The sequence below is a fragment of the Leptosomus discolor genome, chromosome 1 (assembly GCF_034619465.1).
Source record: "Leptosomus discolor isolate bLepDis1 chromosome 1, bLepDis1.hap2, whole genome shotgun sequence".
NCBI classification, from domain to species: domain Eukaryota; kingdom Metazoa; phylum Chordata; class Aves; order Leptosomiformes; family Leptosomidae; genus Leptosomus; species Leptosomus discolor.
Window position 1 is genome coordinate 58,763,572 of NC_141391.1, and position 121,635 is coordinate 58,885,206.

Consider the following 121,635-nt stretch of genomic DNA (forward strand, 5'->3'; position numbering starts at 1 on the left):
AAAGTCAAATCAAGTTCTTAATTTGTAAGTGTATGTTTTATAGAAACCTAAGATAATAGTGTGCTACAAATACCTTTGTGGGGGTTTTTTTTTGTTGTTTGTTGTTTTTTTTTTTTTTTCTGAGCAAGAAAAAAGAGCTCTTAATGTTACATGGGATTTCAGGCACTCAGGTCAGGTAACTCCTCTCTGCTGTGACGGAATATTCTTCTCTGTTGCTCACAAGTATGTCAGGAATAATCTGTACTGTGTTTACTTGTAAAAAGCTCTGTAAAGTGTTCAGTTTTTGTAGTATTGAGAGGTGAGAAAAAGACTTAGTGTTCAAATGAAATTCCACATTAATGTTTTCACATGTGGTTTTAATTTCCTAAACCATTGGTTAGATACATTGCTAAGATTTAGATGTCACAAAATAGCTATTAGTGATACCTTGTTTTCTAATGTTGCCAGAAATTTCTGACTTTAAGGATTTATTTTTTTTTTCCCTTTCAGGGAACAAACATGTTGTTTTTTTTTTTTAAAGCCCAATGTTCCCGCTGCCTTTTTTGTGAACGCAGCTGTTACAAAATTGTAGCAAAAGAGAATAAAATCTCTTGCTTTAAACTTGTTAGTATATTTTTTCTTTTTAAGACAGTTTTCCAGCCTTTGATTGTGACGCTAATTTGACATGTTATGTTTAATACAATGTATTATGCTTAACTAGCGTGAACCAGTGCTATGTAACTGGTCTGTAAACAGGTTGAAATTATAGCCCGAGGAGAATAAAACTCATTTCAAGAGGGTGTCAGTGCTGAAAACTAGTTCAAATAATAGTAGTATTAACTGCTTGACTAATTAAACTAATCTTCTTATACGTTATTAGCAAATGCAGTGACAGTTGTTGGTTATTGATATACAGAGTCCAAGGACTTTGTTTAAAAGCAAACTTTTCAGCTCTATTTGGAGTAGAGTGTGCATGAGAATCATGCAGCCCCTTTCTAGGTTTTGCCAACTTCTTAACCTTCCCAATTTTTTTTACTACTCTTTTTTAATAGAGCACTTAAAACACTGAGCTCTTCCTCTGACAGTGCTGGTGATGTAAAGTTCTTAGTTCAGTATTTTGGGCATGCTAAAAAAGGAAAATTTTTGGGCTGGGAAAATTGAAGAGTGTACCCAACAGGAGATTAAATTCAAAATCCTTACAACTAACACAAAGAAATACTAATTATGTAGGGGATTCTTAGTGCTACTGATGATTACTAAAGCTGTGGACAACTGCCAGTGTGCAGCTTGCTGCTTCTGCAGAATACCTGTAGGATTCCTGGAGCCATAAGTCTGGCAAAGGACCTGGTAGGCTTGTGATACCTTAAACTTTGCAAGTTAGAAGAGCTAGCTGTAAACAAAAGGAATAAACACACATGTTCACACTTTTTTCTTTCTTTTTCTTTTTTTTTTCTTCCCTTGGACCCTATTTTTATACCTAGATGTATGTCCAGAAATGCATACTCACACGTGTAGTACGCACTCCTAAAAATACGGTTTTTTATAATTTTTGCAATACAAACCAATAGCTAATAAAGACAGTAGGATGCATTTCATTGTACAGTTGTTGCATAAAGAAATAGATCAAGATATAGGAACACATGGTTCACATCAGAGTCTATTAAATTTCTGTTAGATCAATAATTTTTTATCAGCTTCTGAGTGGTTGATAAACAGTGTTTCAGGAAGGTCTGGGTGTTGCATATTGCCGAACTCATAAATAGAGACAAAATCGGTCTGGAGGTTCATGTGCTGTAAAATCTTCTCTGCTGCAGAGTACAGTGCCTCTGACAAAAGGCAGAATTAGGGAATACAAGTAAGGAAAAATACAGAAATATGTTCTCCCTAGGTAGTTTTATGGAAGGAAGCTAGGACTTTGTTAGAAATGCCTTTTTTTCTTTTTTTTTTTTTTTTTTTGTGAATGCTGAAGGCAACTTTTCAGTATGTTTTTTTGTGTGTGATCACTTAAGAGACAGGCCTAGCAAATATTTTTTTTCTTTAACCTTCTAGTGTTCTCTCCTATCCAGACTGAATACTTTTTTTTTTTCCTTTGGGTTCTCAGGATTTTTGTTTGTTTGTTTTTCAAATTCTCTGTTACGTATGCTTTAGATATACTAAATATCTCAGCCCCCTGCCCTCCAATTTCCTGAATCTGTCATTTTTGCACTTTATAGGTATTATGGGCAGTGTTCTGAACTTCTAAAACTAACCTTAAATTGCAAACTGACAAGATTTCCATTTATTTTCAGGCACTTAGGTGATTTTCAATGCTGGGTTTCAGCGTGTTAGGTTTATGCCTTAACGCTCCCCCTGGCAGCTCTCTGTGGGACATTCCTGACATCGAGGTGGGGGAAGCAGCTACCTTGTAGGATATCAAAGCATGGTTTTAGTCCATTTTTGTCTTTTTTGGGTACTCCTTCCTGCTTTTCAGACACTGTTATTAGGAGCTATAACATTTATTTCAAGCCTACAGCCGCACTGGTTTGTCAGAAAACACCTCTGGCTGTGCCTCTGGTGGCACAGGCAGGCCCCGCGCTGGCAGGAGCATACCTCTGCACCCAGTCAATGATTTGGGACTTCAGCACTGTCTCACTTTTATTTATTTATAAGGCTGCGATAACGTCTATGGGATTTTCCTGACGGCTGTGTTAACCTGTGGCACAGCATCCCCAGCTGTGGCCCCTCGCTTCCATGAGGAGACCAGCACTGGCTTTCCCACCTTCCATCTCCTTGCCCTGCAACCCAAAAGCGGTGGGGCCTGGGGCACCTACTCCGTCTGGCAAGAGGCTTTTGCGGAGGAGGACGCTGGTGCGTGGGCTGCTTGTGCTAGGGATTGCAGTGCTGCAGTCCTTATTGGCATGCTGAGCATGTGCCAGCAGCACGGCACACCGCTGTCCTGGAGACCTAGCGCTTGCATTTAAAAACTTCTCACTTCATGCGTGGGTTTTTTTTTTTTTTTTACAATTCCCATGTGTATTTTAGATCCCCTTTGCTAATGCTGGGACACGCTTTTGGGCTGGGTTGCTTTATTGCCATAATTTTAAGCGGGGGGAGCGGCAAAGCCAAAAACCCCTAAGATTTTTCTTTGCCACGGTGGAGAAAGCATGAAAGGCTTTGAAAGTGGCTGCACCAATGTGTTTATAAAGCCAGTGCGTTTTTTGTACCCCCTTTTTTCTTTTTTAAAAAAAAGACCTCATTTAATGCTCATGACTCTGCAGTGAGGCCACTTTCAAAGGCTTTGGTATCCACAGTAGCAGCTCTTTGAAGTGGAAACACCAGCGGGGGACAAGCCAGCAGCTTAATCTTTGGTGTAAAAGGTCCTAAGTGGTAAGAAGCCACAGCATCCATTTCAAGGGGAGAAGCTGGAGAGCAATACCTGGAACTAAATCCATCTCCTGGGCCTGGATCTCGCCCGTGGAGCTGAAAGTGATTGGACACTTCTGTAGGATTTGAGGGATCCAGTCCCTTTCCTCCCTCTCTCTGATCTCTTTCTGTCCCCCCTTCTCTCCCCAGTCTCTTAAGGAGCAGGACACAACCACCGAAGGGCAAAGGAGTGAGCCCTGAGAACAAACATGTGTTTCTGCGAGGTTTTTTTTTGCCTTCCCAAGCTGGTAAATCATCCCTCTGGAGTGCACAGCAGGTGGCACAGTCACTCATGTGATCTACTGGTCCTTGTGGGCATGTGTTTGCCTGGTTGAGTTGGTGGCTTTGTGGTGGCCCTAGGAGATAAAGCTGTGCTTTCACGTGAATTGTCCTTTGGAGAGGCCTGTCTCCACTTTGGCACAAGAGCAATGAAGGAGATTTTTGGTTGCCAGCGACAGATTTAAGTGTCTGAAGATAAGTGGAATGAGTCCACCATCTCTGAAGTGTTTGTTTGAAATAGGAGATGAAAGTGTTGAGTTTCTCATGGGAGGACTTGAAGATCAGTGTGTCCCTATGGATCCGTAGCCAGCCCTGGCTGCAGAACTAGGCTGCCTGTAAGGAGCTGCCATCCTGAGGTGGAGAAGGCAAAAGGGTAAGGTGAGGACAGCAGTACGTGCCTGGACTAGAGCATGACTCTAGCTTTTAGTCGCTGGGGGTGAGAGGCTTTCTGAGGAGAACTTTCCTTCTCAACTATTGAATTTAGTAGCCATCAGTGATGCTGACAACTACTTAAATAATCTTTAAGTTAAGAAGTTATTTTAAACTTGTATTTTTGACCTTCAGTACATCACCTGCATTTAACTTCACACTCTGGCTGTTTGCCATATGCAAAGATGACTGTCTCTTATATAGTTTCCCAACTGGTAATTCACTGACTGCCGCCTGCCTCTTAGTCAAAATTCAGTGGTTCTCATCATCAGTCTGTGTGAATGTCATATTCTTTCTGTTGTCAAAAACCTTGGCATTGCCTCTTCGTATATGTAAGCCTTTCTGTAGCACTGATGGTGTTCTCCCCGTCTTTTCTAGCTCTGCAGTAATCTCTTTGAGATGGGAAGGATCCAAACTTGATTTATCACTCAGGAGTTACATGTTCCACGACTATACGTAGTAGCATAGTTCTTTTCCGTTTTCCTTCGATATTGCCAAATATTCTGCTTGCTTTGTACTCCATCAGCTGCCAAGTATTTTGCTGAAATTTTCATCGAATTGCATGTAGTGTCCGCAAGATCTTTCCTCTGTAGTAGTGTCTTGTTTGAAACTAGTGTTGTGTGTGTACTACTTATTGCTTTTTGCTTTTTCCCCTCATCTGCATTATTTTGCCTATCTTTATGTTAAACTCTTAATGTCATTTTATCATCCGGTGGATTCGTTATCATGAGATCCTTTTGTAACTCTTCACAGTTGGCTTCAGGTATGACTTTGCAAAAATTTTAACTGCAAACTTGTCTTTTATTGTTTATGGTTATGTTGCAAAGCAGAGGAGAACAACTCTGTGGGTAAACTTCTTTATGAAAATGACAGTAGATTATTAGAAGTAAAAGGATGATTTTTAACCATGTGAATTTTCTGGGTTTGGGGGCTTTTGTAGAATTTGTTGACCCTGAACTTCTGCTCTGACTTCAGTTTTCATACCATCTGCAAATGCCTCGTACTTTTAGCTGGTCTTTTAAATTAAATTTCTTTTAACATCCATAGGGCTTATGTCGTCACAAGAACTAGGTCCCACAAAAATCATCAGGTTACAAAGGTGACATGATTCATTTGCTTTCATTTTGCTTAATGTTGAGCTTTTAGGATTTGTATATTCTAGCTCTTCTCTACAGTTGTCAGAATTGTACTCTTTAATAAAAACTGACAGTTCCTTGTAAACATCCTTATAGGTGAGAAGGCTTTATGAAATGTGCTTGATGTTTTCAGGCTTCCAGTAGATTGGGTAAGAGGTAGCTGTGCTGCAGTAGGATTCTGTAGTGGGTCCTTAAACTTGAGGATTCCTGTCATAGGAACCAATATAGGGTTGGTTTTTTTTTTTTTCTTAAAGAGAAATGAAATTAAAACAGACGTAGTAGTCTGTTTTGGTAAAGATGACCAGCTGTATCTCAACCCTCTTGGCCTCCAGACACCAAAATGTCAACATAATTTTCACGTGGGGCAAAGGTAAATGTAGTGGTTTTCATCTTTGGCATGCTTTACTGGAAGGTAAAAATGATTGCTCTGAAATAGGGCATTAGAAACAGCGGGGAAGTTTCTACTTTTCTGTTTTTAAAAATACTAAGCTTTTTTTCTGTGTGTGTGTAGCTGTATTGTGCTGCAGTTATGAAATTCAGATTGTGTTGAGCGTTGTGCATCAGCAGGATTGTTCTTTAATTTTTTTCTTGGTGGACCTTTCTTATCTGGTGAATGGCAATAATGAAACCAGAAAAAACCTGGGACCTTAAATTGTGGATTTCCATCCAACTTTACAGAACCATAATAATTAAATTTAAAAAAACCTCAGCCTTCTTAACACAGTTGTGCAAGGCAATACAAATAGTAGAGTGCAAAACAAAATGGGGCTTTAAATACCCATTTGGGACTAGGCTTGAAGTACAACAAATGAATTAAAGCTTTGAAAAGGACAAAACTGTCGAGACTTATTTTAACCAGTCCAAATTTTCTGCTGCAATGCGAGCAGAAAACGCTTTCTTGCCAAAAGCCAGTTGCTTGTACTCAGTGTCACAAGCGTATCCGTTGCTTTGGAATTGTCAGTGAACACTGAGATGTGCTTAGCAGTGCTGCCATCCCCAGCAGGAGGGAGAAATCTCTGCAGTTACAGGTAAGCAGAGATAGTAGAAAAAGGTCTGGAAAAGTGCTCTATCAAAACATTTCTGGAAAACTTATTCATTTTTCATGGCAAAGATATTGCAATTCATTGTGTCAAAGGATGAAAGAATTCTTTTTTAACTTTCCTTTTGAAACACAGTTGACGTATTCCTGAATAACTGTGTGCTTATCCATGATAATAATTATGATAAAATGGTTCAACCCCGTGAAAATGAAGTGTTGAAGTGTAGTTGTTTCAATGCTGCTAAAATACTTCTACTTTCCCCCCAATATTTTTCCCTTTATAGTCAGAGGAGGCATTGAGATGCTGAAATTTCCTTCAGGAAAGTTTTCAACAAGAGCTAGTGAGAGTGAGAAAGACTTTTCTTCCTATTGCTCTCTTTCCCTATTAAATAGCTGAGTTATAATAGAGATGGATTGTCATTTCAATACTGAGAAATATTTTTTTATTTAAGGCAGGGACATGCCTGGGTCTGAGCCTAGGAGTACTGGACTAACGCTGCCTAATCAGTCAGTATTGCTGACTGAATCCATTCCCTTTTCAACTTTTAAGTGAACAGAAATGAAAAGGAAGGCTCTGTACATTGAAGTTGCTTTTACAAAATACTGGCAGGTTTGTTTTTTTTTCCTTCCAGAAATCTGAATGTAGTTTATATCCCTTTTATTGTTGCAGACAACTGAACTACGCGTGTGGCAGAAAAATGAGTATGAACTCATCTGATGTCCTCACTGTAGGCTGATAAACTTTCTGAGTTTGTTACTGTGTATCCTCCCTGTGTGTTGTTTTAAGTACTTTGTCTCCTGTTAACTTATTTAAAAGAAAAAAACCAACCAAAAACGAAACAACATTGTCTGAAATGGAACTGGGTTAAAAAGTAACTTTCTTCAAGTGGGAATGGGTGGTGAGCTTTTTGGACTGAGGGAGGCATGTTACACAAGTTAAAACAGATCGATATGGCCCATTTTTATTGGGTCACTGCTTCTTAATCTGCGCTCAAGCGAAGAGGAAGGTCAGTAGCAGTACTGCGCACCAAACACAAAATTCTTCATCCTACAGAACAGGGAAAAAAAATGTTTGCTCTGGTAGGCAGTATCTGCAGACAGTTACTGTGTGTTTCCTTCCAGCTGTAACTCCATTATTTGCCTCAGAATTAAATAGAAGTTTTCAAGATTTCCAGGAAAATGGAAATTCGTGAGGACTTGCAAGTATTCTGAGAAGAGCTCTTTGTTTCTCTGCCACTGGTTGCAAAAACAATTTTAGAGGAAAAAGCGTTCTCTTTCTGAACTCATGATATCTATTTGACAACAGAATAGTGGTTCACTAAATGCAAATTAATTTTATTCTAGGGATAATAGATTTCCATTATGTTGTCAAACACAGCATGGGTAGCCTCTGAAGTTTTAAATGTTGATTGGATTTTTTTTCTTTTTGTGGACAGATAAATGCTGTGAGTTTTGAAAAGAAAGTCTTTTACTGTCATCTTCACATTGAGCTTGAGTAGATATTTTCTTTATTTTCCTTGGAGGGCCAAAGATAATCATGCAGGAAGCATACTCTCTGTTCAAAACACAAAAAGGCAGCCTACCTTGAGAAGAGACCAAAACCTGTTGAATACTACTTCTCTTCCTGCACACCACCCCCCCCCCCCCCCAGCTGTGCAAAAAAAAACCCCAAAAAACCCCAACAAAAAAAAACCCAAACAAAAAAACAACACAAAAACCAACCACCATTACTGGTTTGTCCTTGACTGGCAAGGGTCTGAACGTTAACATAAAGGTGTTATTTTAAAAAAATTAATTAAATTGCCTTTGAATGTACTTGATAACAATCTGCTGTTCCATAGGTGACTTTAAAGTTAGGTTGCTGTTCCATCTTTTAAACTGCTGTAAGATATGAAGTATTCTATTCTGACATAAATGCTTAATCTGGCTTTGCAGTGTGTCCCGTGAGATACGTAAGAAGTAAAGCACTTGCATATGTTCTGCTTCATGAGGATTTATTTAGTTTTGGAGGTAAATAGAACTGTTGTTGTGTGTTATGTGTACGCTACTAATGGAGACAGAAAGGGGAATTGAATCATTGCAGTAAAATGGACTCTGATGAAGACATGCTTAGGCAACCCTCTGAGAAGTAAAGACACTATTGAGGACTTTTCTTTTCCCACTGTGATGAGTTGCTGCTTCCAAAATGTGTTTGAGATGGTTGTGAAATGCCCTGGGTCTGGCAGAATGCAATCAGAGTGGCTTGCTTGGGCTCCTTTGGGCATGCTCTTGGGTTTTCCTCTTCTGTTGGATCGCTAAGAAAGCATTGCCTCTGGGAATGCTCCCAGGTGATACAGCTTGGGGTGCAGAAAAAGGGATCTTGGTATTTCTTCCTATTCTGGCTGGGTGGGTGAGGGGAGAGCAGTGGATGTTGTCTACATCAACTTCAGCAAGGCTTTTGACACTTTCTTTCATCACATCCTCACAGATAAGCTTAGGAAGTGTGGGATAGATGAGTGGACAGTGAGGTGGATTGACAACTGGCTGAAGGACAGAGCTCAGAGTTGTGATCAGTGGTGCTGAGTCTAGTTGAAGGCCTGTGACTAGCGGTGTTTGCCAGGGGTCAATGCTGGGTCCAGTCTTATTCAACATATTCATCAACAACCTGGATGAAGGGACAGAGTGCACCCTCAGCAAGTTTGCTGATGATACCAAACTGGGAGGAGTGGCTGACATGTCAGAAGTCTGATGCCATTCAGTGAGATCTGGACAGGCTGGAGAGCTGGGCAGAGAGGAAGCTAATGAGGTTCAGTAAGGGTAAGTGTAGGGCCCTGCATTTGGGGAGGAATAACCCCATGCACCAGTACAGGCTGGGGATTGACCTGCTGGAGAGGAGCTCTGCAGAGAAGGACCTGGGAGTCCTGGTGAACAGCAAGTTGACCCTGAGCCAGCAATGTGCCATTGTGGCCAAAAAAGCCAATGGCATCCTGGGGTGCATTAAGAAGAGTGTGGCCAGCAGTTCGAGGGAGGTTCTCCTTCCCCTCTACTCTGCCCTGGTGAGGCCACATCTGGAGTACTGTATCCAGACTCCAGACTTCCCTTCCAACCCCTACCATTCTGTGATTTTAAAAGCTTTTTTCTCTAAGCTCCACTTTCACTGGAAGGAAAAGGTATGTTCCCTCTTCTAGTTTAACCCATTTGGGGTAATAAAAAGCCAGTGACAACATGGATTTACTTAGGGGGTTTTGTAATCAGTCATCTTACTCCCCAGCTCCATTTGCTGTTTTCAATTTTTTGTAAACCTTCAAAGTCCTGAAGTGTTTCCTTCCATATCCACACTCCTGTCCTGAGAGTCCAGGCTTTTGTCAACTATTGTGAAAACCAGTGAGGCTGCCTCTTGGTATCCTACTTTACACGCACGTCATGAAAGAAACTTCTGACAGTGGTGTTCGAAAAAGGAGTGGGCAAATCCACGGAAGAAAAATCCAGCAAGACCTATTAAATACGAAGACGTTGGTTACAGGTTGCTGTGATAAGATTCATGGAAATTATGATGCTCAGTCTGCCCTGCTTTTGCACTCTTCTGTAGACATCTGATATTGTCCACAGTTGGAGAACGGATATTGGGCAAGATGGGCTTTTTGGCTGACCTGCTCAAGTCATTCTTGTGTACTTTGGTATCCTATTCTCAGATAAAATGCAAATGGAGAAAACAGCGCAGAAATGCAGGTGTTTTATTTGAGAACCACGATGCTGCTTGGATTTTGTGCAGGGAATCTGTTCAGCAGAATGAGTTTAGCACTTAAGAGGTGGTCGGACTTAACAGTATTAGGCAGTGCTTTTGCTGCCCTCGCCTTGGGAGCTTTGTTTGGATGTGCCATGCAACTTCCCCAGAGCTGGGTAATTTGTTTGAGTATATTATTAATAACGCTGTTGGCAGTCTTAAACATATTTTCAGCTTGTGAGTTCAATGTATCTTAATTTACGTGGAGTCCTTGGCTTATTCAGACCTATCTTTGTCTTTCAGTGCAAAGGGATGCTGTTTGTCACATAAACAAATGCCTTAGAGTTCTGCCTTCTCGGCTTAGTGCAAAACTGGAGTAGAAAAAATAGAAAATTGACAACAGCCTAAACTCTTTTAAATTATGCTCCTGTGTTACAGCATGTTATTGGTTCTTTGGCAGGTGAGAACAATCATTTCATCACACATTCCCTCCATGCCAGTCTATAAAAATTCCACAGTACATAAGCACACTTTTCTATAAATATTTTTACAGTCCTAAAAAAAATAAACACAATGCATGTCTGCAGCTGTGTGTAGACATGCACTGGGAGTAGAAGCTCCTAATGCACTGGGGTACCCTTCACTGGGGAACCAGGTTTGATTAATAGCTATTACATGGTGCACTCTGCCAAAAGCAAAACATTTGTGTCCACAAGAGGCCAAGTGATAACGTCATTGCTGCCAGGGATGATTAACTCTGCTTGCAGAGGCACAGAAACAGAAATTGCTTTTGCCCATTTGTCAAGGTGGGAGCAGAATTTTGTGCATGAAATTCGTACACATAGAGGATAAAATTGGGTTTCTTCAGAGTTAGAAACAAGAAGTGTTTTAAGTTACAGACTGTGAGAGAAGGTACAGACCAAGAGACAGGGAGAAGGTTAAGTGGGATGAATATCACCGTGGAAAAAAAGTTTGCTAGAAGAAGAAAAACTGTTTTCTGCAATTGTATTTTAACTGAAGCATAATGAGCATTAATTTTATCAGCATGACTTCGAAGCACTTTGATGTTAGAAAATACTCTTGTGGGCTCCAGTCGTATACAGACTTAAAGTTCAGCAGAAATATTTCATGGTCCATTAACAAAGTAGTACAGTGGATCGCTGAAAAGGTCCCAGGCTGTGTCTGTTGATTCGCAGTCAGTGGTACATCATCCTCCTCACCTGCTTCCCTGGGGACAAAGGACATTAACGTTATTATATTGTAAAGCCAGCTTCAAAGTGAACTGGCAGGTTTTAATATGAAGCTCATTGCTGTACTGTAAATATCGTGAGGCATACTAAAAAGCCTGAACCTTGCACGTTAGTGATCTTGACAAGGAGAATATGGCTCATTTAGCAAAACTGGTATTTGGAGGTCATGTTCAGTTTAAATAAAACAGACTGGTGTTTTCTGACCTGTCCCTGGACTTCTCTTGGCTTAACTAAAATAGTTAGGATCAGCTCTGGGTAAAGTGTTCATCTGAATTACAGTTGACAAGTGCTCATCTCTGGTTGTATAACAGGCAAAGAGAGATGTTGCAATACTTATCTCCCAAGTCAAGCAAATAAAATAAATAATGTTTCTTTTGTAAGTCAGGACACTTTTGACTTCACCTGAGTTCAGGTTGAATTAATACAGGAACTGGGATTAGAATTTTAGTATTTTTGGCTCCTGGCCACCTGGTCAAACTAGTGGGCTGCTTCTCTGATAGGGCAGTTCCAGCTTCCTCCTCACTTGAGCAATGATGGTTTGCTTGATACCAAATGGAAGCTGCTTAACATCTTAATGTGAAAAAAACCCCCACCTTAAAATGATTGAAGAAATGTTCATAAGTTTAATTTGAAATTTGTAGAAGAAAATGCATTTGTCATGTTCTTCTATAATTGAATGTTTTCTCTTTTAAAAGAAGAAAGGTTTTCCATTCATATTTGCTATCAAAGAACAGATAAAGTTTCATGGAAGTCTGTTGTGTTTTCTCTTGTTTCTTGAATATAGGGATTTTTTTTTTTTGGTGACTTCACAACAATTCAGAAAAGAGCCAGAAGCCTGATTCTCGTTCTAATGCTATAATTTTACTGGACTGTGCAAAGACATTACTAAACTCTACTGTACATTATCCAGTCTTACTAGATATCTAGTATTAGGTTATATATAAAAAATAAGAATATTAGAAATTGGTTCAAGAGAAGAATATGAAGCTGGTGTGGTACTCGCTGATGAATGTTACCTCTGTGCTGTTGCATCGCTTTCTGTTCCTGTTTCTTAATCTGGTGGGCTGATGGAGTGGGAAAAGCCTATCCACCACATGAAATTCTCTTGCATGTTCTCTCTTTAAGAATGTAGTTTATTCAAATGTGATTAACAAGCATGCTGACTGTCACATTATTTGACTGTAAAATTACTTTTTTTTTTGTCATTCACATTATCATCTTTTGATATAAGATCCTCTCTGTATCGGCTAGTGGGGGATTTTGCACAGTGAGGCTTAGTGTACGATGACTGAGAGTCAGCCTTGCTTTCCAGGGACAGGGAGCAGGTCCCATGGGATACAGCATTGTAATTGCAGGAGCTTGCAATGAGGAGGCAGACCTGCCACAGGTGGGGTGCAGGGGAGGGAGCGGGGCTGCAGCCCGAGCTGTCATGCCCTGTCATGCCTGCTCTGCTCTTTACTCCATCAGGTGTGGGGCATGGGCAGGTAGGCGCATCTTGGTTGAGTTGGCCGGCACACGTGATGCAGGATGCTTTTATGCTGCTGTGTTGGCTTTATGCAGCACCTGAGGAGGCAGATCATAACGGATCCAGCTTTAGCCTAGGATTAAGCTGCAGCTTTGCTTTCCTCAGCAGGGAGTCTGAGGGGAGGGCAAGAGAAAACAGTGCAGGGGCGTCAAGGAAACGGCAGGCAGCTGGAACTGAAAGCGATGCTGGAGTGGGCTTGTGGGGTCGTGGCAGTCCTTTGGTCTGCAGCTTCTCTTCAGTTTGGAGGCCTTGAATGCTATTTAAAGCACAAACAATGGGGGGGGGGGGGGGGAAGACATTTAAAAGAATATAACAGTGAGGCTTAGTTGAAAAACTAAAGCAAAGTCATTTGGACTAAAACACCTGCCGTTGTCTCCTAAACGTGTGGCCCTGTCCTGAGTGCTTTGAAAGTGAAGTCCACTGTGCAGCTGCAAGCAATAGGTACAACTTAGCAGGATCTAGATGCCTTTTGCTGGCCTTAAGGGTGAGGGTTCAGTAGTTGTCAGTCTTTGAATATCTGTTAACTTGATCTGGTTATAGAAGGATCCCTGCCCATCGGACTTATACAGAGAATCTTTCTACTAGGTTTTGGCTATGACCATAGTGAACTGCAAAGCAAGTTTCCTTTGCAAGTGTGATCAGTCAGGTTTTTGAAGGAACACAATGCTTGTCAGTAGTCTGAAGATGCATATGTAGAGTGGGGCACATTAGTTAATCCTTGTGTTTAAATGTTAAAGGATATCCTGGGACATCTGGGAATGGTTGTATTTTGTCCCACATTGTCTGTCCTAAGTAAAAGCACTGGCTTGAAACTAGTAAGTCCAGGCTGAAGGGAGTGGCTAAACCGAGGGTATTATTTCTTGTAGATTAGTTCATGTCATGGACAAATAGGAACGTCATGAGAATTTGAGTTAAGGTAATGTGGTTAAGATGTTGCTGGTTTGTGAACTTGTAATGTGGAGCATGAAGCCAGTGATACGTACGGTTAACCGTGTCTAAGGGTAGAGAGCCTGTCTTCTGCTGCTTACCGCTTCCAGCCAGAGCTTAAAATTTCAACCTGGAATTCTTTGTGCCTGATACCTACTGTAGGGTCACTGTTTTGTTTCTTTATTAAAAGATTCCTGAGGCGAATTTAAGACTATGGGCATGATTTTCTGGAAGTAAGCAACATGAATTTGTGTTTAAGCATGTAGAAGTTGTAGCAGCAACCTGTGTTGGGTCAAGGGCTTAAAATTGGGCAGTACCATTTCCCTGGGATTAGAGATGTGACTTTGGTCTTCCTGAAAGCATTCCCACGTTTGGCTAAGCTAACAGTCTGTCTCTGGAGAGTTGAAGTATATGCATGCTGGGTTTGAAAACTAAATTCTCAAGACATTCTCTTGGCATTAGATTAGCCAGCAGGTCAATTTTGGTGACTAGATAGGTTCTGAAGGTGAGTTTTATCCCACCTGATTTCACATGTTTAACTGAATTTGGGCAGCAGTCTATTCTGACAGTAACAGACTTCTACCCTGCCAGTGACCTAAAGGAGGAACATCCTGCTTCCACAGTATAACGAGTCTTTGATTTTTGTTTTGTGGGGTTTTTTTGTTGTTGTTTGTTTGTGTGATTTTTTAATTTTTTTTTTTACATTTTATTTTTAAAACAGAACATTGTAAATGATCGAACTTGTAAAGTTGAGTATATTTAGCAAATCTCTTCTGGCTTGCTGGGAAAGAAGAGTTTGTATACTTTAAATTGCGCAATCCCTCTTTTCTAACTTTCTTGAGTTTCCGGTGTATATGTAGAATAAATGAATCATGTTGGTAAACTTTGAGCCCCAGTCTTGACATCTCTTACTGAAGACTTTAATGGGATGAATAATGCTTAATTCACTAAGAGTATAGTGAAAAACTGTTTTAATGGCTTTTGAGTTAACTTGGTTGGTCCAACAGAGAAATGTGTTGAGGCCATGTAGAGGACTCTGCTCCTTTACTGGAAGCATCACCTGCAGAGTTGACTTTTTAAAGATAATGTCTCCACTCGTTACTATGCGTTATCTACTGAAGCATGAATGCATGTGCGGGAAGTCCCAACTTCTCCATTAGACAGATACTACATAATCCATTGCCACGTAATCTGCCTGATAAGTAAATCTACTGTACCAGAGTGGCCCGTATTTTGTATACAGCAAGAGCTCCTATTTTCCAGCTTAGAGATCCAACTGGCTTCTAATAGCTCAGGGCTTCGTGTTCACTTGCAACTCGTAAAGATGCTGGCCTCAGAACACAAACCTTTTCTGGGGGCTCCTAGTGCCTGTGTGCTTTGCCTTGCTTAATAATGAAAAGGATTGGGATTTTTAATGAGAAATTTTTTTTCTACTTATTTGGAAAAGGAGAAATTATTTTTGTGGTTTAGAACAGAAAGAAGATCTGGAGCCTAACACAGGCTCTTTTACACTCTCTCAGGAGAATACGAGATTGGCAAACGCCTCCTACTCCTCCATGCCTTGCTGGCTCTCCACAAAAGGGAAGTGATGCTTATCTGAAAAGAGGTGTCTAAAGCTAAATAGTTTTTACAAATACATGTCCATGAGTTTATTTCACTTAGCAGAAAAACTGCATTTGTAGATGTGTATTCTGGATCAATTCCATTGATCCAAGTGTGTGAGAGACTGAAAATAAACAGCAGTAGTTGTAAAAAACCAAACAAAATTAGTTCTTTTATACTTACGTTGAGTGCTTTCTTCAGCTTCGGTAAGAACATTTTTCATCTCAGTTGTCAGTGCGTAAGTTTTGGTAGTTTATTTAGCTGCAGCGGGGAGTGTAGGCTTGAGCTGGAATCTTTAATAACAATAACAACAAAACAACAAAACCCCCAAGCAAAACAAAAAGCAAAGCTTCTGCCTGGATAAGGGACCCTATTGGTGCTGAGGGCTCTAGAATGGTGAGATCCTGTTGGTTTTGGCAGGACGGCTGACTTTGACTGCAACTGTGGGAGGTTTAAACATGGTGAAACTGGTAGCAGCAGTCAGTCAGTGAAGAACGGGCAATGACAAGCAACCGTGAGCTCTTCAGCTCTGCTGAGGCTGAGCGCTACATCAAGGCAGACAAGGAAACCCAAGGAAGAGCCAAGGGATCTGGCCAGGAGCAACTGTGGGAGACTTAAACAGTCCTGGGGTGTGGCAGTGACCAGCGTGGGCAAGCAGGGCATGGCATGTCAGCCAGGGTATGGCACAGCAGTTCATGCAGGCAGGGCACTGAAGCCTTCCCATCTTGACCAGGGAGCAATGGTATCCACCTGGCAGAAGGCCATGGCCTCTCTAAGCTCTGCACCTACTGTGACTGACGCAGCTGCCCAGACAGAGCCCTGTCAGGAACACGCTGCCACCTCGATGTCAGGCTGCAGGGTCTGCCCTGCTCTCATGTCAGTGCAGGATGGCAGCAGTGAGCACCCCTGTGGGAGGTGCACCCAGGTAGAGGTGCTCCTCCGCTTAGCGACAGAGCTCCAAGAGAAGGTGAGTAGATTGAAGCATACCAGGGAGTATGAGAAAGAGATAAGATTACTGGAACCAAAACCTACCTTCCTTGAGACAGGCCCAAGAACGTCATACAGAAGATTCCCTATTGTCTGTTTGCCTGACAGAACGCAGTGACCCAAGGAATGGGGGGCAATGGCAGCGAGTCCCTGCCCAGAGCAGCAGAACCATCTTGGTGACTACCTCACCCTCCCAGGTGCCCTTGCATAATAGGTATGAGGCTTTGCAAGTGGAGGTGAGTAATGATGGGGAAGACAATGGGTCATCTAGCTTGGAGGTGTCACCAAGGTTAAGTTGGCCTACAGCATGTGTCAAAACTGCCCTGTTAAAGAAATACAGATGGGCCATTGTTATGGGAGACTCCCTTCTGAAGGGAACAGAAGGCCTGATATGCAGACTGGACCCACTCCTTAGGGAAGTCTGCTGCCTATGAAGAGGAGTCTTCCCATGCTGGTGCAGGCCTCAGATTACTATCCATTGTTGATTTTTCAGGTAGGCAATGAGGATGCTGCAACAAGAAGTATAAGGGTGGTCAAGAGAGACTTCAGGGCCCTGGGACACATGGTTAAGGGATCAGGAGCACAAACAGTGTTCTCCTCTGTCCCTCCTGTTGCAGGGAATGATGAGGGAAGAAGCAGGAAGAGCCAGCAGATCAATACCTGGCTCTGAGCCTGGTGTCACAGGAAGAAGTCTGGGTTTTTTGGTCATGGCTTGGTCTATGTGACACTAGGCCTGCTAGCAACAGATGGGGAATGCCTGTCGCAAAGAGGGAAAAGGATCTTTGCACAAGAGTTAGCAGGGCTCATTGAAAGAGCTTTAAACTAGATCTGAAGGGGGAAGGAGATGATACGAGGCTTGCTGGAGATAAGCCTGGGGGAGGCACATCAATGTTTGAGGGATGGTGTACAAGCAAGGCCCTTTGGACGACTGTATCGGTGGAGATAGGAAATGGAGAACCATGTGGCAGCAAAGACACAAGGTTTATTGGTGTTCTTGATACCATGGAAGCACCTGAGAAAGCTGATATAGAATTGGGGCTTCTGCCCCTTAAAGGTGACACTTCAGCAGCCCAACTGAAGTGCGTCTACACCAGTGCATGCAGCATGGGCAATAAACAGGAAGAGCTGGAAGCCATTGTGCAGCAGGAAGACTATGACATAGTCACCATCACGGAAACATGGTGGGATGACTTGCACAATGGAGTGCTACAGTCGATGGCTACAAACTCTTCAGAAGGGACAGGCAAGGAAGGAGCGGCAGTGGGGTAGCCCTGTATGTTAGGGAGTGTTTTGATTGTTTAGAGCTTAATGATGGTGATGATAGGGTTGAGTGTCTATGGGTAAGAATCAGGAGGATGGACAACAAAGCAAATATAATGGTGGGAGTCTGCTACAGACCACCCAACCCGGATGACGAGGCAGACAAAATATTCTATAAGCAGCTGAGAGCAGTCTCACGATCGCTAGCCTTGGTTCTTGTGGGGGACTTTAACTTATCAGATGCCTGCTGGAAATACAATACAGCAGAGAGGAAACAGTCTAGGAGACTCCTGGAGTGTGTGAAAAAGAACTTCCTGACACAGCTGGTGATGGAGCCACCTAGGGAAGGTGCCCTGCTGGATCTCTTGCTTGTGAACAGAGAAGGACTGGTGGGCCGTGTGATGGTAGCAGGCTGTCTTGGGCACAGAGATCATGAGATGATAGAGTTTCCAATTCTTAGGAGAGGGGTCAGCAGAACTGCCACCATAGATTTCCATAGGGCAGACTTTGGCCTGTTTAGGAGCCTGGTTGACAGAGTCCCTTGGGAGGCAGTCCTGAAAGGTAAAGGAGTTCAGGAAGGCTGGACATTCCTCAAGAAGGAAATCTTGAAGGTGCAGGAGCGGGCCATCCTCGTGTGCTGAAAGATGAGCCAGTGGGAAGGAAGGCTGGCCTGGCTGAACAGGGAGCTTTGATTGGAACTCAGGGAAAAGAGGAGGGTTTATGACCTTTGGAAGGAGGGGCAGGCAACTTAGGAGGGCTACAGTGATGTCATGAGGTTATGCAGGGAGAAAATAAAAAGGGCCAATGCTCAGCTAGAATTTCAGCTGACTACTACCATAAAAGACAATAAAAATATTTCAATAAATACATTAGCAACAAAAGGAGGGCTGAGGAGAATCTCCATACCTTATTGGATGCCTGGGGAAACTCCATGCCTTCTTTGCCTCGGTCTTTAATGGTAAGACTAGTTGTTGCACTGTAGACTTCTGTATGTCTAGGTGATGTAGCAGGCTGCTAACCATTTCCCCTTGGATTATGGGGGCTTCGTACTGCTGCCCGTTCCTGTCTTCCAGCTCAGGGGGCTGAATGTGAGCCAGCATTGTGCCCAGGTGGCCAAGAAGGCCAACAGCATCCTGGCCTGTATCAGCAATAGTGTGGCCAGCAGGAGTAGGGAAGTGATCGTGCCCCTGTACTTGGCACTGGGGAGGCTGCACCTCGAATCCTGTGTGCAGTTTTGGGCCCCTCACTGCAAGAAGGACATTTTGGTGCTGGAGGGTGTCCAGAGAAGGGCAACGAAGCTGGTGAAGGGCCTGGAGAACAGGTCTTCTGAGGAGCGGCTGAGGGAACTGGGGTTGTTTAGTCTGGAGAAGAGGAGGCTGAGGGGAGACCTTATCGCCCTCTATAAATACCTGAGAGGAGGTTGTAGTGAGGTGGGTGTTTGTCTCTTCTCCCAAGTATCAAGTGATAGGACAAGAGGAAACGGCCTCAAGTTGTACCAGGAGAGGTTTAGATTGGACATTAGGAAAAATTTCTTCACAGAAAGGGTTGTCAAGCATTGGAACAGGCTGCCCAGGGAAGTGGTTGAGTCACCATCCCTGGAGGTATTTAAAAGACCTGTAGATGAGGTGCTTAGTGATGTGGTTTAGTGATGGACTTGGCAATGTTAGGTTAATGGTTGGACTTGATGATCTTAAGGGTCTTTTCTAACCTAAATGATTCTGTATGTTTGGACACAAATAGAAGTAGTGGAAAGAGCAGAGTTCACATTTGCTGGAGGCTCTAATATTCTCCATGGGTGGGTTTTGCAACACATAAGGTCATGGTGGGCTGTGATTTTAGTAATGACTGTGGTCTGGGAGGCATTTTGTTGAGGATTATTATGTTTTCTTCTGTTTATCCAAACTGCTGGATTTTCTTTTGTAACTATAATCTCTTTGGTTTTCCTTCTAGAATTCCTTCTTGTCCTTCTTTCCCCCAGTGTTCACATTCTCCATCCATCTTTCTTCCACACCCATCTTATTTTTTCCTCATTTCCCATGAAGCCTCTCCCTTCCTTCCTCTTCTCAATGAGCCATTTCACTTTCCTACTTTACACTCCCATTTTTTCCTTCTCTTGAGCTCTTTCTTCATATCTTGAACTCTACTTTCCTTGGTTCCTCCCATAATATTTTTTGCAAGGTTTCTTTTTCCTCTCCCTTCTCCTTGTATTGCTTCCCTCTCATGTTCAGGCTCTCCAGGTGGAATCTCTTCCTTCACCCTCCTGGTGCAGGAGATGGGCAGAGGAGGTATGGCAGCTGCCTAGGATGCAGTCATGAACACAGAGGCCATGTAAGTGGTAGGGATGAAGCACTCCAAATTCTTCTGTCTCCACCATGTTTGCACCTGCCTCCCGCTGAAGGCATGTCCTTCAGAAAGGTCTCGGCTTTGTCTCTCCTAAGCCTGCATCAGTAGAAACTGCTGAAGCACTCAGTGCCTCTTGAGAAATCAGATAGTGTTGTTATTTTTGACAAGACATGGATTTTTGAGACCAACTTTTCATGCTTCCCTTTCTTTAGAAAATGTTCATGTAGTAAGAGGATAGGAAATAGAATGATGCTGTATTTCACTCCTTTTCTACGCTCTACACCCCCACCCCCCCCCCCCCAAATGCTTTTTGGTACTAATTCTTGCTGCGGTCTCACAAATCTCATATGTGATTCTGTTGTGCACTTTTTTTTTAAAACCATGGCTACTGCCATTTATATGCTGCATGGTGTTTGCTTTGCCACCATGGGCTATGTCGGGTTTTCTTCAGTCTTAACACCTACTACTTGAGAAACGACTTTGTCAATTTTAGTAGTATGCAGCCTGGCAGAGTATTACTACTTGTGACTTTCAGCAGCGTGCAATATAACATTTACCCTTTTCCCAGAATTTCTGTCTGTCTGCTACATCTGTTACTGAAAATGGTTACTGACATTTCTGAATTGGAATGGGTGGCTCTAGGGAGAATATTTCCTTTTGTACATTTAGCCAGCTAAATCATCAGCTTAACAAGCTATCAGCTCAACAAGCTTTTGTGGAGAGGCTCTCCTTGTCTTTACCCCTCTTTTCCCCTTTTCATCAGTTATGAGTATTTTCTCACCTCTTTGTATGTTTTCACCTTAACCTCACTCTTCATGGATGTTGTGGGACAACATCAATGAAATATTTGAGGATTACTTAATTAAATGTACTATACTACAATTGTGTAGAATTATTTAAAAAGGTACTAGTTCTCTTGGAACTCGTTATTCTTGATGACCAGGTAAAGCTTGCTAAGTGTCATCCAGACCCATTTTACTGCACGTTGGACTTGAAGCTGAATTTTTGAGCTATTAGCGTTGCGTTGTCTTTATTCACACTAGCAGTAGCAAATTTTGGTGTAGGTATCAGTCATGTAGTAAAACCCTTTCTGGTAGCTTTATAAAGTATTAGAAAAGCCTTTTGATGTGAGGGCCTGGAAGTCGGAACTGGAATCTGTTCCTGAAACTCCGTGTGAGTAATTCTTACTCGGATTACTAACAATACTGACTTCAATTAAATCAGATGAATTCAAGCACAGAATGGTAATTATTCTGGCATGAGAAAGCTGACAGTGTTTTTAGAGCTATTTTTATTGATGCATTTTAAAACCTCACTTACTCTAGTCCTTCCCCCTTTATTCTTGTACAAAAATAATCCAGAACTGTTTCTGGCAGGTATCTGCGAAGTGAAAGTTGTGTTCCTTTGAAGCTGAATAGAAGGAAACATCATGTCTGTGGTTTCACTGTCTGCGCATAAAATATAGTAATTTATTAAAAAATATTTATAATATCTAACCCTTTGATTTTCAGATCTGATTATCTATAAAATATCCTAGGTATTTTATAGTCCTCAAATAGCTTAAGTTCCGTATTTGAGTCTCAGATTTTGATGCCGAACCCTATACTTGTAAAAGTACATGAAAGGTAATTTAGTCAAAGACAAATTTAGATAAAGACTGCTTCATATTAGAAAGAACTCATTAGAGGATGATGACTTAGTGGTGAGTCCTTTCATGAAGGCTTTATGAAAGAGCCTTTAGCTTAACAGGGAAACTAACTCTTATTTTCTGGATATGGAAGCGTTCCCTCCCCCCCATAATTTTAGAATGACACTTTTTTGTTTTTCTTTTCCCTTGAGAAACAGGGAGAGAGACAAAAAAAATCTGAACAGAATACTACTGTTCCCATTTCTAAGGAAGAACAAATCAACAAGTAACAGCTTACAATGTAGTAACACAATCTAAAGGGCCAAATGATAAATTAATGGAAACGGGTTCTTGTATATTGTTTTGGAGACTAAGCACATTGAATTGTTTCACAACCAGCATGCCTAATTATTGTGTCTGCCACATTCATCTATTTAAATTACTCCCAACTTTTGGATTGCTGCCTAGAATATTACTGCAATACGTGTTTCAACTGGTTATTCCCTTGTCGTGTGTAACTTCATGAAGGAGGCTGATTTTGTTTGGAAAAAAGAAATACAAGTTAGCATTAGCAGTATGTTTATAATATCTGATAAAAGGGGATGATAGGTTTTGTAATGTTGATTTGAACGAGTTGCAGGTGAACTGATACTGTATTTGTTTTGTCAGGTCAGTGACTTAAAAAGTGCCTTTGTCAAGTCACTTTTATGAGCAAGGACTGCTACGCTCGTGTTCCCAAAATCTCATCTTTGCCAGCCAGACATTGCCTTCACCTTACACCTGGCAGAAGATACCTCAACTGTCTCCATTTGCCAATTAGTTGATGGAAAACTGAAAGCAGAAAAAGAGGAAGAATTATTATTATTATTCCCGGGACATGAACAAATGACTGCATTGCTTTTCCTGTGTAATCAATACCAGCAAGCAACCGTCAGAGTACTATTCTATCAAGGAGTGCCATTGCATTGAAGGACCTCGGCTTAAAACCAGTGCATCCGTCATACAATCAACAAGCCTACGTGTTTTACAGACAGAAATGCGACTGAGCATGGTTTATCCCAGCCAAAAGTCTACAAGTGGGACTTAATGATTGACGAGTGACTGCTTGCTGATAAACTTTCTCTGTTCGTTCTGCTTTGTGTGTGTTGGACATCATTAATCGTCCCCCATTTTTTTTTTTAACTTTCTTTTCAATTGGAATTGAAATTATTTTTTTCTGGCTGTTGGGTGGTTTTTTTGGGGGGGGGGGTTTTGGGGGCTTTTTTTTGGTGTGTGGGTTTTTTGTGTTTTTTTTTTTTTTCCTTTTTCTCTCGCTTCCTTTTGTTATTAGTTTTGGAAGTTTCTTTGGCATAATTCACTTGACAACAATTTACATATTCAAAATCAGCTTTTCATCATGGCTTTGAATGTTGCTCCCGTAAGAGATACAAAATGGCTAACATTAGAAGTGTGCAGGCAGTTTCAGAGGGGAACTTGTTCACGCTCTGATGAAGAATGCAAATTTGCACACCCCCCTAAAAGTTGCCAGGTTGAAAATGGAAGAGTTATTGCCTGCTTTGATTCCTTAAAGGTAAGAAAAGAAAAAATTGCCTGTGTAGTGAAAATGTTGCTACATTGTACTGAACGTAAAATGTGAAATGAGTTACAACTAAACCAGATTAATCGGAAAGTGATTTGTTCTTGGTAAGATGGATATTAATACAAGTGTCATAACTTTGATTTATTGAAGCTTTTAAAAGATTTCTTTCTAAGTATTTTCTGTTCCAGTGTCAATATGTTGTTTACAAAAATTGCATGTGACTGTGGGATACAGGATTGCTTACAGCTGGTGGGGAAATTGTATTCACCCAAGTACATTTTATGAATTATCATTGTTTCATGGCAAATGAAAATACATGGTACACAGTACTAGGGCATTACCAGAGTCCTAATGAAACAAATCATACGGAAAGAGTGCAGATTCTTTTGTTGAAATCAACAGAAGTCAGAAAACTCTATCCAATACTTAATTTTGACACAACAGGTTGTTTACCCTTGGTATTGGGGACTCTCAGATAAATTAATAGCATTGATAATTACATATATGGATAGTACAGATAGCAGCATAAGTTTAGAACTTTAGAGTGAAGTGATTCTCTCCTTTGAAGGATATTTAGCAATTATGTTGTTAGGCCATCAACTTCTTCTGACTTCCTAATGACATCAGGCATACTTTAGAAAACTATTTTAAAAGTTCTGTGAAAATACTTCATGTGCTGCATAAAAGAAGATTAATGACCCCATGGGATTTGGGGAGTACACAGTGTTTTCTGTGGTGATGCATTTCTGTTCTAATGTCAACAGAAGGAAAAAGCTTATTTCATATAAATAATTGAAGGACAAAATTGAGCATTTCAGTTTTTATTTTGAAAGTTTTAGTTGTTGGCTTTGTCTTTTGGACATGGGAGAATGTCTTGGCTTGCTTTTTAAATTTAGCTCTGTAGATAAAATTTTTAGTTACTCACCAAGAACTCTCTTACTGTGAAAACACGGGTGTGAATGAGAAGAAAATTCAGTGTTATTTGAAAATGTTAATTTATTTTCATTATAACTTTTTTTGGTGCAGTGCAAGATAACTGTGCTAGTCATCTTTTTCCTGGGTTTTCTTGTTTCTTCTCTTTTGAAGATGGAGAAGAAAGTAATTCAGGGGAAATGTTTGTGAGGGGGTTACATTCTATATGTCCTGCAAGCCAGAACAGCACCTTTGGAGTCATGGCAATATGTCATCGAGTGCTATTAATGACCTTAATCCATGGATTACTGCACGATAAACTGTAACAGCTTCTTTGTAGATGTTCTTGTATATTGGTTGCCTGCCAATGGGAGAATTTTTTTTTAAAAAAAACTGGCAGGCTAGTTTCTGCAGCAACTGGCCAATAATCAGCTTTTATGAAAAATAAGCAAGTCAGTAGAAGATTTTTGTTTTGTTTTGTTTTTAAATAAAATTTTTAACTATTGTAAAGACTTGGAGCTGCAGCTGGGAGACTGGAGGCGGGCAGCAGGTCTCTGTCACCCCTGGGCTGGCAGGGTGGTGGCTTTGTAGTGCAAGAGGTGCTGCCATTGCATCATCCTGTCTGAAGCGAAGTGGCAATGTGCCTGTCGTTGCTGTCCAAGGACAGCATTGCCCTCCCTAGCAGTGTAGGGTGCTCGCAGTTGGAGGTGCCAGCTATTTCAGCTGGAGACTTTTGTGCAGGGATGGTTATTGCCTGCACATGGAATGGAAACTGGAGTCACAGCCTAAGCTAATAATACTGTGAAGAGAAATCCTGAGGGATCGCTGTGGATAACTTACTGACAACCAGCATCATTGCTCAGTGAAGAGATGTCCAAAACCATGTAAAAAATGTGGTCAAAACAAGCAGGCGTGTTTTTCCTAGCGTGGGAGGGCATCTGCTCAGAGGGGCTAGCTTGGTCCAGCCTGGCTCTGGTGAGTGAAGCGGTGCTGCTCCGTCCCACTGCCCGTCATCACCCTCAGCTGGCAGAAGGGAGCATACACTTGGGCATCCTGTCTTGTGTTTTCTAGTTGAGACTATTGAGTTAAATTGCTGGTAAAGATGGGACTATACCAAGAAGCCAGATTGTGGCCTGAAGCAGCAGAGGTGGAGGTACAGATTTCTTCCTGCCAACCCTGCTGCAGGCAGAGGGAGATCTGATAACAGGATGACAACATCTTGAATTGCAGCTCCTTGCCACTGAGCGTGAGTCAGAGCTGTGCGTTTAGGTGTGCTGCCTGACCCTGCGGTGCATAAAAAGCTGTTGGGGATCACTGCGAGTGCGTGGCTCTTGGCTGTATCAACTGGTATCCTCGCAGCCATTATCTCCGTTAAGTAGAGTGTTTGTAAATCACCGTATGTACAGCAAGAATGTGCCTGGTTAGCTCAGTTTGCTTATGCTGCCAGTTGAGGGACTTATGTCATTAGTCACACAAATCTACTTGATGTGTAGCTTTTGGAAATACTAGTGTTAATCATACAGTTTCAGAATAAGGCCTTGGCGCTCAACCAGCAGGATAACTTTTCACGTAAATAAACAAACAGAACAGTCTAGAATTATAGATAAAATCAGAATTTAATTAAAGAAAAACAAGAGCTGTTTTTCTTGCTGAACACTGAACCACACTTTAATGCAGGCAATTATTTAGAGTTTATTTACATAATATTCAGAGCTTTGGAGACTTAGTGTTTTAACTGTCTTGGTTTGCTGTACCCGTTATAAAAATAAATTATAGTGGGTATGTTGGATCTCTTTGAATAAACAACTTCCTACACAGAGAAGGCAGAGAATTTTTTTTAGTCTCAGATCAAGGTATGTGTTACATCTAGGTGGTGTCTGGTAGTTATATCTGCTCCCTAAGAAGTCAGTCAAACAGAAGATACAGCACTGAGACAGGCTGTCCTTTACACACTGATCGATGAAAAGAGCCCCTGTTTTGGGAAGAGATGTAGGCTCTCCTGCATGCTGCTTTCTTTCCAGATTTCCAGGGTAAATGAGACAGCATAGTATCAGTATCTGCCAGCTCGATCAGGCTGCCAAAGCACCAGTACGGAGTTACGGGGGAGAGTCAGCAAAGGGCCACAAAGGTGATGATGGGACTGGAACATGTCTCCTACAAGGAGAGGCTGAGAGAGCTGGGACTGTTCAGCCTGGAGAAGAGAAGGCTCGAGGGAGCTCATCAATGTACATAAATACCTAAAGGGAGAGTGCAAAGAGGACACAGCAAGGCTCTGCTCAGTGGTGCCCAGTGGCAGGACTAGAGGCAATGGGCACAAACTGAAACACAAGAAGTTCTCTCTGAACATCAGGACAGACTTTTTCACTGTGAGGGTGACCGAGCACTGGCACTGGTTGCTCAGGGAGGTTGTGAATTCTCCACCCTTGAATTTTCCAGAAGCCGTCTGGATATAGTCCTTGGGCAACCATCTCTAGGTGGCCCTGCTTGAGCAGAAGGGTTGGACCAGATGGTGTCCAGAGGACCCTTCCAACTACAATCATCTTGCGATTGTGTGACCAGAAGCATGTTCACACTGACTTGCTTGTAGCCTCAGGGTTGTTCTAAGCTAGTAAAAGCTGGTGCTGGGACTGAAGGAAAAAACAAAACTGAAGGACACCTGCCTCCACGCTGTGCCACGTCCTTTGTGCTCCCACCACTGTCTGTGATTGTGTGGTGCACCAGGTTGGGAAATTGATTGTGGTTAAACCTCAGTTGCTGTTGTCGTTGCTGCTGACAGAAGGGAGAGGGGCTGTGTGGCACCGGCGGAACACTGTGTCACTTCTGCCAGTCATAGTGCTGTCACCTTAGGCCGGGCTTCTGGAGTAATATGATTGCATCAGAATCCAAATTTTCCTGTATTAAAGAAATATATTTGTAGGTCTGTTGGTTCCAAGTAAAAGGTCAACAGAATTTAAAAGACCCTGTTAGCTTTTAACTTGAAAGAGATTTTTGGCTTTGAATACCTGTCCTTGTGATACTTGACTTTAAACCCAGCAAAAGTTGCAACAGCAACCCATTGGACTGATTACAGTTTTGAGGCTCCAAAATGCTCACTGTTGAAGACTGTCTGGGCTCTGAATATCCTTCATCTGTGCGATGCTCCAGGCTAGACAGAAATAGCTAAAGACTAATGAGCCTGGTTCAAATGCAGGCCAGAAACTTGCTGATTTCAAGCCAGGTTCTGTCGCATGGGCTTCTGAGATGCAGCTCAGCATTTGTTTCTCGCTCCTTGGTGAAGGACAGAGCCTGGTCTGTTCTGAGCAGGATGTTCTTGGGGTGTTAGGAGAGTGTAGGTAGGTCATTCCCGTGCACCGGATGGATGACAGATGTAGCAGTCGACCAGATGTGTGCCTATTACCTGGTCATAACACTTGCCTCCAGAAATGGGGCTCCCTCCAGCAGAAGCTGCCTGTGTCTCAGCCAGCCAGTGTGGCTGTGTGGGCACACTCAAAACTGTACTGGGCAAGTGGCCTTGGTGAGCTTAACGTGAGGGTCAGAGTCTCCGAGCTAATTGAGTTGACTGTGCCTGAGGTGAACGAAGGGGTACTTCCACAGTGAGGGCCAGAGCCCTGCTGGTGAGCAGAAAGATGGAGAGTGCTGAGGAAGCACTGCCAGAGCTGGAACTGTGTCTGCTGCCTTAAACCATCTCAAAGCCCTTTTGGAGTCCTTACAGGCACCCCTTTGGATGCTGCAGTGTTTGGTCAGTGGGAAGGGTCTGTGAAGAGGCCTGTCTAACTGGAAAGTTTGAATTTCAGGAACCACTCTGTTTGTATTTTTGTATTTCTTACTGGGTTCAAGTAGCTTAGTTTAAAAGTGAAGAACCTGGATATCTAACACTTAATATATCACATTTAGGTCCCTCCAAGTTGGACACTATAAGCAAACCTGTTTTCAAGGCTTTCTTGTCCTGTTAGTAGTAAAGAACAAAATTCTTTCAATGGAATGCTAATATATAATGTCTGTAAACAAGAACATACAACACTGCTGTATTTGAGCTGGAATTAAAAAAAAACCCAAACATTAAAATATTTGGTGATGTCTAGGAGAGGGAGAGCTTGGCAGATAAGGAAATACGATCATGTGCATTTTGCTGGGGGTTGACTCTCATGTTTTCAGGCAAGTTTGGGGTTTAAATTCTGGTGTTATTTCTCAACTCAGATTTATACCCTTTCTGCAGGTCAGCTACTAGAAGGATATGTTGTGTAAGATAACACAGATAACAGAGGAGGTATCTTGAAGATACTGTCTTTGCAAGTTTTATGGTGGTAAATAGAAAACGAAAGCTTTAGGGCTACAGATGGCTTTTTCTGTATTTTTAAAATCTATTTACTATGTCTAAACACTTTGAACTGTTCTATTTATTGAGCCAGCAGACTAGTGTGAACTGTTCATTTGCATTTTCATGAAGGCCTCTTAAGAATATGCCTATCTGGTCTCATTTGGCACTGTGGAATAAAAGGTAATTGAAAGCTGTACACAGAGACCTGTTTACCAAATTAGAAGGGTTCCAGAAAAAAAAAAAAAAAATTTAGGGACATCCACTTTGAAATCTCTGGAACTGAAAAAAAAATCTGTTTAAGATGGCCTCGGCTTTATTTAGAAAAGGAAAAAAAAAGTCTTTGTAAAGTGAGCAGGCTGTTTGTAAGAGAGTGAGCTCAGAGTTGGGATGCAGTAGGTAGTCATTTGCCTTCCTGTGATTCTTTCGTGGGTCTCTAAATGTTCTACAAATGTTTAGAACTCAGCATCATCAAACACATTGAAGTAGGTGATACCTGCTCTCACTTGGCAGGTGAGGAAGTCTGGACAAACTGTAGATGAGCACCATATGCAGAAGGGGATTGGCTAGATTTGCCTATACTAGAAAGCATTTTAGTGGGCGTTTATAGTGTCCTAGCTGGCTGGATTTCTGCCCATTGCCTGGTTATGTGGTGTGACGCTGTTCAAAGACAAGGTGAGTTCAAGGGCTGTGCCTACAGCTGGTGGGGAAGAATGACTGAAACGGGCAAACTCATTTCTCCTGGGTGACAGAGTGGCTTATTCCTTCTGGGCCCATGAATTTTGCCTGCTTTGCTGCACAGTGCCCCAATTTCAGCAGGGTGAGGGAGAGTAGGCTGCCCTTTTCAGTAGTTGTAGGCTCTGGGGACATGGAAGTTGCAGGCTGAAACATTCCAGGTGGGGGATGCAGAATGCAGATCTCACTCCTCCTGCAGAGCAACAAGTTTGGTTGCATCCTTTCTTTTTCATCCACCTCTTGTTGTTTTTTTTTTTTCTTGTAAAAAGTCCAGTAAACTACAGGTAGGCAGAGAACAGTGGCTGGCAGAAGCTTCCGTGTGTCCGAGTTGCTGCAAAGTGTGGGCCTGAAGAGAAAGTGTCAACAAAGGCCACTTTTTAGATAACTGAGAATTAACTCTGTAGCGCCTTCTCTATTCAAAATAGCAGTGGACACCCTGGGTCAGACCAAAGCCCCATTTAGCCCAGTGACACAGGAATGGCCAGTAGTGGAAATTTAGGAGTTGATGTGCAAACATGCAATGGCTTCCTGGAGTGCTCTCCTAGTGGTGTACTACTCAGGGACATAAAGAGACAGGTATGATATGGTTGTACTTAACAGCTCTCAGTGATCATCTTTTTCCCCTGGATCTGTCTCCTTGCTTTTTGAACCATGCACACCTTCAGCACCCACAGCATGCCACAGTGAGGACTTCCACAACTTCATCATGTACAGCGTGGAAATCAACTTCTGTTGATCATTTCAAACCTCCTTGTCTCATGGATACCCCCAGTTCTTGTATTGAAAAAGTAGAAGAGGATCTCCTGTGAATTGTCCTAAGGATGAATCTGGGTGGGTTTTTTCCACTGACTTCTCTCTGGAAGGGGCATGTTGCTCCCCAGTGAGTTCAAAGGAAGTCCCATAAGAGAAGATTCATTGTTTTAAATCTGCTTTCTGAAAATAGTGTTCCCAGGATAGGCATGGTTCCTGAAGGCCCTCCTTTTTTAGGCTATGGGAACTTTTGGGCTCAGAATAAAGTGCAAGGCGTCAGAGGCTGCATTAATTTATGCCATCCTATTTCCTGAGATTATGTTTCACCTTATACCAAATCCATGCAACTGTGAGCTGCTGCTAAAAAGAGATGGTTACATCTAGTCCTATGTCCTGTGACAGCTAACTCCCCTTTTTTATCTCTATTTAAGTGATCATCAAGCCATGCAATTTATTTAAGGTGATCTAAAGGAAAGGGAAGAACTGCATTAAATGTAAGATGAAACTATGAATTTAGGGAGCAACATGTAGCATAAATTTGGATACACAGGGGTTTAAGAAAGGGGACTCTTTTCTGAAGACCTCCCCCTTATCTCTGAGTTTAGGGACTCTTAGTATTCCCTGCATTGTCAGTCGCCTGTTCTTGTTCGTTCTCTGCCAAAACATCTTATTTTTATTTTTCAAGTGTTCTCCTGTAGTCCTCCCAGCATGCACAAGTTCCTTTATTGCTTCCTTTTTCCTGTTTGCCTCCTTCCTGTCTTTTCACATAGCTGTCTCCATGCCAGCTCTTCTGGCTTAACTAAAGGTAGGGTTAAAAACCAACTAGCTGAATTGCTGGGTGAACACCCTTAAAAATCCATGAGCTTGGCTTAAATTGGTTAGAGGGAGTCAAACAAAACTGAAGTAGGCCTTTTACTGTTGTGTTACACAGTGTTTTTCTTTTTTAAAAATTAATAATAATAATAATAATAAAAAAGCTGTGGATGTTTGCTCACTGCAGAGGGTGCTGTGCTGCTTACTAGGATTTGTCCCTCTTTTGAGAAAGACATTTCTCGTCTGTTTTGGAGCAAAGTCCGGAGGCACAGCCCTGCTGCCTGTTTAACCTGCAGGAGCCCCTGGCAGGCTGCCAGAGCTGAGCCAAGGGCTGGCCCCTGCAGCACATGGGCAACTAGCCACCCAGTCAACATGGAGGAGCAAGTCCTAACCTGCTTCCACTGTCTCTGCCCTCAAACTGAAACTGAAAAGCAGAGAAGTTGAAGTTCATTACATAGGCTTAGAAAAGCCGTGTGTTTCCTTCAGGCCCTGTTTTGTTTCCTCGTTTGTCTCTCAGTAGCAGCACTGAGAGCACAAAGCTGTCCTGGCTGTCACTAATATCACCTGTCACCACCTGACCTGTCAGATTTTAAACCTGCGCACGTTCGTTTAACCTGATATAAGTTACATTCTCAAAGGAGAACCTGCTTGGACAACCGATCACTGATCTATCCAGACCCTGCTTCCCTCTGAAGGTGTGGGAAGCCCCTCTTTCCAATCACATGGTTCAGTGGCAAAGGCTTTTGGTGCTCAGAGCAGGTGCCTTTCACAAGCAGGAGACCTATTGCAACGGCTTGTGCCTCCCTTGGCCCGTTAGGACTGCCTGATGGGAGTGAGTGGATGCTTAGCAGCAGTTTTCACTGTTGATTTCTGTGTGGTCGAACTTGCTAAGCAGGTTGCCTGGCCCCTGGCCTGGGGAGGAGGATGAGTACTAGGAGCAGAAATGGTTGAAAGAAAAAGCGGTTAGAGAACAGTCACTGAAGGATATAATATAAATATATCTTCTTGTTCACTGAATTGTGCTGTCCTGGGCACTGGTCCTGCTGGCTCGAGTTAACTCCTCGAGCTTGCTGCTTCCAGAAGCTCCAGCAGAGACTCACAAAGAGCGTTCCCAGGTAATCTGCCATACCCCTTCATTTCAGATGCAGCTGACACTCGGTTATCAGTCTAAGTCTTATTACATGAAGAAGAGCAGCTAGGCAGGCTAGTTAGAGCTGCAGGAAACCTTGTGTGAAAGGGCATGGTGTTTGTCAGATGTTCTTCAGATTTTTAGGCACTTGGGTGTGCTTCGTATACCCATTGATTCATTGTGTAGTTTTTGTTGCTGCACCAACCCATGCTCCCCTAAGCTTTATAATAACCAATATGTGGGTGTAGTGAAGGCAAAATTCAATCAGAGTCTTTGACTCATCCCGTCACTAGGATTTTGAACACAAGAGCGATTGCTCGCTGCCCACTCCTCCCCCACACTCCCTATTAACTCAGGTCACTCACTGTTCCCACAGGCTTGCTCTCTCCAGGTCTCCCCACCTACTCCTTTATTTTTCCGGCAGGTGGCTCCTCTTTCATTCCAGGCTCTTTTTTTTCCCTTGGCCCCGTGTATGTAGCTTTTTTCTCAGCTCAGGCGTCAGCTGTTCTTCCCAAGCTGTTATATTTCGACTGCATCATCAATACAAAAGGCAGGGTTGGGCTCAGATGCAGGGAGCTTCTTGATATAAAAGCCTAGCAGAGACAAGACCTGTGTTCCTATTAGTCCAGGTCATCCCTGGCACTGGAAAGATATTTTAAATCTAAAAACCCAAACACAACAAGAATTGGGGAGTTTATTTGCAGGTCTGTTTGACAACTATACCCTTCTCCCAACTTGTATCTCCTCATACGAAGACTGGCACCTTGTTTTTGAGGAGGTGGATTGTATTGGAAACCCACTGCAATAAAAGGAAAGCTGTCATGGTTTTGGAGATGTTGGAACATATCATTGAAAGCCTGCTGTGAGGTACCCGTCCCACAACTAAAATGCAAGAAGAAATCATAAGCATCTGTTTTCTTCTACATCGATGTGTTTGTTGCAGCTGTGGGCATGCTGCGCCACCCAGGATTAGATTTCTGCAGGTTCTTGATCACAACAAAGATGAAATTAACGATGGGGGAAAGAAACTGTCTTCTCATCTGCTTTGTCAATGAGCTGTAGGGCAAGGTGTTGTGCACAATGCCTCAAAATTTAGATAGCCCCAATGCTTGGAAAGACAAATTACTGAGCGGTAAAAAGAAAGAAGTAGACAATCAATGGAAAACTGCACGAACACACATGAGAGACGTAGCAGCTGCAGTGCAACACCTTTGTGTGCATGTGACAGCTCGGGGGGCCAATGCAGCTGTCCTGCTCCATGTGGGCAGCTGTAACCCTGCAGGCTCACACATTACTCTGCAACATGGCACTGTGTCATGCCACACTCCTGACTGAAAGATGACCTGGAGCAGTCACTGCAGTGGAGATGTACCATTTTTCATGAGGCTTTAGAAGTTCTCAGCCCTTGCTTCCTCCCAGGTTTGGCTTAAATGAGAGGGTGTGTACTGTGTGCAGTGTCACAGCAGCTGCGTGGATGGCCTGGGCTAGCAGCCCATCAGGTGTGCTGCTGCCACCTCAACTGCATGTCCTATAAGCCAAACACCTTTTAAACTTTGTAAAAACCTAATTTATTTACTTCCATTTGAAATTCAGTTTGGGCTTTGAGCGCTCCATGGTGAAGCTATACCTCTGACTGAACAGGTTCATGTACCATCTTACGTGCTGTCAGGAGAGGACTTTACTGAGTGTCAGTCTGGTGGTACCTGTGAAGATACACGGTAGCCATCAGAACAGCTTAGCTGTTATTCAGAAGCTAACTGAGCTGCTGGGACCTTCTCTGTAGGTTCACAGTGAGCCAAAAAATAAACTCCAGCAGGTCAGACACTAGACCAAGCCCCACTGGCTGTTGTCAAATAGACCCCTAGCCCTCACCCCCAGCTACGTTAAAAAACTCAACAAAAGCTAACTTTTTAAGCTACATGTACCATGTGAAAGGCAAGAGTTGTATAATGCTGGGTTTTTTTCTAAGATCACTTTCTAGATTAGGCCATCACTTTAAAATTAATGTATATTTATTTGCTGTGGATAGGACCTGAATCGTTGTGCTTAATTCAGTTGCCCAAACAGAGGCATCTGATACTATTTGAGATGCCTTAGAGTGCTCTTGATGGCTTTCCAGTGACGTCAGAGGAGTGTGTGATATCTGCTGGCACCATGCAAAGGTCCATGATGTCCTAGAGTGCTCCAAATAGTCCTGCTAACTTCTTTATAGCAACAGAGCAAAGCCCTTCTTGGGAGGCAGCATTAGCTCTTGTACTAACTGGAGGCTCTGGCATCACCTGCTTTGAGTAAAAAGCTGGACAATGCATTTGCCACAGTGATGACCTGGAGGAGAGGAAGGCTGGAGTATAGGCAAAACCCAGACGAAACTGTCTTCTGTAGCAGAAGAATGCCCTTGTAGAGACCAAGAAGGCGATGAACATTTTCAGCGTGTATCTTCTAGTTCACCATTAGTAATGTTAATAGCTAACGTAAACTCATTAATTTGAAATAGTTGTGACCCATGTAACTAGGTTCATCTTTTGCTATCTATGACAAGAAAGAAAAATCTTTCTAGGCACAGGGGTGTTATGACAGTGAACTCAGTCTGTTTAAAAATAAAAAGATGGGCAACCTTTTGCAAATTTGAATTGGATAGCAACCATAACCACTTGTTCATGAAGATGTTAAAGCTGGAAATGAACCAGAATATTGTCTATGCATTTGAAAAAAACATGAAAGTTACAACAAAGAAATTCCGTTCCCCTGAAGTGTAATTCTCCATTACTTCATTTGCAGATATGAACATATGTCAAGTGCCATCAAATATGTATGTAGTTGGTTTCTGATACAAAATGGGAAGAATTATTTGCTTTTCAAATATTATCTTAATGGTATTTTCCTAAGGTAGTGGATAATAATGAATGTCGTGAAAATGCAGGCTACTCCCCAAACACGTTTTGCCTTACCTATGTGCTTCGTAGCATTAGTCATACAGTCTATGTCAGTGTTATTAAAAATGGAGGTATGGGGTTTGCATGTCCAGAGACGGAGGTGCATGGATATAGCTAGTGAAATACTATGAGCATCTGTAAATTGTGGTGTTGGTATGAAGGTGATTTTGTGCTTCGTGCTGAACACGTTTATGCCATTGAAGTTCCAGCCTGCAACAGTCCTCAGTTTAAATCAATACAAATACTAATTTGCTGCAAAATTCTCATTACCTCAGTGAGAACAGCATTAGCTGATTCGTATGCATGAGGCAGTTTGTGTTTGAAGTGCAGGAAAAAGTCTACGTTTCTCTTTCTTTAATTGAACCTTCTAGCTATAATTGTTTTTAGTCTGGATTCTTGAGGAAATGAGGTTTATGCAGTCAGGCTACCTCTCTTTCCATCCTCCCCAACTAACTTGTGAACCCACTGGCCAGTTTTAGCCAAGTTTGACAGAGAGATCATAGTCTCAAGGACAATTTGAGTTCCTACCAGTTTTGTAAAAGCAGGCAGCCAAATAGTAGGGTGGAGAAAGAGGGAGAGACCTATAAGCCCTCCCAAATGAAAGAAGAGGTTCTCAAAGTGCAGGCAAGAACTGATCCTTAAAACTCAGTTAGCCACAAGGAAGCTGGGTTTTGGGATTTGCAATCAAATATGTAAAGCCCCTCCCTTCGTTTGTGCCAGTGCTTCCAGCACTACCTGTTCAATGATAGTAGCGGCCTTTGTGCTGAGCAGAGCTGTTTCAGAGGACTGCTTGCTATCATTCCCTCTTACCTTTAGCTTCCGCTTGCTTGTTAAGCATAGTATTCATGATATTTTCCTTTTTTGACCTTTTCAAAGAGCAGATTATCTTACCAAGTCATTGGTGCTTACCTTTACTCCTTTTTCTTCAGAGAGAAGGAAGTTTCCATTAGGAATGCAGGTTTAGGTCTTACTTTAGATGGGTGTGCAAGGCAGTGAATGGATCCTGGATGACAGGTGGGGAAGGTGACATCCCTTTCTAAAGCTGGCTGTTGTATAGAAAGCACCACAGAAATTATAAAAGGCAGTAAGAGAGAGCAAGAGAAGGTGTAACTCTCTAGAATATGTGGTTAGAGCTCATCTGGAAGGAGGAAGTTTGCCGTTACTGTCTCTGCTGCTAGGATTCTTGAGGCATTTTTTTCTTTAGACAGTCACTTGAAAAAAAAAAGAAAACTGTCCTAGAAGCAGAGGTGACTACATTTTATGTAAGAACCATATGCCATTTTGTCCTGAACTCTTAGCGTCTCATTCTGTTTTCAGGACAGCAGCCCACAAGGCTTTTCTTGTATCCTGGTGCAGGAGTAAGCTGGTCTTTGGCATTACTCAAGGCTGGCCTAAGAGATGTTTGCTTGCTCTTTCTTCCCCCAAACTTGACATTTTTTGTAGTGTAATTGAATCCTCCACTGTTCCATGCATAGACGATCTTTTAAACAAATACTACTGTTTAAAAAAACACCAAACCCCCCCCCCCCAGATTTAGCCAGCTTTCTGTAAAGTGCCAACAATACTATAAGCAGGTTTTCTTTTATCAGATGTTTCAGCATACCAGCTGTTACAATGTATGTAATGTGTTTAATGAGCAAGGGAGTTTATTATTAGGTAATTGAATAAGGCTGTTCTTTCTAATTAGTTATTTGCCTTGCAGTCCTAGGTGTTGCAGAAAGATCTGCTGTGATCTGTCAATTGTATCTTCGTGTGCTTTGATTTGCTATAAAGCAGCTGTGCATCTCAGCGATGCACATGAGAATCAGGGGTGTGAAAGTAGTCAGCGAGGTTTTTATGTGAAATGAGAAATGTTATCACTGGCTAATTAAGTAGCAAATGAAGGTCAATTAATGTATAACTTATCTGTGTATGTGACCAGATCCTATTTAGTGGTTTACTTATTGATATAGGTGTGGAAATATCAAATGGAAAAGTAGTGCAGTAAGTTAATAAATGTGTAGCTTCTGTAGACGCCATAAAGAAACGATGGCAAATTGGATTTTGGTTCAGTTCAACAGAAGTTAATTAACTAAAATACCTAACGGGTTTTGTTGATCACAGCGTGCTTGTGATCTCAGGCTGCTTTATCACTTGAAATGAGATGCAAGTAGAGCAGCCCAAGGAAGAGAGGATGACACTGGTGAGGTAGCAGAGCCCACTAGTAGACACTGGTGCCCTGCGCTGCTGCAGATGCCAGGAGGAGACCACAGAGAGGACAACAGAGTCTGGAAAATGCTGTGCTGTTTTTTTCAGCCACATTTGTAAGAACAAAGCAGGAGCACAGAAAGGGGAGAGTTACAGGCAGAACTATGTGCTGCTGTTGCATGTAATGTGAAGCAACCTTCTCTCTAAATTCACTGTTTTCTAGTATGATGATAAAATGCAGCAGGTACAGAGAGTATGGGAATACCAGCGTTGTTATGAGGGTGTTTAGATGGTATTGCATATTCTCTGGCTTGCCTGTTTAATTCAGACTGACTTGGAGAACAGCATTATCATATGGAATAAAAATTTGCTGTGCTAGACAAAGAAAAATGAAAGAAGACCTTAAGTGATTTGAAGGGAAGGCTGAAACTTTCTGATATGGAATCTGCAGGATTGTTACTAAAATTGATTAGTTTGATTTTTTTTGACATTGCATTTCTTATGTGCATACTGTGTGCAGTTAAGATCCCAGTTTAAATAGATAACCATAATTTATCAATAAAATACAGTAATTTTAACATGCTTTCTCTTCCGCAAAGAATGTGGAGGGGACATGCTTAAATTTTATTTAATTACAGTTTCCTAAATGTGGTGTTTTCTGTATTTTCTTCATAAGGCTGCGTTTGTCTGATGATGCAGCACAGACCTCTTAAAAATCTGTGTAAAATTTACAGTATTTGTAAATCATTCCTTAGTTATAGGTCTGCTATGGGCATGGCTTTCTCTTACACCTGTCTTAAAATTAGTGAGTGGTAAATCAGAAGGTATTAATCTTTATATGTATATTTAAGCACACCTCTGCTTGCAAAATAATTTTATCTACCTGTTTGAGCTGAAATAGTAAGTCTTCAGTCAACAAGTCATAGTAACCACTCACATCGTAGCAGACCTGTGTTGGATGACAAATAGACAACCTTGGATATTAGAAGATGTTTATTTAAATGGTGGCTTTTGACATGATGTTCTGTGTTATTTGAAGCAAATTGTTTAACATCTCTGTCCCTTTGTTTCCCCGTTTGTGAAAGAGATATAACTCTGTTGGGTGGGGTTTTTTACTTATCTTCTCTTTTTCTTTTAGAAGTAGGAGAAATTAATAAGCTCTTTAAGGTTAGTAAGGAGAGATGATACTTTCTATTAGACCTGCTAACATAGCTGGGAAAAAACCAGACAAACTTCTGTGCTCACAAGCCCTTCTTTGGGTCATATATATAGATATTTATATAGAGATATATAGATATTTATATAGATATAGAGAGAGTGTCTTGGAAAAACAGAGCATGCCTGTCAATACTTGTCAAAAAAAAAAAAATTTAAATATGTGGAAGAGGCTGCATCAGTAATGCAACTTATTATTCTCTTAGGAGTCCATGAATTCATAGATCACCTACATATACAGAGAGAGATGTGGAATATTTAGCGTGTGCTGTGTACTAGAGTGGGTGGACCCAGAATGCGTTGGACAGAGTCACTCCTGCATTGCAATGGCAATCTGCCCATGGGTTCCTGACACCCAAAAACCTGGTAATTAAGGTGATGCAGAAGAATTAAGAGCATCATAGATCGCTTCTGCAGCTAAGAGAAGAGATTGATACCCAAAATTGCAGAGGGACCTTTGTCTCCCTCTAGCATCTTGGTGTTTTGAAGTGTAAGTTGCAATCCAATGCTCAGGGCAAAGACAGGTCAATCATTTAGGTCCCCTAAAGTCGTGTCTCTCCCTTTTGAGCTGTTGGCCCAGGTGTTTACATTTGGGCTCCCCAACATGGAGGCAGGTTGCATGAGAAGCCCCTGAGTGAGGGACATCTCCTAGCCACCTCACAGCTGCACCCACAGCCCAGTGCTATGCTGAAGGCTTTGCAGAGAGTGGGTTGCAAGTGCAGATTTGCACTGGATGAGACTAACGTCTGCTCCCGCAGGGAGTGAGACTTCAGTTCCAGCTTTTTTAACAATAAGTCGTGCCAGAAATTCTCAAAACCTATCAAGCACACAGTATTTTTGTTTTTATGCTAGGGTATCTGCTGAAGCTTGATGTAATCTTCTCCGTTAACTTCTGAGTGGGAAAGTGTACTCTTTTGTTGAGGTTTTCTCCAGTCATTAAAACTGACCCCTGAAAAGTATATGGTAACATCTGAACGCACTCTTTCCTCGCTTTTTTTAATTTTTACCAGTAATGCATCTCTTCGGTGTGCAGTTGGAGGCTCAAAAATTCAGTGAAGTGTATTGTTTATTTTTTAATAGCTGTCATATGTATATGTGATATATATGATATACGTATTTTTATAGATATATATCCTTTGCCTCGTCTGCTGCTCAGCAAAGGTTTTCCCTTAAGCATCCTGCTGCAGCTTTTTATGCTCAGTGCTTTGCTGAGGCAGGAGAGACCTCAGCCCACCCAAGTGCTTTGATTGTTAGTGCTCTGTTGAGCAAGGACTTCTAAAGCCCTGATACCATTCCGGCACATTAGGAGATACCTATTTTGTTAATGACAGGTTAGAAAGATAGCTTTGAGGCAGTTGTGGAAGTCAGAGCTTTCTGTGCTGTTTTCTATCATGGGCAGCCACGTCACCTCCTCGCTAAAGTTATTTACTGATCTCCATACTAAACATGGGTGGACTTTTTTGGAATTTTTTTTCTGCTTCCATCAGAAGACTTTCCTATAGCTTCACTTCTCACATGCATTCTTCCCATTTCCAGCATGGTTTTATTCACTGCCAGTTTACCTCCATTCAGCTGAATGCCACTGTTATTCCCGTGTTCCCCCTTCCCACCACCCCTCCCTGCCACCCCAGTTTCTCCCAGGACATTCACTGGAAACAGGCATACCCCTCCTCAGCCTTTTTTACTCAGCCAAAAAACCCCACCATGCTCTATTTCTCTGCATGTAAGACAAGCTTTCCTTTCCTTGAGCCACCTTGGCAGCCCTTGCCTGTGCCTGCTCCAGGCCGAATCCATCTTATTTGGATGTTGGTGACCAGAAGCACGCGCAGCATTGCAAGTAGAGATTCGCTGCGAGAGAAGAAGCCTTGCCACAGCATCTTGCTGCCTTTCCTAGACCATCCTTGTTTGATACATCCTTGGGGCTGTGATTCCTTTTTTTCACAGGTTGTCACACTGGTGTCTCCACCCTCAGTCGGTGGTTGATCAAAGCACCCATGATGTTATCCTCTGCTGCGGCCAGCTCCATCCCCAGGTTATAGTCAAACACCTTCCCATCTGTGTCTGCACTGACATGTGGGGTTAATGCCACTGGCTAAAAATACTTTGTTCTTTCATACTGGTCGTCATTCTCTGGATTTCAGGGTCATTGTCTTCTGTCATACCCTGATTTTTCTCTCTTCCCATTGCCAAATGGGCTTGCTTGAGTTATCAGTACATTTCATTAGCTTACCTGAAGCTTGTAAAAAACACAGATCTGGTGTCCCGGAGATACGAAGCTTAACAGCGTAAGCAAAGCGGTTGGTTTCTGTGTCGGTGACTTTATAGCCCCTCCAGCCTATGTCCCCATGGATGACTTCTCGTGGGGCTGATCCCGTGTCCAACTAAGCCAATTGTAAACCTCCAGCTGATTTCTTGGGGCACTTACTGTCCCCACATTTTCTGTACTTTTCTAAGTGCAGCCTGCTTTGCCTGTTTCCAGTATGGTGCCTTAATGGTTGTTCCCCTGCCTGGGGAATTAGGTGGAACAGGCTTTCCTCTCTGTCTGAGGTATACACTTTTTGAAGGTGTATTTAAAAATCCATTAATTTAAATACTTTGGGAGCTCTCAGCTGTGATATCATGAAATTAATGCCTACCTGTAGGTTTCCATGAGGACCCTTTCGCAAACGAAAAGCCATTGACACTCATAGTCAAGGGTTTTTAGAAATTATCTGGCCAGTGATGTGCATCAATATGTGGTTATGCTGTGCAAGTGAGATTCTGTTTTTTTTCCTTGCTCCTGTGGGCTTCTTTAAAAAAGAAAAGAAGGAGAAAATCTGTAAGATTTGTCTTCCCCTCAGTTCTTTTTATTTTGAAAGGAATGTTTCATGCTTTTGCAAAGGGTGTGTGTGTTGGACTCTTTGTTTTCTTTTACCTTTTTTTCTCTCTCTGTCAAAATTCCATCTCTGTTTTCCATCAAGGATATGTGAAAAATATTTTCAATATATATCATTAAATGGTTTCCTTGTTCTTGTACTACTCCCTAGGCATCTGCTGCTGACTGCTTTTGGAAACAGGATACTGGGCTGGATGGACCTTGGTCTAACACAGTACAGCTGTTTTTATTTTCTTAAACGCTGAATCATTTGTCAGAAAAAGTTATTTTTATTTATTTACTTGTATGCAGCTGCAGTGGCTCTTGAGAAGCAGAGTCTGCGGTTTGCTTTTGAGAAGATGAAGACAAATTCAGAGGTGTACAACAGCTCATCTAAGTAATTACAGAAATGTTCCTAATTGTAACGTTCTGCCGAACGCAGAGGCAGTAAGTGTGTGTTGCACTGAAGTGTGTAACTTGCAGAAAGTCTGGATGTTTGAGGAGAAGAGCCAGAGATCCCAACAGCAGCAAAACAGGGGAGCGACCCCAGCTTGCACTCTGGATGAAAAAAAGGGGTGCCAGAGGGGAACAAAATCTGCCGGAGATTTGGTAGCTGTTGTTGCCACTGCTCAGGAAGGGGAATAGGAGAAAAGTGGGCAGGGTGGGGGGTGAGTGTCCAAATTCCATAATCCCTTATCAAAACTGTAGATGGTAAATGTTTTTTTAAATGGTAAGTTTAACTTAACAAAACTTAAAAGTTTTGCTACAACCTTTCACACCTCATTTTTGAAACGTCTGTGTTTTAACATTAATTTTGATCCTTAAATATTTTTTCTTTTTAATATGTAGACTAATACAAAGTTAGTGTTCTTTTCTTCTTTTAAGAAGCAGACATAGAAATGTGAGCTCTATTGCCTTATAATGTTCTTTTTTTTGTATTTGTAATTCATATACCACTGAAGTCAATAACAGGATTGTGATATGCTGCAGGAGGGAGCCCAGGCTTGGCTGGGAATCATAGAAATACACTTACTAATGACACTGGACTAATGAGGATGGTCATACAATTATAGCCTTGGAGTGAGGTCTTTTAAGATTCCTAGGCATTAATTTTACCTGTATATGTGGCCTTATGTAAATATTTCTTGGGATTGGGATTTGTGTTCACAGAATTTCCAACCAGTTTCTACATGTGGATATCAAAGTTAGACTTTACTTTCACTATACTTTTACCTGTTTAATCATCAGAACTGATTTTGTAATTAAGTGTACTATCATCTGATTTAATTGTTGTCCCCAAGGTTAGTGTTTTTCACTTACTGGTTTTTGAAATGTCATCATTTGATGCATTCACCTTCTACCTGTACGTTCTTTTTTATATTTTTAAAAGGAGCTAGAAATTTCAAAAACCTTGAACACTTATTTTTGTGTTATAAACTGTCAGAGCAATTTATAACGGATGTCAGATACTGGGCTTTGTTGACTTGTTGCTCAGGAGTTAAAGTTGGCTGAATATCTGTCCTAAATACTTCCTGGCTGCGGTACTTGGAATAGCAGTTTTCACTTCTCCAGTGATGGTGAACTAGCCAACAGGCAATATATTTTTATCTGACTCCACTGTCCTTGAAGCACTTTCATTTTAAGGGATGCCAACATGTATTTTTATTTAGGTTCAAACAAAGAAAAATTTAAACTTCTGGAATACGAATTTATTTTTTCTAACTATAGGGCAGCTAAAGTGACATAGGAATATTCGTGTTAGCCCCTAGTCTATTTGTGAACTTGAGCAAAAGAAAAGATCAGATGTAGTTTGTTTCGTATATAAACATCATCCTCCTTTCCAAGTGGAGGATGATGTTTACCTGAAGGCCATTAAATAGGTGCTTCTGTGTAGCTAATTATTTGAACACACAGGCTCAAGCTGACCCACCCCATGCTTTGTGGGATCTGCCGGTGCTAAGGGAAGGGGGAGTGGGTTGGGTTGGATAGGTTTCTTTTCTGCTGGGTCCTCAGGGATGGGCATTGGCTTGTAGACGGAACCAGCGGTCCCACACCAGAGCCATCCTGGATACTCCTTCTGTGTGGGAAGAGGCAATGGATACTGGGGTCATTGAATATTGCTGTGGAGTATGGTGTGGTGTCCAGCAGCTGAGAGCCTCCACCAGCCTTCATAGACAGCTTGCTGCTTAGATCCATGAGCCATGGTGCCTGCTTGGGCCATGCCTGGGCAGGGGGCAATTTCACAAAATTACTGTCTCATTCACAGACTAGTGGATGCTCAATTACCCATACTCCCCTACAGCATTAGGAGGTTTGTTGGGTTTTTTAGAGTGTTGGAGAGCAGTGGTGGCCATCATGTTTCCATCATAGCAGGATTATCATTGACCTCTTAGCTACAGTCAGAGAGATCTGAAAAATACTTCGTTGTACATCTAGGGTCTAGTGTGTATGTGAGTTTGTTTTTGATAGCAAGCATAAAAGATAGATTTAAAGCATTATAATCATGTTTTAGAGGTCTTCATAGGTTATCGGTTCCTTGTGTGTCTGCAAGAAGTACATGATAAATTGACAGACAGCTGTTTGATATATAAATTGTTGTCTGGTACTCAAATAGCTTAACATTTTCCAGCTGCGATTGGATATATCTGAAATTGTTCAGCTTTACTCTGAGAGACCTTCAGTTCCTCATTATTTCTAGTACTGCATGAGCAGTTAACAACTGTATTTCCAAAGAGCCGTATTTAGTTACCTAGTGATTGGCCTTTATGTTTGCCTTCATGTTGGGGTTTTTGTTAAATGCTGAGAAAAGTTCTTTGTATCAGACTTGCTGGTGTTTTTGCATCGTTTCCCAGTAGTCTCTAAACTGGTAATTCCACTTGTTAAACTGGGTTGGCTTTTGCAATCTTCTTTGTTGTGGGATTCTCCTTTGCTTCCCCCAGTACATTCCAGAAATTGTTTGCTTGCAGGCAACTCTATTTATAAGCTTGTTTCGTTTCTGTTTGATGTTTGAAAAGGTTTTTCATAGCTCTTACTTTTTCTTTGGTTTTGCTATAATATGCTAATCAAATGTTCCTTAACTAGTTAAAACTGAACTCTTTGTTTGTTAAATACAACCAGCCAAGGGAATCCTTCAGGCATGCATTGCCATTCTTTACTGTCTCTCTATTTTATTGTTCTCAGGATTATGGCATGGGAAAACTAATAAAGTGTGGTCTACAGTATGGTGGGTGGCTGTACATGTGATGAACCTTCTGTTGAAGCCTTGATACCCTAAAAATTCACTGTGTTTCTTCTTCTCAAAGCAGAGTTGACATTCAAGGCTAATTTATCATTCTCTATTCATGAAACTTTGAGACTGGGACTACCATGGCTGAGAAGAACTCAGATAAATGCTTGCTGATGAAACACCGGGCTTTCAGTATGGGATGGTAAAGTAAAATAAATAAAAAGCCTGGTGACATCTGCTGGAGGAGACTTGGTTTTTTAAATGTTAACAGTGCTGCTGCATTCTTAATGTGAATTTAAAATTCATTAAAAGTCGTTTTCCCCATTGGTGGTTTCTTCCTTTCTACTGAAGTTACTTGCCAAGGAAGATTGAGATTATTTACTGTATTCCATATGGTCTGCTGTAGGAAGGCAAGATACTAATAATCAGTCTGCTTTTAAGGTATCTAAAAATCTATGAAAACAAATGGAACTAAAGAATTGTACAGGTAGTAATGGCGTGCTTGGGATGCATTTGTGTTTAACTCATCTCCAAAGCAATCTCTGCGACAGAGGCTCTATCTTTAGATGTATAGGGGTACCCTTATAAAAACCTTATTTTTTGCATGTGGTTGGTCTGCCTATATATATAATCCACATATCCTGTAGTGTGTGGCTTGCCTACCAATGAGGTGAGATGAGTGCAGTCCTTCCAACCTCCTGCATCTTTTACCTGTGTGCTTGAAACCTATTTGGCAATGCCTAGGGTCAGAGCTTTGCCCTCGCTTGAAGATAATCCATCTGGCTCATAGGTCTTCCAGAGGATCCCTAATGAGTTTTAGGTTCCCATACTCTGTTGGTACCCTGATACTTACCCCTACAGAGCTCCTTATATGCCCCCAAGACTGGCCTGAAGATGTGAAACATCTTTGAAAGTACTTCTTTTTGCTTTCATTGGTTTATTTACTACATAGTATAGCGTAGAGACTTAATATCCTGAAGAGGGATACTTTTAGGCTGCCTTTTGAAAGAATGATAGGAGGTAAATGATGGCTTGTATCAGGAGCTGTATCTTTTAGGCGTGATTTTACATTACATTTGACAAAGAAAACCTAAATCTAACCTTTGTCTTGCTAATATGGCAAAATAGCTCTTCATGCTACACACACCAACCTTAGTGTGGTCACTGTTGGTTGAGAGAGTTCTCTCCCTGCTGAGCTGGAAACCTGTGATGAATATTGCTAGGTACTACAGGCTGGTTAAAATGTTTTAAAATGTTTTTATATGTTAGTGTTAAATTCGTAGAATCGTCTAAACTCCCTCTTGCCCTCTCTCCATCCAGACACTGAATCCCCAGTGATTAAACAAGGGAGTTGGTTAGATCCTGTCTAGATGCTGGTTAGTGATCTCATAGTTTGGCTATTTCTCCTGATGAATGGTACTCATCCATCACAATTTTTCGTTGCTGAAAAGCAGCAGGACAGGAAAAAACACTGATTTGGCCAATTAAATACTTCTTTTCCAGACTGTCTGCAATTACAAAGGCTTTTTGAAAAATCTGAATCAAGATTGTTTCAATTATGATTAACATTTCACACCATACTACATTTTAACCTGACTGTCCTTCAGATTGAATTTGATGTGTCATGGCAATTGTAATCACTTTATGATGTGCCTATCAGACAAATGAAAGTAGAAAATAGAAACAAATACTTCATGGTTCCTGGCTGTGAAAGAGCCGCTCTTGCGAAAAACATGAGATCATTATGCATTCTTTTCTTCCACAAAACTTTGTTTTGGTTTATGGAGTTTCAGCTTAATATGTTCTTCAGCCTTGTGACATTTATAAAGAATATTTAAACCAAAGTCCTGCAATGTAGCTGTAATGAATGATTCTCCTGGGAATGATGAAGACATGGTTCAGCCACGCTGCCAGGCCAGGTGGTGAGCCAGATACCTTCTCAAAGTGTGTAGGCAGTTTTGGGGACGTGGTGGTGGTGGTCTTTTTCTCCTTCTTGCTCTAGAAAGTTCTCAGTGCATCTGTTCACTCCTGCTCAGGAGCAGAGAAGGAGTAGGTCTGTCAACCGCAGGTGGTGTAAGCTTCACCTAGAATTTCTCACTTGGTTGTTGTTGCCACTTTGGCGTAAAAAACAGTAATGGAAGCCTTGGCTGTGCCCTTGGCTTCTGACCGCATCCTGCCTTTTCCTCCTTGGCACCCAAACAAAGGGAAGTGTTTGACAAAAAGGTGTTTGACAGGAATCTCTGTCTTGTGACTGCTGCTCAGATAAGGTGCAAGCAGTGAAGACGGTTCACTCGCAAAGGAAAGTCATAAATTTTGTGGTCCTTTGGTTCCTGTTTGGAGAACAGTATTTCATACCCTGTGTTAGTTTCTCCTGAGAAACAAATGAGAGTGGTGCCAAACCTATGCGGGCTTCTAGGAGACAGACACTGAAAGCAGTCAGTTTGTCACTGTTGCAGGGGTGCCTGCTTGTCTCCTGTAGAAACTTTTAAGGGGAAGGAAGAACAAGTCACAAAGAATGGTCCCTTTATCCAAGTGGGTTTGCACATTTTATAGTAGATTTTGTAATAGCCTGTCAATACTTGATGAACTTCTTTTACCTGCTAAGAGTTAGAGTGGGAAGGTGTCATCTTCAAAACACTGAAGAAAGCAAATCAGAGAAGAAGTCCTTGTTCAAGTCAAATGGTCATGACTGTTTTTCTTTCTACATAGATCATTAGGGCTTTGCAGTGACACTGGAAAGACTTGGTACACCAGTGCACAATCCCTTTTAATGCAATTTGAAATATAACAAAGGGTTTGCCTTGAAATTACATTATATGCTGTTCGATAGCTCTTTATTCTGTCTATGGAGTGCATCTGGGACATGTAATGACTACTTGCTTTAAACTATATCTGGACAAATGGTCCATCAGATTTAATTTTCGACATGTTACTGAATGTTTTGTTTACTGTCATTGTATTTAAATACTTTTATTTCTCCGTAAGTGCTTGGAGTTTCTGCGATCATTAGCCTTTGGTTGGGTGTGTTGATGAGGCATGCATGAGTGTTTTATTACCAACAGTGTGCCATCATCATCACCTGGATTTAATCTTGCCCAACACTTTACAAATAATATCTTCCTTTTCTGCGGTTTGTAAGTCTCTCAAAGTGCAATTTTCTAGGCTGAAACATGTAAGTGACTGACTCAGAGTGTTTATTTAAAGTTTCAGTGAAACACTTCAACCATTTTTGAGAAACAGCTGAGACATAAATACCTTGTTTTTACTTCTTAAGTGTTTCTTAAAACTGGTTCAATAACAAACTTGATTTCTCATTGTTTACAGCTAAACCTCAAGATCTAGCAGCAGAAGAGATGCTCTGATAGCAGTAATTTGCCTTATGCTATTTTTGTGAAATTTCACCCAAATTTGGTAATTTTGTAAGTGTGAAAACTCGCCATCTAGGCATGCCTAGCAGAGGCCATGCGCAGGCTGGCGTGCAGATCAGACAGGCTCCGTGTGCACTGAGCTGGCTTCAGACCGAGCACAGCGCTCTCTGCGTTTACTCCATCTGGTGTCAGGTGCTGATGCTAGGAGTGGGGAAGAGGTGATGCTGAAGGTGAGGAGAGACAGAGGAAGAGGAGAGCTGGTTCAAGGTGGGAGTTTGCCCAGGTGAACTGGGTGGGAGCCAAGAGTTGAGGAACACCAGTTGGAGATGTGCCGTCTAGGTAACATTAGTGTACGCTCTCTTCCAGCCTTGTGTTTTCCTCTACCTCAGCTGGTGCATGTCACAGCTTTCTGGAGAAGGGGTGGCATGTGGAGGCAGTCAGGTCTCTATCCAAAGGGTGGTAGTGCAGCAACTGAGCAGAGTTTGCAGGGGGTGGCCTACTGGTAAGGCATTCACTACTCCTCTGGAGACCAGCGAGCAAGTCCCCGAAACTGGCATCTTCAATGCTAGCCCTTAGGTGGTTGGAATTCCAAAATCCAAGAGCGGTAGGAGTCTGGTGGAGCACCTGTGTGTGCCACACGGATGCAACAGCAAAGTGGCAGGAAGACAGAGATCTGCAGCCAAAAATTGTAGCCACTTCTGAGCTCTTTAACCATGTTTGGCCTCAGTTTATTCTGCCCAGAGTGGGAGTAATGCTGTCTAGTCTCACAAGAAGACAGAGAAGTCCATTAATAATTTTAACAGAGCCATTCCTAATGTGATCCTATAGAGCCAGCCCTATGGAGACAGGCCCAAAAGGAAGTGCATATCTTCAGGCCAGGAGATAGATGAATGTGCGTTAGGGTACTACTACCCACTGACTGTCAGGGTTCAAACAAATACCATTCAACTACCTGTTCGCTGTCTGGGAAAGAAGGCTATGTGAAATAATAGATGTGGTTGTATAATTGAGATTGGTATCACCACATCTGCTCACGACACTGATGAAGACAGGTACTGTCAATCTTGGAATACACTGACAATGTCGTTGTGGTGTAATAAATGGTAGGGAGTTCGCTCTGTGTGTTCCCCTGAAAGTCACGAATATATGCCTTGGAAAACCTAGAGGCAGTATTTTAATTTGAGATTAACTTAGAATTTTATTTAGTTGGTGCTGAATCTGTCCTAAGGAAGAGAATAATTATCTGCTCCTTTAGCACAGAATTGAGAAGGTATAAGCACTCTCAAGACCACAATCACATATTCTAGTGCTTAAATGAATGTAACATTCAAGGAAGGTAATAAGACATTCTAATGTGTCTTATCTTTTCTCATAACCGTGATTTAGCTGCCTAATTCTGTAACCTACCATTTGAGATAAATGTAACTGCATTATACTTCTTGCTATTTTTGCCAGGTCTTCTGGAAGCTTCCTAATACTGGGTGCAGGGGAACAGATAGAGCTTCAGCAAAAAGAAAAGGGTTTTTTTGGGTTACTGCGGTGCCCGGGCTTCATTCATTCCTCTTGCTTGAATTTCTGAACCTCCTCCTCACCCTTTTTTAAAGCTGATCTAGTTTGTTGATTATCTGGGTATTTTTCACTTCCTGCTGCTTCAGGGTAGGTGTCTCATTGCCCCTCCTGCTAGTAGTGCTCTTTACCCTGTTCCCTGAAGAGGGTGTGTCAGACTGCAAGGAAAAATAGAAACTGAAATGTGTCACTGGTGTTTAGGAACCCATTCCCAGAAGAGGAGGAGCATGGACTGGGTATAGAAAGGAGCCTGCTAACATTTTACTTTTCAGGTTGGGCAAGCTTGGTTGCTCTCTGTAGGTGGTCCCATAGTGATACAGTGTCTTTTCATCTCGATAATTTGTTTGCCCCTTCTTATGTGAGTAGTAATAAATAGCATCTCATAGATAGTACAGGGGATTTTACATGTGATTCTTCTTTGGAAATGCAAATACATTTTCATTTTTAGGAGATTTTTCTTTAATTTGTGCTTTTTAATGCAGTTCCAAAGACATGGAGTTTCTAAAACATCGAGAAGTTTCTGTGTGTTTTCAGCAACTTTCCAGTGAGTTGAGAGCTGGTGTCAGACTCCAGCCCTTGCTGGCTTGTCCTGGGAGCGAAGCCGATGATTTATTAATAACGCAGCTGCGGTTCCAGTGCTGCCACTGAGGATGCGTAAACACTCCCCCTCTGCAGAGGAATAAGAAAGTGTACTTTTCACCTCTGCAATTATGTAAGGTGTCCTCAGCAATTTGTGTATTTAACTCGGCCCTTGCTTTTTCCTTTTGTTTATAAATCAATTGGCCAAGAAAGTGCGAAATCCCCAACAGGGAAGAGGCCTGGCAAGCCCTGGATGGGCTGGGAGCCCCGGTGCATTGTTCGGTGCACACATGGGTGCAGGGTGGCCTGGCTGGGGTGAAAGCATCCCTACAGGGAGTGGCAGAGGGACTCGCCGACGGCAGATCAGGTCACCCCCATAGCAGTTCATGGCTGTTGGGCATCCAGCTCGAGAGCTGGGGGCTGTGACATGCTGGTGGCCAAGGTGGTCACTTGCTCCCAGTATGTTAGGTCTACCCTGCTCTGTACCACACCGGTGGGGTCTCTTGGTACGTAAGGGACTTGCTACATCATGCTGATGACCTTTTCCGTATGGTGGGACTCCTCCAAATAATGGACCTTTTCCAATCTCTTTTGATTCACTGCAGCTCTCAAATGAAGCGCCTTCTCAAGGCTCCATTGGGCAGGTGACTTGCTGTAGGAGGCTAATGTGGTCGGTTGGTTTTACATCGTTCTTCTCCCATTTTCTTCTGATACACTCAGCCAGACTCCTCACTGCCAAGGCATATCTACTGCTCCTTTTTGATGCCGTTATAACTGATTTTACGGCTTTTTCTGGGGCATGTTAAGATTCCCGCTGCCTTGTTGAAGGAACTCTTGTCAGCGTATCCACCTGTTGTCTGGTCCTTGCTGGGCTGCTCACCGTTTGGACTCATGGGCATCCCAGCAGTGAACATTTGTCCTCACTACTCACTCTTTCTCTTCTAACCTGGTTATGGTGGAGGACGCGTGGTATGGACATTGGAGGGTGTAGTCCATGTGCTGAGACATGGTAGCTTTCCTTCACAGTCCACCGAGAGAGAAATAAGGTGTCTCAGGGCTTGACTGTCTGTTCTGCAGTTATCTTTGCCTACCTTTTTACTCTAAAGTGGTGTTTCCAAACCAAGGGAGTTTAATCTCAGTCCTGTTCATATGAGCAAGCTTGCATTAAAGTCAGCATATGTCTACTTGAAGGCTTTTATGGCAATTGTAAAGCAGGTGAGGAAAGAGGTATGTCAGGAAGTGGTGCCATGCCATGCCCGTCTTCTTGCTTGGTCTTTTGCTTTTCTTCTGCTACACCACTGTTGCCTTTTCTCTTGCCAGTTGACCTGCAGTCAAACAACTTACCTTCCTTTATTGGCATTACTTCTGGAATTTCTATTTTTATCTACTCTTGAGATACTGAGAAAAGTTGAAGAAAATTGCCTCTTTCCAAGCTCTTATCTTCTTCTTCTACAGTTCAGTCATGTTAAACTTAATGGTGGAGTATGTTGTTTACTAGCAAAAAATCTGGGTCACCTTGAGTTAGCATGTGATCCCACCTGCAATTTACACAGCTCTCTTTTGTCTTCCACAAAAACACTCCATCCTTGTGATGAGTGGGTGCGTTAAAACTGCCCAGCCATCAGTTAACTGTGTACAGTGCTGTATCATGAGACTCTGTAAAGGTTTTAGTCATTTTTTCTATAATGTAGAAATCTGCAAATATGTTGACTTCTCCAAATGGGCAGAGTTGGAGGGCTTAAATCACTGCTCTGCTACTGCAACCCCTCTTGAGTTGCGTGGAAGTCTGCATCTAGTCCTTCCACAGGAGGAACTGTATGTTTGTTAGAGCCCTGCACAAGGCAACTTCACATCCTGTGAAGAGTCTCACCATCCATGTAATAGAAATCGGACATATGAGGAATTTTAACTAAATGAGATCATGCTTCCCTCTGTTTTGTTTATGTTTTTCCATAGGGGTCATCCCCTATACTACGCATTGGCTGCCTCTCATTCCATGAAAATTGCCTGTCTGCATTAGAGTGAAGATTTATTTCAAGGGTTGTCCACAGTTGCTTGTGATGTACTTATTGACGCTGGTAGCCAAACATGAAGCTAAGATAAAAATAACTGGTTTAGATTTCGAGTGCCAGTGAGGAGGAAAAATGGGAAAAGAAAAAGAAAAGCAGCTACATAATTGGGGAAGAAATCATCTTTATTTCCTTATTATTCTCAAATTATTTTCAATGCAGTAAACACAGAAATAAAACAAATTGATATTAGTTTAAACTGTTGTTTCTTTGTCTAATTTGTTAGAGTAATCTCGAGGATGTTTGTCAAACAACTTGCAATTTCATAAGTGTCTTTTTTTTTTTTGGTGTCTGCAATATCTGCTTGAGTTCTTTCTCTTCTGAGCAATTTAATATTGAGTACACTTCCCTTGATATTGCAAGGCAAATTACTAAACCATTCTCTATAACCATCCTTCTCAACATTTGTTTGAAAGAGCATCTTGAGAGACTGGAGCTTTGTGCATTGCAAATCTGCTCTTCAGTAGAACATTTTGTCTTTTTCCATTTAAATAAGTATCTCCTATTAAGTCTTTAGTGTTAAGACTCTTATATCATTTAGACATTCCATCTTTTTGTAAGACTTCTATTTTTCTTCAATTTTTTTATTTTTTTTTCTGTTGGTTACAAGCAGTTTGTGTTCTCTAACTTTATGAATAAAGTGTTAATTTTTATTTTACCAACGCGTAGTTTCTTACAAATAATTTAATCAAGCTAAAGTCACCTGAGAATTTTTTGCCTTCTTTTGGCAATTGGAAACGGAATGAAGCTGAAGTCACCTGGGAATTTTTTGCCTTCTTTTCCTTTTGTATGTTAAAGTAAGAAAGTGAATTTGCGTTCTACTTTTTCTTGAAATGAAAGTGTGTAGGTGCATATAAATATGTATGCAATATGTATGCATACTCACTAACTTTGTGGGTGGACTTGCAAGGTGGCTTTAGAAATACAGAACTAATTTCTCAGCGAAGTTTCTAAGTTGTTTTTGTTGGTGTTTTTGGTTTTATTTTGGTTTTGTTTTTTTTTTTTTCCCCAGGAAAACAGATCTGACAGTTGAAATATTTCAAGTGTAATATGAGATGCTTGTGGTTTTTTGAAATACATTTTTTCCTTTAGACCTTTGTGCTGGTAAGGTGTATGGCAACAAGTGAAGTTTGTTTTAAAATTAGATATGATTCTACATAGGCTAAAGGAATCACGTTTTCATAAACATGCATATTTGCAAGTCAACATACTCTAGATGTGAAATTATGCAAATTTCAAAAAACATTTGAAGCTTTTTTATATACCTTAAGGAAGGAATAAAGTGCTACGTTCCATTTTTAAAACTCTATGACTAGTCATTCTTTAGGCTTAACTAAATCCCCCAAGTCCTTGCACATATGCTTAACTCTAAGGGTATGGGTAGCCCTACAGATGGTATGAGATGGTACATATTCAGAGCAATTGCAAAGGGAGTACTTTAATGGAGATGTGGTATCTGTTTTTTTGCTTTCTAAGAGAAGTTAGGAAGCAAATAGACCTGCATAGGAAAACTGAATTCCCACATTACAATGCTAGATGGAAACATGCTTAACTCATTCCAAACTGAAGTCTAGTGGTTTTCCTTGGGTGTTGAAAGTGCTGTTGGTGATTGAGGTCTCGTGTACTAAAATATATGCATAAAATGCATGAATGCAAGTCTTGTAGAACAAGAGGAATCATCCCTCTCTGCATATAAATATCACTGTTTTCTTTAGTTGTATTTTTTTTCCTTTTTGGTATTTCTGCATTTGAAAAATAACATTTGAGATGAATGTTTTGGATTGGCAGAGTTAGCGTGGCTGTCTGTGGACAGCAGCAGAAGCTTAAGTATCTCAAAATACCCTGCCCTCCTATTGACTGGTCTGTTTTTAGCCCCAGGGAGCCCGGGATTATTGGAATTGAGAAGTTCCTGATTTGTGCAATGGTGAAAATGTTAAATTGATTGGGTGAGGCCACACAAGTTCCCAACCAGAATTTGCTGAGGGACTGCCGTGGAGGAATCCCAAAGAAGAAGCAGCAGTTTCTGCTCGTCAGAAACTCTTCCAGAGGAGTATTTAGGGCTTAGGTACCTCCACACCTGCTGACACTGCTGTCTATGTGGCTATTCTTGCTGTGTGCTGCCTCCACCCCAGACAGTGGCCTGTGCTACCTCTTGCTCTGCTGAGGTTTGAACAGTGTGTAATATCTTCAGGTATCTAGTATCAATATCAAGCAGGTGATGTCTAGCTAACCAGCATGCCCACAGTTGCAAGTGCATTAGTTTATTAAAATGTGATCTGATCTTTACAAGCATGTGCAAGTTTGCTGAAGCTGCATGATACAGCAAATTGCAGATTTTTTTTTCCAGTAGCAGAGAGGGTTGTGGCATCAGGTGATTATTAATTTTTTTAAAAAGATATATTTTTTTAATGTGTCTGTTCTAACTCCAGCAGATGTTTGGATCTCAGAGCGTCTAGCTGGAAGCCCAAAACTCTTTTTGCCCTTGTAGAACCAGTTGCTCAGATGCCTTGTAAAACCATTCATGTCTTGGAAGTCATACACTTTTTTTTCCCATAAGACTACGTATTTAATCCTAAGAGATCATTTCATCTCCATTTGTTAGTTTTAGTTTGTCTTAAGGAAAGAGGTTTTGCATAATTGCGCTATCCTTATTTTTGCCAGCATCATCCTTGCACCCTAGTAACTTTTGAACACCCTGACCAGTTTCAAGCAAAGTTGCTAGAAGCAGACATCTTGAAGACATTCACAAAGTTCTTACTGGCTATGCAAAAATCAATGGAGAAAAGAGAGGTCCGAATTACTGCCCAGTTAAGGCAAAGGCTACAGCATGCACTGTGCCCCTCCCGAGTGTGGTCTGCCAGCCACGTGCACATTTTGGCTGGCCCTTCAGGACGTGCACAGCTTGAGCAAGTTATATTTATCGAGTGAGTTGTTTCTTGGTCTATAGTTAGGAGAGGTAGGAGGGTGTTCTGGCAGAGAAGGGAGGAGGAAGGTGGTATACAGGAGGAAGCCAGGAGTTTAGGGATAACAGAGGTGGGTGAGGGGAGCAAGGTTAGGAACAAGGGACAGGTGTCTGGAAGGAAGCAGGCTTCCCTGTTTCTGCTTCTCATCAGATAACCTGTCTTTTAAAGGTGATGGGGTGTCCCAGGTCAGACGTTAGGCTATGCTGTGAGGTGAGGGAGACATGCTCTGTTATTTCCCACTCATAGTATCAGTAAATTGCGTCCATTAACTTTGGACTTGTACGTTCAGCCTCAAGGTGGACTTCACCCATTTCAACTGTTTAAGGAAAATCTAAGTAATTTGATCAGTTTGATGATGGATAACACTGCTGCTTTGATAGGACGGCAGGTAACCAAGGCTCCTGCCTTCCCAAAGTTTGAGGTAAAGCATAGAGCGTGTCTTAATTTAGCTGGTATGGTTTAAAAAAACCTAACGTGTATCCCTCAGGGTTCAAACCTGAGTCAGGCACGCTAACAGAAGACAACATGATGACATTTCATAGTGATGCTCCTCCTGTAAGAGCAGCCTTCGAGGACAAAGAGGGTTGTCCAAAGTTGCAGCCCAGCTCCTCCCAGCGGTGCATGGTGGGAGGACACGAGGCAGCTGGTGTAACCCGAAACTAGATAGGTTCACAATGAACATTAGGAAAATCGTCATGAGGACAGCCAAGCAGTAGATCAGATTGCTGAGAGAGGTTGTGCAGGCTCCACCTGTGGAGGTTTCCAAGAGCTGGCTGGAGCATCCTGATCTGACCCCAGATCCGACCCTGCTCTGAGCAGGTTGGACTGGGGACCTCTCGAGGTCCCTTCCAATTTGAATTAGCCTCTTCTTTTGCCAACACCCACCCCCCCCCCCCCCCCCCCACTGCATTGTGCTGCAGAAAAGTGTCTTCGGATTGACTGTATAGATTGGGGCTGTTACATTTACTAGTGGGACTATGATGATCAGCACATGCTGAGAATATGTGTTGACCCTCATCTTAAAATCAGAATTCAGTACCTGAGCAAAATGGTTGTGGATGCATTAGTTGATTCTCAGCTTAAAAGATTTAAAAAAACCCATTGTTTTGCCTTTTTTTTTAAATTCAAACATCTTATTTTTATGAAAGATAAAAGTAATTTTAGTAAGTAAAAACTAACTCATTATTATGCATAAGCAGTTCTCAGCCTGGGCCTGGGTGAGCTATTATTATTGTTGTTACTATTAGAGCAATAGTAAAATACTGAAGAAAGCTGTGGGTTTATAAAATATTCAAAATAGAGATGTGGCCGTACAACTTGTAGACAGGAAATGGGTTCTTAGTATTTTAAGGTGCAAAGTTGTGGGGTGTTATTTCTGCACTCACCTTGTTTTGCTTATTTTAAAATTATAATTCTTAGCACATAGCTAGCTTTTTAATGTACTCCACTCTGTGGGCTGTCTTGTGCTGTTGATTTTAGGCAAACTGCCTGTTGTTGTTAATAGGGAAATCTATTGATTTTTTGAAAAAAGTAGTCAGTGGTGTGACATGGCTTGTTCAGGGCTGTGGTTTTTATATTAAGCTAGTCATGTAGCAGCTCCCAAGACCGTTGCTCTGCAGAAGCGAAGCCTCTCATTGCTGTGCCTGGGTGATAGGCACTGGAGTCCTTTTAGTTCCCAGTTCCTTGGTGTACCCTTTCCTTCTCCCACTTCTTTACTGGAATGAAGCCTGTGGCACACCCCTGTTGCAAGCCACAGCATGTTCCCAGTCTGGATAATTAGCAGTAGAAAAGTAGTTTTTCTGCTAAAACTTTCCATTACCTGCCTGAAATGTGGCCCTATGCATTAGGCTAGGCTAGTTGTAGAGGAGAAAGACAGAGAAATGAAAGGTCAGAGGTAGGTACCATCTTTGCAGGATGTACTGCAGAGTGCTGGGAATTTAATCTGATGGCTGTTTGTCATTACTATCCATTGCAGATAAGGAGACAGCTCATTGAAAGTGATTTTTTCAGGTGAACTTGCATGGGAGGTGCACAACAGCTTACAATGTGCTTGTTGATAACCTTTGCTTCACGGGTGACAGGAGTTTCTAGGGACCAAATTTCAAACCAATCTGTCTGCACCCTCAGTTTCAGGACTCTGAGTCATATATGGGAGCAGGTAAAAAGTTATATGAAGCAATTACTTTGCTTGCTGCCTGCTTCATCCTGCTGACAGAGTTTGTGCTGCTATGTGCTGGGGGGACTGAATGTCTGTGGAGGAGCTCCTGAACTGCTGTGATTTTAAGAGCTGTGATGAACCAGGCCTCGCTCCAGAGGCTTGATACCAATGCATCCTAAAGTTAAAGCACTCAGTTTTGTCTCTGTATGTGTTATGAAGTGGCCTGCTAGTGTAGTAGTTTTTTGCAAGAATCCTAAGTGGACTCTTATTGTAGATGTTGACCCAACCTACATGTTGAATGCCCCTGCATGCTGTGTACCATTCTGCTCTTTGGTTGATATGTGCTGTCATCTCAGTTGGACTTCATATTTGACTTTTTAATAAACAAAAAAATCCATGGTCCCATTTGACTGAGATGACACTACAAGTTTGAATTTTTGTTCTTGCAATGATTGGTAGTTGGGAATCAGCCCTGTTCCTCTCTGAAACTTATCTCATCCAGAGTTCACAGGGACACGGAGCATTTGTTAAAAAAGGAATGAAGAGTTGCTTATAGGCGTTTCCCCGCAACCATTGTAGGTCCAAAAAGTGAAAGCTGGTCTCAGAATTTATTTAATTTTGGTAGCTAGGGCTGGATTAATCTGCTCACTATTTTCAGTGCTCATTCCACTGCGGTTTATTTTGGGTCATTTAATTTCAACAAGGCTTGATCTGTTTACAGTGCTTTCTATAGTAGCGTGAAGGGGCCACACAGCTCTTTTATAGTACGTCCATTGCAAACCAGGAGCTCAAAAAACTAGTAAATGAGGCACAGACATGAATAAGTTTAGAGAGTACAGTGTATTTTTGTGTGGTTGGATTATTTTGGAAAGTTTTCTGAAATAACCAGTCTTTTGTGCACTGTGGGTTGCTTTGCAGAGCTTGAAGCGATGGTATATTGTAGCTGTGTGCTTTCAGAGGCAAGAGTGGAGGGCTGGCTGAAGGCACTCTTCAGGTACTTAAAAAGCCACTGTGGTCGAGAGTTGCTCTCAATCCTTACTTGAGGAGCACTTTTGTTTCCACAGGTAGATATTTCCATCAGGTAGAGTAGTTTGATGTGATTTTGCTGTTTTAATTTTCAGATTTGCTGTGTGAACCATTCATATACAAAATAGATTAAGGTTACATAGATCTCAGGTTAAAATGTCTTAATCAGTTGGCCTCATCAACCAACACAAAAGTGCATGCTCATTGCCTGCACTGAGCATGCTCCAATTTAACATTATGAAGGCGATGGTCTGGTTCCCCCCAAATGGAAGAGCCAGCCTTCTTCTGTGTCCATCGAATCGTGACTATTTCTGGTTCTGCTCATGCCAACTGACAAAGTAATGTTTCATTTGTGTACTTCATTAAACCAGACAGCATTAGTGACTCGCACAACAGAAGTCAGAAGGAAGGCATGACGTCCTGAAAATGGCTGTATCTATACTAGCAGGTTAAAACAACACCAAGAAGTGTTCCTGAGCACCGAAACTGTTTTGTTTTTCTGCTTTTAGCTTTCTTGAACTCTTCTGGCCTCTGCTGTTTAGCATACTCCTGAGCAGTTGCCAGGCACAGTTCAGGAAAGGGCTGTTCTCAATAGTTTAATAGTGTGGAAATAGCTGTTTGCATCCCCGTCAGCCTCAGTGCAGGAGAACCTTTCTGAACATGTTTAAGTCACTCCTGCGTAGGTAGTTATTACATCCTTATAGCAGATTAGAGGCAGAAGCAGCAGTGTTTCAGTGTCTGAGTAAAAAAGTATAACATTAACACTGTTGTTCTGGGATGTTCAAAGCGTATTGAAGGATTTGTAGCAGTGTGTGTGTGTGCATGTTGCATACACAGAATTGGTGTTCGTGTGTGCTGTGTGATGTTCTTGCATGGGGATCTTAATGTTTTCTTGTCTATAGGAAGATATTCCTGCTTGTTTATGAATTGCAGAGCCCTTGTAACGGTCAATGGAAAGTTTAAAAAGCACTTTTTAAAAACATCTCAATTTGAAAACTTAGCTTCTACAAGTTCAGTGTGTCAACTGCAATTTGACTAATGTTCTAGGTCCTCTGATCACAGCTCTTAAAATTTTTTGACTGTGAGCCGTGCCATCGAGGAGCTTCTATCTCAGCAGGTTCTGCCCTGCAGCTGCACAACCTGCTGGTGCACCTTACGATTTCACTTTCTGGAGGAAAACATATCAGCACATCTTACGCTGCTCTACCTATATTTTGGTCAGCATGCACTGCTTGTAGAGGTGTGCTCAACATCAGTCTCCTGCAATACAATCCACCTCAGAGGTGTCTGCCCACCCATATTTTTATTGTCTCTTAACTATCTAAAAATTCCTGTGTCCAGGTTGATCAGGAGCTCTCCTTTTGCTGTGTACCTTCAGATCTATGCACTGCTTCTAAATTTAGGCTGTGAAAGTACCAGCTTGACTTCTGTTCTCTTATACTTGAATGGAAATAGTTCAAAGTTGTGCTGATGTAATAAAAACAGGAGACCAGAAGGCAGTGAACTGGACTAAGGGTGAACATGTGAGAGAACACAAGCAGAGGGTGGCAACTTTAGATCCTTACTGCCATGAACACACAATTATTTTTTAATATAATGTACTTAAATGCTGCATTTCTCTTAAAGGAGGTTTAAATTTGTTATTCATAATGTAATGTCATTTATAAAAAACATTTATGTTATGGTAACGCAGAAACTCTAGTCAAGATACCACGAGAGACAGTTCAGGCAGTCTGGATAATACTCAGAGAGTATGAATTGTATAGCAGTGTTCTGTACTTAACAATGAAAATGCTGTTTCAAAGTCTTTTTCTTTTTTTTTTTTTTTTTTTTTTTGTGGCTAATACCTGTAATGATCAATCAGAGGTAGTTGGCTGAAGCAGAGCTCAAGGCCATCAGCTCCTCCCAGCCTGCTACATAGTTCCCAGGAAACACCCTGTATTTCATTAGTTCTTGCTTAGTTTATGGTGTAATATTTTGCTTGAAGGCATTAAACAATCATCAAAAGCAGCAGACCAATTAGTGTGGCTTCTTTTTCCAGGGTCGTTGTACAAGGGAAAACTGCAAGTACCTTCATCCACCAACACATTTAAAAACTCAACTGGAAATTAATGGCAGGAACAATTTAATCCAACAAAAAACTGCAGCAGCAATGCTTGCCCAGCAAATGCAGTTCATGTTTCCAGGGACACCACTACAGCCAGTGGTAAGTATATTTCTCTGATGGTGTTAATGGTAAGTAAAGTTGAAGACTATATTGACCTGAAAAAGTTCTCTAAACTAGTATAATAAAAATTGTCCCTGTCTGTTAACTTAAGGAATGGCTGAGATGCTAGAGGTATGTTCACTTATGTTTACATTTGAAGATACAATGGAGTGTTGCTGTAGATTTGATATATTTTTTTTATCCCAGAATAATTTGCGCTTTTTTCATCTCATTTTTTTTCCCCCTTCATTCAGTTCATGTCAGGTTTAGTCTGGATGTGCAAGGTTTTTACCTATAGTCCTGGATGTAAAAATTTGTATAATAATAATAATAATTTGCTAGGAAGCTATTTGACTAGGAAGCTATTTGACTAGGAATGCAAAGTTTCTCAGGAGTCTATGGGTTTGAATGGCTTTAAATAGTATTTCATCCCAGTACCAAAAACAAAGGTTAATGTCATTCTGGGTAGCATTTTCTTACTCTCTTTGAAGTGTCCCAGAATAAGACCGAGAATTGCTGGTGCATGCAATTTACAAACTCAGTATTTTATCTTAAGGTAATGTGTATGGTGCCTGGGACACTTGAAATCCAGAAGGTGACATAAAACTAGTCTTGCATGCCTGAGCAGCATCCTTGGATATACATTAAAATCATTGATTGCTCTGGGCTGCCTTTGCAGTTGAGTTCCTCATTGTACTGGACTTCCAAAGCATGGTTAGGCAGGTAATCTGAATTAAGCTTTTCACACATGGCTGCTAATGGTGTTTTCTCAATCTGAATGCTTAGTGTAAGGCATCCCACTGGAGTGGGATTTCTTTCTGCAATTTGAGGTATCTGGAGTGTTGGCACCAACTTTGCATTGGGCTTCCAAGGTCCGTTGATGGTTTATCAAAAGACATAGGCACTTCTAATTACTATTCACTTGGCCTGTTTCAGATGTCTGCATTTGAATTAGATTTTTTTTTTTTTAAGTGCCTTTGTCTTTCCACGGGCTATCACAGGAGCCAAATGTAAGCATTTCAGAGGAAGACATCTGTATTTGGCCACAGGAAGCTCACCCCAGATGCCTTTTTCAAATGTGTTTTTTCACTTGAAACATCTGCTGTAAGGTGGAAGGCATGAACAAAAAGTGGGTGTCAGGAGTCCCTGAATTTCTGGTACACATTAATCAAAATGTATCTTGGTATATGGGCATATTGTGGTTTGATATTTCCTATTTTTTACTGCTTGAGTTTTTGCCAGAAATAATTTTGATGAAGTAATAGATTCCACCTCTTAGAATTTATGAGAAAAAACAAAGTGGTTTTTTCTACTCAACCGTTTAATCATTTGAACTTTACCATTTCATTGACATAATGCCTTCTGTACTGATAGCTGTGATAAAAGTGCTGGGTTTTACTTCTCTGTCTTGCATAAATTGCCAGATTAAGATGACTCAGCCGTGACCAAACGGATAAAAAGTGAAAGAAAATTCCACAGAAGTTATTTGACATGTGGATTTATTCTTAAACTTGTATCTGATACAAAGCTGTTATTTATATTTTACATAATACATATTGTCCTCAACATAGCTGGTGTTTTGTATAAATGTTCATTATTATGCTCTAAAGAATTTAGCTGGCACTTGGCATATAAACTGGGCTGTTTGAGATCGAGCAGTTTTGGTCTCTGATGAAAGCAGAGCATTATTCACTTTTAACTTTCTTGGGCAGGTAGATGCTATTTCCGTACAGTTGGGTATCCTGACTAATCTGCTGCTTAAAGCATCTTCTTGCTACTAACTCAATTAATTTATAATTTAGCAGTTGGTTCCAAAGACAAAAAACCAAACCAAACCAAAAACCTAAACCCAAACCAAACCAGAAATAAATCTTGTAGCTCCAATGCTTTCTCTTGTGTATTTTCTACATACTGTGCATGGCTGGCTTCCCTTCTCCAACAGAGGCCGTGCAGGCTGCCTTGCTGAGAAAGGCATTCCTCCTTGGTTAAGTGTTTTTAAATCTTTCCTTAGTGTTCTGCTGGTGTGTGGTTCATTTCTAGCTGCCGGCTTATTTGGGAACTTAATTTCTGACAAAGCTAATCTGAAATGTGTCCTGTTTTTCTGCATAGTTTTTCATTATTTATAATTATAGCTTCACTGTCTGGGGTGAACGTCAGCTCTGCAGAACTAAAGCACGTTCCAGGCCTGACCATGGTCTGACCATGGTGATGTTCTGTCTCCACCCCCCATGGAGCTGGTGGTAACAAACCCACCATTCTGCCTTGGTAGGGCTGCATTTTAGCATCACACAAGTGTTCTTTCTTCTGGTCATGACTTCACTGACTCGCTGTAGGAAGGCATGAAACAGATTTTTAGACCCATATCATTCCTTCCAATCAAATTTTTTCATAAGATGAACTCTAGCTAAGCCTGAATAATCCCTTTCTAAATATTGTGTCCAGCTGAGATTATAATATTTATTCTGCTTGCCACTCGAGACAGCTGAGCACACAAACATTTGCAAAGGTGAGGTTTTTCAATGTGTGACCCATAGTAACATATAATTGCAGGAGGTGGCAAAATACAGCGTGCAAACAGATGGAAGTTACATGCCAAAGAGGTCATTATATATACTCTTATTAGAAATATGGCTTTAATATAGTTAATAACACTTCACCTATGAAATCCGGTACTTTGAAAAATAGCCTGTTTTCCCAAGGAAAACAGGTATTGAGAAAAAGCAATAAAGTCTATGTTATTTCTACTTTTAAATGTGTAAATAAGCCTGCAGTGTAAGCTGGACCTCCATAGAGATTCAGGTTCAAAGTATGACTTCCTTTGCATCAGCAGCCTCTTTTCCAATAATAGAGCTACAAAGGCAGTTCTTCATATGCTGCTGGAATGTGTTACGTGATTAAAAGAAGAGAGTATGTGATGTGTTTTGCCAGCTGTTTGAAATCTTTTCATTAAGAAAATGAATCGGTGCCAGAAAGAACATGCAAAAGACAACTAGTAAGCTCTTGATTAAGGGGTTGGGTTTTTTCATCTTGGTCTGTGTTTTCCTTTTGCAGCCCACATTTCCAGTGGGTCCCACAATAGGAACGAACACGGCTATTAGCTTTGCTCCTTACCTAACGCCAGTAACACCAGGAGTTGGCTTAGTCCCGACTGAGATCCTACCCACACCGCCTGTCATTGTTCCTGGAAGTCCACCGGTTTCAGTCCCCGGTTCAACTGCTACCCAGAAACTCCTCAGGACTGATAAACTGGAGGTACTGTAGACACTGCCATGACTAGAAGTACAATCCTCTGTTAGGCTGTGTGAAAGATCCTGGAGGGAAAAACTGTATTGTTTTAGAAAAAATGCTTAAATTTAGTTGCTACAAATACCCTGTTACCAGGCAGGATTTCTACACTTGAAGCCAGCGGTAATTAAACACTGTTATTTTTAAGGTAGTGTGTTTGTTCAAATTTAATACCCAAACATCAATGTGAATTTTAATTTTTCCTAAAGTTGATTGCCTCCCGAGTACCTCAAGTGTACATGCCTGTAAAGGTACGCCTTGATGAAATATCTAACGGGCACATTTTTATTGCAGTATTAATTCTGTCCTGGTTTTTATGCCTTGGTGTTAGGAGAATTCTATAGCCTTATGGATTGATATTAAGGGAATGTTACAGCCCTTCAGCCTTGAGTTACAGATGGAGATGTTGAATGTTACCAACCCTGCAGCAGGCTGAAGGGGCAAGCCCCCAGCTATGTGCAGAGCCTCCCTGGTGTTGGATCTCTGCATGGCTGGGCTCAGTGGAATCCAAGTACACGAGAAGGCCAAATGGCTCTTGCAGAAATGAATGTCCTTTCCCAAAAGCCTAAGCAGTAGTGTCTAGAATGTGTTTCTTCATATGAAAATAAGAGTGTTCATTCTGACCATTTTTGAAAATTATTTTTAAGGAGGCTTTTGATTTTGTTTGTAGACTCCATAAAAAATACAGTGCATCTGATGCATATCTTCTCCGGATCTCAGCAAAGGGAACTCCTTCCCTACCAGTGCAGCTGCAAGAATATAAAGTGTAGTCAGAAAGGGACTGAGTATTTTGTAATTTCCATCTAATTTTGCAGGGGCAGTTACTTCAGTGAGTATCCTTTCCAGGTGTTTTCTAGACAGGAAAAAGTAAAGGCATTTGGGAATGCTTCTGTTGCACGTCAACTTTATTTAGCTGCCATACTGCAGAGCTACCTGAGGAGCCAAGCGTTTAAGGGTAAAATAGATGCATTTCCCTCTCCCAGAAGAAAATCAAGGGTTTATTAAATTGAATTTGCTGAAAAACTTGAACTAACCAGGGAAAGGGGCAGGTCTGTCTTTTGGGGGCGGGGGGCTCTCCTTGCCCTTTCACATTGCACTGAGGTCTTCCCCTGCAACGCGTGTTGTTTTGCACGTAGGTGTGCAGGGAGTTCCAGCGGGGAAACTGTGCGCGTGGAGAGACTGATTGCCGCTTTGCGCATCCGGCAGACAGCACAATGATTGACACAAACGACAACACCGTAACCGTGTGTATGGATTACATAAAAGGTCGTTGCATGAGGGAGAAATGCAAGTATTTTCACCCTCCTGCACATTTGCAGGCCAAAATCAAAGCGGCACAACACCAAGCCAACCAGGCTGCGGTGGCAGCCCAGGCAGCTGCGGCAGCTGCGACTGTAATGGTAAGTGCTGGCATATATGGCTGCCTTTTTTTTGACAGAAGCTCTTTGATGCCTATTTTGCTTCAATTTAATGCTGATTGCTTATACTTTCTTTTCTCTTTTGCCTCTTTTTTTTTTTTTCTTTTTTTGGTTAAAAGATAAGAATTTGTAAAATTATTACTGTTGCTTGATGGGAGGAAGCACTTTTTTCTTTATGCCCTTATTTTAATGCTGTATTTCTATCCAAGACAGTGAAGCAAATGACACTCTATACCACTTCTGTTCTCTGCCTTGATTATATGTTAAATTTGCCCCTAGTATTTCCAAACAAAACCAAAATTGATAAGCTTCAGTGTCCCCTGGAAAACAGGGGCACATATGCTGTTTTAGCTCTTTGATGATAGATATACATGTGGAAATTTGGAAGAAAAGGAAGAAAAGCAGAGGGAGAACTTTTGCCTCAGATTGGTAGTAGAAAAGAAACCCACATTAAGATTCCACTCGCCCCACCTTAGATGTCAGACAGATATCTGAGCCTAGCCCAGCCACCTTGGTCTCACGTTATAGGTAGTGCAGAAAAAACCAGCACATTCATCTGACCAACCATTAGTGTCTGTCTGAGGAAAGAACTGCCCTCCATAGATACATACTGACTAAAAAAAGTGTTAACTGTATCTTTTTGATCTTTGGTTAGATGGATCTCCTGTCTGGAGACTTTTCTTGCCTCTCCCAGTGTCACGGGCAAGTTACTTGAATCACAGGGTTTAAAAGTAGTAAACTAAAATGAGAATAATTAAGAAGCAGCATAGTAACTATAGTCAGAAGAAAAGAGATTGAAGGCTTCCTATTTTCAGATATTTTAAGCTCGCTCTTAAAACTGTTCAGGCAAGTCAGTCCATCCGTATACCAGTATTGGACCTCCCTTACAGTCGCTACCAGGAAAGTTGATAAATTTAGGTTGATTGGTATTGATAAAGTTAAATAAATCGAGCATGCAGGATCTGACTTGTGAAGCAAAATTGCTGGCAGCAAATCAAAGAATCATTGTCCTCATTGCTGGCAGTGGACGAATAATTAAGCAGATGTGGTTTGTGGACTTGTGGGCAGTGCATACAATAGTTATAGACAATACAGTTATTCTCTGGCTAAAAAGCCTACCAGAAACACAATACAGTACAGTATATAACTACCCCAAGCTGTTGTAGTTAGCAAATTAGTAAAGACCAGACTTTTTGAGAGACAAAGGATAAGTTATGCAAGAAAGTAAACCTCCAAACACAAGACTATTTCTGAAGTTTTAGTATTCTTTCTCTTATAGTATCACCAGTCTCTGTTTCAAATTGGGTGATTTTTAGTTAAACTTTCCTGTGCTTGCAGAAATTGAATACCATCTGGAAATTAAAGCAAAGGAGGTTGGTTTTTTTATTCTAATTAGCTTCTGTTGTGCAATATTTGTTGTCCATTTGGAGAATGTAATATTTCTAAGCAGTATACTAGAGAAGGAAGGAGAGAGATGAGGGAATTATTTTTTTTGTGCTTCAGTAATGGTTGGATATATATCCTGTGATTTTTAAATAAGCCATAATTGGAGTTGCGTTGGCCTGAAAGCAAGATGAAGCATCTTCGGATACAGAATCGAAATGTTAGCATTTGAACATCACAGGAGAAGGCAGGGACCTGTAATTCAGGGTAACTTTTTGCAGAAAAACATGTACAAAATATTTTAATGGCGTATTTAGACTACCAAACAGAAAAGATTCTTCGCAATCCAACTATTTTCCGTTTAACATAGATTTGAAACAATCAGATAAAGTGAATAAAAAATCACCGGAATGGCAATAACAACAAAAAAGTCGTAGAAAAGACACATGCCTGCAAGGCCAACCAAGAACAACCAAGAATACTCAATTGGATCTAGAGAGCAAAAGTAAGGCAGAGAAATACAAATGCTTACCCATAGGGTTCACTTGCAGGTTGCTCCCAGGTTGAAATTGTGTCTGAGAGATTTTCCTTCCTGAGGGAGCTGGCTGCATTGCTCTGGTCCAGAGGGTGCTCGTATAGGTGAGCATTGTGGATAGGGTTAGAGCACTGTAGGCAAAGATTGTAAGACCACTGAGTCAATGAATTAGGCAGTCTGTGACCTTGCAGAATATGCCTTGTCTGTATTTCTGTACACTGAAGTTTTAAGAATTTTTATTCAGATATCTTATGTGACCTTATCATTTGAAGTAAAAAAAAAAAAAAAAAGGGTAAAAACACTATGAAAGAGGCTATAGACCATGTACAGCTTAAATGTGAAGTGCATTAGAAGACTTGTGATCTATCATTGTAGTCAGGGATCTCCAAATATTTATGTGGTGCATCAGAGAGCATAAAAAGTGACTGAAGAATGTACAGCCTAAATTAAAATGTGAATTCATAGTTGGTGTTGGAAGAGACCTCTGGAGATGGCCTAGCCCAATCCCCCTGCTCAAGCAGGGTGAGCTAGAGCAGATTGCCCAGGACGTGCCTAAGTGGCGTTTGAAAGTCTCCAAGGATGGAGAGTCCACAACTTCTCTCTTAATCATGCTTACAGTAAAAAAAAAAAAAAAAAAAAAAAAAAAAAAAAAAAAAAAAAAAAAAAAAATCTTTACATTTAAATGGAGTTTCTTGTATTTATTTTTGTTTCCATTGCCTCTTGTCCTGTTGCTGGGCACTGCTGAGAAGAGTCTGCCTCTGTCTTTACTCCCCTCTCAGGTATTTATATACACTGATGAGATCCCCTTGCATCTTCTCCAGGCTGAACAATCCCAGGTCTCTCAGCCTTTCCTCATATGGGAGGTGCTGTAGTCCCTTAATCATCTTTTCATCCCTTTATGGGACTATTTTCTATTATGTCCATGTCTGTCTTGTACAAGGGCGCCCAGACCTGGGCATAGCACTCCATATGCAGCCTCACCAGTGCTGAGTAGAGAGGAGGGATCACCACCCTTGACGTGATGGTGATGCTTTTCCTAATGCAGCCCAGTGTCGGCTGCCTTTGCTGTGAGTGTGCATTGCTGGCTCATGTTCAACTTTGTGTCCACTGGGACCTTGAGGGCCTTATCTGCCAAGCCTTGGTGGCCCCCGGCATGTACTGGTGCCTGGGGTTGTTCCTCCCCAGGTGCAGGACTTGGTATTTCTCTTTGCTGAACTTAATGAGGTTCCTCTGTGCCCATTTCTTCAGCCTTTCCAGGTCCCTCTGAGTGGCAGCACATCTGTCTTGTGTATCAGCCACTCCTCTGAGTTCTACACCACTAGTGACTGGCCTCCAGCTGGACTTTGTGTTGCTGATCACAACCATTTGACCCTGGCAGTTGAGCCAATTTTCAGTCCACCTCACTGCTTCCCATTTAGCCCATACTAAGTAAGTTTGCCTATGATGATGAAATGGGAGACAGTGTTGAAAACCTTTCTGAAGTCAAGAAAAACAACATCCATTGCTCTGCCTTCACCCACCAGGCCAATCTCATCATAGAAGGCTGTCAGGTTAGTTAAACACAATTTCCCCTTTATAAATCTATGCTGACTACTCCATCATATTCTTGGCTTTCATATGTTTGGAGATGGTCTTCAGGAGGATTTGCTCAGGTGCTTTCCCAGGGACTTAGGTGAGGTTGACCAACATGTCATTCCTCAGACCTTCCTTCCTGCGCTTTTTTGAAGACAGGAGTGTCATTTACTTTCTTGCAGTCTTTGGGACCTTCCCCCAGTTGCAGGGACCTTTAAAGATAATTAAGAGTGCCCTTGCAGTGACATTGACCAGGGAGCCCTCGGCACCCGTTGGTGCATCCTGTCAGGTCCTATGGGTTTGTGTACATCCAATTTGTTTAAATGTTCCCTAGCCTGATCCTTGTCCTCTGAGAGTAAACTTCTTCACTTCAGACTTACCCTCTGGTCTCCCACTGGCCTGAAGGCAAGTCTTACCAGTAAAGACTGAGGTGGAAAAGATGTTCAGTACCTGAGCTTTCTCCTTGTCCTGTGTCACCAGGTCACCCACCCCATTCAGCAGTGGCCTCACATTTTCCTTAGTCTTCCTTTTGTTGCTGATAGGCTTGGAGAAGCCTTTTTTGTTGTCCTTCACATCCCTTGCCAGATTCAACTCCAGGTGGCCTTTGGCTCTTCTAACCCATCCCTGCATGCTCAGGCTGTGTCACTGTTCCTCCTGGATCATCCATCCCTGCTTCCACCCCTTTTGTCCTTCCCTTCTTGTGTTTGATTTTAGTCAGGAGCTCCTTGCACAACCATGCAGGCCTCCTCTATGTGGATCTTGCTCATATTCCAGTAGATATTGTAGCGTACCAATGTGACATACAGCAGACAAATACTATGCCTTAGCGTGTTTGATCGTTTTTATTATTTATTTCTGTTCCATAACCTTTTCCTCTCCAGTCTGGAGCTATTGATTTTTTTGTTGTTAGTTATGTAGGAGATAGCATGTTGAGCAGGAGATAACCTGATGGAACAGAAAGAGGCAAAGGCGGTTTTACTATCAGGATGATAGTAAAAGATGAAGGTGGGAGGGAAAAATGGGCAGTTGGTCTGAAAGCCTGAAAAGAGGGGGAGACTACATGGAAACAAGGTTGATGAGTAGGTCTAGAAACAGAGCAACAGAGACAGGAACAAGGAACAGGCAAAGTAAGGGCTATCCTGCAAAATACCTTGTTGGCACTAGCTAATCTTGTGACAATAAGCTGTTTGTAGGCATTTTGTGTCTTGTCATCTTTTTTTTTTTCACTTTTGTTCCCTATTTCCACATACTGATGTCAAGATAGGCATAATCTGCCTATCCTGAAAAGAGCTAAATATCAGCCTGTGTTTAAAAAACAAAAGTAAAAAATCTGATTTCTAAGTAAATCTTCCTTTCCTTTCTAAAGGTTTCTAAGAACTATTTACACTGTAAAACCTGAAAGTAGTATTTTGTATGAGAAGATTTTTTTACAGAATGCCATCATATCAGCCATAAATTTGATCTTATTATGGGAGTATACATAAATTTATGCCTGTGTACTATGCCTAAATACTTTCTTTTAAAAAAATTAATAATGCTGGACTAGTACCGTAACTCATACGTTAGTGTTCGCATATGAACTGAGAGTGGTATTTTTACTCCCTGCTCCTGAAGCTAATACTGAAGATTGTAGCAAAATTTAGAAAATATGTTTTAAATTCTGAAAGACTTTTTTCCCTCTCAATGTAATGTGGTAAGTTTCAAGAAAAAAAAATGTACAAAATTGACCCAGCTGTAGGGGAAAAAAAAGGAATTAATGATAAGTTAGTGTAACTAGACATATTATTTATTCTACTTTGTATTGGAAAAGGAGAACATCTCATTTTGAATTCCAAATCCATTGAACAACACACTTCATTAAAAGACCCTCACCTTGCAAGCACTGATATTAATAGCATTTGTAATGCATTACAACTTTCACTAGTGCTTTGTATTTGAAAATGTAGCCTTCCAAATTGATTTTTCTGCTTTTAAATGTGACTTAACTAACTTATCAGGAATTCTTATAGGCGTATCCTTAGAACTTTCTGCATCTCTGTGAAGTGTTTATACGATGCTTAATAGTGTCTGCAAGCTGCTGTTTTACTCAACTTTCCTGAATTTCAAACATCTATATTTTACTCTCTTATATGCTTTTAACTAAGGTATAGTAGATGCATTTTTGCTTCGGTACTAATTCGAAATGTAATATTCATTTCTTTAGAAGACATTTTTGTTGTTGTGCATGCCTAGTGTTTTGTATGTTGTATATTGCATTCAGAATATTTTTTTCCTTCTCACCTATCCACAAATGCAATGCCGTTCCCATGATGCACCTCTGCTTGCTGTTTACCTGTATGTTAATTCGCTTGAATCCCATTGGCCCACTGCCATCATGTGCTCGCTGCCTGTTATTAAAAGACTCAGTCGACTGCCAAAGCAATGAAGCGACCTCTCGAAGCAACTGTAGACCTGGTACTTTGACCTTTCACCTTTTGCTTTGCATGTAGCTTTTTTATTTTTTTCAGAGAAGCAACTAATGAAATTTGTATCGCTTTACTTTTGAACATCAACCGGAAATGATTTCACATACTTGTTAATTTACCAGAAACTCTATTTATCCATCTCATTCTCATACGTAATAAATGCAGACGATTTAGTTTGGTTCCTAACATGGTTTCATTTTTTTAAATATCCTCTCATGAAAAGTCGAATTGAGATAAAACTGCTTCTGTAATTGAAAATGCGTAACGTAATCCATTAATCTGTATAATAATAGGAAATTATATTTAATTTTAAAAAAGAAAATACTTGGCAATGAAACACAAGTGGTTTTTTCTCCCTATAATATTTGAAAACCTATTTAGAGGCAATGCCATTTTTGTTGCTTTAAAGGCCTTTCTTTTCAGTAGTTGTGCTGCTACAGTTTTAGGTTAATAGTACCATGCTTTTGCTATCAATAACAAAATTTCACTCATTTTACATTGCTGTGCTTTGAGTTAATATGCATGGCAAAGCATCTTTAGCTGCTTTAAAAAATAATAAGTTTTTGTATTTATGTATATGTTACAGACAACATCTTAAAAATAATGCCATTTTAACTAAATTTCTCATTTACAGGCCTTTCCTCCTGGTGTTCTTCACCCTTTACCAAAGAGACAAGCACTTGAAAAAAGCAATGGTGCCAGTGCCGTTTTCAATCCCAGTGTCTTGCACTATCAACAGGCTCTTGCCAATGCTCAGTTGCAGCAACATGCAGCGTTTATCCCAACAGGTATGTTGTACCACATTGAACCAATTTTGTGTTCCTTACGTAGCCTCCGCGTCAGGCACTTGCACTTAACAGGAGGTTTTATTATGCTCCCTGCCCTACTTGAGGTGAAGTCTGCACAGATATATTTACACGTTGTTTTAATTCCTCCTGCAAAGTATGAAAATTGAAGCAGAAACTTCAATATGCCATTAGGCTGCTTTTCACATTCAAGCATTGTTCATCATTTTCCACAGTTTGGCCCTTTTTTCCTATCTTAAATTGGCTGTATTTTGACTTCTATATGCCAGTGCTCTCCTAGGAGATAAGAGGATGAAGTTCTGCTAATGAAAATGCTGGAAAGAGCATCACACTTCAGAGATGCCATGGGGAGTGTGCCAAGGCACATCCTCCTCCTCCTTCAGGTGCTGTTTTGCAGCCATGGGGCTTACCCCAGCCACACATGAGCGGAGCAAGAAGGGGAGCACCAGCCATAACCTTCCAGTTGATACCTGCATGGAAGCACTGGGAAAACACATTGCTCCCTGCGGCTGCCCTGAAGGGCTTTGAGGCATCAGATGCATTTGAGTGGTTTTCATTTTGGAACACCACCAGAACATTTCCTAGCTTTTGTGGCTAATAGCTGGAGTTAGAGTTCTTTATAGGGGTGATCTGAAGACGAGTGAACATAATTTGCATTTCAGTGCTTGGAACTCTGTAAAAATTAGAGCATTCAGACATGGCTTGAACTGCACCATGGCTGGTGGCAGGGCTTCTCTTTAACCCTTTAAATTGTGTCAGTCACCCCCACTCCAAACTTCCCAAAGGTAAATATCCTGCCTGATGAATTCTGTGATTTCATTTGTAATTAACAAATTACATATTTTAGTTTCAGAATGTTATCAAGTATGAACTTCCAGAATCATTTAAAACTACGTGTTTGCAAATGCGCTTGACATTTCAGCAATGTTATTTTAGTGTGTAGAAATAATATCAGTTAAACAAGGAATGAAACGCGACACACAATGATTTCCCAATCTATCAGCATTCCCATATGTTTTTAAAGATAGAAACAAACACAGATGGCTTTGACTTTATGGAATTTTGCTATAAGGCCTGAGTAACAACCTTGGAGCCTGCCCCTGTATTTATAATAGTAAGTTATAGCATGCTGTATTTTTAGCACATTGGTGCACCAGAATATCTGTAGCAGAAAACATACTGACATTTATGGGAGTGTTTGGAAAAAAAAAAAAAATAAATTGTGAGACTGCCTATTTGGACATGAATGGAAGACTTCCCTGTGCTTACAAACATACAGAAATTTCCACAAATTTATTTTACGATGTAACCCTGAGAGTTTGCAGTATGATATGCATTATTCCTTCTCTTAAGCACTCCCTTTCAGGGCTTATCGCTATTAGTTGCAATTGCCAAGGATTTTAAATTAACTATGGAAAATACAGTAGTTTAAACCTTTTTCAGTGAAATAGCATTTGGATATTTTCCAGACTTTTGGAGTGCTCATGCTTCCTTAAGTAGCTCATTCTTTGTGCTTTTTATTGCCCATTCCTCTTTCCAACTAGTGGTTGTAATTATAGTTTTATCTTAGAAATTCCTGATGGTAGGAAGGGTGGATCTTGGAACCAAACCTTAAGGTCCAGGTTGTTGGCAAGCCCCATAACAAGTGGATGAAAAAAGAAGAAACAGAGGGGTAACGCAGCAGATGGAGCCCGAGCCCAGAGTAGAAAACCTTTCTCAAGTGTGTCAGCATCTAGAAAGGATGTTAGAGAGAGGAGTGGGGTTTGGGAGGAGGCTAGGAAAGGGGAACACTCTCTATATGATTGGGTGTCATAAGCTTTTCATTAAAGATGCTGTGTCTGATATTCCCACGTTTCCTGGGAAGGTTGGATTTGGTGGGTGTAAGGACTGTCATGCCACCGTGGTCTAAGGAGCAACGCATGACATTGTCTGTTGGATTTTAAATGATTATGTGGTATTTTCTGAACTGTTATAATTTTCAAATGTGTTCCTTGTGTGTGTGTGTGTTAAGTTAAAATTTAAGACAAGTTTTGCTGCTGGAATATATATAAAACTTAATTGTTTTATATAACTTCTCTGCTTTCTTAACCACTTGCTCCCGTAATAAAAAGTGTGGGGCTTGACTTAGCATGGCTTAGCTCCAAAGTTCTGCACTTTGTTTGTTTCACATCAGTTTGATTGCTTTGTCACCTTCTCCTTATTGTTTGATGAATGATCTTAAAAACAACAGATCTTTTCTCTCTTCCCATTGCTGTTTGTTAGTGTTTCTATAGCCTCTAGAGGAGGAACTTTGTGTATTCTCTGGGGACTGTTCCTGAGTAAGGTCATTCATAGTTACACTGCTACTCTGGTGGTCTGATAAGGGGCTGCAGTAGTAATTAAGCAGGAATACAAGAAGCATATTTGACTTTGTATCAAATATGCATGTGCCTGGGACTAGTCTCCTCACCTGCTCACCTTCACCAGCTTGCTATATTCACTGTGCTGAAAATACACTGTTCATTTTTTTTCATTTGGTCTCCCCAGAAAGGTTGAAGGTGCACTACACACTAAAACTAAAGTGCATGGCAGGCAAGCAGTCCTTCCAGAGCATCTCTGAGGTGTGCTGGCACGTTGCACACTTTGAGGTGTTTAACGTGGGGAATTGTCACAGTCGTGTTTTCTTTAGTCAGAAACAACTCTCCACCTCCCATGTTGTGTTAAGAATGAGTACATTAACATCAAATGCAAATTTGGCAAGCCCCTGCAGAACAGTATTGGCTAACTCCATTTGAACGTATTACTCTGCTGGACATCAAAAAGTTGGTGAATGTTGATCTGTGCAACACTGAGCTGTCTGAATTATGCAGAGTTCTAAAATTCCCAAATAATGTGATTTTTAACCAAATATGTTTCTATAAACAAAAACCAGTTGCTGCAAAGTACTAAGTGAAAGGATAAAAGTATTCAATAAAAAAGTTTATGAAGTATCTTGCATATAATACAGAAACGTGCCAAAAGTCACCAAGTATACTGAGGAGTTTAGTAAGAACATAATGACCTTTTTTGTGTTAAAGCAAAGCTACGAATGACCTTACAGTTTCATTTAACTAACGTACTTCTCTGTGGTTATGCTTGAATCTCACTTTGAATGTTAACTCTAAACGGCTAACCTGTTTCTTCCCTTTATCCACTTTTTTCACCTATCATTGCATGACACGCAGGGTCAGTTTTGTGCATGACACCCGCTACCAGTATTGGTAGGTTCCAAATTTCTTTATTGATTTCTTTTTATATTGTATATGATGTATATTCACTTGTTTCAAAAATCCTAAGGCAAGATTTAGGCAGTGACTAGAATTGAGGGTTCGCTTGTCCTTCTGGTTGACTTTGCAGAGTGTTTAGATTTGTAGATGAACGCTGCAGTTTAGGTGTGGTATCACCTGCTATAACAACTACACTGCAAAAGCATAATACCATGAATTCCAGTCTGCTTTTCAGTTTTCAAAGTTTTATTTCTCTTTATATTTTATATTGTCTAGTACTATAAAATCATAAAATACTGGAAAAAGCCAGCAAATTTCATCAGTGTTTTAAAGTTTCATAGTGGTGTGCCTATTTCTCCTTTTTGCTGTGTGTTAGAAAGTTTTATCAGCGTTTCCCAGAAATGCCTACTTTGATCCACAGAGGTTCTGTTGAAACCCATGATATAAATCTCGCTCCTCCTTTAAATATGTTTGCAGCTTGGAATTAACATTTTGGGCATGCAAAATGGAAGCCCAATGCAACAGCCTCTAAGATGGAAAATTAATCTTTCTTCTATTCTGTAGCCCTGTCCCAGTGTGGGTTTTTTTTTTGTGGGACTACTCAGATAAGCAGTTAAAATACCAAGCCTTTAAAACATCAGGTTAATAATTCTCCCATGAAGATGCTGTTCAAAATTCATTCTTAAAATGAGCCAAAGCAGCAACTTCCACAAAATCGACCTTGCTTTTTTAGATCAAACAAAGTAGTATTTAAATCAGGAAAATTATTATCATCCTTCTCCTGATTTTTGCCTCAAAGTAGATGGTAATGTAACTCTGATAAAGTCTTAATAGTTATGGAATGCTAGTAGAAAAAAAGAATAAATTGGATTATAAAGGAAGACAGTGAGTATCTGGCTTACTTCAAAATGAAGATACATGAAAATAATTATTTTTTAATTGTGTTTAAAAATTAAGATAAACATTTATCAGTTTCCTTCCCAGTACAAACCACTGTATTTTTTTTTTAGTAGAATTTTACTTTGGAGTGCTTTATAGCGATACTGGGGGAAAATGAATTGCCCATGTAACAACTCTCAGGTAATGGGCTATTTTGGTAGAACCATCATTTGCACAAGTAATCCTCTTGTTAGAGGTAACACCCGCATTTTCAGTGGTCCTTGCTCTTTTTTTTCTGGGAATCGCCGATTGTGTTGACAACCTTCCTTTAATTGTACTTGTAATAAGCTATTTTCCCTTTTTTTTTATTTCTCCGCCACGCTTTCTCGCTTTGCACTGTGATTGCATGCCATCTGCCGGTTTAACCCATGACGATGGCTTGCCGCTCTTGATATTCACCATGCCAAAAATACCACTTCTCTTACCATAATGCTGCACCCTCCTGTTCATTGCTTCCATGGTTCCCCTCCTGAAAGTACCCATGATGCACAACGCTACGGCCGCCACTGTCTCTGCAGCAACAACTCCTGCAACAAGTGTTCCCTTCGCCGCAACAGCCACAGCAAATCAGGTTTGCTCCTTTTAAAGCTTTCTTTCACAAGATCCCGAACTCTAAATGAGTGCTGAGATTTTTATTTTAATTTTTTTTTTAACAAAAAAAATTCTCCCGGAGAATTTTTTTTTTCTGTGTTTACCCCATCCAATTTTACTTTTATTTTTAAGTCGTTTATAGCAAGTGTTTGTGGGACAGGTTGCACTTATTTAGAGTTAACATTTGTTGCAAATAATGATGTAGCTGTGTTTTGTGTTGCAATGTTTGTACCTAATTATTGTGTAATTAACCCAGCTGGAGTTAGAATCACTGTAGTACTGGACTACTTACAAAAGTCTATTATTAACAACTAAGTTCAAAAAGAAGATCATCACAGGTTACAAACAGTGGGGTGTGTTTAATGTGTTAACGTAGCCTTCTCCATGCGATGTGTGGAAGTGACTAATTTGTAAGCATGGAAGCTGTCTAAAATCACAAGTGGGACAGGGCAGCTGGAAAAAAAAAGAAAGAAAATGGAATGTTTTCTGTAAATGCTAGTGATCAAAACAGCACTCGAGATATTTATGACTATGCCTGCTTTAAGTTTGAAACTGTATGTTTAACCTGGGAATTTTATTTCCCTGAGGAAGGACGTTGTTACAAAGAACCCTAGGGTTATTGGCAGAGGCAGGCTAGGAAAGATGATGCTTTCTCCTTTTCTTCTTCAGTTTGTTATGTTAATGGCAGTTTTCATTTTGGTAGGGCTTCACCCTCCTCCTGTAGGACCTGATTCCCAGGGAAAATGTATTTATTGCGGCTCAAAGTATTGCAGCTCCATTGAGGCTATGGAGATTCCCACCCTGATGCGCCCAGCCATCTGCCAGGATAGGAGTTTGCCCAGCAGTTGGGTCACTCTGGCTTTTCTATTGTTTTGGGACCATGCTCGGGCACTTCCACCTGAGAGCTGTTTTGCCTCAGGTTTTGAGAGGTCAAACTGAGGAGGAAGCAAGTGGATTTGCTCACCAAGAGAAAGCAAAGGGCTATGTCCCCATCACCTTTCCTTGTGTTGCTCCTGGCCAGACTGACAAGCTCTTGCAGACCTAATAGAAACGCTCGCCTGTTGATTCATTCCCCTCCACCTGCCAAGGAATTACAAAGAAATCAGTGAAAATGTTTTGCTTAATAATGTTATACCAGCAGATTTATTTTTTTTTTTTCACTGTTGGTCCCAAAACTATTTAAGTATCCCATGGGAAAATAGAAGTTGCCACAAGAGTTTATTTATAATCATTTAGGAAAAATATACTACCTCTGAAATACACCCTACTTCCTGAAAGAAACACAAACCAGTCCATTTTCTCTATTTTTTTTTTGAAAGGCTCATTTGCCAACATTGTGGTGTTTGTGCTCTTAGCATTTTCATCAGAAGAAGGTTGTCGTTTTGTGTGTTTTTTTCTGAGACCTAGCTTGGTTTAATGAAAAAATGCTTGGGATGAGGAGGAAAGTGCAGCAGCCAAATGGTGCATTTCACTATCCTTCCCAGAACAGCCTCTGCAGCAGAAAATTGTTTGGTGGTATCCAGCGTAGTTTTGTGATCCCAAAGTGGTGACAGAGGGACTTGAAGATGCCAAGGGACTATGAGAAAATGGGGCTGTTTGGGGAGGGGGTCAGCTGGGGACCCTCTCCAGTAATGGGAATGCAGCCAGGGCAGCTCTACCACCCGCACTCCTGAGCACCGGAGGGGCTGACTGTGACTGAAGTAGCATAAATACATGTACACCTACAAAAGGACCAGTAAGCAGTCTTTTTTTTTAGCTAATGGGAATACTTTCAAACGAGTAACTAGTGCCACTGGGGAGACATACGTGTGCCTTAATGCACTTTCTCATCTAGCAGGAGAGCAGACAGAGCCCCTCCTTTCCCAGCACAGATTTCGTTTGCATTGGAGGATTAGAGCATTTTAAATTCAACATGAGTTGTAAAAAGTGTCTGTCTCTATTTATTACATATATTTGTGTGTGTATACATACAACTCCATGCTGAAATTACACGATGATTTAACACGGGGATGGGTTTCCACTTGTTTAACTTCGACCATTTGGAAGTTCAGGATCCCGTTCATCTGTTTTTCTAGAAGTCTGTGTTAGGGCAAGGTAAATTGCCCTGGAAGGTCCTCCCTCTTTCTTTTGCCTGTGGAAAGCCCATAGGTGTGTAACCAAAGCTCTGCACCACTACACGTGGAGGAGATGAGTCCCACCTCAGCAGCTTTTCTTGTTGACTTCTGTAGTGCGTGCCGTTGCTGACTTTTTCTTCTTACTCCTGTCTTTGTGTTAGTTATTGCAAATCTTTAAAAGCTATTATAAAAACCTGTGTGTTTGAAAGTAGGGGAAGTAGCAGTAGTTACTACTTCTTTATAAGAGTCAAACCTCCAAGTTTGCCATTTATTTACAACCTCCTAAGAGTTGGAGGCAAGGCTACAACACTGGGAAAAGCCCCATAGTCACTCTGTGGTCCTAGCTCTCATATTTCTTTAGCCCAAGAAACACAGAAGGAGCAGGCAATGAGACATTGTCCATGGTCGTAATGTCCTTTGTTTGTGTCCTCTTGTATGGATTTAAACTCTACTGTGTATTTCAGAAAAGGACATTTTTATTCCCATCTAGGTAAAATTTCCTTTCCTGGTCTGTGCCACACTACTTTACATATGTGTGGGATACTCTTTCCTCTTTCCAGTGTCTCTACCGCACTTTCTTCATCTACCTGCAGCCTTCAGCCCGTCCCATTTCAGCTCCCATGGCTTCTCCTCACAATGCCAGGCATAAATCATTTATCTCAATATCATTTGGCTTAGTATTCTGGCCTGGGGAAAGATTGCTGGACTTCCTTGGGTTGAGTGTGATGATCCCGGTGTCCTTGAAGCACCAGTGGAGGGAGAAGTCAACATCCCAAAAGTTATGGAATCTCAGCTGATGGCTAAAAAACCCTAACCACTCTAGTCCAGTAAATTATTTAGTATCTGCTGTCAGCTTGTATTTTGAAAAAAGATGAACTATGTCTCCTGTATATCCTTTCTTCCTGAAAATAACATGAGTAACAGCTCAAAATGTGCGTGCATTGACACATGCAGAGTCGGTCATGCTTGGCCAGCAACTCTACATGTTGGTGTTCAATGCATGGCACAAGGCACGTGAGAAGATTGTGTAGGTTTAAAGGCTATACCATAGTACATCCATGCAAGGTGACACCAGTTAAGAATATATGGAAAATTTGAAGTTTCTTGCTTTTCCTGAATTATGGAAGTTAGATTTTAAAACCAAAATAATTTTCTTGCAGTGTACTTCAGAGGGGAGGATAATCACTTTGGCTCAGTGCAATGAAAGCAGCATGGAGCAAAAGTGCTTTAGCAAATGGTGTTTTACAAATCCTGATTAAAAACTGACTCGGTTGATACAAGAACTGGTGGTGGTGCTGTTCACTGTGTGTGGACATCTTGTGAGGGGGTGTCCCCGCTTACTCTAGCTGCCAGGCTGTGATGAGAGGGGACAGAGGGTGGGACTTCAGCTTGGGATTTCCAGTGAAAGGCAGGTGAACATCCAAAGGTACATGAGGAGTCCGGGAGCCTGACTGATCAGAGGTGAGATGTCCTCCCTTTTTCCCTCAACCCCCCTTCACAACAGCTACAGCTGTTCCCATCAGGGTGGAGCTGGAAGCCGCAGCTGCTTAACCTCACTTCAGGGTTAGATCCTTAATGAATTTACTTTCAGTTGTTGTTTGGGGATGCTGACAACGTTTTCTTGGAGGATGGAACCAGCAAAGTTCCAAGTAGTGTGAAGTAACAGTGAGAAGCAGCGTTAGGGCATGCATATGGAGGGTTTGGTCCTAGCTCCCTCTAGTGCATGCATGTGGGCAGAAGTATGTAAACCATCTTATTTAAAATATGAATACAGTAACTGTGTGTAATATGCACTTCAGAGATCTTTAACAAAGCTTTTAATTACTACTCCTGTACCTAGTGGACTAGCAGTACTCAAGCAAGCAAGGAAACTGTTACCTGCTCAGCTTCACTCACAGGTAGCCATAAGATTTCACAGAGGCTGATCTATCCTAACGTTATTTGACTGAGGTGTTTTTCTGAATTCTGGGACTGAATTTCAATTTTGAATAATGCCAACGCCTGCTCTGGGGGGACTTTAAGTTTCTAAGTGGAAAGCCTTACTATTGCTTCATTTACATAGATGCATCAGTGAGTCTTACAAGGATTAAAAGGTTAGGGCTAAGCCCGAAATTAAGACACCTCTAAGTGTTGGTGTGTGAGTGTGGGTGTCTACGTGCAAGCTAGAAGTTTAAGTACCCATTGTAGACTGTGAAGGTTATCAGCACAGTCAGATGAAGTCTGGAAAATAGTCTGGCTCACCCTTCAAAAGTCACGCAGGGCTTGGTTCTGTTGCCTAAACATGTGTCTACTGATGTTTAAGATTGTCCTAAGATAACCTTGGATGTCTAGGTTATCCAAGATATTTTGACAAGCTTGGCAGATGCAATACAGGACCTTCACGCTTCTGAACTGGCAGCTGGATGACAGGAAGGAGACCTTAGCCCAAATAGTGCTAAAAGCCTGGTAAGCAAATGACCTGAGCCTGCAGTGGGTGATCCCATGAAGTGATCTCCAGGTTCTCTTGGCTGACTGACTAGGTTGTGTCACCCCATTGGCTGCGGCGGGAGGTTAAGTCACCAGCATTTCTGTGTCTTAACGTGTGTCCTCGAGGTCAGTGGGTGCTTCCTTAGTTCTTGGTTATTACAGGGCAATTACCAAATTCCAAATCATTTTAATGAAAATAATCTTGCTCACATCCTTTCAGTACACAACAGTACATGGCTTTATTTTCTGTAGCAATGAAAATGGGCCAAAGACTGACAGCATAAAAATAGCAGTACAGAGAATGCTGCTTAAAGATGTTATTTAGTGACAACATTATTCTACTAGTTATATGACATTTAACCAAGAAGGAAAAATTAAAAGGCAGATCCTATAGAAAAATTAAATACTCATAGGCCATGTCTGAAAAGAAATAGAAGATCAACAGGCTGTCTCGTGCTAAGGCTTGTGATTATCTAGCACAGCTGTTTTAAATTATGCATCAGCGTTCACACTACATTAGGTGGCAATTATGCAGATATTAATTATGAAATCATTCAGTAGCCTTCAGTTTTGTCAAAATCTATAAAAATACAATGAAGTGAAAACAAAAATAGTTATGTTACGTTCGAGCGCCGCAAACAAAAGGACAATTAAAATATTTGCCCCAGAATTCAAAAGGTAGTTAACATACCGTAAAACACAAACATGGCAAAGTTTGATGGGGATTTGAGATGCCAAGCGTGGCAGCTCCCTGTGGAGGGAGGGGAGCCTGGACGTGCAGCAACAGAGCACCTCTCCTTGCCAAGGTGCCCGCTACGGCAGCCGCCGCTCCCAAAGAAGACAGATCCTCCTTAGACTGAAATGTTATGTGACACCTACTCAAGCTAATTTCTCTTCCTGCATAAAGCAGAAACGCCAGTTGCTCCCGCTTGCAAATATTCCCTGGTGTCCCCAAAAAGGGCTTCCTCTCTGCTATATCCATCTAACCCCAGGAAGCCTTCTGGCAGGGCAGAGGGCTGTCTTCAGCAATGCTGACAAGACTTTTTCTGTCTCATGTTCCCTGTCTTCCATGTGGAAACCTGCTGAACTTGTAAACGGGGAGAAGAGTAGCAATATACTGAGAAAATGAATTGAAAAAATCTGGCAGGTAGTAAGAAACAGCCTTTTTTGTTGGTTAAAAGCAAGCTTTTGAGAAGGAAGGTGGGAAGGGGAAACAAATGTTATTTACATCTTTAGTGCCAGCGTATAACAACGTTACAAATAAGAACCTATGCAAAATTCTTATTAGTGATTTAAAAAGCTTTAATTGCAGTTTCCAAGGGAATGGAGGAACAGATAGGAAAGCACTTCTGCTGTGAATAATAAGTTTCTAAACAATTTTTGTCCTTTTTTTGACTGAAAGTTTTGGTCTAAAAATTCCATAAAGTCCCAAGTTAAATACTCCTATAGAAAATTCTGTTCTAACCACAGAAAGGGCAATTTGAATCTAAGATGAAAAATCCAGAAAAGGAGACAGAAGAACATTCCTTTCTCAGACATTATCAGAGGGGATGCTTGCAGGGAGCGAGCCCTGGGCAGAACACTGTTGTGCATCTAGCGAGCTCACGTATGGTGCCGTGCTGCTCCACATAGACGTACCGGCAAGCCTCGGCATCTGGAATGCAGGACTGAATATCTCACCTTGTACCTGCACCAGGATGGAAAAATGAACCTAACCAATTGTTGATCATGAGAAGTCATTGAAGTAATTTCTCTAGAGAAGGTGTTTGGATAGCAATAGCTTGTCATGGTAGGAAAGGCAAACTTAGACTGCTTGCTGCCTATTTCCTGCTAGACATCCAAGAATCACAAGCCTCAATTCAATGAAGTTATCTTGTCTGAAGACATGGAGTTACATGTAAGTAGCTGTAACTTTTGGGATTAACAGTTTGCAAACTCGGGAAGAGAGAGTTTCCCATCTTAAAGCCCACACCAAATCCCAAGCAGAGTCAAGAAAACACCCTTCAAATAGCCTTGAAACAACTGATGTTAAAAAGTATGTGGCAAAACTTTGTTTTCTTAAACTGTAAGGCAGCAAAGAAGCAATGCCAAAAGGTCACCCTGTAAAATTTAAAGGAAGTCTATTTTAAGTCTCATGCAAACTTTAACCAAGTCTTTGTTTTACTTTAAATAACATTTTTTGGTCTCTTAAGATAGCATGTTGTTTCTGTGTAGATGATGAAGACTTCTGGCAGACTTGCATACAGAGTTTCAGATCAAGTGCTTCTATACAGGAAGCCAGGGGGAAGAAATGGAAAATCTCTGGTTTGGGTTTTTTTTTAGAAATTCCCCCATCACACACCCCTGCCCTGTAGAGAAGGACTGAAACCTGACTTCCTCTGATAGTCTGCTAGATGGCACTGTCATATAACATGAGCAGTAAGCACAGGCAGCCACTTCTTTCTTTTATGTAACAAAAATCAAGACATATTTCCCTTTCCTGTTATAGACTGTTTTAGCTTTCATATCACTGCAATTAAATAAATGCATTTATGTTTGATATGATAACTTCTTTTCCTGTTCCTGCTTTCAATTATTCAACAAATGATACTTCAACAAGTTGAGTAAAAGTCTTTTGGGGCATATATTTATTATTTAAACATAGGAAATTTTTTCTGAGGTCAAGTCATTTTGTAGGCATTTGGGGAAAAATGAGTTTGTTTCATTGTGCTTAGCACGTACACACAGCTCATGTGAGTCTGTTTTTTTCCATCATAAAATTTTAACAACATAGTGCAGTGCAGAGCTCCAGATGTACTTGTTTAGGATTCTGTTCTTTGAAATAATTGCATCTGGACATCTCTAGCTGCTCCAACTATTCTCCCTTGAATTAAATGAATATCGTATTTTTCTGTCAGTGTATGATTTATTGCCCACCAGAAATGTCAGTCTTTGGCTTTGAGTGTGTAGGAGGCTGCCTGTATAACCACAGTGGAAACATTTATTTATTTAATTGCTTGTTGTACCTGTCGTGACTTTCAGCTTGAGGCAGAGATTTGTTAACTTTGACTGACTTCATTTTTGGCACAATATTATCTGCAGTGACACACAATAGTATATATATTTGTTTATGTGGGAGTATTCAGATAAGAAGAAAATTAAGGAAGCAGTAGGCAGCCAAAAGTCAGGAACATTAAGATTTCCTCATAAAAGCTGTAAGTATAGTGAGTTTTATAAAACTGACAGAAGTGTTTTAAGTGTGGCGTCTGATGACCAGCCTTGATGAACATGAATTTGGTACTTTTCTGCATTTAAGTTCTGGATGTTGCAGTGGACCATCTCTTGCTCGCAGAGGAGCATGAACTAGAGCACCAGGTTTTGGGAGAGGAATGGTTTCAGAGTGGTGGTTACTGCTGGGGAACCTCCAGAAGTGCTAGCCATGCTCTGCACTGGCAGTGTTCGCCTAAAAGGGGTGCCATATGTGTAGTGACAGCCTCATCTTACATGATTTCAGCATGCATGATGCCTAAGATGAAAACAGAAAGCAGGTTTTGTTAAAAGAAAAAAAAATTCTAGGTGAGGACACCTAAGAAAAGTAGGTTTTGAAAAGTAACACCCTACAACAGGAATACGGGTGCTTTCACAGGTAATGCACAACTTGTGTTTGGCCTTTCCCTCCTTTGTGCTCTTAGATCCACTGTGTAAGATACTATTCTGGCAGTAGGAAACTATTCTGGCAGTAGGAAAATGACCTGAAAGTAGGAACACAGGTGATTGCAGTACCTCAGACCTGCTGAATCATAAAATGGAGTAACTATTCAAAACAGTCACTGTATGGGTGCTCCTAAAATATTACAGCAGTGGTTTTTCTCATTTCTATGTAGTCTGTCTGCTGCCTGTGCGATTAGTTAAAAATAGATTTTGGTAGAATAATTAGAGTATGTTATGATCAATTTTTAGTACTGCATTATTTATTACTTTAAAGAAGAATAAATAAAGACAGATTGCTTTCATTTTTTAAAAAAAACAGTCCTGTTTCTTCAGAGTGAGTAAATACCTATTAAGTTGAACTATAATATTATACATTATTACTTGAGTAAATACCTATTGAAGCTTATAAGCATGCTAAGGACTTGGCAGCACAAGTGGCTTTGGACTCTTTTCCAGGACCTTGTGAATATTGAATGAGAAGAATGACGCTGTTGAACCTTTGGCTCTTTGGGAATCCATAGTTGCCTTGATCTTTTCTTTACATCAGCTTGAAGAGCTGGATTCAGACAAGGTCTTCGTCAGCTTTATGACACCCTGATTGGCCAACAGCTTGTGCCTGATGGAATGAAAATCTGCTAGCAGATGTGTCCACTTCAGCATGGACACTGACTCTCAGCCATTTCTAAAGGCATATTATCAACATATGGGACAGGCAGAACTGGGCACCCAGGTTTAGGGAAGAAAAGAGAGGATGGAGCAGGGCACCAGAATTACCATGTCAGGGGATGGGCTGTGAGAAAGCCAAGAAAATAAGACCTGATGCCCCCTATATTAGTCACTGTATGGGCAGGCAACCAAGGAGATCATCTGTGGTGTAGACATCTCACCCTTTATATACAAATCAGAGGTCACCTTATTGATGAGCAAAGTAGACAAATGTATTGGGGATGCATTGGATTAATGGAGAAGCAATAAGATAAAAATCCTCCTTCACCTCTGAATTGAAACGAGATCCACATTTAGTGAGAAAAATAAAGCACGTATACATATTAAATCATAATATGCTGGAAATGAAGATGAGGTTTGTGGACATCAAGAGAGGAGGAGTAGCAAAGGAAAGAAGCCAGTGGAGCTCAGTGTGTTTATGAAAAGTGATGAAGTGTTCAGCAGTGATAGCAGGGGTAGCAAATTGCTTTCAGAAGGTCTCTCCAACCCTATTAGTAGTTCCTTCAGGTTTTGTTTGGGGATACATTTATTTGGGTTTTTTTCTTCTCTGTGTTTGCAGATGACCCTGTAGAAAGGTGCTAGTTTGACACTAGTTCTACAGGGGTATGCACCGGTGACCATGAATTTTGCAAGTGGAAAGGAACAAATGAGTGAGGCAGGCCTAAGGTTAGATGGGTGCATGAACATGCAAATCTTACTTGGTAGAGACAAGGAAGGGAGGCTCTTGTGGCAGTGACAATACCTGCAATGTAGTGCAGACAGTAGGTCAGGAGGGGACTTCCAGCGGGGGGATTACAGCTAGTGCCAGGACCAGGAAAGAGGGCAGGACAAGAGCTAAGGGGGGGGGGGGGGGGCGGGGGGGGCGGGGAGGTGAGGTGTGTGTACCCGAGCGCCTTTCCACCCTGAGCGTTGGGAGGAGGCAGGCTGCTTTTAATGCAAGAGTTGGAGCTGGCTCAGCTGCTAGTCACTTGAGGTCAGGGGCAGATCCCATCGCTTGGGGGAGTGTCGGTGGGAGGCCTGGGGTGTGGGATTGGAAAGCTTAGGTTGGTGCTCCATGGAGGTGCTGCTGCTGAAGCCATGGAGAAATAGAAGGTGAAGAAGTCTATCTATAAGGCTATGTAAAAATTGAGTAAGACCAAGCATAACTGATAGGATAGTGATTACTCTCAGTATACGTCTGACTATTTACTCATCCTTTTCCACTTTTGATTAAGAAAAACCAGACTGGTTTATTTTGAAGAAAAAGAACAAGGCGCATGCCACAAAAAAGCATTCAAAGAGAAAATGAAAAATTAAGAGATGGAGGCATTTCCCAAAGGCATGGGGAAATATAAATAGTCTTGGGTTTCATGTCAAAGGGAAGAAATACTTGGTGTTAGTTTTATTTTTAGAAAGCGGGAGAAGTTATGAGACAGCCTGATATGAGCCAGCTGTCTGAAAATATCTGTCATTTTTAATGTATACCCTAGATATATCTGACCAGTCTGCTACTCGTGTGAAAAACATGAAAATAGAAAATGTCACTGTGGAAGGATTCATCTGCCCTGACGCAGGTGTCTAAAAGTTAAATACTTCAGTGTGAACCGTTTGCCACAGACTCTTATATTTGGTAGAGGGGAAAAAAGCATCGTGAGTTGATAATCTGTCTCGTGCTAAAAGAAGTTGCCTGAGGTAGGCTAGGAAGATGTAAAATAGGGTGACCAGCTAAGGCGTATATGTCTAAAATAATCTGAGATGAATCTTGTCTACAAGAAACTCCTATTACTACATTGCTTTCAAAACGAAAGGCTGAGCAGTCTAAAATGTTTACTACATATGAGTTCATTTTTGGAGGCATAATTGCTTCGCAGTGTGGAGGTCAAATATGATCTTAATGTCCCCTTGAAATGTATTAACGCTTGTAGAGCAAAGTGTGATTTGGAGACATAATTTCAAAACTTCTGAGAGAAAAACATGTCAGAGGTAGATGCAAAGTCATGTTTTCTAGCTGATCCACTATGACAGGTCCTCAGTTGAACAAGAGTTCATGTACACTGAATTCATGCAGAATGGTAAATTTTCTGTATTCATCATTGTATAATAAATCGGGAACTGGAAACAGAATTTAACACAGAATAAAGAAGCTTTGTGAGTTGTAACTTCAAAACAGAAAATCTCAAGGCAAACAGCGTTCTTGAAATTCACAGTACCCAGTCTTGATTCTAGGTAATTTAGTTAACTCTGTGAATTATATCAAGCAAAGCAGTGCACATAGTAACTTGGGTGTCAGAAATGAGTTCACAAAGGTGGAATTTCTACCTTAATTTAAAAGAGATTCTCAATTTTACTTTTTAAGTATTGAGACAATAGTCGATCGCAGCCATCTTTGCTGGGTTTGAGGAGAATCCCAAGCTGACTTTGATTTGTCTGCTGCACACCATGGGTTGGTAGTTCGATGAGAAGCTGAAACCATTGGTAGTAACATCTCTCTTGGTTGTCATTCCCATGGATGACACTGCAGAACTCTTATGACCCTTAGGAGCAACCCTGGCTGAATTTAGGGATGTTTGAGCACTGAAACAGCCTGCTCAGAGAGGTTGTGGAGTCTCCTTCTCTGGAGACATTCAAAACCCACCTGGACGCATTACTGTGTGATCTACTCTAGGTGGTCCTGCTCTGGCAGGGGGGTTGGACTAGATGATCTTTCGAGGTCCCTTCCAACTCCTAACATTCTGTGATTCTGTGTTGCACAGGGGGCTTAATGGCCACTGTAGTCATTCAGAGATCCTGAAGGTAAAGGTCTAGAAGAGCCATGCTTTGGTAGAAAATAGAGAAAGTCTTGGCATTTGGGAGATGAAAATGCCACTCTAAAGAGCTGGAAAATTTGGGAAAGCAAATGCTTTTTGGTGGTTAGGAAGTAGTTTACAGAAATTTAGGTTCTCTCTATGTATTACTAGTTTCAGTGAGGTCTAGCAACTAACACTGGCACAATTTTAGTGATTTTAGTCTAAAGGGTAGCCAGCTTTCTGGCACTTCGAGCAGGTTCCAAGCAAAAAAGCATTGGAGAGGGTACGCTATATCTGTGATTGCCTCCAAAAAATGCCCTTTGCTGTTAATAAATCTTCTGTGCATTACTACCCCAGGCTGTAAATGCCAGGCCATTCTGCTTATGCTAGAAATAGTGTTCGTATTAGCAGCAGCAGGTATGTTTTCTGGCACGTCTGTATCCACACCTGTGGATCTTATCCATGCAGAGCATATGAAAATGCTTTCCCATGCTTGACCTGTAGACCTGTGTGCATGGGACACTGCACACTCATTGTATAGTCTTTATTTTTCAGGTTTTTATGGTAGAAGTGTCAATACATTATATCAAGTTGCTGTGAAGTGTAATGATATAATAGTATCACTGCAAATACGACAAGACATATATATGTATATCTGAGATGTAGTTCTTCGAGCAGTAGTGAACATGAAGTTGTTGGACCTATTTACAAGTAAAGAGGGAGTGCAGACTCTGTAGTTAAGTGTTTGCAGGGATGTTCCTTCGTTGATCTGTCCTGTACAGCTTCTCCTTTTTTGGCATGCAAGCGATGGAGCAATTAGCAGCAATGCAGGCTTAGATAGCCTCTGTCTTCCATCATAGTTTGTTACTTCATTTGTAGATTAAACAGAAGAGGTTCACAGTGTGTTTTCCATGTAAAGTAGTTTAGCATTTTATGTTTCTTTGTCAGACACAGTGAAAAAAACAGTCGCAGAAGCTGATACGTGCATATGTAGCTATGGCAGAGTTGTGCCATCTGAGAAATAGGGTGTGAACTTGTAATTAAAGACTAGGGGATACATTTTACACTTTGTGGCTAAGGTTAAAAAAAAAATTCTAGCTCCTCAGTTCTGCATCTCCACACTAGTTCTGAAGGAGAGATTTGAATTTTTTTTTTCCAAGGAGGACTCCTACGTGTACTAGAAATAGCCAGGGTGCAGCATGACCTAGTTACGCCCCCTGCACGAGCGGTGGCACAGCGGGGATGATGTGGGAGCAAGCCGGCTTTGTAGCCACTGGCAGTGGGAGAAGCATGGTGGGGAGAGCTCCAGCTGCTCCTCCTGCACCCACGGCCAAATAAACAGGACGTGCTCGCACACAAAAGGAAAGTGTTGACATTGTCCTCGCTGTTTCCTGAGTTTCAAGAGAAGGGCAGAAACAGCAGGAATAGGGATGGGGTGGTGGAAGTCCTTACCTGCGCTCTGCAGCTCACCAGCACAGGGCAGAGAAGGGGTCCCTGCTCTTTCACGCTGCCCAGGACCCCTCCATCCTGTCTGGCACATGGCAGGGTGAGTTGCACTTGGATTAATCAAAGTACCAGGGATAGTCCTACCCTTTTCCCAAGAAACAGCCTGAGACTAGGCCCTCTGCCTTCTCTGTCACACATTTTGGGGGAATCGGGAGCATCAGTCTTGTGGGGCTGTTTGACCTTTTAGGACCTTTTGGCATAAGGGGCAGTGATCTTTCTGCCTGTACAGGGATAAAAAAGCTATAGGAAAATGCAAATTTATCCCCTCCAAAGTTGGCAGACGATGTTGGCAGCTGCAGTGAGTGTCTGAAATTCTGGGGGTTTTACACTGGGTAGATTTCAGGTTCTGTCCCATTAAATCAGACCTTAGGATCCCTTAAATACACTTGCGTGATTATGGCTAACCCAGTATAGCTAAAGCTGCTTTATTAATTACATTGACGTGTTGGGTTGTAACATGCTAAAAATATCAGTGCTGATAATCTTGGTCACTACTTATTTTCAGCATGGCTACGTTCTTTGTCAAAACACCGTGCTGTAGATGGACCAGGGTTATCACAGGCACGGCTTTATTATTTCAGCAAAGGTATTTCTTTGTTATTTCAATAGGAAACAGAAGATAGGCGATAAGCTAACAAACTCACAATGGGTGGAAGTTCATTAAAAATCTATGTCCTTGTTGTATGTATGATGTATTTAGATGTTAAGCCCTTTGGAGCAGCAGGTGTTTGTACAGTGTCATTACAATGGGGCCTCGCGTGTCACCAGATTTTCAGTGCTGATGAATGACTTTTTGGCATGCCAGCAACTTAGGTGGGGTCAGGGACTGGTAGTTGTGTACAGAGAGCAAGGCAAGTTATGGTTGTGAGGTGTGCTAAAATGTGACTGGGCAGAGGACTAGAACAAGTGCCTTCCACAGAGACAAGCGTGTTTCTTTTAGGCAATCTGTATGTCAGAGGTAGTATGCTGCTGAAGTTATTTTCAAATGCCTTTTTTTTTTTTTTCCCTTTTAAAATAAATATTGCATTAAGCAGCGGTCTAGCTTCATAATACACAAGTAGGTCAAAGTGTTGTCATGACTGTATAACATACCACCTACAAATACAGCTTAAAAATATGTCGAGTGCCAAATCAAACAGGAAGAGCAGGCAATGCACTCTAATTCCTTGATTTGTGCTTAAGTCTGGAGCACAGATTAGCAATGACGTGATAAAACATCACACCTCTGGCTTTTGACATCAGTTTCACCGACAGACGTTTCAAACAGGTGATGGAAATCTGGACTGTTTTCCAATACTGTGAGCAGATTGAGTCTGTTGCTGGGCACATTGTGCATTCAACCTTCGCAGCATTGGAAGCACAAGGGTTTGTATCTGTAAAATGGTTGCTTCATCCTCAGTTTGAGACATTGTGGAGGTAGAGCAGCAAGGTTAGTGACTAGCTAGGTGCACAGAGGTACCGTTACCATCATCCCCCTGGATCCCCTACGCAAGGAAGTGTGGAAAAACCTCTCAAGTTTGTTGACCTGCAGATATTTTTTTTAGGAAAGAAGCAGCTGCTAAAAGTGCATTAAAAAGACAGTTTAGCTTCTTGAAAACACCCAGCCCAGTATATTTTTTTGCTTGTTGGTGATGAGGGCCCTGCCTCCACTGTTTCCCCTGGTCGTTCCTGACTTTGTGGGAGTAGGGTGGGAGCTGGAGAATCGCACAAGGTACTGATGTACTTCTGAGCTTTCTCGGGAGGAGCAGGGCTGCTTCGCTCTCTGCTGACAGCCGGGGCGCTGAGGGCGTACACCCCACCTACGGCCAGGCCCTTCCTTTGTGGTTTCGGCGCCATCTCCGGTATTTTGACAGATAAAATACCTCCTCTGCCTATTCTCACGCACATGAGGATGTGAGTGCAGGAGGAAAACGACCAGGTTTGTGAAACGCAAAACGCCTCCCAGGCAGCGTGAGGATACGGGATGCTGTCCCGTATGAGCTGCGTCCGAGCTTAGTTAGTCCAGCACCAGCCATCTGGGCGAACTGCTCTCCCCACGTCGCCTAAAAGCGCGATCACGCTTTCCTTTGTCTTAACAGATAATCCTGAAATAGCCGGCAGGAGCGGAACGGAGTGTCACGAAGCCTCCCTGCGGACAGCCAAGCACGGCTACTGTACATACTACCCCGTCTCCTCCTCTCTAGAGTTGCCACAAACTGCATGCTAAGTCAAGAATTTGTTCTTATGGACAAATCACAAACTCGAAAAAGCTAGTGCTGCTATGTCATATATGAATATTAAATATGGTATGCTTACTATACTCCAACCTAAAATAGTTAACTACCTGATACCAGCTGTGATGTTTCAAGACATAAAGGGTAACATTTAGTTTTAAAGGTTTTCTAAGCATAGTTTAATTCTTGCAAATATTGTCTTTTCTCCATAATTATACCTAACGGAAATGGTCCAGTTAAGGTAGTCTCGTGAGATTCAGTGGTTTTGGATCTTTCGAGCTCAGCAATAATTAAGTTCTATTGGCTAAAAACTTACCCCAGTTGCAGGTTTAATTTTCATCTGAACTATGATTGGGTTTTTTCTTCTCAGTTAAAAAAAAAAATCTTGGTTTTGCTCCCCTAGCGAGTTGATTCCAAGACAGAGGAACTGAAACACAGCCCAGTGTCCTGCACATCACCCAGCCAATCTGAATATTTTTAGCCAGAAGTCCAAAGTAAAGCACAAATTCTTTAGATGCACATGGTTGGTGTTTGACTTGTATGGAGAAATTGCATTTGAATCATAGCAGAATAGCAGAAGAAAAGTAAAAAATTTTGCACAGTATGAACTTCATACCCCTTTCAATTCCCAAAAGAACAAAGTCTTGAGAATATTATTTTACGAGTATATTTATAATGTTTTTAAAAGAGACTTTGCAGAAGTGCCTAAATTTTGTCACATCAGACTTGATGAAAGTGAGCCTGATGCCAACCATCAAATCTCACCGGAAGCGAATAATCTTTCAAACTCATAGTCAGGTTACCAAAAAGATCCAAGCTGTTAAGAAGTAGCTTCTAGAAGTGTAAAATCAAACAAACAAAAAAAGACCAAACTAACACAAGAAAAGGTGAAAAAAGAAGGCTGTAGATGAAGAGATTTGTATGATACTCTTAATTTAATTAAAATTCAGTTGAGTCACTGAAACTTCATAGGTGACTTTAATCTAGACTATTAACTGAACACTAAGAATGTAGAATGAGATTCAGTTTAATAAATCATTACTGTATTTGCATTTTTTTAATTGGATTATAAGATTGTAACCAGATTAGAGTGGAGAAAAAAAATAGTTCTTTTGTTTTTCTTTAAAAACATATTTTATGTCACAGAAGTATGAAGATATCTTTAATACAATTATATACATGTTATATATACATACATACATATATATGGATGAAGCAGATTTTAATGTTGTTTACTTTTTTAAATACTTTGTTGATTTACAAGGTAATTATATATGTATAATTAAAATTTCATTTGTTTGATTTGAGATTTGTTTCAAGCACTATTGTACCAAATATTTCATATTTCACATTTTATATGTTGCACATGTATCACATAAATGACATAGTTTTTAAATTATTGTTTAAAAAACAAGACAGCTGTTATAAATGGATATTATGTATAATTGTTTGCAGCATAAGTTTTCTATGTGGTCATTATTAGTGATTGCAGTATTTTAACTTAACCTCTTCAGATTGATTGTAAACTATTTTAAACTTTGGCAGCACTGCCTGTTCTGAACGACTGAAGGCACTAACCATATAATTATTTGTCTAGGAAATTATTTTCCGGGCTAAATCTTGTTTGTCCGATGTCTAATTACTATCTATTTATATATAAAGCTGGAGATTTGATCATCTGAAAGAAAAAAAAATAATCACGATTCGATTGTAAAATTAACATAGTGCTTGTAACGTTGCGTTAGTTTTAATTTGTGGAAAAATAATGTATCTTAACTTGTTCTTTAGCAGTTAAGGTATCACCATTATATACTATTAAAACACTAATATTTGTAGACTTTCTCAGTCATTATAACTAGGTAGTTGACACTGCAACTTGCCTATATCTGTCAAAGTTGTTTTTATTTTTTTATAATAGTTAATTTAGGCATTTGGGTAGCTTATTGTATAATACTAAATGGTAAATTATCCATGTTGTTTAAATATTTTATGTAGATAACTCTTCAAGACATTGTTTTGTGTGAACTTTTTATGTTTCAAAATAACTGTTATTCTATGTTTTTTACAATTAATCCAATACTACTATATTTTTTTCCCATGGATGACGAAGCTTCAGATACATCAGGTCTTTCATCCAGATAAACTGACAGACAAAAAGAGAAAATGTATTTTTAATAAGAGATCCACTTTCCGACTTTATGACTTTGTAATATTCCTGAAAACTGTACAAGTACAAACCTATGCTAACAGTAAGGAGGCAATTACAGAGATGTGCAAATACGTGTACAACAGATTCTGCATTTTATTTATTTATAAAGTAATTTTATAGACTATTTCAAAATTTGGGAAGATCTAAAACTATTTTTCTGTATAAATATTATTTGCCAAAACTTTGTTTATATTTAAAAAAAAAAAGTCTAATGAAAATTATTAAATTTTAAATGCTTTGTTTAATTAAAAAAAAAAAAAAACAACAAATAAAACCCCCTAAAAGAACCATGAGATGGGCCAACACAGAGACAGTGAATACTGTAGCTGGGACACGGTTTCAAGTAACCGGAGATGTCTCAGTGTTTATTTTCTTCAAAGGATACAGCACCTCACCAAAATACCTTTTTGTTTGCCTCTCTCATCCAGCCTAATTGACATGTACGATCAATATTTCGGTAACAGTTAAAAGAAACCCCTCCATTCACTCTTTTTCAGCATATAACAACTAGTGGTTTGTTAAATAGCCATTCTATTTCTGTTGTGACGTTAAATTCATTCACCCAATGTACAACCACTGAAATAAAAGGAAGCATTTTAAAATGAGAGCAGAGTTGGGGCAATCATTTCTTGTGGTGCGGTTCTGGGTAGGGGGGCCTGGGGTAACAAATAGTCAAAAGAAAGTGGAGGAGTCTTTAAAAAGTATAATTTTTTTTTTTTTAAATTTATTTTATTTTTTCCTTAATTGCATGTTCAAGTAAAGAATCCATGCACATGCTCTGTGAGGAAGGACATACTCTTCTTCTGCTGGAGATGGCGTGCCAAGGACACCATGCTGCACAGCTTTAGCCCCAGTCATTGTGTGCCTTTCTGCCTGCCTGTGCGTGCTGGGGTGCAGGCAGGCAGTGGTTATCTCAGCAGTGTGGCTCACAGGTGCCTAACCACTGGGGGATTTTTTTGCTGGCACTTCCTTTATGTCCTCTCTTCTTGCCTACATCTCAGAGAGTATTACACCAACAAATGATTCCCATTATCTACTAGTTTCTCTGGGGAGAGCAGCATTGCAGAGGAGTTGCATGTCCAAGGGCAGAGATAGCGTGGCAAGCTAGTGACAGAGGAGGGACTAAAACCTCTAGCTTACAGCTCCATGGTTTCTTCACAACATCTTCTCTGATCTATTTTTTAAAATGCTTTAAAGAAAGGAAATCCAATTCCTGCAGAATCAAGAAGAGTTTGTGTCATATAGCTGTATACATTTCATCAGCAGGAGGCTGGTTTGAAAGGAGTCCAAGGTCACAAGTGATGTGGAAAACCACCAGGTCAACCAGTCAATTTGGATGTATCACAAACGTACTGAGCCAGAAGCCTGCTGAGAACAAGCATGTGGGATGGAGAGGAGACACGGGGATGACTTGCAGGGACAGAGAAGGACTGGAGCATTAGAGGGCTGCAAGGGCATTATAGAGCAGAAGCAGCAAACTATTCAAATTCAACTCCTAATAATTTAGGAGCAGAAGTCCTGTCTGTTCACACTTTCTTATGTTAAACCCCACCCTGGACAGTTGTCAGCTGCCAAGAAGGGTCAGGACATGTCGATTTTCTTGTCTAAAAGCTGCTTTGTTTCTTGTCAACTTTGGCGCTTTTTTGGCAGTGGAGAAGTGCTCATGGGAGCTTTCAGGAACCACACCAGACCAGCAACCTTTGTACACCTCTGCATGCAGAGGATACCCCCTTCAGATAATATCAGTGTTTCCAAAGTGAAGCAACTTACTTCTAGACAAAAGGCTTTAGAAACCTTTGGTATTCCCCCCGCCATGCACGTCCTTACGGAAAGACGGTGGCCACAGCTTTGGTGCCAAAGGCTGCTCCCCTGCAGGGAGCGGTCTCTCGCCCCAGGCCCAGCACTGCGGCACCATTGTGTTGCTCAACGTTAGCCTTCTCTAGAGCAGACCAGCCAGGTCCACACTCACAGCATTTGGCTGTGTATCTCCTCTGGCCCCACATGGTGTAGCCATGGCTATAAGGCATAATTATTATTTTCAGTATGTTTTGCTTGGGTTTCAGTTCAAAAGTCTGAAGTAATCTGAGGGCTGGGGTTTTTTGCAGCCCACTGGCATTAATAGCATGAAACAAAAGGGGATGTGACATCTGAGGGGCTGGAGCCTGCTGGGATGGCTTTGCATGTTTGTATACAGCAAAGAAACCAAAACCGGTTCAACCTTGTCCGCCCTGCATTTTGGGAGTGTCTGTTGAGCCAGTTACAGAACCAGCAGCTGCGTTTTGTTTCAGGAATATTTTTTTTCGCTCCAGAAGACAGCCTAGGAACAACCCAACATTTTTGCATTGTGGGTGATGATGGAAAAAAGGACTTGTGGGCAAGGCTGCTTGATGGTGTGGGCATTGAGTCTTCTGCTAGTGGCATTTATTGCATGAACTCATGGGACCCAAAAAAATGCCTTGCCTGGAATTGCTGAAAACCTTCCTTGGCATCTGATCATATGCACACCGTGCTCTTTATGCCTGTGGTTATTTCTCTAGCCAAGACTTTTGTGGAGTGACCTGCCTTTTTCATGTCATATAATTGACAGTTCTGGAGGCTTTTTGCATGGGTCAAGATGATTTTTATTGCTGGAGCGGGTGGGTTTGTGAGGGCAATAACACTGCAGCTGTTGCATTAAAGCAGTTACTCTTGCTGGTATGTAATGTATTAAAGCAAATAGCCATAGGTATAGAATACATAGTTAGATTATCTGTGAATTAATAAATTACAGAAATGTCTTCTAAATTCTTATTCTTCTAATTCTGTAACTATGGAAACTATAGAAATTGTAGAAAACAAATAGAAATTGTAGAAAATACTTTCTGCTGTAGCAGGGGGAAAAAAAACATTAAGAAATGTGAAAGGAAAATATCGATCTGAGCTGCTTATGAAATGTTGTGTCGCAGTTGCATTATTTCCACCAAAGCTTCTTACAGAGTGAGGAAAATACACTTGGCTTTATGCTTTAGGAAAATCACTACAGGAAAGACGCCCTGCTCTGCTCCTCTCATCTTCAAAGAGCTGGATTTGGATACTACTTTTAAGGAAAACAAATTCTGGTGAGTGTCACTAAACAGTCAGGGTGTAGCCTGCATGGTAGGTGGTTCCTCACAGATTCACTGGACCAAACAGATGCCAGGATGTGGTGGTGACAAGGGTGACCACAATGGTGTAAGGTTCACCTTGTAGGAACAGGCCCCAGGGATGGTCACAGAGGTGCGTGCCTATGCTAAACCTGAGCTGTGTTTACATTTGCCATGAGCACCTCTCATTTTCACAGAAGGGTAGGGGGAGGAAATGCTTTTATTTCCTTGTTTTATGGTTGTAGTCATCACCAGTGGAGCACATTCAGAGATGCTAAAGTTGGTAGCTGACAGCACAGCTCAGGACTGTAAGCACGTGAGTTTTTCACACTTGGAAGCTATTAGGGTGGGATCCAGCTTTCCCTGTAGCTGTCAAGTATTGTTTCAGACACTGCAGGGTACCCACTTGGCCTAAAGCTGCTGCTATGGAGGAGCAAAGGTCTGGGTGGCTATCTTAAGTCTGCGAGCCCTATGCAGGTGTCTCAGAGACTCTACACGTCAGATAAGTTCAGTCAATGAATCCCACCTGTTTTCACAAGGGGCTGTCAATAGCAACAATGGTTTTGATGGATTTTAAAACACCATCGTGCACAAGAAATCACAAAATCATGAGATTAGCTTAAATAGTCCGATAGTTAAAAACCCTGTTCTTCTCTGTAGGTATTTAGTGTACATTCAGCTTGCATATTTAAGCTTTTTCTCTCCTATCGTGATGCCTAGAAATGTTTTTCATGTCACCTAAAATGCCCATGTGGTCAAAGTTAAAGAGCAGCTCATAAAATTCTTGTGAAAGTCATGAAAATTTACATGAATTTTACAGATTTGGTGAATTCAAGATGTTCTTATCGCTTACCATGTTACAGGGAGGAATGAAGAAATATGGTAACCCTTTGGCATGTAATCTAATTTCTTCAGGCTTAATCTTTATATGGGCTTTATTGAATTATTGTGCCAATGAAGGTGTGAAGTTACCAGTATAACTTACTCTGCAATGGTATGAGCTGTCCCTGTATGCAAATAAATTGTTCTGTTTAAATGTTTCATATGAAACGATTGCACCTTGCTCTATCCAATGTAGTTATGTTGCTTTAATTTCTCTGTCTGTAAGGCTTGATAACAAGCTGTCCTTGGACAGGTGTAAGGTAGAGCCTACACATTAATTTCTAGGTAAAAGGCAAGAGTCCTCTTTTGTGTCCTTCCTGAAGCTGAATGTGCTGAAAAGAATCATAGAATCATTAGTTGGAATTAGTTGGAAGATCGTGAAGTCCAACCGTTGACCTAATACCACCATGCCCACTAAACCATGTCCCAAAGTGCTACATCAACACGTTTTTTTGAACACCTACAGGGATGGTGACTCCACCACCTCCCTGGGCAGCCTGTTTCAACGTTTGACAACCCTTTTGGTAAAGAATTTTTTCCTAATGTCTAGTCTAAACCTCCCCTGGCACAACTTGAGGCCATTTCCTCTTGTCCTACTGCTTGTTACTTGGGAGAAGAGACCAACATCCACCTCACTACAACCTCCTCTCAGGTAGTTGTGGAGAGCAATAAGGTCTCCCCTCAGCCTCCTCCACTCCTGACTAAACCACCCCAGTTCCCTCAGCCGCTCCTCACAAGACCTGTTCTCCAGGCCCTTCACCAGCTTTGTTGCCCCTCTCTGGACACGCTTCAGCACCTTAATGTCTTTCTTGGAGAGGGGCCCAAAACTGCACACAGGATTCAAGGTGCGGCCTCACCAGTGCCGAGTACAGGGGCACAATCACTTCCCTACTCCTGCTGGCCACACTATTTCTGATACAGGCCGGGATGCTGTTGGCCTTCTTGGCCACCTGGGCACACTGCCGGCTCATGTTCAGCCGGCTGTCAACCAGCACCTTCAGGTCCTTTTCTGCCTGGCAGCTTTCCAGCCACTCATCCCCAAGCCTGTAGCGCTGCATGGGGTTGTGGTGACTCTAGTGCAGGACCCAGCAGTTGGCCTTGTTGAACCTCATACAATTGGCCTTGGCCCATCGATCCAGCCTGTCCAGATCCCTCTGCAGAGCCTTCCTACCCTCGAGCAGATCAACACTCCCATCCAATTTAGTGTCATCTGCAAACTGACCGAGGGAGCACTCAATCCCCTCATCCAGATCATCAATAAAGATGTTAAACAAGACTGGCCCCAAAATTGAGCCCTGGGGGACACCGCTTGTGACCGGCCGCCAGCTGGATTTTACTCCGTTCACCACAACTCTCTGTGCTCGGCCATCCAGCCAGTTTTTAACCCAGCTCAGAGTGCACCTGTCTAGGCCATAAGCCACCACCTTTCCTAGGAGAATGCTATGGGAGACAGTGGCAAAGGCTTTACTGAAGTCCAGGTAGATGACATCCACAGCCTTCCCCTCATCGACTAGGTAGGTCACCTGGTCATAGAAGATCAGGTTGGTTAAGCAGGACCTGCCTTTCATGAACCCATGCTGGCTTGCCTGAGTCCCTGGTTGTCCTGCCTGTGCCATGTGAGCGCCCTCAAGATGAATCGCTCCATAATCTTCCCTGGCACTGAGGTCAGGCTGACAGGCCTGTAGTTCCCCAGATCCTCCCTCCAGCCCTTCTTGTAGATAGGCATCACATTGGCAAGCCTCCAGTTGTCTGGGACCTTGACTTCCGATAAATGATGGAGAGTGGTTTGTCCAGCTCCTCTGCCAGCTCCCTCAGTGCTCTTGGGTTGATCTGTCTGGCCCCATAGACTTGGGAATGTCCAGATGGCAAAGCAGGTCATTAACTGCTTCCTCCTGAATTATGGGGAGTTTATTCTGCTCTCTGTCCCTGTCTTCCAGCTCAGGGGGCTGATTTTCTTGTGGATTGCTTGTCTGACTATTGAAGACTGAGGCAAAGAAGGCATTAAGTAGCTCAGCCTTTTCCTCATCCTTGGTGACAATGTTCCCCTCCACATCCAGTAGAGGATGGAGATTCTTATTGGTTCTCTTTTTGTTGTTAATGTATTTGTAGAAACATTTTTTTGTTGTCTCTCACGACAGTGGCCAGCCTGAGTTCTAGTTGGGCTTTTGCCTCTCTAATTTTCCCTCTGCATGACCTAACGAGATCCCTGTACTCTTCTTGAGTTGCCTGCCCCTTCTTCCAAGAGTCGTAAACCCTCCTTTTCTCCTGAGTTGTAGCAAAATCTCCCTGTTCAGCCAGGCCAGTTGTCTTCCCTGCCTGTTCATCTTATGGCACACAGGGACAGCCTGCTCCTACGCCTCTAAGACTTCCTCCTTGAAGAATGTCCAGTCTTCCTGGACCTCCTTGCCCTTCAGGACTGTCTCCCAAGGGACTCTCTCGACCAGTGTTCTGAACAGCCCAAAGTCAGCCCTCTGCAAGTCCATGGTTGTGGTTTTGCTGACTCTCCTCCTTACTTGACCAAGAATAGAGAACTGTATCATTTCACGGGCACTAAGCTCAAGGCGGCCTCTGACCACCACATCTCCCACCAGTCCTTCTCTTTTTGTAAACAGCAGGTCAAGTGAGGCACTTCCCCTGGTAGGCTCCCTTACCAGCTGTGTCAGGAAGTTCTCTTCCACACACTCCAGAAACCTCCTGGACTGTTTTCTCTCTGCTGTGTTGTATTTCCAGCAGACATCTGGTAAGTTGAAGTCCCGCACGAGGGCAAGGGCTAACGATTGAAAGACTTCTGCCAGCCGCTTGTAGAATGCTTCATCTGCCTCTTCCTCCTGGTTGGGTGGTGTATAACAGACTCCCAGCAGGATATCTGCCTCGCTGGCCTTCCCCCTCATCCTTACCCATAAGCACTTGGCCTTGTCCTCACATCGTTAAGCTCTACACAATCAAACCACTCCCTAACATACAAAGCCACTCCACCGCCTCTCCCTCCTTGCCTATCCCTTCTGAAGAGCTTATAGCCATCCATTGCAGTACTCCAGGCATGAGAGTCATCCCACCATGTTTCTGTGATGGTGACCAAGTCATAGCTATCCTGCTGCACAATGGCTTCCAGCTCCTCCTGTTTGTTGCCCACACTGCATGCATTGGTGTAGATGTCCTTGAGCTGAGCTATCGATTTCACCCCCAACATTGGCATGCCACCCCTAGGCTCACCACTGGTCGGGCTTGTTTTGTCCCCTTCCCCCTTCAAACCTAGTTTAAAGCCTTGTTGACAAGCCCAGACAACTCAAGTGCGAGAATCCTTTTCCTCTTTCTAGAAAGCCAAACTCCATCTCTCACCAGGAGGCCCAGTGCTGTGTAAACCTCCCCATGATCATAGAAACCAACATTCCACCAATGACACCAGCCTCTGAGCCATGTACATAAGCAAGTACAAATAAACAAGGACTCATGTAGAAAAGAAGTGGTCAGCCTTGAGCAGATTTCAGTAGGCTTTCTAACTACAGGATGTGACAGAAAGCATTTTCCCTTTCTACTGACCTTAAAAGTGATTACTTTATACCCATTCTAGAGGAAATAAATGAGATTGAACTCTTCTAATAGAGAAACAGTGGCCTCCTCCATGAGCATGAACTTTCCAAGACCAACCGCTTGATCTGTCCCTGGGCTGATGGCGCTGCCCATTTGTCAGCAGTAAGTGCTTACAGGCAGCAGAAGCAGCACACTGTCAACTCTTCTTGTGGCCTGTGGACTTTTCATTTTATTTCCTTTTAACTGGGTGATGGGAAAGGCATACGCTTTGATGGGTGAAAAACTGGTTGGATGGCAGAGTCCAGAGAGTTGTGGTCAATGGAGTTAAATCCAGTTGGTGGCTGGTCATGAGTGGTGTCCCCCAGGGCTCAGTACTGGGGCCACTCCTGTTTAAAATCTTAATCAATGATATGGATGAGGGGATGGAGTGCACCCTTAGTAAGTTTGCAGATGACACCAAGGTGGGTGGAAGTGTCGATCTGCTGAGGGCAGGGAAGCCCTACAGAGGGATCTCAATAGGCTGGATCCCTGGGCCAAGGCCAATTCCATGAGTTTCAATAAGGCCAAGCACCAGGTCCTGCACTTTGGCCACAACAACCCCATGCAGCACTACAGGCCCGGGGAGGAGTGGCTGGAGAGCTGCCAGGCAGAGAGGGACCTGGGAGTGTTGATTGACAGCTGGCTGAACATGAGCCAGCAGTGTGCTCAGGTGGCCGAGAAGGCCAACGACATCCTGGCTTGTATCAGGAATAGTGTTGTCAGCAGGAGTAGGGAGGTGATCCTGCCCCTGTACTCTGCTTTGGTGAGGCCGCGCCTCGAGTAGTGAGGCTGGGGTCGGTCTGTTCTCTCTAGTAACAAGTGATAGAACAAGGGGAAATGGCCTTGAGCTGCACCAGGGGAGGTTCAGGCTGGATATTAGGAAGAATTTCTTTACTGAAAGGGTTGTCAGGCATTGGAACAGGCTGCCCAGGGGGGTGGTGGAGTCACCATCCCCGGAGGTGTTTAAGAGACGGGTAGATATTGTACTTAGGGACACGGTTTAGTGGTGTTGGTAGAGCTAGGACAAAGGTTGGACTCGATGATCTTGAAGGTCTCTTCCAACCAAAACTGTTCTATGATTCTAAGTCCAATTAAATTTGGAGTTGCATGTATGTATGGGGATTTTTGTTTGGTGTTTTTCTCCCCAACTTACTTGTTAGATTGAACACACATCCTTTGTAGCTTTTAACATACAGGCTACTCATATTTCAAGTTTGCTTCACTCATCTTTATGTGCTCATTAGTCATCTAGATCAGTTCCTCTTACTCTTCACAGAGCTTACTCTGCAGTAAGGCATTTCAAATACTCTGCTTTATGAAGTACAATTTTAAAAATAATTTACAACAACATACAGATCCTCCTAGAAGTTGTGCTAAGGCACATGGAGGACAAGGAGGAGATTCGAGACAGCCAGCATGGCTTCACCAAGGGCAAGTCCTGCCTGACTTAGTGGCCTTCTATGGTGGAGTGACTACATCAGTGAACAAGGGAAGAGCTACTGTTGTCATCTATCTGGACTTCTGTAAAGCCTTTGACACAATCCCCCAAAACTTCCTTCTCTCTAAATTGAAGAGAGATGGATTTAGTGGATGGACTATTCAGTGGGTGAGGAATTGGTTGGACAGTCACATCCAGAGGGTAGTGGTCAACAGCTCAATGTCCAGATATAGAGCAGTGACAAGTGGTGTCCCTCAGGGGTCCATATTGGGACAGTGCTGTTTAATACCTTCATCAATGACACAGACAGTGGAATCAAGTGCACCCTCAGCAAGTTTGCAGTTGACATCAAGCTGAGTGGACATGCTGGAGGGATGGAATGCCATCCAGAGGGACCTTTACATGCTTGAGGACTCGGTCCCTGTGAATCTCATGAGGTTCAACAAGGCCAAGTGCAAGGTCCTGCACCTGGGTCAGGGCAATCCCCAGTATCAATATAGGCTGGGGGATGAAGGGATTTAGAGCAATCCTGCTGAGAAGGATGACTTGGGCTATTGATGGATGAAAACCTGGACATAAGCCAGCAATGTGCACTCTTACAGCCCAGAAAGCAAATCACATCCTGAGCTACATCAAAAGCAGCATGGCCACCAGGTCAAGGAAAGTGATTCTGCCCCTCTGCTCCGCTCTGGTGAGACTCCGCCTGGAGTACTGCATCTAATTCTGGGGTCCTCAGCACAGGAAAGACATGGACCTGTTAGATTGAGTCCAGACAGAAGCCACAAAAATGATCAGGGGGCTGGAACACCTTTCCTACAAGGACAGGCTGAGAGAGTTGTGGTTGTTCAGCCTGGAGAAGAGAAGGCTCCAGGGAGACCTTACAGCAGCCTTTCTGTACTTAAAGAGGGCCTATAAGGAAGTTGGAGACAGACTTTTTGGCACGGTCTGTTGCAATAGGACAAGGGGGGAGATTTTTAACTGAAAGGCGGTAGATTTAGACTGGATATAAGGAAGACATTTTTTATGATGAGGGCAGTGAAACACTGGAACAGGCTGCCCAGAGAAGTGGTAGAAGCCCCATCCCTGGAAACACTCAAGGTCAGGTTGGACAGGGCTCTGAGCAACCTGATCTGGCTAGAGGTGTCCCTGCTCACTGCAGGTGGTTGGACTAGATGACCTTTAAAGATCCCTTCCAACCTAAACTACTCTGTGATTCTATAATTGTATACAGAGCATCTGTAAGGCAAATGAAACTAAATTACATCAAATTGTCAGCTAACTCTGTGCTTTCTTACTACAGCTGTTCTATATGCCAGATGTAGAACAGTATTTATATGGTTTGCCTAAACAGTGGCAATAGTTTTCTTCTAAGCATCCTTTTCTGTGTGCAGGGAGAACAGAACAGAAGTATGCTTTTACCACAGAAAATTCAGGCCTTTTGCATTCAGCCCCAGGCTTCCTGTGTAAGTAAATAGAGAGCAACCAATGCTTTGCCAGAGGGCAACAACATTCAACCTCTAGGCAGGCTTGCCTCTTTTGGAGCCTTCCCAGCCCAGCTGCCTATGGAGGTGCCGAGGGTGACCCCCTCCTCTGCCGAGCTGGCGCACACAGTGAGGTGTTGTGCATCCCTGTTCTTGCCCCCAGAGAGCCAGATCCTTCTTGCTCTGGCTTTCACCTGAGCTTCTCTTCTGAGCATATGTGCACCACAGGAACCCCACGCCACCTGCCAGCTTCTGCGCCTTTATTTTTGCCTGAGAGTTGTTGTTTTTTTAAAGCATCTTGTTCCTCTTTTCTTCCTTTCATTCTAGAAATGATGTAGGCTTTTTTACCTTCATGTGGTTGAGGAGCACATTTCGATCCTTGCACCATCGTAGCGCTTGAACGGGTCATTCAGGCACATTAGTTGCAATGAATTGATTTCCCTTGCCAGCACAGATTGAGCGTGCTGTCTGAAATGCAAGGAGATGATTTGGAAGTGACCTGTTCTGCAGTAATGAAATACCTTTCCCCACTGCTACACATGCACATTAAAACGAATCCTTTACCGCTTAGAGAAACTTCAGGGGGAAAATGTCTTTTGCTACTTATGAAAAGTATTAGCCAACCCTGTTTTAATCTGTCCACAGAGGCTTTAACTTCACCCACTTGATTCCACTGGCCTTCCTTAGGAGACCCTTAGATCCAAATTAAGAGCCACGCTGCTCTTGACCATGCAGAGAAGCTCCTTGCAAGATTATGAAAGCCTGGGTGAGAGTCACTTCCAGTGGGACTGACCAGATGGTCTTCATTTTCACAACTAAAGTGGGAAATCACAACAGTCTGAGCATGTCAAGCATTGTTTCATTACGGATTTGCTTTGCATGGAAGGTAGAATGGTCTAAACCTTCCTGGAGAAAATCTGACTTTCATGCAGGCAGTGCCTTGCCTGCTCTGAGGCTTTAAGATCAGGGAGAAGATGGAGACGGCAGGCTGCAATCCAGGCTGACTGCAAACAAATCCCGCTTCAGCAGCAGAGGCAGCTCTCTGCTTACAATTATTTGGCCAGAGATATTTGCCAGTATTTCACAGTGAATGCTGTCCACAGGAAAGGTTTTGATGAGAGCTCCATAGGTAGAAACTCAATGGAAAGCAGAAGGTGTAGAGCAGTGAGGGGACATTGTACGGCAAAGAGCCAGTAGGGATTCCTTTTCAAGTGGAAACCAAGTGCGGCGTAATTATTCTCTTATTTGCCTCTCACCTCCATCTACATCAGATGTTCACTCTAAAAGATGTTTCATGACTTCTTGGTGGAAAGGACTTTTTTTTTGCACCTGGCATTTAGGAATTTTATGTCTTTTCTTGTTTGTTTCCTCTCCCTTTGCTTTAATTTTAACCATAATGCAGATGACCCTCTGTGATATGAGACCAGCCTTCAGTGAATGCAGCAGATAGATACATTCCTCTTCAGGAGTAATTATCAGAGGAAATGCTTTCAAATCCAAGTTTTCGGAACAATATAATTATTCCTATTTAAATGAAGGAGTCCAGCAGTGCTACTCAGCAGCACCTCTCTATACAAACCGAGGGTTGTTTCCTCTTGACGCAGCTTTCTTTCTGCTCTTCTCAGAAAATGACTCTGTTAGAATCAAATGTTAGTCCATCAAAGTGCCTAAAATCAATTATTATTTTATATTCAATTGAATCCCTACTTTTTAAAAAATATCACGGTGAAACTGCACTATTTTACTTCCCCTTATTGTTACTATTATTATCTCACAAATACTGCTGAGAGAAACAGCTGCCTCTCCTTTTTTTTTTTTTTAGCTTCTTTCTAAGATGTAGCTGGATTTGGCTTCATGCTCCAGGAGTCCATACACTTAAGCCAACTTGCAATAAAACTTATAAAGAAAATGGCCCTGATAAGATGTGGTATTTGTAGAACTTGAATTTAGTTTGCTCAGCGATGGAAACATGTCTCAATGTGAATTTTATCTAGAAATGTGTGGTGCAGCATCATGGTGTCAGGAGCTCTCATTAATGGGGCTGATGCCCACTGAACCAGCCAGAGTTTGTGATTGAGCTCCTCAGCAGCAAGATCTGCAGCAGCTGGGCTTCACTGGGATTAGAAACTTATTACTGGAGCTGGATGTGCAGCTGAAAAGAGTAAACTTGGGCTGGGTTACTTGAGCAGGGTATTAGGATAAGCTGGTGTGTGGATTTATGGGGACTGCCCATGTGCTTGTGCTCTGCAGGAGCTGTGGGGAGCTGCTATGCAGTGAAAATTGCCTTGTCTGTTGGAAATGGAAGCAAGCACCTCATCTTTGCAAATGTAATGATTTTTTTCAGGATCCCAAGGTGTCTGTCTGTGGTAATCAGCACATGGATAACCAGGTTGGCTGTGAACAAGCCATAGAAGTTCTCCTCAGGTGCCTGAGTAAAAGAGAGCACCTATGTCCACCAGCCAGATTAGTAGATTTACTATAGGACGTCCTACAGCCTCCTGGCAGAGCTGGAAGCAACAGGAGGGCCCAGAGGAGAGGACTCAGAGGCACAGCCCAGGGGACGTGTCTTCCCCCTAAGCAGTCCAGCACATCCCTGTGGCAAATTCCCAATGGCCTCACCCGCTATCCTCTTCCTGCACACGCAAAATAAAACCCAAAGTCCCCTAACCTTTGGTGTCAGCATTGAGAAGCTAGTAAACACGAAGAAGGAAAGTCTATGGTCTCTGCAAAGTCCTGCTGGCTTCTCCTTGTTGGGATTTCTTCTGCCAAATCTCTGGTGGATGCCAGCGCTGGCTGCCCTAGAGCCTTCTGCCATGTTTTCTTCTTGCAAATCATGGGGGAATCGGAGCACACGTGAAGACAGAAATGTAGAAATGTCTATTTCACCACACTTGGAAAATGCCCTTGTGAAGGACTTGGGGGAGCAGGTGGGTTTTACAGGTCCCATTCAGCCAGCTGGGTTATGAGGGAGTCTCCTCAGCTGCAGCCCCTTAAGAAGCCCGAAGCTATTTTTAAATCAGTAAAACTAGGAGGGCTGGCAGCCTGGGAGGTAGATTAGCTCCCATAGGGCACCTAAGACCTTGGAGGCAGCTGAGGTGAGATGAGGCTTGCCTGCAATGCACCTGCCGGTTTCTGCCCTGAACTTCCCTGGGCTATTGATGGCATCTGGTCTGCTACTGACACTGGCAGCCAAGGTGCTGCCAAAACTCCTGCCCCTTCAGAAGACAGACCTGGCTGAATTTGTGTGCCTTAGGCCCTCAACCCTGCAACCATCCCACTAACTTAATGCTAGAGACATAGGCTCACCTCTTCAGCTGTTCCCCCAGCTCCAACCGAGCCCCCCAGCAAAAGCTCCTCAGCCCTTCCCCGCACAGGCATGAGACACAGGGCTTGGCGTGCTCCGTCTTTTCTTTGTTAGGAAAAGCCCAAGACTCTTTTAGAGCATTTTGTACCCATTTAGGGGTGAGCTTTGCATTTGTTTGCAATGAAATGAAAATAGCTGGAGGTTTATGACGATAGCAGCCTGCAGCTACGCCTGCTGGTACAGCAAATCTGCTGCACCTGCCGCAGGGAGGAATTGCTCTGTGCTCCGCTGCCACTGCCGGGAGTGTCCCTGGCACCTCACAGACCGTCCTGGTTTGAGTTTCAACCCTTGACACAGACCACTGCCTTTTCCTCTGGATAAAGCTTGGATTGGCACCTTTTGCCCATCCTCAACTACCAAGGTCTGGGTTAATCACTGGCTCTTTCATCTCAGGGGAAAAATAAAATAATTTAAAAATCCCATTCCTCAGGCATTTACATTCCTAACAATTTAGCTTGCCCACTTTCGTCCCTGTGTGTCCATACACCCACGCACTACAGACAGGCATGATTGCACAGGTAGAGCTGGTGGGGACCTACCATTTAATTTGTTTTGCCCTCACACAGATGAAGCACCTGTGTGGGCACAAGGGGAAAGCTGCAGCACTGGCAGAGCAGCACCTCGCCCCTTCAGTTTTAGCCTCTGGAGGACATGAACACTGTTGCTGTCATTCCTCTTTTCTCCACCCACTTCTGTGTCACTCCAGTAGCAAGTAAGGGGCTTGGAAGAACTAAGCTTTCTTGCCCTGCCAGAGGTTCCCTGGGAGAAATGTTTGCCCCTCACTTAGTACTGGAAAGGTCTGCCACTGCCTCTCTGGCTACAAAAAAGTGCATTTTTTAGCATGTCAGTGAGGAGGCAGCTTGTCTCTTCCATCGGTTTCCTTATCTGCAAGACAAAAATGGCAACACCCTGGTGGGGGTTTTGCTGGGGAGAAGTGCAGAGCTGCTGAAGGCTCCCTTCTCCCCTCTGCTGCTTCACGCAATGCTGCTTAAATCAAGGAGAGACACGTAAGCATGGAGCCAGGACTGGACCACAAGCATTATTTATTTTGACTCTGGCAAGCTGAAAGCTCTGGTATTTATACAGTGATCCCACAAATTCCCGAGGTCATCTCCTCAGGTCACATAAACCAATGCAGCTTTAAGATACTGGAGTTTATGCCAATTTACAGCAGCTGAGATTCTGGCTGGAGGTTTTCAAGGCCATGGAAAATACTGCAGCTAAGACTGTTCTTGCTCTTTAGTTTCCTTTATGTGTTGTTAAATAGACGTTTCTTCCTCTAACCAAATGGCTCTGTGTAACAGCATCAGAGACAACCCATTTCCTAGGCACTAGCTAAAATACCAATATAAAGGAAATAAAAAAGTGCAAAGAGAGTTGTAAATTGTTTAACCAAAACACACTGCTTTGTCTTTTCTTTGTAAATAGCAGTGGGTGGGTGTAAGTGTGTGTTAACTATACTATCACCACTTTTATCTGGACAGCTATCTAATTTAGAACATGAGATAATACTATTTCCTGCTCAAACAGGCAAGAATTAACAACTCTAAAATATTCTTGATCATGACTGGTTTTACAAAAAACTCAGTGGGATTTGAGCCTGTTTACATACACACACACAAAGGGAGAGAAAACACTTACATGTGTATACATGGGTACTTAGACAATATATGCAAATTGAATGATCACTTTTTAAAATACAGCACCGATTTTTTTTTTTCCAGCACACTTTTAATGTGTTGACCTAACACCCCCCATGCCCACTAAACCATGTCCCAAAGCGCTACATCAACACATTTTTTGAACACCTCCAGGGATGGTGACTCCACCACTTCCCTGGGCAGCCTGTTCCAATGCTTGACCACTCTTTCACTAAAGAAATTTGTCCTAATGTCCAATCTAAACCTCCCCTGGCACAACTTGAGGCCATTTCCTCATGTCCCATTGCTTGTTACTTGGGCGAAGAGACCGAGACCCACCTCACTACAACCTCCTCTCAGGTAGTTGTAGAGGGTGATAAGGTCTCCTCTCCTCAGCCTCCTCTTCTCCAGACTAACCAACCCCAGTTCCCTCAGCCGCTCCTCATAAGATCTGTATGGTTAAAAGAACATTTCAGGGCCACAGTGACCTCTGCTGCTTGTATCTCCCACTCCATAAAGAAAAATATAAGGTTATCTGATAGAAATGTATTTTCTCTAAAACAGGCATGGAGCATGCCAGCACATCAGTTACACATACAACCACAGCTAAGATACATATGCACCTACTTCACCTTCAAACAAGATGGAGCTCCAGCACCCAGCCCTGTGGGGAGGAGGGGGATGCACATTTACCACTACCCCCAGACACATACAGATGCCAGGCTGCATTGCCACGGTCCCCACATGTGCAGTTAGCCCTTATAGGGACTGCAGCCATATCTACACCACAGTGAAGACATATAGGTATAGTGCTGTTCAGGATATATCACCATCTGACATGTAACACGTTTGTTCATGGCTGATCTGGAGCTACTACTGGCTTCATTTCTCTTCCTCCCACGTTAAACTGCAGCTATTTCTTCTTGTAAAGAATTCTTTTGGAGACCTAAATGGTTATTTTCTGGGTTTTGTTCCAAACAACTTTTAAATTACTTCAGGGACATAAATTCCCTGCTGTATCCCATTAGAGATTGTAGCTGACAAGGTATATATCATAACGTTTTTCAAACACCTGAATGACTTAGAGGCTCCTGAACTACCTTCACAGATGATTTAGGCACTGAAGGCCAAGAGCCACAGGGTGGTACTGCAGGACACCCCTCCACACCAGGGCTGCATGGAAAGAAATGTCCCTTGCCCTGTGCTCTCCCAGCTCAAATTTGCACTGATTTACTGCCAGCTCTCATCCAACAAGCAGATCTCATTTGCTGCATGCTATACACATGATGATGTCTCTCTGGACCACCACTTTCCACAATTCCTCCGTGGATATTTATGTGCTCTCCAGGTTATCTGCCGCCCACATATTTTCTGATGCCTTCCTAGCTGAAGCTACTGAGAAAGGCCCATTAACTTAAAGGACTATTAACTTAAAGGAGTGACTGACACAAAGCAACAGATCAGCTGAGCAGCCTCCAGCAGATAATGCTTGCAGACTTGCCCCTGCCTTCAGTCAGGTGTCCTCGTGTCCCACCCGGGTGAGGAGCGCTGGCAGGTGCCTGGACCAGCGGGAAGGCCGACCAAAGAGCACGGTGCCTGTGTGGCACCAGACCTCCACAAACCCACTTACTGCCTTAGCACAGTGTAAGTGCCACTGCATGGCTCCAGGCCCCAAAACCAGCAGATTTGGAGTGAGTGCAGGGGTCTGAATACCATGGTCCCAGGTTTTCAGACTCCGGATGGGTCTCCCATAGGGCTCCCGTAGACTTCTATGGCCTCTGTGTATTTAAACCAGAGTCTTGCATCTTTTACCTAAAGAGAGCAGTAAATACAGTTCTGGAGTTTTTCAGGATCTTCTTTCCTTTGCATGGATGCAAATCAAGAATTTGATTTGTAAGCAATTGGTAGCTTTGAAGCAAGAGTACATTTGATGACACAGCAATGCAAATTTTAGGAAGCAAAAGTAAATATAAGGATGTCCAATGACAGGACAAGGGACGATGGGTGCAAACTGGAGCATAGGAGGTCCCACATAAACATAAGGAAAAACTTTTTCACTGTGAGGGTGACAGAGCACTGGAACAGGCTGCCCAGAGAGGTTGTGGAGTCTCCTTCTCTGGAGACATTCAAAACCCACCTGGACGTGTTCCTGTGTGACCTGCTCTAGGTGGTCCTGCTCTGGCAGGGGGGTTGGAGTAGATGATCTTTCGAGGTCCCTTCCAACCCCTATCATTCTGTGATTCCGTGAAGTTACATGGTGACACATATTATTAATTAGGGTTTTTTTATTAAACAATTAGATTTTACTAACAACTGCCTGGATGGGATGTGGCTGTTGAGGTGAATTATGTCCCACCCCATGAAAAAGCTGAGCCATCACAATTTTTATCTGAATTATGATTTTTTTTCAGTGGGGCTATGATCAATGGTGCAGCCATACCTAAACAGGAAGCAAGTTTTTGCAGCTATAATCTTCTTGGGCAAAAAACCAAACCAACCACTACCTAGAGAATTAAACTGAGCAGTGCAAATTATGCTACCAATTACTATTTCAGGTTTAGTGAGTATTTATGTGCTATCTATGCTAGCTGGCTCAGGTCTCTGTACTCCGCATTGCCATCACTTTTGTGGTCACAGAGTAGATAACCTCTAAGCTGTATCTTAATACACACTGCTGCTGAACTTGCTAAAATCTAGTTTCTGATGTAGTAACAGTAAAGATAATAAATACTTATTGGATTAGGGAACAATCCAGCAACCAGTCACTTATTGGTGTATTACATCTGTTGGAACAGATGATGCTTATTAGATCTGAGGACGATATACAGCACAGAAGGACCTGCAAGTACACTGGAGGACAAAATAAGAATTAAAAACTGTCTTGACAAATTGGGAAAAATAGTGTGAAAACCACAATGTAATTCAGTGAAGACAAGTGCAAGATACTGCACTTAGATAAGAATAATCAGCTTCACAAAATCAGGATGAGATGCAACTAGCTGAGCAAAACTTCTTCATAAAGGAGCTGGGTGAGAGAGATTGATTACAAGCTTAACACAAATTAACTCTACCATGGTTTTGTTGTAAAGAGAAGTTCCAGGTTATACCGGTAAGTGAAAACAGAAGCCTACCCTGCCAAGAAGGTGAGTCCTACCTACTCAGCTCTGGGAAGGCCTCAGCTAAGGTCCTGTGTCCAGTCTGGGATGCTCTGCTTCAGGAAAAGGATGCCCTAGTCAGAAAAACTCCAGTGAAGATGCAAATTCAATCAGAGGTCTAGACAGTATTGCTTATGGCACTTTCACCCTGGAGAAGACCAAGGGGAAAATCTGATTCTATTAAGGTTCCTAAAAGTCTGCTGAAAAGGGGACACACAGCTTCACAACCTGAGTGAACCGGACAAGGTGTAATAGGGTTAAAATACAGAAAGGGAGATTCAGGTTGAACCTCAAATGAGCAAAAGGCAGGCAGCAATGCAAAGGAATAGGTTGCTTAGGGCTGTCGTGGCACCCGCATAGCATGAGGTCTTTAGGAAGTGGCTGTGCAGATGTCTATTAGGACTGACCCTGATGCACTCAAACTGCCTCACAGGAGAGCATGACCTATATGATCCCTTGAAATCCACTCATCGGCCTATTTTTTTTTCTGTGGCTTTAAAGAAATTCCAGTATGTTTCAGCTGTAGCTGCTCATGGCAGTGATCTTGACATTTCTGAGTAAGATGCTTCAGTGCTGTCCCTCTGTAGGGGTGGAAGTAACCCCCTTCATGGACGATTTCAGAAACTGAGAACTATACCAAGCAGGGAATGTTTATAGGGCTGGGATATCAGGATGTGACACAGCCAAAGAATTTGCAAACGCTGAACTTCTACTCAAAGCATTGGTAGTCTTTGTACTAAGAGGTAGAAAATACCAATATCACTTAAATGTAATCACAATTAAAAACCAGAATAGTGCTGATTTCCTTCCTACAACTCCTCAAACTGCAGCAACAGCCCTGCAGGCAGTGACTGAAAAAGGAGGAGCAATGGTATGTTGATGCCCAAAGGCTCTGTGCTAACTGGATGAAAGATCAGTGGGGGATGATATGGTGAGTAGCTGCTAGGGAGAGTAGGAATTTGGTCCTCTAGTTTCCCTGTCAAAGCTAACATACCATGCAAGCATGGCCTTGGGGAAAAACAGTTGTGAGGACACTACATTAAAAAGAGAAGGAAGCCAAGATGAAGCCACATGAGGAAGAAAAGTTTGCAGCAAGTGTAGAACCAACAATTACGACAGTATGATAAAACCGACAAAGAGATAACCCTCTTGCTGCACTGCTGCATCAAACTCTTTCCTTAAGTAAATACAAAATGTTATGTTTTTTCCCCATTGAGTAACTGGAAAAGAGATCCAAGTGTGAGAAAAACACTGACTTGGAAGATGACATGACAACCAGAAAGAAAAGAGAAACTAGCAGACACCAACTGCCTTGAGACTGTCATGGAGCAGTTCTGGTAGATTCATGGAGCAGTTCTGGTAGATTCATCAGTCATCTAATATGCCCACTATGCTCATCCCAAACCCATGAGGAATTCTTGTTGGAATCTGCCCCAGAAAAGCTATCCTGATAAAGTTCAGCTCTGTGCAGTAGGACCAGATCTCTATGAAAGCTCCTGAGTAATTCTGGAAAATCTAATTTTATGTTTGGTGTGTTCGAGTTGCTCCCAAGTTATTTTGCAAGAACTTACCTGCAATTGTATCAGCCCTCACTGAAGTCCCAAGAGGAAATGCAAATTGATGCTGGAGCTAATTCTTTGTACTATTTTATTTGAGGAAGTGAGCTGTGGTTCTTCTTTAAAGGAGCATAGGCACATCTCACGCCTGTAGGATAGGCCTCCCAAAATAACACAGCTCAAAGTTTGCTCGAAAGAAGTAGGCCCAGGGTTGCATTTATGTACAGTGCTGAAGACCTAAAGAAGAGTATGAGAGCTTTGTATCCTCACAGACTGAGTTCCTTTTTGGTTTTCCTTTGCAAGAATGTTTTCTCCAGGCTCAGAATGATTACTGAGCTATTTTTAGCCCATCAATAATCACTGTTGCCAAAACTTCCAATTTTATCACAACTTTATGATACTGGGTCTTCTTAAAGCACCAGCTACTGGAATCAAGAACATGAGACTCCTGGCTTCTGTTAAAAAAAATCCAAACATTTAACGTATGAGGAAGCAGTGAAAAGAAGCAACAGTATCTAAAGACTAAAAGGCAAATCCAATAGTCAGTGTTGGGATGCAAACACTCATGATTTTCAGGCCTTTCATGTTTTTCTTTGAAGGCCAGTGGTTAGCAACTCCTATGTTGATAAAGATCATATATAAAACTCATGATTCCAAAGCATTTAGTTAAAACTTCCTGTTCCGCTAATTAAAGGCTGGGCTCAACAAGCTCCCAGAAGGGGGAAGTCCAGAAGATCATCTTCAGGTAAAAAGCAGCAAGTTACTCTACAGGTGAGACCTGCCTCCCCACACCCATATCCCCAAATGACCTCCCATCTACTCACCTGTGCATTCACTGAGGGAGGGAGCATGGGCTGATGCTCTAGCTGGGCACACTTGTCCAGCTATTTGTGTATGGAGATGGGGTCAGCATTTGCCGACAAACCTGCTGCCGAGTCTTTTTTGGAGGATCTCATGTCCCTCAGGCAGCAGCCAGCCCCCTTAAAACCTACCTCTCAGGGGTCTTTCACTGTCTGATCTGGATACTCTGTGAAGCAACCAGCTTCACTGCCTAGAACAGATGATGTAAATCCAAACATCCAGAACAACTGCGTCTATTTGGACATGCACCAAAATGACTTTCTCTGTTTTAGGACACATACTGAATTGAACTGATCTAAGATATGATTTCATTATACAAGATGAAGATTGAATGCTGTCCCTTTTATGAAAATGCATACATATAAAAAAAGAAATATACAAAAAGTGGAGTCTTATTTTAACTTAGAGTGTAACAGCAATTAAGGCATCTTACGATTTAATTCAGTTCTGAATATTTTACTCAAAATAACCATATAAAAAGAAAATATTATTGTAACTGTAATAGTAAATTTTTATTGACGCCTACAAAATCTAATGTTTGTGAACAACAAGTCCCTGATGCTCATACTCTGGTTATTAAAAAGGAGGAGTTAAACTTATTTCCTTTCAAGTCTGACTCAGAAAAGAAATGGCTATGTGACTTGTGACAGATATTGCAAGACTTTTGTACCTTAATAAAAACAGACTATCATTATCTTCACTTTCTCTTAAGTCTTGTGATTGAATTGATTTATTTTTGAACATCATAAGGAGAAAGAAAGAGTCAAATGGAATAATAAATTAGCTCTTTTTAGTTTATTTTATTGTGGTTTTTTATATCCTGAAACTGACTTCCCTGTTTTGAATCTACATCTGAACAACAGCTATTTAACTTAACTTTATTGGCGGATGTGTATTTCTTACAAAACCCAGATATTCAATGGAAGCTTTTCATTACAATTAGTAACACCATCAAGGTTCCCTGTTTGCTTTTATGGGAAGCAAAGACAACTTCATTGTGAAATGCTATAATACATCAGCAGAAGTCCACCAAAACTCCCCTAAAAACAACAAAAAAAAACAGGTCACAAGCTAAATCATAATATTTTCACTTAGATTTCTTGATGCTTTAGGGACTGGTTCGATCAAATTTTCACTCTTAATAAAAAGAAGGGCCAGGGGCAATTATTCTTTTTAAATTTAACCACCATCTTCAATTAAACACAGCGACCTTATTACGTGACAGGGATGGCTATCTGACTGTATAAAGTAGTTAAAAAAGCACCAGCCCCACTCCTCGACTAGTGATCCCCTTCCTTTGAACAGTTAATCCACAATGTCGGGAAAGAACATTAATGAGATGATAACAACAGAAAGCTGTCCTGATTTGCAGAGTTACCAAACTGGCCATCCTCTGAAATAAACCCATGGGACCGAAGCCTTAATGGTCCTTTCCGGTTACAAAATTAAATTATGACGGAGAGAAGACTTTGGTATGCCCACTCCTATTGTCTCCATCTCTTTCAAACTGTAAAAAAAAACAAAAAAAAAAACAAGCCCTGGGCACTGGAGCACACAATTGAAAGTGGCAGGTAAGGCAATTTAATGAGTATCTATTGGTGGAGCCACAGTAATTGTGTTCACACTTGTTGTCCTCTCTGGTTGCAAGGTAAAACGTATTAATTCAATCTTGTTCTGCTGGAATGTAATCTAGTTTGTTTTCCTTCACAACACAAAACAGTCTCTTGGGAAGTAGTAGGTGGGGGTTTAAAATGTTTCAAGCTGAGGAAACGGCGCTAACTCTGTTCCTCTTTCATGGCTGAGTCCCCAGCAGCTAGCAATTATAAAACAATTTGCATTTCTAGTCTAGATTTGCTTTCTACAAATTCAGTGAGCTGAAATGGTCCAGCACAGGTGTAAGAGTGAGAAAGACAGTGTGGGTCTGGGCAGCCTGGAGGAGCTGACACAGCAAGCAGGCAGGGTCTGCTTACACACCTGTGGAGTCACAGAAAGTGCAAGAGGCCATTTCAGATTCTGGCTCCCTGACTCTAAATATACTTAAATTAAGGCTATAAGCAATCTAAACTGGGGAGCAAAGAGCTGCTCATGCAACATTTCCAATCAGTTGGTTTAAGATCTCTCTGCTCAGCATACCTGACTGTTGGGAATTCAAGTGCTAAAGTCTCAGTTTTGCCAAGAATTTCCTAGTGTTTTCCTCATCTTTGTGAACTGTCTTCCCAAAACCAGGCACCAGAACTAAAGAACACTAATGCTGATCACTGTCACACTTACTACACTTGGTGGATCAGCTGACCTTCAGCACCCTAATGGGCTAAGCCCAGGATGGTACATGGGCAACTCCCTGCACTTACGGAAACGTTAACCCCAACCACCGCAGACGCTGATGACTACAATTCATCACTGCAAATTTTGACTCTGATCTTACGAGGTCTCTGGAGAGCTGCTATCTCACCTTTGCACAGAGGACCCCTGACTTCAGTAAGACTTAACACAAAAGTCATCTCAGAGCTCACACTAGGCTTCACCACTACAAAACAAAAGCACACCTACTATGCCTTCAAAACCAAGCACAACAAAACCAAAAAAACCCAGCAAACCCAAACTGGCCTGTAAGGTGGGAAGTCAATGCAACCTAGCTTCCGCAGCATACTTTCCCACTGAGGTAAGTTAAATCCCACTCCACACCCTCCACCAGGCTGGAGACAGTGTTTGCTGTCACCAGTTGGGCTCTTGGGCGATCAGAGCTGCCACCTGACTGTTGCCAAACAGGACAGAGGAGGTCCAACCTCCTTTCCTTTTACAAGTGCACTCAGGCGGTCCCTCCTCTCCTCTAGAAAGCTGCTGTTTTCATGAAGAAAGATGTCAAACCCCTACAATATTACTGCCATGATGAAAGGGAAATTAACAGTGTGATCGCCTGAAAAAGCTAAGCATAAAGTAAGAAAAGTCAGCCACCTTTCCCTCCACTTAGTTGCACCCTGAATTCAGTTACAACTTTATGGACAGTTCTGATAATTAATTTAGCAAGAAATATTAAAGACTAAACATAATCTCAATCCTTAACACTTAACACTGGCTACACTTCCTAAAATATTGTAATGACACATGGTTAGGAGTCAGCATGTGATGACAGAACTGCACTGACAGCCTGAATGTAAAAATACGACAGTAAGCAAGGACAGGAAATCACTGTTGTTCTACAAATATGCACTTAATAGAACTCTTGACCATGGAAAACAAATATACACCAGAACAATTTGTAGACAGGCTCTATTTCACAGGTTCTCTTGTGCTTCAGTGTCAGGAGACCATCATCAGCTCTTGGGGGGGGGGGGGGGGGGCAGGGAGGGGCAGCTACGGATTTCCCCATTTCTCATATTATTTCAGTTTACATCTTGCCACCAATACTATTACTACTAAAGTATTAGCAAACCCTGGCTTCAGAATGAAAGTAGATGTCAGAGGCCTTGTTCCTCTTTCATACACATACCCTAACATGTAGTCCGAGGCTACAATAGCTAGCAAAAATCTTCTGAAACAGTATGGTGGTTCCTGCATAAGGTAAAAACTGACTATTTATTGAGAAACTCTAGCCTATCACAAAACAGTGCGGCTAGCTGCAGGCTGCTGAAGTTTGAAATAAGACAGTTTGATAGAAGACATAAAAAGACTTGAGAAGTGAGCAATAAAACTGAAGTTCCTAAATCCTAGGAAGCCGCCAAAATCCCAGCTGTACAGCACAGAGGGACTTGATGACTCCTGAGTCTCCTGTGAGAAGCTGTAAAGGAAGTCATACTGGGAAAGCATGCTGTGGGCCGAGATATTTGCCTGGCAAGCCTTGCCCAGTTCAATGTTCTGTGGCAGGAGGTTTCTCTTCCCCTGAAATTTACTTCTTCCCACCCACCCCCCCTTTGGTAAAGAACAGCAAAAGTATAAGCAATGTACGTAAAAGAAAGACTGGCAGCACCTAAATGGCCCCATGTTCTCCACCTCACTACTATAAATAACTTCACATAACTGATACTGTATTTGTTTTTAGGGCTGAGCCTGCAGTTCTTATCAACCAAATTTTCAACTTATTCTTCTCCCCAGATGAATCAAAATTAACCAAGGGTGAAGGCTAGAAAAACAGAGCAACGGTGAGGTGTTCCGCCTCACAAGTGAAGTGGCTGAGATCCTTGGTCAGTCATCCATTCAAGGCATACTGCCTCTTCTTTTCCATCCTCCATGCTATGCATACACTGCCCCTCTCTATTTCAGTTTTGTTTCTTCAGTCCCTTCACACCCCACCCCACTATCACTATTAAGCGGAAAAACACTTTGCTGCCCATCAAATTCAGTAATCTATGAAGCTGAACACCTGGTGTAAATCTTCCAGTGTGAGCATTCCTGTTACCTCTTTCTGAACTGTTGCCTTCTCACTCTAATCATCATCCTCATCATGAACCAGCAGTTGACAGCTGCTTTCTGAGAAGTACTAAACATCAGGAGACTGTTCCAGTCTGGCAATGAGTAAGAAGGGAGGCCCAAATCTCCTCCCTTCAACACAGAATGCTTAAATCTGTTTTGTACGAATGCACATCATCTTCCTGTTCTGAAGTGTACATTTTAAAGCCTGTTAGACAGGTTCACCTTTCACCGTTCTTAATGCAAGGCAAAACCCTCAGTCTCCGAGATAGCTCTTAGTTTTCTAACTAGATTATAATCAGTTTAGAGACACGCTCTTCTATCAATATCATTCATTAGCTTAAATGCCTACTTACTTGAGCTTGACTCTACCCTGCCTTATTGGTTACTTATAACCCTCCTCCACATTTGCTTTTCCTAGGTTAATCAGACAAATATTTGTGTTGTACTCTGGTAGATAAGCTTTGTTCTTTTCCAGTAAACCTCCTGGGTATATTTCTGTACAAGTTCCTATTTCCTGGACACAGTTTATCAGAACTGGACACAGTAATGTCTCACTAGTCACCCAGAAGCTTGACCATGTGCACACCACAGTCATATTTGTTTTTTTCACAACTGCATTAAATTGGCAGCTTCCTTTCATCATTGACTAATAAACCCAGGTATTTTCCCACTACTCTGCTGGAGGGTTCCTGGATTTATACTAAAAATATTTATTAATCCATACATGCAGTATCTTGCATTTTGTGCTACCACATATTCTTGTAGGGTCATTTCTCTTACTTGAAGGTCACAAGTGAGAAATGGAAATGAGATTATTCACAGTCTTGTAAAAAATTCTGTGTATCTCTTTGGTATTGAACATATTTACATCACACAGATGTGCGGGGTTTTTGGTTTCGCTTTGGTGTTTTTTGACTACACGGGCATTGCAAGAAGCCAGCAAATAATCTTCTTTCTTCTAGATAGACCAAAGCTACAGGCATCCTACTAAAATAAATTACAAATTTTTTTTTGAAGCCGTGCAGTTCAAAAAACCCCAAAACAAACCCAAACCACAAAACCAAACAGAAGGCCCGAAACACTAGAAAGCTTATAACTTTCTGCATGTGGCAAGCATTTAACCAAAAAATTCAAGACAGAGGACAAATGTACTCTAAAAAGCCAGAAACACATCTGGCACTCAAAAATTTCCAGTCATATTTGGAAACATGAAAACAAGTCAACAAGGAAGCAGAACTGGACTTGCCTGGAAAAGCAGGCTGACACCTTAGGCCTTACTTAAAATGAAGATGTGACGATGCAAAAGGAAGAACAGCACAATAACAAATGCAACCCAAGGAGCAAGCTACTTTTCTGACAGCTTTCGGAAAGTATCTGAAGAGCAGACAAATGGCTCTGGCTGAACCTTAAGCCTCTAATGGAAATAGTCTTTTGTCCCCATATCAAATCATTCCAACCAGTGGTGTCTGAGAAAAAAGATGAAGGATTAACGAGTCTGTGTCACAGTAGAAAGACAAGCATACAAATGTGAGCATCCTTCCGGAGCAATACTGCTCCCGTGAGAAATTGTTAATGTCATCTCATCAATCACCTTCATTTTCATTACTGTTTTGATGGAGTATTTCTCAACCTGTACCACCATCTTTCCTGGCCCTCCCTCTGTCAGAAGGGGATGAGAAGGGCACGCATTAGTAACAAACACCTAATGGCATCCCTTCCGAACACACACCAGCATGACGATCACGGTGCATTCAAACGCAACGCTCACCGGCTCGGTGCGTTAGATTTTATGAGCCCCATCTACTTTCGTTTACACGAGCGGGATTAACGCGGTGGCCTCGGGTCCCTCGAGACACCTGCAGCCTCCGGAGAACTGCCAGGTTTAAAACAGCAAGAACTTACCACGCCTGAGCCCCCTCCCCCAGCACACAGGGAAGCGGAACTGGGGAGCCTGCAGGGCATTTCCCCTCGGGTGGCTCAGAAAGGCCTCTCCCTCCCGCCCGCCCGCCCGCCCACCTACCGGGACAGGGGGCAGGGCAGGGGCCGCCGCCGTCGCCTCACCCAACCGCCCGCGCACCTCCTGGTACGACGCGAGCTCCCCCTGGGCTACAGGCCGCTCCCGGGGCCCGGGCCAAGCGCGCCGCCACCCCCGCCCCC

General features: G+C 41.9%; 1 protein-coding gene across 9 annotated transcripts; it reads left to right on the top strand.

The window, feature by feature from the left end:
* The first annotated feature begins 22,787 nt into the window (after positions 1–22,787).
* On the top strand, positions 22,788–91,783 carry MBNL2 (muscleblind like splicing regulator 2). 9 transcript variants are annotated; one of them, XM_086482033.1, is made up of 8 exons: positions 22,788–23,058; positions 59,907–60,071; positions 63,123–63,323; positions 64,493–64,756; positions 70,665–70,718; positions 71,364–71,517; positions 74,739–74,774; positions 91,656–91,783. In XM_086482033.1, the coding sequence occupies exons 1-8, from the start codon at positions 22,885–22,887 to the stop codon at positions 91,781–91,783; spliced, it is 1,176 nt and encodes a 391-aa protein (XP_086338159.1). In that variant the 5' UTR covers positions 22,788–22,884. The 9 variants fall into 9 exon arrangements, with proteins under 9 accessions (XP_086338159.1, XP_009948180.1, XP_086338160.1 ...); XM_009949878.2 differs by lacking the exon at positions 74,739–74,774; XM_086482034.1 differs by lacking the exon at positions 70,665–70,718.
* The last annotated feature ends 29,852 nt before the right edge of the window (positions 91,784–121,635 follow it).

Coding starts and splice junctions, on each gene's coding strand:
- MBNL2 (XM_086482033.1), top strand. CDS start 22,885: ATGGCTTTGAATGTTGCTCCCGTAAGAGATACAAAATGGCTAACATTA. Junction 70,719..71,363: donor TCGAAGCAACTGTAGACCTG/GTACTTTGACCT, acceptor TCTCATTTACAG/GCCTTTCCTCCTGGTGTTCT. Junction 74,775..91,655: donor GACACCCGCTACCAGTATTG/GTAGGTTCCAAA, acceptor TTGTCTTAACAG/ATAATCCTGAAATAGCCGGC.